The sequence below is a fragment of the Tribolium castaneum genome, chromosome 7, assembly GCF_031307605.1.
Source record: "Tribolium castaneum strain GA2 chromosome 7, icTriCast1.1, whole genome shotgun sequence".
In the NCBI taxonomy this organism is placed as follows: Eukaryota; Metazoa; Arthropoda; class Insecta; order Coleoptera; family Tenebrionidae; genus Tribolium; species Tribolium castaneum.
In genome coordinates this window covers 6,669,470-6,791,365 of record NC_087400.1, presented here as the reverse complement: position 1 = coordinate 6,791,365, position 121,896 = coordinate 6,669,470, and the positions used below count along the sequence as shown (strand labels likewise).

At 31.3% G+C, this 121,896-nt stretch overlaps 1 protein-coding gene across 1 annotated transcript; it reads left to right on the top strand.

Moving 5' to 3' along the window:
* The first annotated feature begins 7,104 nt into the window (after positions 1-7,104).
* Positions 7,105-119,298, top strand: LOC659280 (uncharacterized). Its single transcript, XM_015978322.2, has 6 exons — positions 7,105-7,390; positions 49,568-49,773; positions 50,971-51,106; positions 104,394-104,527; positions 109,232-109,481; positions 118,766-119,298. Exons 1-6 carry the CDS (start codon positions 7,330-7,332, stop codon positions 118,831-118,833), a joined length of 855 nt encoding a protein of 284 aa, XP_015833808.1. The 5' UTR covers positions 7,105-7,329; the 3' UTR covers positions 118,834-119,298.
* Positions 119,299-121,896: the final 2,598 nt, after the last annotated feature.

Genomic DNA, 121,896 nt, shown 5'->3' with positions numbered 1-121,896 from the left:
TATCCGCATGTAACATAAGCATAATTCTATGTATCAGTTTTCGTAGTGACCTGTGTTCCTATAGTGATAAAATATACAGTCTCATTGTTTTCCCCAATTTTCCCCGTGAGTAGAACTGACAGCTTTATCTCTCTTGTGAGAGAAATTTGATTTCTTTTACCGAAAACAATGGTATAATGTATCTAAAAAACTGCACCCGTAAGATAATGGTATATTATATTATAAGTGATAGAAATGCATCATTATATGCCAGTGAGAATTTTGAGTCACGAGTGCGCTTGCGCACGAGTGAGCCACTTCTCACGAGCTTTATAATGGCATTTCGATCACGTGTGATATACGACGTTTTATCTTACAAGTGCACTGTAAAAAAAACAAGAAATTCAAGTAAATATCCGCCTGTAACGTAAGCATAATTTTATGTATTAGTTTTCGTAGTGACCTGTCCTGTTGCTATAGTTATGAAATTAACAATTTTATTGTTTTCCTTAGAGTTCATTTATTGGGAGAGTTGGGACACTGAAAGTGAAACCGAGCCAATTTTGTATTATTTGGATAAGGTATATGTTTCTAACTTTTTTATTAAAATTTTTGTTAGTAACTTATGTCAGAGGTTTATGTCGAAAATAATTTCAAATTTATAATTTTTGTCAAATGCATAAAATGACATACTTTTACGTCAAATTTAACCAACGACGTAGGAAACGTAGGAACTTTGGGATTACTATTCGGAAATAAAATTACCGTTGGGGGCGCCACTGAGCTAGGTCGAAAACAGTAACCATAAATGGCGGGAAAATGTTTATTCGGATATTTTGAGCGTTGTACGAATCTTGGGGCTTCACACTTATTACATTGCCTATGCGGAATGATTATTGCATCTTTGATGCAAGAAACTTATGTTAACAAATGAGAGATGACGAGGAAAACACAAATAACGAATGACTGTTTGGTTCAGTTTCTTTATTGGAAAATTATTACAAAGACATTGAAAAGCCTACCTTTTGGCATAATTTACGTTTAAATGTATCAGCAGTTGTTAATCTTTATTGTAGTTTTGTAGATTTACCGCAGCATTTCATGATTTTTTCAGTGGAAAATTCTAACCTAAAATTCATAACACTTCACTAATTTATTGATTTCTTGAGCCAAACTTTGTGTTCGCTGTGATCCATTACTTATAATCTTTAATTAGACAACTGTTTGATAACACTTTGTAATCAAAATTTAAATATTTTTCACTTTTTATCCACTTTCAAGTTCCAACAATAAACACTTTATACCACGAAAAATTACAGAACTAAAGTCAACGCTAGTATTTACCACCACGTACTTTTAAAGTCATTCTTTCTATTGTAAGTAATTAACACTATACACGCAAAATTGTTGAACAATTCATTAAATGTCAGTTAAATGTGGCATTACGAAAATTTCTTTACTGTTTTCGACATAGTTCAAAAGTCATCACCAGAGGGCGTCTAGTTAATTTTATTTCCGAATTAAAAAAAGAAAATGAATACCTACAAATATTATTGTTCACATTTCTGAAATTTTTCGATATTTATTTTAATATTAAATACATAACTTAAAACATACTTCAATGCTAAAAATGCTTTTCTTTCCGTCACAATTTTTAGTTAAACATATCGTTCAAAAAATTGGTCATCAAGAACCCTTCATATTTCCCGTCGTTTTTTTAATTTCCCAAAAAATGAAATTGAAGGTCTTCTCGTGTAAAAAACGTAACAAAATCGTAAATACCAATAACTTTATAATTCGAAACGTAATCTAAAGTTCACGTAGATGCTAAAGGCGACCAAGCAGCGACAGGTTCAACTTTCCTAATAATTAGACCCAATTTGGGGTTCAAGTACCTACGTATTTTGTAAATGCATAGACAAATTCCTAAAATCTCATAGATTTTGTACATAATTTTATTTAAACAACCCACTTTTCCAAATGCTTATTAATAATAAACGTAAAACTTGGCAGAAAAGGTTCAATTTCGCTCACTTTTTTCGATGATTACCATTTCTTAAAGTTAAGGGAACAATGTTTATGATGAAAAATCTTGACGAAAAAATACTTGTACTTTCAAAGAATTTTTTTAAAATTTGGAGTTCATATCAAGAAAAACAGTGGATTGACGACGACTGCCAGTCTAAACCATTTCTAAACGCAGTTAGTCGACCAAAAATGGAAACAGTTTTTGACAAATTTATATAACTTTTCGCCAAATTTAAAGTGTAACGCCACGGATTTCTATCTCATTTTTTTTTACACATTTACACATGACATTGAATGTCCCAATATGGGAACTCTTGTTTTTCTTAATTTTCCCCGTGAGAGAAATTTGATTTCTCTCACCTGTAAGATAAAAATAACCAGTATATTTCTTGACCATGACTCTTAGTAACTTGCCCCAAGTTCAGATAATTGTCAAATCGTTGAAACATTAAGCAATAAATCCCCGAACTAGCTCTCAAAGTTGCTATTTTCCGCTTTAACCTTGTTGCATTTCCCCTTTCAGTTCCGTCGCTTCTTTCAATAGCGCTGCGTGCCTCCTCTCTAATACAATGTATTAGGCATCCTGTTCATTTAGCTCTGGGTGTTGATGTCACGGTGTAGGGTTTCAAACCGCCGTCGCCGCAACTTGATTGCTTATTGAATCCAGGGGTGGAAATTTAATATTTCAAAATAGACGGATCTGCCGATCCTAATAATCCGAACCCAATTACTTTTCTCTCTCCCATCTCTCGAAAAATTTTTCGTCGAATCTTTCCACTTAATTATCTTTCGCCACCTGGCCCGCTGCTTATTTAATTTGCACTCCACTCCCGAAAAAACGAAATTCTTAATTCGGACGGTTATGTGAAATGGAATTGGTAAAGCTGCTACAGGCCTGATTGGCTCCCCTGAGAACAGTAGCATTTGCGTCACGTCATGAACCGTGCTTCTGTGGAATTGATTGCGGGCCCTAAATCATACAAGCAGTTAACCGCAGACAGCCAGAACCGTCTCTGCTTACAGATATTCTGGCTTGTGGCTTTTTGCCCTCAAAACTGGATTATTTCTAATCGACACAAAAATTCACAACTCGCTTTGGAAACTTCTAATTGACTCACCTTGTTCACAATAACTAAACTAATCATCTCGCTGGCCATCGTATTGTCTCTAGGAAAGAGTTACGAGAGTCGGCTTTTGCAAAATCATGAATTATTAATGCCTCGGGGGAAATTCTGTTTTCCTTGGCTAAAAATGTTTACAATGGAAAACAAATGCATAGATACATGTAAAGTAAATGTACATTAACTTCATTTAATAAAGTCTTGGAATCTCAGGTGTAATGTATAATTTAGTTCAGTGCCGTTTCCACTGAATGACGTTTCGAATTATTTATCGACTCTTAATTTTTGAAGCGAAGGGAGCGTTTTTATGGGAAATAATGGATAAGTCATAAAATCGGCGCAATAAAACGGTTTTCTTTTCCTTATAAAAATATACCTAAAAATGAGGGATAAACGTGAATAGAGCCGTGGAGCGTCGATTCCGGTTTGAAAGTACGGGAAAAAGCTGTCAAATTAGGGATGTAATGGAAGAAGCTCTTTTGTTTGCTTTTGTAACTATTGCATGTGAAGTTTGAAATGCTGGTTTCGTACAAAAACTTTACAAAAGATTGTTTTAATGAATCTGACGGAATTATGTGATATGACGAGAGGAGAAACATTTACAAAAGTGAAAAAGTCTGGCGGTAGAGTGTGGAGCTTTTAATTAACACAGAAATGGCGGTATTTTAGACGTTCGCGACCTGTAATTAAACTTTCAGCTTTTAAAGGCATTCAGGAACGATTGTAAATTGAAAATGTAACTGCAAATGCAGTTCTCTAATCTTGCTGAATTTACACCCGTCGTAGAAGTACTAAGTATGGAAAAGAAACAACGAAAGAACGGCAAGAATTTATACAGGGTGTACGAATATAATAAGCATGGATCCACGCACTACAAAGTTAATTGCCAACAATTTTTTCTTATTTTTTTGAGTTAGTAAACGGAAAATTTTAGCAAAATCACAATGAAGACGAATAGGTATCATCTTAATTTTATTTAGGTTCTAATATGCAAACTTTTCAACAAATTGAACGCAGTGTTAAAAATTGCTTAAAATAATAAATAAAAAAATATAAAATATTCAATTAACCACATCTTAGTTTATTTCAAGTGGGTAATAATTGAAAAAAAAAATTGAAAAATGCCAATACAGTTTCTGAATTTCTTATACAAATTGAATAGACTGATTAAATCTAAAAAATCTTTAAAAGCTTCTTTTTCGTAAATCTTATTAATGAAAATCAAAGTGTTTTTGAATATGTTTCCCATAAAATACAACATTTTTAAATAAAAAATGGAAAACAACTTTTAAAGCTTTTCAACAAAAATAGATTATTTTTTTGTTAAAGAAAGTCGAATGAATATGATTTTGGATGTTCCTTAAAATACGATTCAACACAATGTTGAAAATTTTCTTGCAATCTTAAAAAATTACAAAAAAGATTAATTTGTTTAAATCGTCATAATTAATAAGTCATTTTCGTAAAATCTAATACTGTTCTTGGATGTTCCTGAAAATATTTAACATTGGCAGACTGTCTAATAATGACTTTGGATGTTTCTCAAAGGATTCAACACATTGTTGAAAATCTTGTTAAGATCTTAAAAGTTCCTAATAATCCACAATAAAGGAACTTGCAATGTTTATTTTTCTGAATAGTAATAAGTCTTTCTTAATAAGAAAGTCTAATATACTGAGTTTCCATGATCCCTAAAAGCTTCAACATTGATATAATGTTGAAAATCGTCTTAAAGTCTTATATAAATCTTAAAATACTTTAATAAACCAACTTGTAAATTGTGTTTTAACCGAGTAGGGGTAATTAATTTTTTCACTGAAGAAAGTCCAATACATACTGACTTTGGGTGTTTCTGAAAGAATTCAACACACAGTTGAAAATTTCGTATAACTAATTTTTTGCTAAAAAACAATTTATTTTTCGGAGTTTACTTTATTCGATCGGTAGAAATTCATGCCCTTATTGAAAAATGTTAATTACTGATTTTGAATGTTTCTGAAGAAATCAGCGCAATCTGAAAAATCTCGTTAGGAACTTCAAAAATCTTTACAAACTTCTCAAAACCAACGTTTACATAAGTTTATTTTGTTTGAGTAGTAATAAGTTATTTCCTAGTAAAAAAAGTGACTTTAAATGTTTCTCAAAAGATGCATCACACTGATGAAAATCTTTTTTAAAGTCTCATAAATAATCTTAAAAAACCTTCATAAAGCAACTTTTAAAGTTTAGTTGCTTTGGGTAGTAAAAAGTTAATACCTATAAATCATTTTTTTATTAAAACAAGGATTGGATTTTAGATGTCCTTCAAAAGACTCAAGACTGTTGAAACTCTTGTGAAGATCTTCAAAATTTTTTAAGGATTTTAATAAACTCACTTACAAAGATTATTTTGTTTTAGTAAAAATAAGTCATTTGCTCATTAAAGAAAGTCTAATGCTGATTTTCGATGTTTTTTAAAGTCGTCGACACTTTTAAAAATTTTGTAAAAGATCCTACATTTTGCTTGGGTAGTAGTAAGTCATTTCCTTATTGAAAAAAGTCTACTACTGACTTAGAACGTTCTTGAAAGGACTCAATACTCAATACATGTTAAAAATCTGGCTGAACTCTTAAAAACATCTTTAAGATCCTGAATAATCCAATTTTCAAATTAGTTTATTTGGTTTAAGTAGGAAAAGCTTCAACATCGATATAACATTGAAAATCTTCTTAAAGCCTTACAAAAATCTTAAAATTCTTTAATAAACTAACTTGTAAACTGTGTTTTTCTCGAGTAGGTGTAACTTATTTTTTTAATGAAGAAAGTGAGAAAAGTTATTTTGGAAGTTGGAAGTTGGAAGTTGGAAGACGCAACACACTGCCGAGAATCTCATTTTCAACATCGATATAATGTTGAAAATTTTCTTAAAGTCTTACAAAAATCTTAAAATACTTTAATCAACCAACTTGTAAATTGTGTTTTACTCGAGTAGGGGTAACTTATTTTTTTTAATGAAGAAAGTAAAAAAAGTGATTTTGGGAGTTGTTCAGAGAACGCAACACACTGCCGAAAATCTCATTTAAAGTCCAAAAAAAATCTGTTTAAAATCATATTTTTATTAAAAAAACTTCCTTCAAAAGACTCAAGACTGTTGAAAATCTTGTGAAGATCTTAAAAAATCTTTAATAACCTCAATAAACTTACTTACAAAATTAATTTTGTTTTAGTAGGAACAAGTCATTTTCTGATTAAAAAAAGTTTAATAGTGACTTTAGATGCTCTTCAAAGATTTCAACACCCAGTTAAAAGTCTTTAAAAATTTTAATAATACAACTTTTAAATTGTATCTAGTTTGAGTAGTTCTAAGTCTTTTTCTTATTAAAGAAAGTCGAATAAAAATTTTGGATTTTAATAAAAAGATTTAATACAATGTGGATTGTTTTTCAAAGTTTTTTAAAAATCTTAAGAAAGTTTAATAAATTATTTTCGTATGAAGAAATTTTAGCATTGACTTTGATGTTCTTCATAAATTTCAACGCTTTGTTGAAATTTCCAATCATGAAAGCTTAGTCAAACGAAGTCAGTGCTGATAACATAGACCATTACACGTGTTAGTTGTTGAAAATCGTCTTAAAAGGAATTCTTAATAAACCTACAAAACCAACTTTGCTTGGGTACTTTGGATTACTTGTTGAAATTATTAAAGAAAATCCAATGTGTAGGCACCGTTGAATGTTGAAACACACACTTGTAAGTATAGAAAATCTTCTCAAAATACAAAAAATCGCAAAATTGCAACTGGACAGACGTCGGTTAGATCCAGCATTGTCCTCGCTGCTCCTTGTGTGAGCCCTCTATGAGTGCGTCCGGCCCGCGATTCCTCCCTCATTTCGTCAGCCCCCAAGAAACACACGCATTTTATTGAAAAAGGAGCCGCCGCCGGGGGCGAGATTTCAGTTCGGCGACGGCGACGGAGGTAGGAGTGGCGTCGCTCTTGCGTCTGTGGAGATGTGCGCGGCGCAGCTTCATCAACGGTGTCTCTCTCCAGTTTCCGCGCGCTCTTCCAAATAGCAGGACGTCGAACACAACTGGCCAAAAGCGGCTTTTCCAACTTTTTAGTGACACTTTTTCCCTCTCGGTGCAAAAAATGCGAGCGTCTTGTCGGCGTCGAGGCGCTTCGTGAAGTGGTGCGTGTGTGTGGTGAGCTCAAGAAGCGACAAAATGTGCGACGTCCGACGCAGGACTTGGGTCTTGTTGGGGTTGCTGCTGGGATTGTTTACCGGTTAGTTGAGGAGTTTTTAAGGGAGGGTGCGATTAGGACCAAGTGGAACGAATTAGGTTGGGTTCGAACGATGTTAACGCTGATTAGCATAACGGGATGAGTTGAGAAGTCGTTAAGAGGAGATTTTCTACCAAACTTAATCAAAAGTGACAACTTGCGAATCTGTGCACAAATTACGCATCCTTGAACAATATCTACTTGAAACACATTTATTTCTTTGGTGCGCTTTCGAAATTGAGATCTAACAGGTAGTTCGTTCAAACATTTCTAAGCTTTGAGAAAAAAAGCTCACTCGGCATAACTGAAACTAGAGGAAGCTTAATTAAAATTTATTTTAATTTAAAAACTAGAACGTGAAGCAATTAGTGATACAGCTCAGTGCTTTTATCACACTTGGGAAAACTTATTCCACTTACTTTTTTACGGCGATTTTTCAAACTGAGTTGGCGGGGGGCGGACACGCCTATTCTTACTTGAAATCGGAAAAAACAATAATAATTAACAATACTGACATCAAAAGAAGAACATAAATGAACTAAAAATTGTTTTTATTATGACCTCATAATCATACATGTAGCTATACTTATTACTATTAAATGTTAACCACAATTGTAGAAATTATAGAGCGTGTTAGGGAATGGTGTAGGAAAAATTTAAAGGCAAATTGAGAATGGCAAGACAAATTGATTAAGCAACATTTTTGTAAATCAAAAATCAAAGTAAATAAAAAAAATCGTTCTGAAATTAAAGTCCTAAATTTTGAGAACCGCTGAACTAGAATTATAAAAATTACCATAACTTTTAATATTATTGACAAAACAGCAGAGGTAAATTAACTTCTTTTCCCACTACGTCATTCTTCTATTTCAATTTGTGTTTTGCGATTAAATTTTACAAAAAAAAAAACAAAATTTTTTTTTGTTAGGACCGGGATTCGAACCTCCCACACAAATGAATATGTTATTCACTATTTTGAAAAAACTCTCAAAACGCCTATGGGCCACCATCTCCATTACGTTTAATGAAAAAATTAACTGCTAAGAACCTACCATAAGCCACACAGTGGCTCTCAACAGGTGGGGTAATAAAGATATCTGAAGTACGGATTTTTTGGAGAAATAAGTTTTTTTTTAGTTCACACACAAAATATTGCTAAGCCATTCCCTAACACCCTGTATATTTTTTAGAAAAGACACAAAACTAGTTGTTATGAAATTCCGTTGGAAGTTAGTTGATCCTTGCAGAGAAAATTAATTTTGCGTTGCAACTGGAGATGCTTAGTAAATAAAAGGATCAAGAACTGTTGTTTTGTTACTTTGCTAGCTGAGATCTAACAGGTAGTTGTTTAAGTTGTTACGTTGCTGGTATTATTCTTTTTAAATTTTGAGGTGAATTCTGTGACGTTAAAAGAAGATTTTTACTATAAATACAGCGGTTAGATTGAAGAAGTCCGGACATTTTAGCGATTATTTCTTTCAAGATGATGATTCAACAAATCTTTTAAAACAAAAAAAAGTGAATGAAAAATTGTTTCGTTGTTTTAGATTCTAAATATAACATGTAGTTCGTTTGAGTGCGTTAATATTTCTAATTTTTGAAAACAAATAATGCTCATTTCACAAAATTGCAGCAAGAACAAGCTTAATTAAAATTTATTTTAATTTAAAAACTAGAACATGAAGTTCAGTTCAGTGTGCCTTTATCACACTTGAAAAAATTCGTTTCCATCCAATTAGGAATTTTGTGCATAATGTTTAGCCTTGATCGACTATTTTTAAATATGGGATTATTTTTTGTTGAAAAAAATGTAAACAATAATAAAAATATTTGCGAGAAATGATAAAAATTCCTTTGAACGTTAACTGATCCTTGCAGAGAAAATACGTTTCCTTTAAACTAATTAAGCGTTGCAACTGGAGATGCTTCGTGAATAAAAGGATCAAGAGTAGTTGTTTCGTTAATTTGTAAGCTGATATCTAACAGGTAGCTAGTTAATTTGTACATAGTTATTCGTATTTATTATTTTAAAATTTTAAGGTGAATGAATTTTTAAAACTAACGAGTTTCTACAGAAGGAAAAAGCTTATTTTAGAATGTAAATAACTGAAACGAGCTTAATTAAAATTTGTTTTAATTCAAAGACTGAAACGTAGAGCAATTCTGAAGGAAAATTAGTAACATGGCTGAATGCTTTTATTACACTTGAAAAAACGTGTTTTCATAAATTTTGATCTCAATATTTTTCAATATAAAGTGAGTTTTTTACACCGCTGAATAATGGCCCACTTTGAATACTGCGTTGACAATTTTAAGAGCAAGGAAATAAATTATCATTAATATTAAGAGTAATTGCATAAAAAATCTGAAGTTACCATTTGGAAAATATTTACGAAAATGTTAATATTACATAAATTAAACATTTACTAAAAGCTCAGTATTTTGATATTTATTTCATTATATTACAAAGTAACAAAACTAAAGAAACAAATTCAAAAAGCTCTTAATTAGAGAAACTACTCTAAAATAGTTTTTCATGGATTGAGAGAAATTCTGTGTTTCAAGTCAATGTTTTCGTTTATTAGCAAGAATGAGAAGTAAATTCTTGTCAAGCGTTTAAAGTTGTAGATCTTTACAAAATTATAGTCATTACATAAAATTCCGATAATGTGAAAGCATTCGGCCATTACGTTTCAATTACATTAAAATTGGAAACGAGGGCTGATTTTTATTTCTCTACCGCGGAGTTAAACAATATTTGGCAACAATTTATTTAACGATTTATTAAAGCAATGTACAGCTCCCATTTCGCGTGTCCACCCTTCCATCTCGCATTTGAAACGAATGTGTAGTTTGCTTAATGGCAAGAAAGCTCCGGCATTACTTAGAGCATTACGTGGTACGATAAGTCCGACAGATAATTGCCGTAGAGAACCAGAAATTATTACTGCGGATATTAAAACCTAGTGCGAGAATTTTCCAGCACAAAAATGCTAATCTCTGTAAACAATTCTAATTCAAATTAATGGTCGGCCCGGTTCCGGTCTGTCGATGTTAATTTCCGCACACAACAATCCCTCAAATCACCGTTTGCGTTCGATGGTGTCAAATTTTTGAGAATTTTAGGAAGAAACGAGACCAAAATTGCCGTTTAATTAATTGAGTGTTGCGTTTCGGGAGCAGATGTTTGGTCATATGCGGGTTCAGGAGGTTGATGCGGAGAGAGATTAGGTGGTATTTCTGTTAATGGTTGTTAACATGAGATAAATGAGGCTGGAAATAGGATTTTTGATGGTTTTAAGTGCTTTATGACAGGGGGGGGCACCGGGAAATAGGTCAAAGAAAGCTATAAATACAATTTTTTTTCAAAACATGTCTTTGAAAAAAAATTAAGAAAAACGTAGAAAATCCCGAAATAAGACATTTTTTTTGCTATAATTTTGAAAGTTGTGGCACAATACAGGTGGTCCAGCCCACCTACCATGAACTGTAGATCAGTTATTATTAAAGTTGGAGTTCTGATATTTTGTAGTCATTATTAGACTCTAGGACACATTTTATGAAAATATTTCTGAGTATACAGAGTGTCTCAAAAAAGTATGACTTCAACATAATATTTTTTTTTATGGTACACTATTATTATTTTGTGTTCATTATGTTCGTTATGGTGCCTTTTTAGCTTCTTACGTGTTCCTGAAGTTTTTTCAAACCGGTTTAGGGTTTACCATTAAAAAAAATAAAAACCCAAAAAAAAATAGTTTCAAAAAATAAAAAAAATAGAAACAGTGTTTTTTTGATTAGATTACAACTAGGTATGTGTTGAACAAGGTCTAAGAGACTTATTAATTAAGTTTGATTGTTCTGAATTTATACAGGGTGTTCACAAATCACTTCTACTTTATAGCTTACAATTAAAAACATATAATTGTGGTATTATACTTTTCAGGACACTCTGTATAATTAAAAATATTTTACTAAAATACGTCCTGAAGTATAAATAACGTCTAGAAAATATCATAAATCTAACTTTACTAATAGTTGAGTTATAGAAGACGGGAGCTGAGCTGGACCACCCTGTAGAAAAAAATTTACAAAATTTTATAACCTTTTTGAAGTGATAGGTATTTTTTTAGTTTTTTTGCCCATCAAAGAGCACAACTGCAGATAATCAAGTTGAAGCTCTTCTCGCGTATCAAAGGTCTATTTTTCCGCCCTTGTTAATAAAAGCTGGGAATCCCTCGCAACCGCTTTAATTCAGTCTTCCCAATTACAATTACGTTTGTAATATTCGTAGCGGTTGCGTTTTCATAACGGGCGTCTCTCGAGTCGTCCCTCGAGATGTGCGACAAGTTTGCCTTCGTCGACTGTTCAGCTTGACGTCGCGACGCTCCGGGCCATCTAGATGGGGCTCCTTTCAAGCGCCATCAGCGCCCCGGAACAAAAATCGTCACTATACGCGCCATTATGTATCTCGACACCCTCTTCAGCTCGGATTTACTTACAAATTTCCCGCTTCCGTCTCGTTAATAGGTGTGTATTTTCGTCCGAATTATGTGGTGTTAGAATTTATCTTGGCGGGGTTATGAAAGGGCTCCCGTTTTATTTCAAACTTATGTAAATTACGGTTTCGTTTTAATGCCACTTACATCATGTGGTGCATTAATTCAGACTATTCCATTATGCATTGTTTCGGTGAGGCGATAAATTCAACAACGAATGTTTCGCAACTTTAATAATGTTCCAATTGTTTCCACTGTATAAACGATATATTCGTGCTTGTTTTCTCGGGAGGAAATTTGCGGCTTATTCACTTAATATCAGAAACATGCCTTTGGAAAGTCAAGTTTAATTATTTCACCCCTCGTAAACCAAACGTCACTTGCAGACGCAAAAATCCTAATGAAATCCCATTTCTCGCGCAAAAATTCCCCACTTCTTGCTGTAATTACATTTTATTGTTTGTATGTTGTGACTTGTTCGAAAAATTAATCAGAACATTCCCACTAGCCTTAAGCCAAACGGACCAATCACCTCGCGTTACTCCAGGCGCCAAAGTCAAATGACCCAATCGTGACACTTGGCGCCAATTTGAACAGGTCACGTGTAATTCATCTCTGTTAGAGTTGTCGCCGTAAACAACCAGAATCGGCTTGAAGGCAAACAAACTTATCTATTTCCGGAGTATCCAATTTTGAATTCGACTCGCTAAAGCCTTTATCAATAAAGACAAAGTGGATAAATGTAGAAGAGGAAAAGGGAGCAAATTGAGCGAATCATCTGCTGTTTCGAGTTGCCAAACTTTCTTATTAAATAATAAAATTAATTGGAGTTTTGACGAGTTAGGCAAGTGCCATATTTTCGTATAATACACTGAAAGCTACCGCCGTTTTGATGGTTTGTTAAAATTACCTACTTTGTGTCAGTACGTTCCCTCTTTTTTGCAAAGCATCGGTTTAGGGTTTACGAGCTGTGTTTAAAAAGGCTTCGTTAAATATTAACGCGTGGTAGGATCAAGCTTCATTCACAGTTGTTTGAAAGAAATTTAATTACACTTTACGTAAGGTATTGATTCGTGTCGGACAACTTTTTCAGAATTAGTCCGATTCTGGAACAAAACTGGCTTATTGTGGGACAATAAACAATGCATAACCACTATTTGATTTAAATCTCGTCGAATGTCAATGTTTCGCACTGATGAGCTCCAGGCTGGCCAGCACGATAAGTTGAAACGTCAATAACGCATCATTTTTTGGGGGGTGGGGGAGTGACCGCTCTAATGCTAGACACCTCATTAGCGGCTCACGCCCCGCCCACAAAGTGGTGGGAGTGATTGTCTTATTCCCTACCAAAGCCGATCAAAATACATGATTTGTGCGCCTTATTTGTACTGCGTGCTGTGCATACTTGATCCGGCTCGTCGGAGGGTCACATGACAACCGGAAGTGTCAATATAGGTTTAATTGCGTCGCCTGTTCGACACTTCTCCTCTTGATAGTTTTAATTAATTTAAAAGTTTAACGTCCCACATTCTTGGTGCCGACTTTGAAACGGCTGCAATTAATTAGTTTGGTTGAGTTTTTCGTCTTGTGGGCTCGAGGTTTAGATCATATGGAAATTCGGGCGACAAAAAGGGTTCATATGCATAGTTTGTTAAATTGATCCTAGTTAATATCAAGGGTGGTCCCTTAGGAGGGCCACAAATCGTGAATTTATATCGAATCAGCGTCCCTAATGATGTCAACTAATTAAAATTTAGTGTACAACCCTTAAAATCCGAATTTACGTTGCTTGTAATATGTTTTGCTTACATGAAAGGTTTTAAGGATGTTCAAACAGCATTACCTAAAAGCATATTTCCAGCTCGTACATAATAACTTATTAAAAATGCAAATCGTGTTTTTGTGTTTCTTTTGTTTGGGAAAAACATGGCTAATGGAGGAAAGAAAAATAAAGTCTGGTCCGGTCCAAATTACACGAAAGAAATGCAAATTTAAACGCAGGCTTTCTAATTACGCCGTGAAGGAATTTCTCCTAGTCTGATATTTACTTATCCAAGGGTCGGCTTCATTATAAGAACATCGATGGTAATTTCAACTTTAAACAAAACCTTTGTGCCTGGTGTTTAAGTTGAATCCACGTGAGGCGGGTTTGAATTAGCATTTTTCAAACTTGATTTTTAATTTGATTGAATCGAGTTCAGGTGGGACGAGGACAATGGCAAGGTTGATAAATTTCGAGCAGTGAGCTCGTGTAGTGGCAATAAAATCCCCTTGATTCATATCTGATGAAAAATAGAGCCTCAATTTAACAGTTATCTCTCTATGTATTTTATGATGGATTAAAGTTTCGTCTCTGTATGATGATCCCGGAAAATTTCATTCTCGTCGAGGAGAAATCTCTTCCTTCGGACCATTCAGAAAAGCTCAGTCGATAATTCACTCTCAACAAAGAACGGCCGGGCATATGATAAGATCGGCGTGTGGAATGTTCAGCAATCATTCTAATCTTTACATCCTCATCTTCTTTATTAGATAGCTCCAAATCAACGGCTGGAATGGCACAAGCTCGGATGCTCTTTTATGCAAAGGCATAAACAAAATTTTGAGATAAATTAAACGATATGTGGAAGGCAAATGTATTGTGCGGAAATTATTATTACCTTGACTCTGTCCCACGATCAAAAAATTAACAATTTATCGTTTTTATAAAGCTAATAATCACATAGAAATCAACGTTTGCTAGCTGAAATACTCAATAGTTATGAAGCACTAAATTTTCAGCAAAAAAGTTTTCCAAACATATTTTTAATTTTTGTGGTCTAGACTTCCAAAAGAATCGAACCTTTTCAGTGACGGATTTTTTATATATTTATCGGGAAAATAAATAATCGGCCAAAGATAAAAAAATGACTTCGCAGATTTTTTTACAGAAAATTGAATTTTCTACAACAGTTTGTTTTGTTGGCATTTTCAATCATATTCACGTTTTAAAAAATATGAAGTAGATTGTGAGTTAGTATATTTGATTTTTTTTTAATAGATTAATAGTTCCAGAGTTATTACCCGATCATTGTCAAAAACATGTTGAAATCTTCATACTCACTTTTTGAACGCCGATTGCGGGATAACTATTTGAGGAAGTGGAACCATGTTGATGTAAACTCATGTAAAATGATCTGGGAAAACGACTGACGTCGAGAAAATCTCCAAATTCACAATAGTTTTTGAGTCAAGATTTTTTTTTAATTTCTGCTTTTGTTTGCAATTATATCGAAATCTTTAAGTCAGAGAACAATGATCTCTTCTGAAAAACAGACTTTTAGAAGAGCGATAACAAATAATAATAAACTTATTAGAGTTAGTCTACTCGATCCGAAGTTGTCAGAAAGAAGTTGAAAAATTTACACTTACATTTCAAACGTCGTTTACGGCAAAACTATTCAAAAAAGTGGAACTGTTTTGATGTAAACTGACGTAAAATGACTTGAGGAATCGACTGGCGTCAAGAAAATTTCTAAATTCTCAATAATTCTTAAGTTATGATTATTATTAAATTATTTTTTGTTTGCAATTTTATCGAAAACTTTGAAGCAGTAAACAATGATCTCTTCTGAAAAAAATTGACTATTAGAAAAGCGATAACAAATAATAATAAACTTATTAGACTTATGTCGACTTGATCCGAACTTATATTGCTAGTTGAATGTCAGAAAGATTTTGAAAAATTTACACTCACATTTAAAGCGCGATTACGGCAAAACTATTCAAAAAAGTGGAACTCTTTTCACGTAAACTGACGTAAAATGACTTGAGGAATCGACTGGCGTCAAGAAAATTTCCAAACTCTCAATAGTTCTTAAGTTATGATTTTTTTACAATTTTTGCTTTTGTTTGCAATTTTATTCAAAACTTTAAATCAGAGAACAATGATTTCTTCTAAAAAAACAGACCATTAGAAGAGCGATAACAAATGATAATAACCTTATTAGAGTTATGTCTACTTGATCCGAAGTTATATCGCCCGATGAATGTCAGAAAGATTTTGAAAAATTCACACTCACATTTCAAACGTCGATTACGGCAAAACTATTCGAAAAAGTGGAACTGTTTTGATGTAAACTGACGTAAAATGACTTGAGGAATCGACTGGCGTCAAAAAAATTTCCAAATTTTTAGTAGTTCTTAAGTTATAATTTTTTTTAATTTTTGCTTTTGTTTGCAATTTTATTCAAAACTTTAAATCAGAGAACAATAATTTCTTCTGAAAAAACAGACTATTGGAAGGGCGATAACAAATGATAATAACCTTATTAGAGTTATGTCTACTTGATCCGAAGTTATATCGCCCGATGAATGTCAGAAAGATGTTGAAAAATTCACACTCACATTTCAAACGTTGATTAGAGCAAAACTATTCAAAAAAGTGGAATTGTTTTGACGTGGACTGGTGTAAAATGATTTGGAGAATCGACTGTCGTCAAGAAAATTTCGGAATTTTCAATAGTTTTTAAGTTATGATTTTTTTTTGTTTCCAATTTTCTCTAAAACTATTAATCGGAAAACAACCAATGATTTTTTTTTGCAAATAGTACACTATTGAATGAGCTTTCCAACAATAATAAACTTAGTAGGAATACCTCTATTGGTTTCGTAGTAATTGCCTGATAAATGTCAAAAACATGTTTTTGATAAAATTTACATTCACATTTCAAACGTCGATTATGGCAAAACATTTTGGAAAAGTAGAACTATTTTGATGCAAATTTATGTAAATTATCTGTGAAATCGACTGGCGTTGAGAAAATCGCCAAATTCTAAATAGTTTTTAATTTTTTAACCACTTTTGCTTTTGATGCAATTTTCTCGAAAATCGGAGAACAATTTTTAAATACCTACATTAAATTTAAACGTCTATTAGTTCCGACATTATTGCCCGATGCATGTCAGAAACATATTCACTCACGTCATAAATAATTAAAAAATTTAGGAACTTTCCGAAGCACGGGAATATTTTTTTTTAATTTTTATTAGGTATTATTCAACAAGAAGCTGGAATTTTTCCTTGTCTGAATCAGTGGAGGTTCGTGGTGGTTGCGATTGGATATCTCATAATCCTTTTATTGCTTATTCCGCGCACATTCGCTGAAAACCGGCAAGAAATTAAATGGCCTTTTGAAAAAAGCGTCCTGCGCGCGTCATTAGAGTTCCAATCAGTTATCTTTAATTAAAAGCAGTAGTGGTATCGAATTGTGGTGCGAAAAAGCGAATCATTATCTTTGTAATTCATTGCACGGTGTGTCATAAACAGTGTGAGGAAATTTTATGGGATGGCCATGAGGCCACAACCGATCAGTTGACTCGTCGTAGCGCTCTCGCGATGTTCATATTTATCGATGAAATGGTCCGTTACAGCGCGTGCATTGGCGTAGTTTACTTGGGGTTTATACAATTAATGTTACCGGTCGCTTACAAAAATCTAATTAAAACATAAATATTATTGTTTTATTATAATTACGGAGTACCCAAGAAAAATTGTGGCAATAAAATAGTCGCTAATTTATTAAGACTGCGGTATATTTGTTGAGATTATTTTCTGAACCAATTTTAAAATAGTCGCTAATATCAGCTTTTGCTTGGCTAGTTCAAACCCTGACAAGGCACCTAATTTGACATAATCGTTAAAAAATAACTTCATCATTTCCTCAATCTTACATGGACACCAATAAAGATGTTTAATACAGGGGAGCGTAAGTCACTATTACATTTTGAAAATGTTGCGTTTTAATTCAGTGGAAATTAAAATTAAAAACTAAATAAAAATATTTTAATCATTTTCTCTGAGAAATACGTTTGAATAACTGTGATTCTTTCTAAATTCTCGAAAACTGATTCCGTTTTGCGGTTAAAATATCTTTGAATTTCGAAAAAGATCTTTCTACATCACAGCTGGTTACAAGAGTAAATAAAAAGTTTGGTGCTAATGCAAAATATGTCGAAGGTGGTACATTATTCGCTATTTGTTTTAAAACTAGAAAATCGGGATTTCTAGTAACTGCGTCAATTTTTGCATTTAATTTATTTTGTAATGACCATTCTACAGATTTTAACTCTATCAGCCTAGACTCAAATTTCTCAACTGTAATGGATAATTTAAAATTTTACGTTTCTAGAAATTTGATCGTAGTTGGAATATTTGAAAAATTGTTTTCAATAAAATTAAGTTGAGAAACTAAATTTGTGGTTAAAACTAAAGTTTTACATTATTTAATGCTTTATGCATTGTCGTTTAAAGCAATAAATAAATGATTTTAATTGATTAAAATTTTTAGACATTTGCTTCTAACCAAGTACCCCAGCGTGTAACTACAATTGTTGATTCGTCAGAAACGTTACGATTTGTATATTTTTTTAAAAAGGACTTTAAAGAAGGATTATTTAGTTACCTACAAAATGTGCTAGGGGTGAAATCGCAGCGTATTTCCCTTTGAAACGTGGTGTGGTTGAAAACATTTCAAGGGCTAAAAATGGTAAATAATTAAAAAAATATTAATGTCACACCAAAGAATACTTTGAAATGAATTACAATTTCCTAATTTAATTCTACTGGGTCACTTTTATGCTTTTTAAATAAGTACATGAGATAAAAATGTTCTTTTGACTTTTTAGATATTATTAAAATTAACTGAGAGTTAGGGCGGTTAAAAGTAAAGGTATAATATTAATAGATAAGTGGCATTAATTATTTTTTAATTATTTACGAATTACGATTTTTAGCTCTCGAAATGTTATCAAAGGCGATGAACACGCTTCAGAAGGAAATACGGTTCGGTTTCACCTCAGGCGCATTTTGCAGTAATTTTAAATTGCAATAACTTGGTGAGTCTTACAGATAACGAAATGATTCTTGCACCAAAAATTTTCAAGTATTAGCTTTATTTCGTCTCGATTATGTGGGAGTCTATCTTTTAAATTAAAAAACTTTCTCGCATCTCGAAAATTTCACTACACAATTATGCAACGTTACAAGAAAATGTAATTTTCTTGGTTTCCCTTTATCAAAACTCAACCTTGTTAAACTACGTATAAATCTGCATTTATTGAAAATTTGTTTGCAAAAAAAACGGAGCTTCTAGCTTTATCCAGAAGGAAGATATGAGTATGTAAACACAAAATGTGTCCAATTTTAGGTGTTTGCAAATTTTTAGCTAAAACGTCTTTTCAGCCCCTTCGCGAGGGTTGAAACAAAAAATTCTTTGTCTAAACATTTTTTAATACTCTTTCCTAACTTATATCAACAATGCAAGCTGTTCCACAACATTTCGATTTAAAGGTTTATCTGACTGCAAGCGCGCGCCCATGCACTAACCTTCGCCCATAAAATTTCCTCACACTGGTCATAAATTCCGCTAGGAAATTTTTATTTTGGACGTGTAGAGCCAATCGGCTTTCTCTTGGTCGTTGGAGTGCATAAGCGGGAATAAAATGGAAACAGTATTTTATCACCGCTCCACTCTGATCGCAGAATGTTTTCATGCGCCATTTGAACAGGTTCTGATTTATAAACGAGCTGTCGTCGGGCGTATTGTCGCCGGTCAAGACGAGGTGTAATGCATACATCAGCAGCGGCTGCGGTTGCAGCTTTCATAAATTCGGATATTGCTGATGCGGCTTCGATTCTAATATGTCTTGTATATCTAGGACCGGCGTTTAAGCAAGGACTAGGTTGTTAGTGTAAGCTTGGGGAAATATTTGCTCGAGTGAGTGTTGAATGAGAAAATATTCGACGCATATAAACATCCGTCCGAGATTCCGGCCAAGTTTGGTCAAGGATTTCGAGGATAATAGACGAAAGTTATTAAAGGACGGACGCTAAGCCGATGAATTCTAAGATTGGCGTTTTAATCGAACGCAATTAGGCAGGGCCGGATTTAATATATTGCCGATTCCGAAATAGAAAGCTCGCTCAAAAATGTAATTAACCTTCGTTCCGTGTTGTCAGCAATATGGACTTTTTGTCGAATCTTATTTGAATTCTCGACGTAATAGCAATAGCAATAGTAATAGTAATAGCAATATTTTCCCAACTAATACAATGAGTACACATTCAGTGCCGTAGTTAGGTACATAATAATTATCCTTTGAAAAGTAGTTGAGAATAGTTCGTATCACATTATATCAGACAATAATTTACGGCAACAGGACAAGTAAAATTATAATCAAGCAGTTATTTTTTTGTGCTTACCACATATGTAAATTAAACTTTGGGTTTATTTTAACCAAATTCCAAACTGCTGTTATTTAGCAAAATAACTGGAGTTTATTTTGTCAGGTTTTGTCGGTTTGTGTAAAATTGATTTGTTTGTTTTGCGGTTCTAAAGCTCTAAACACATTTAATTCGAAAAATTTATATGCTCCACGTTTGCTTGATTGTTTTTAGCAGTACTTCACTACTTGTGTTCCGATTTTTAAAAGCTTTAATTTAACTTGCTTTGTTGTCTGTATGTCTGTTTCATATTTTTTGGAGCTAAATTTGAAATGGTTCCCGTTGTCCTAATGAATTGAAATTTTGCATACTTACGTAATCTGCGTGACAATGCAATCCTATGTGGTTAAATACCTCATAAAGGGGTTAAATAAGGTTTTGAAGTTTTAGGTTATGTTAACAAATGGGTTTTTGATGTGTACATACCGTAACTTATACCAATATTAACGGTATGTTGTTCATTGAGAAATATATTAATACCTAATCATTTTCATGACGTTTTGTTACAATTAAATGTTGTTATTTTCTTAATTCATTTATCTTGGACGATAGAGTATAGACACAGAACAAGGTTAGGATGGATGTGCTTTCAATGTTAACGCTGTTTTCTATCACATACCACTCAACAAGTTTGCACAAATCAGCAAAATAATGGTGTTAAGATAATACGGCAAAACTAAATCTTAGAGAAAAAGACGTTTAGATTTGAAAAAAAAACAATAAATAAAAACAATAAAAACAGTAAATAAAAATATAATAGACGAAAGTTATTAAAGGACGGACGCTAAGCCGATGAATTCTAAGATCGACGTTTTAATCGAACGCAATTAGGCAGGGCCGGATTTAATATATTGCCGATTCCGAAATAGAAAGCTCGCTCAAAAATGTAATAAACCTTCGTTCCGTGTTGTCAGCAATATGGACTTTTTGTCGAATCTTATTTGAATTCTCGACGTAATAGCAATATCGATAAGGGAAATTTCCTTTATGTAATCAATGAGACATTTCGCTAATGGAAAGCGCAATTTTCCCGGACGATTCATTGTTATACTTTTTCGATATTTTTTTATCAAAGCAAATCACATTATCTATTATCTTTCAACGCGAGGAAATTGCCTCGGGTTAGAGACCTCCCGAGATCTGTCATTAGCGCAACACCAAAATAACATATCTGCAACCACTTCCGCTCATTCCCGGTTCATTCATACACACCTCGGGAATCTCGAAACTTATTAATAGCCGAACATCTGCCACCGCGAGATCATTCATAAAACCCACCAAAAAGTAAAAAAAACTCGATAACGCGCAGCTGTCAACCCAACTACTAAAATTATCTAATTCACTGTATGCAAGACGCGCTCTGATCCTGTTAATTAGTTTGCCGACAATCACTCCTTAGCATTTAAATTGAATTTTCCAAATTGAAATAAAAGCGTTTTGACTTAATTTTTGCAAATTCATTCCGGATCCAATTAAAAGCGCCGATGTGAGGCCTGTCGAGAACCCAACACAAAAACGAACAAATGAGATTTCCAATGACAAGACAAGTGTGACAAACTTTTATCAAAACAAAGCTCGAGATATTTATTCGGGTGTATCGACGGTTCCGACACGATCCTCGATATTTGGTTTACACGGACGAGGGGAAGCTTCGACAAAAAGTTCGCCTGACAGGAAAATTTCACCAGCGAAATTGATTAAACATCGCCCACGATAAATCCCGCTCTGTTCTAAACTAGATGCTGCATAATTCTCTCAACGTACGATTGTTTCTTTGTTTCCTTTCGCTGTTCCATTTTTGTATTAAAGAAAAAAATCTGATAAAACCCTCAGATTAATCCCAGTATTAATGATGGGCCAGTTTATAAAGCTTTGTTAAAATTAATTCGCTGTTACAAGTTAGCAACGCGAATGAACCAATCAAATTTGTTCAATTTGGTCATGTGATCAGTTAATCACGCATTGACACACATTGCAGATTAACTTAATGACGCTTCAATAAACCGACTGTTCCAAAAACATATTCAAAAATTAACAGTTAAATTAAACGAATAAGTTCAGGAAAAACTCGGTTCTCAGAATAGTAAAGTTGTCATCAAATAATAAACTTAATAGTTTTGTCTTTAAAAGTATTGAAAAATAACTAATAATGGATGCCAAACAACCATCAAAGTTAGAAGAATAACCAAGGTGAGGTGATACAATAAACAACATTTTTTTTACGTGAATTTATGACCAAAAACAATTTCTTCTCTTTATTCCTGCAAGTTTTAATATTTTTAATAAGTTATATCAATGTGTAAAAAGCTGTGTTTGGTACAAATGTTTAGAACATAAAAAATATAGTGTAAATCTTAGTTTAGACTAGCGGTTCTTAACTTATTCTGGAGGTTTAGTTTAAAATTTATGCAAAAATCTGGCTTTACATTGATGATACGATGGATGAAAAAGAGAAAACACACACACGTATTTTTCTTGTAAAAAAATTGAAAGGGAAATTTATTAATTAAATATGAGGAGTAGGTTTGAAAATTTACATTTTGGGTGATTTTACTGGATTTAACTTATTTTTCAAGCAAAATCAATTAAAAAAAATTAATTTATGCAAAAAATTACCGTTTTTTAATGAATAGCTTCTCTCTGTTAAATTCTACATATCGGCTGATTCTCTGTTTTTTTGTCAATACATTTTTAAATTTGTATTTCTATGCATATTTTGTTTGAATTAACTTATTTTGTAAAGGAAATTGATCTTAATTGAAAAAAAATATTTAAGTTTATGTTCAAAATACGTTTTTTGGGTTTTTTTGTTTGTTTTTATAGAATTATTCATAACTATTTTGCTGAATAGTTACCAGGAATAGCGAGCTTATTAAAAAAAAACTTTTCTTATTTTAGTTGATCTAGATAGTTCTAGAAAAGTAGTAAATCCAATTTTTTAGCATATTTTGATCGTTTTAACTTAGTTTTTAAAAAAGAATTGTGAATTGAGTTTACTATACATATTTTAATCGTGAACACAGTGACAGCATGCATTTCCTAGTTTTTCATATGTTAGTTGTCTTTAAAAGTATCAGTAAATAAATTTGAACATGAAATTCGAGTAACATCTGACCTACCTTACGTTAAAAAAGGTGTGATTATTGCGCAAGTCTGGAAATTCGGCATTTGACCACATTTTTGCACCAAACACTGGCACTAAGTTACATGTCCCCAAATTAAGGAAATACTAAGCATTTTTACCATTTTTACGACACAAAGCACGGTACCAAGTTCAGACACAACCCCGTAAAGACACACTGACGCACTGACCTTATCTATGACTCTTAGTAAACGGCGATGAAAAAGAGCAGATACTTCAATAGATCTTTTTTTTGCATAACTTTTTTGTCGAGTGTCAGCTTGTTTCTTCCACAGTTTTATCCCAGTGGCGTGCCGTAGAATTTTGACGAAATTTCAAACACGTTTAATTTACTAATAAAATTAAAATGAACAATTTCCACAGTAGCTTTATAGTCCTTCAGTTCCAATTGTGATATGTTGTAGTGAATTCAATTTCACCCTGTATTTAAAAATGACTTTTTTTTAATAACTAGTTTTTTCTGTTGAGTTAGTGTTAGATAATGCAAAACAGGCTAATTTGTTAGAAATAATGATTCAAAAATATTTTGTGTGCATTTGTCAAAAAAATGGCACTTTTTATAAATTTTGAGCCGTGAAATAGCACATTTATAGTAAAATAAAGCCTTGACAATGTAAAAAAAACTGTTTTTTACCGGCCAACAATGACTTTTTTACGGGTCATGATCTTGAATGAAATTACCTTTTATGGGATCATTCGAGCGTTATTTATTAATATGTGATAACAAATATTAGAGAATTTGTGCTTTTTCAGTGCTCATTTTCCCTAAAAAGCACAAAAAACAGCACCACTTTCAATTAACTAGGAATGGCAATCCTAGATGACAATAATATACAGGGTGTCTCAAAATTGACGCCCGTGCTTTTAGGGTTTGCTTCAGAAGACTAAAACAAAGCGAAAGTTAAGAATGGAAAATTGTCCGATTGTCCTTCATTACCGAGTTATTGATACGAAACTAAAATTTAAAATTTAAACATTAACATTTTTATCAATAACTCGAAAACTAATGACAATTGGAATTTTTTTTACTCTTAACTTTCGATTTCTATTAACCTCCTGAATCAAATTCCTAACGTACGGGCATCAAGTTTGAGACACCCAGTATAGTTGCACACAAAATTTTGTATGCCACATGGCCGTAAACTATCATTTTTTTTATTCTCATAAAAAAGTCGTAGTTCACGGCCTTGTAACATAAGTAATTATAATAATTGGCTAGTTTTTGCCAAATCTGTCTGATCTCTATTGTTTTGTCTTTTCCGATTTTTGCAGAAACCAAGCTAATCAAAAAGGCTTTGATTTGCAAAAAACGACGAATCAAGAACCACATAAATTTTTTCGTTTTTAATCAAATGTTTTGTAGCAAATCATCTGTAGAATTTTTCTTATTTTTGCAGAGCCATCTACCGAAAAAATACTGAATCGATTATCACTTCTTAAGGCTTTAATAAATTTCTCGCTTTCTTCAAAATATTTTGCCGCCGACGAATTATTTTTTGGCCAATTATCCGTAAACTTTTTTAAATTTTGTATAATTTAAGGCTAATCGAAAAGGCCGTCAACTATAAAAAATAGGTAACTGACAATGACTTTTAGAGCTTTAATAACTGTTTGACACCTCCCACTGCGATCGGGCCATTTGTGCAATTTAGGCGCCCACCTTTGTGACTAAAATGTGACTCATTTCCCTGCAGATATATTCCTCGCACGAAATTTCAGCGCAATTAAACTCGATGAACCTTATTGTTTTTAAAAGGCAATTTGTGGTATTAAGCGTAACTTTGTCGTAATTTTTTCAATTAGTGGGATTTTAGTAATTTTCACGCTCGACGAAACGTCATTATTTCATTTAAAACAGTTTAGGGTGAAATTTGTGTTTTTAACGGTGTCACAGCGAGTTAGCGTTTTAATAACCGCATTAGGTGAACTACAAATGGACTGCGATTGTGTCAACAGCCATGATTGCCGAGGACGGGTTATGTACACAGGCTTTTCGAATTTGGAAGTTTAATAAAAGCCGAGAAAAACAAAGTCTAATTTCCAAAAACTTGAACAAAGATTGAATATAGAATGGTTTTTCGTGTTACTTTGTGTCGGGAAAGAGTTTTTATACCGCCTGCGGACACGTCCTTTATTCTCATTTTTTCGCAACTCGGGTCGATAGTCCTCCAACTCTTGTAATTGTACACGATTTAAATAAAACGACCGTCGATACACTCGGAAAACTGTTTACGGTCGTAAATTTTCAGGATAAGTGTGGAAATGTCGCTTCGTGAAAATATTGGCTTCATCGGGATGTGCATTTTTTGCGTTTAATTTTGATTTAGTGCCGACAAGATTATACGAATGCAAATTTTTTTAAGTATCTACATAATTCTCGGCTGTCTCACAGCGAGCGACGTCGAAATCTCTTAATAACTGACCCAGAAAAATGATAACTATTTCGATTTTAATTCACTGCCGCATCATAGGGATTATGCAAATGTGTGCTTCAAACACTGATTGGATACTGTGCTATCGACCAACCATTCGAAATTTGGAGGACCGAAACTAATTAAATACCACTGACAATGGCAGATAAACTATTTGACTATTATTATTATCAGAAATTATATGGCATGTTTTCGCCCGGCGCATCCACCATTTTTGTCACAACTAATAAATTCATTTTGCAAACAAAAATCTAAAAAGTGGTTGCTAACCCAGTTTCAAACATAATTCAGTTACTAATTGAATCATGAGAGAAGAGTTTATCCCAGAGATTCTCCAAGTTATTGCTTCAGCAACTGGTAGACGTATTTATCTTCGCTATTTTCCCAACTAATACAATGAGTATACATTCAGTGCCGTAGTTAGGTACATAATAATTATCCTTTAAAAAGTAGTTGAGAATAGTTCGTATCACATTATATCAGACAATAATTTACGACAACAGGACAAGCAAAATTATAATCAAGCAGTTATTTTTTTGTGTTTACCACATATGTAAATTAAACTTTGGGTTTATTTTAACCAAATTCCAAACTGATGTTATTTAGCAAAATAACTGGAGTTTATTTTGTCAGGTTTTGTCGGTTTGTGTAAAATTGATTTGTTTGTTTTGCGGTTCTAAAGCTCTAAACACATTTAATTCTAAAAATTTAAATGTTCCACGTTTGCTTGATTGTTTTTAGCAGTACTTCACTATTTGTGTTCCGATTTTTGAAAGCTTTAATTTAACTTGCTTTGTTGTTTGTATGTCTGTTTCATATTTTTTGGAACCAAATTTCAAATTGTTTCTGTTGTCCCAATGAACTGAAATTTTGCATACTTACGTAATCTGCGTGACAATGTAATCCTATGTGGTTAAATACCTCATAAAGGGGTTAAATAGTTAAATAGTTAAATAGTAAATATTAAAGAAAAAGACGATTAGATTAAGTAAAAAAAACAATAAATAAAAACAATATATAAAAAATAAGAAATAAAATTTTTTAGAAATAATTTTCATTTAAAAAAAATGCACTAAAATAAGCTTTATAAATTTTAAAATTCTAAATATAGAAATAAATATATGGAAATATATATATATATATATATATATATATATATATATATATATATATATATATATAAATAAATATAGAAATAAATATTTTCTGATAGAAAAACATTTTTTTTACTTTTTAGTACATCTTAAATAAATGCTTTCTTTTAGGTCGTTAAACAATCATAAATAGTCACCTAAATTGTACGTCAAAATAAAAAAAAATTGATTATTTTTTAATAAAAACCACAAATTAAAACATGAATTGAATTTTTTTAAGTTTCTTGATTGTTTTAAAGTTGGAACAACTACTAGACAATAAAATTTCATTTTGCCATGAAGTAAGCAGTGGATAAAATACCAAGAACGCTAGATTTTTGTGTTTTATTGTCTAGAGATGTTCAAGTTTGTTCAATTAATTGCATTACATTACATTAGATGGCACTGTTGGTTGCGCTTCGGACCGAATATTTTAAATAAAAAACAGCAGAATTTTAAAAATGCGTGTTTCTTCGAGAGTTGGAAAGTGTCTTATCAGTTGGTAGAAGTGTATTTTCCCGCGAAACTTCGGCACTAAATCGTCCCGAACAGTTTAATTATGGATAAATTAGTCAAAGCCCCGAATTCCCTGGAGGCGATCCGTGCACGACTTCCGCCTCGCTCACAAAAATAAATTAATTACAGCCCTGTATAAATTTTTCGTATTGTTTTCCTCCCTTCTAAATCCTTCCCAGCTTTACAAAACACGTCCGCCGATTAATATTATAAGGTGGTTGTGCAAAAACAACACAGGGTGTGGTTTGAGGGTGGAAAGTAGCTGTCGTGCTATTTAGGGTGATGGAGCGTCGAAGCGTAAAAGGTGACGCCCGGGACTGTCTATGCATAACTAAAGCGTGAAAGGCGTCAAGGCGCGCCACATCAATTTTAAGGAACAGGTGAAGAATTGATTTAGCATCTCGAAGCGGTGCGAAAATTGCCGCACAGAACTTGGAATGTGTTCCGGATCAAATTCGCTTTCCAATGCGAAAAATGCCAGAAATAATGCTCTTTCGCCGCACTTCCGGGATGTGGGAGAGATAAGTTTCCATATCAAACGAAAACAGAACGAATGAGGGTGGTGGGTATGTGCGCGGGGCCAGATGAAGAGGGTGAATGGGAAAATATTGTGTTTGCGGTTATAATATGCTTACAAAAGTTTTTAAGAAAAAATTTCTTTGATATTTTCGTCTAAAAGTGGAAAGGCTCTTCCACCTACACGACTATGCTAGAGACAGGTATAAGTAACAAAGAGAATTCCTTACATCGTCTAAAGGCAAAACATTCTTTGTACAGATTTGAAAATTTACAAATTATTGGTTAGAGCAAGACTTATTGTTTGTTCAATGTACAAGACCAGTTGTGTTGTTTTGTGTACAAAAATATGAAAAAATGCTTGTTTAAAAAAATAATTAAGTATTTAAAATTCAAATAAACATAATAAACGTTTTATGGATAAAGCATCGTTTGGGTTAGAATGTCAAAAAATTTTTTTATGGCAACTTAATTTAAAAAAAAACATTACCAATTCTATAATTCTATAAAGAATTATAGAAATATTCTCAAAAAAAGTTGTGTACGTTTACTAGTCTTCTAGGTACAATAAATGTGTATTTTTAAAAGACTCAACCTGTATATGGGTAAATAATAACTGCTTTGCTAAAAAACAATATTTGCAGCAGAAACAAAATATGGTAATATTTGCATAAGTGCGAGTTGTTTTTATCATTTAATAAGATATTAAAAAATCACTAAATATGTTTTAAAAATTTCCAATTTTTTTCCTAAACAACAAAAAAAATTGAAAAGTTAGTAAATTACGTCAATCATCGTGTAATTTTCACCGTTTCAAACTTTTAAACGAAAGCATGGTTTTTGTCAGTAAAATAAATTGTTCCAAAAATAATGTAATTTTGCTTTGTCCGAGTGTTTTAGCAGGCTTTTCATGCAGTAGCGCAAGTAATTACTTCACGAAATTGCTTCAGACATAAGCCAAAAAATTCAGTAAATTAAATTAAATTCCAAAAATTTCTAAGTAATTTTAAAAAGTGCGTTTTATGTCGTTTTACCAACGATTTGAATATTGTTTTAAAATGTTAACACGGTTTTCATTCCATTTATAAATGTGAGTATAAGTATAAGAGTATAAGAAATAATGAGTATAAGAAAATTAATTTAAACGTTGTCTAACAGACCATAAACAGTGAAAATCAGAGACGAACAGAGACATTTTTTCAATTTCTTATTAGGTAGTTTTTTAACTACTTAATTAATATTAAGTATTTATGATATCAACAATATGTTGTTTTGTGTAAAAGATACGAAAAAAAATGTTGCTTGTTCAAAAATAATAATTACGTAATATACGTAATTCTGGGGCTAGCAACAATTTTTGTACGTATTTTTTGCACAAAACAGTTTGGTTTAGAATGACAAAAAAATTTCTTATGGCAACTTAATATAGAAGTTTTTGAAAAATTCTCAAAAAAGTTGTGTGCGTTTACTATAGTTTTCCAGGAACAATAAATGTGTACTTTTAATAGACATAATAAATTTAATTTAATTTAATTTAATAAATGTTTTGCTAAAAAACAAAATATTTGCAGCAGAAACAAAATATGTTAATATTTGTGTAAGTGCGAGCTGTTTTTATCATTGGATAAAATAACAAAAAATCACTAAGTAGGTTCCTAAAATTACCTATTTTTTTATCCAAAACAACATAATTTTGTGTAATTTCTACAAAAGTGAAAAGTCAGTAAATTACGTCAAGTATCGTCTAATTTTCACCGTTTGAAGCTTTTAAACTAAAGCATGGTTTTTATCAGTTATACAAATAGCACCAAAAATAATGTTATTTTGCTTTTTTTTGAGTGTTTTTGCAGGCTTTTCATGCAGTAGCGCAAGTAATTACTTTACGAAATTGCTTCAAACATATTCCAAAAAATCTGTAAATTACATTGAATTCCAAAAATATCTAAGTTATCTCAAAAAGTGTGTTTTTTGACGTTTTACCAACGACTTGAATATTGTTTTTAAATGTTATCACGGTTTTTATCCAATTTATAAGTATGAGTATAAGTATAAGAGTATAAGAAAATTAATTTAAACGTTTTTATATAAAAAACTAATTTTCATGTAAAAACACTATGGAATTTACAATTTTGTTGTCGAGAATGTCAAAAAACTAATGCCAAAATTGTTAGGGTAGGGTATTTTTTCCCTACTTCCTTCCAGTTTGGGACACTCCTGATTAAAAATTTCTACATTTAATATTCGAATTTGATTAGACGTATAAATTTTACTAATTGTACCAAGTTTTGTAATGTTATCTGTAATAGTTTTTGAAATATTGAGAAAAACTCACTAAATAAGCACCTCTTTCAGGGTTTGTAGTATTTTTCGATACACGTTTATAAGAAACTTTTGTCTTAAAATTTAATGACCTGTTTAAATTTGTGACAATAAAAACGGAACACCCTGTATAATAATAATAATAATAATAATAATAATAATAATAATAATAATAATAATATAATAATAACAATAATAACAATGCTTTTTAATCTTTCGTTTATTTTAACATAATTTGATGAATTCGTTGTATTTTTATCTTACAGGAACCAAAACTCGAAAAATGTTAAAAAATCAATGTATTATTGTTAGTCCTTTGTTCGGACTGGATTTTAACATAAATTACACGTGAGGAATGCCGTAATATTATTATTAAATTCTGATCGTTCTAGTTGAATATTAATTGAACGGTAGTGCATTCGTATTGCATTAAATCCGAGATTAATTTTCCCCTAAAATAAATAGAATCCTCTTTGTGCAAGCGAATCTTTTTCGTATTTTCCTCGGCGATGCAAATCTAGCGAATTCAAGTCTAAAGTGTTCTTTTCCTCCCCGATGCAGTTTTTCGCCGCCATTGTTTTATAATCAATCACTCTGTAGGGATCTGTGCACTTTATAAGACGCTCCGTCCACTTCCATTAATCACTGTCTTTGTTTTTGGTGATCCAATTTCGATTCCTTTTGTTTGGCGTAATGTTTCCGGGTTGTGATTCGCCAGTCGAGTGCTTCCCTATCGAATTCAAAAACTCCAACTTTTCATCATAGCTCAGTTCATGTGCAAGATTCATTTTGTAAGTGCATTAGCAGTGGACCTTATCTCGCGCCACTTGGCTGGACTTTGTATCGATCAGATGGCCCACTTTACAAATTAGAAAACTTATTAACAACTCTCCGAATAGACCTCCGGTTTTGTCTTAGTATCGATCAAAACTTTCCATGCTAATGGGATAACTCCACTCTTTAGATGAAATATTTTTGGGAGAAAATCTGAATTGTATCAAAAGAGTGTTCAGATCGTGTGAAAAATTCCACCCCTCGCTGTCGCTCTGCATTTCTTTAAAAACTTGTCTTTGCCGCTTTGGAACTGAGAGGTTTTATGAAGTGAAAGAGCAACTTGTATCTTTTCGCGTTTTATTGGTTGAGGAGTGAGATAAAATATGGACGTTTGTCAGGAACGAGACAGATCCGAGTTTTGCTTTTTTTTTTAAAAGCGGTGTAAACGCTGCGAGATCAATAAAACAATACAACGCTTATAGGAAAAACACGACCATAAACGGTATACGTTTTTATTACGTTATCAGTTATTCGCACGAATGTGAAGAAACATTGCCGATTTTGCGTGCTATCACAACACAAAATCAAATAAAAAAATTAAAAAAAAAATTATGCTCTAAAAAGTAAAAAAATATGTTTTTTCTATCAGAGGAAAATATTTTTGCTTAGCATTTTGAAGTTCATAAAAGCTTGGGAACAGCAATGATGTTCTAGCAATATTATATAAATATAGTATAGTAATATAATATAATATATACTATTATATACTATAAAATAATAGTATATATATACTATTATTTTATAGTATATATATATATATATCTTATAGTTTATAGTATATAAAACTCATATATATATATATATATATATATATATATATATGAGTTTTATAAGACGTTCTATTACGGCACGAATGATTTTGGAGCACGACGAAGGAGTGCTCACATAGAATGAGTTCCACAATAAAGTCTTGTATAACGGGTGTAATATACTATTTTTTTACTTTTATTTTTGTTGTTTGTTTTTGTTAAGTTGCTCTAAAAAGTAAAAAATTATGTTTTATCTATCAGAGGAAAATATTTTTGCTTAAAAATTAGCATTTTGATGTTTGTAAAAGCTTGGGAACAGCAATGCTCAATTTAAGAAAGCTTTAATATATTTTAAAATCCTAATTTGTAAGCAAATATACTTTCCTCTGATAGAAAAAACATATTTTTTTACTTTTTAGAGCATCTTTTAAATAAAACCTTTTTTCTAAAAAACATTTTTTTATTTTTTTATTTTTTGTTTTGTAATCTTTACTTATTCTAAACGTCTTTTTCTCTGAGAGTTAGTTTCGCCGTATTATTGTAACACTATTATTTTCCTGATTTGTGCAAACTTGTTTAGTGTGATAGAAAACAGCTGTTAGCACATCCTAACCTCTGTTCTGTGTCTATACTCTATCGTTCAAGGTAAATGAACTTAAAAAAAATATCGACATTTGTTTATAACGAAATGTAATGAAAATAATTAGGTATTAATATATTTTTCAATGACCATACCGTTAATGTTGGTATAAGTTACGGTATGTACACATCGAAAACCCCTTTGTTAACATAATTTAAAACTTCAAAACCCCCTTTAACTCCTTTAGGGGGTATTTAACTATATAAGATTGCATTGTTACGCAGATTACGTAAGTATGCAAAATTTCAATTCATTGGGACAACGGGAACCCATTCAAATTAGGCTCCAAACATATGAAACAGACAGACAGACAACAAAGCAAGTTAAATAAAAGTTTTTAAAAAGCCACAAATCTGATTAGTTTTGAAACGAATCGGCCTAGGGTCAGTGGTTATTCGCCGCTTGTGTGCAATAAATAACGTTCGAGCGCTATCAACAATTCTCCAGTGCTTTAGCAGGCTAATTAGCGCACAAAAATCGTATTTACATAAAAATCTGTCTAGGTCAGAGCGACGTCCTAGCACAAACATGAAATTTTTCGCGAAATTATAACCCCGAGCGCGGCTAACGAGCCAATTTACTTCAATTACCATCAATAGAACACAATCGGCGCAATTTAGTTTAGCGTTGCACGCCTTTTGCGGTGGATTTTTTCTCCCGTTTGACAAATTTTCCACTGGCGGAAAGGGAGTTGTCGGAAGCGGACATAGTTGTAAAGTAGTATGCGCAAAGTTTATTGTTTCAAACTCGCATAATTCCAACTTCATCTGAGCACAGCATCATGCCGGTCATGTAATAACGGACATCTGCTTAATGTATTTTACAAGTTGTAAATCTTGATACAGACTCGTGCCTAAGAAAACTTCCGCCACTGGCTGATATCGCGACTTATTTACGACCCTTTGTGTCGCGACTTATAATTTCGTTAAGGGGGTGTGATTGCAGCAAACAATTTATTTGATTTTAGGCAACCAAATAATTAGATTTGTTCTCTCCCCTAACACCCAACTATACGTATATGTAACATCTATAAAAGTTTTCGTATTATATGTTCAAAATTAAATCAATAAAAACATTGTTAAATACACAATATATATAATATATATATACTATATATATATACATACAATATAGTATATATACAATATATATACTATCATAAATTATATATTATAATATATAAATATAGTATAGTATAGTAACATAATATAATATATACTATTATATACTATAAAATAATAGTATATATATATATACTTTTATACGAGTTTTATAAGACGTTCTATTATGGCACGAATGATTTTGGAGCACGACGAAGGAGTTCCACAATAAAGTCTTATAAAACGAGTGTAATATACTTTTTTTTATTTCTATTTTTGTTGTTTGTTTTTGTTTAGTTGAACTTATCAAAATTTGTTAACTATTTGCTCGTAATTTTGTTAATTATTCGGGCTTTATCAATAATCGACTGACGCTGTTGACAGATCACACACTAGATTACAGTGATGACTCATGACACCCAGTCCAGCACTGCCAATACCACTCCTAAAAATTTACTAAAATCAGTTGCACAAAAGTTCTTTGTGAAACTATTTTCGGTTTTACAATAAACAATTTGTGAAATCAAAGTAGAAAAAGTATATTTTTTTAAAATTGCAGTTTTCCAGTGTCAATTGAAAAAGTGCTAAACAAAAATGAATATCAAAAAAATGATTTAAAAAAATGGCTTCTTACAATTTATGAACTTTTCAAACAAAACCTTCTTTATGTAAATAAAAACTGTAATTTTCATACACAGCTCTATTTGGTAATAGGTGCGGAGCTCAAGAACACTTTCCTGAATTTATAACTTTTAAACAAAATTTTTAAATTAATCTTTTATGCCTTTTAAGGAAAAACCATTTACAATATTTGTCGTATTCATGGTTTTTAATTTTTTTACAGTTGAAGATCCTTTTGATTACCTTTGTTGTTTGCAAAAATTTACAGGTGATTCAAGTAATTAATAAATATTTATTACAATAGAAAGCACTTCTGGTAACTTTTGTTTTTAAAAAAATTTTACCCTTGATTCACCAAAAAAAAAATTTGGTTAAACAGTGACAGTGCCAAAATATTTAGAAGAAAAAAACAAAAAATTGTCAAAATTTTAACTCGATTTTTTTTTTTATAGGGTTTTTATTTTCTGCTGAAACTAAACATTTTGATGTCGAAAAATAATTCTGATAAAAACAAAAAATCTATCTAAATTAACATTTTGGTGTCGGGAACATTATGGGAAGGTTAGAGCTTACAGGTTTGTAAGTTTGAGAGCTACTAAACCGCACTTGACGAAATAAGAATTGAAAAAAACAGCTAATTTCTAAACCAAAACTGAAGAAGAATTTGGAAATTGCTCCAACTTTGAGCTCATTAGATCAATTGTAGGTACACTTTTGTAATTGATTCTTTCACCGAATAACTTTTTCGGTATAAATGCTTGTTTTGTTAAAAAGTATTCGCCAAAATTTCAATACGCAAATTTTTTAAAGATATTTCAGGAACAAAAACAATCAAAACCTGTGGCGATGAATATGCGCTGCTACCAATTTTTTCACCAATATTTTAGTTTAGCAATTCAGCTTAAAAACAGGGTTTGGGTAAACAAATACATAATTTTCATGTGGTATTTACGATACGATCCACTACGCATAAAAGCGTGTTGTTTAATATCATAGTAATAACATAACGGTAATGCAGGCCAGCCATTGTCTAAATTAAAAATTATTGAACGAAAATAATGCCGGGTAATTATTTTACCATAAAATCAATTTGTGCGTGAAAAATGCACACATTTTGTGGCTCCATTTGCCCACGAACCCCGGGAATCCATTCAATTTTAACTCAACTAATTGCTCAAACATTGTTAAAACAGGCATTCGCTTGTAAATTTGATATTAGGTTCCATTTGCGACCGTGTCGCCCCAAAACTAATACATTTTTTAGCGTTTCCTCCACTTCATTTGTTTGCCATAGATTATTCAAACGAAACGTGTTTATCCATCCACCTGAGTGAGAGTGTTTTTTGCCTCGACTTTTCCATTAAAAATCCAGACGTATTACTCTCGAGCTCGCATTTAATCCACTTCTGGAGTATTAATTGGATGCAAGAATCCATAAATCTCGTTTACGTGTCAATATCAGAAGCAAAGTGGCTGCATAAGCACAGCTTACGCTTATCAAAACATAGAACCGTCACTGCTTATTTAAACTGAGGTAATCTGGGGCGTAATTTGACGTTGTATGGATCGTTCTGGATTCTGCAGTCGAGGGTAATTCCAACAAATTGTTTAGGACGAGCAAAACTAAACTCCAAGTCTTGGAGTTGGAATAATTTTTTTATTCCGGGATTATGATAATTGCTGGTCTCGTCTTGTCGCCCCTAATGGCCGCAGCATCGCCCAAACAGATCATAAAAGTCTAGAAGCAGCGGACGTGGGGAGAAAGCCATCAAAGTTGCGATTAGTTTCAGCTATAAACTTCTTAAGGAAATATGTAGTTGGAAAACTTTCTATTTTTATAACCTTCTCTCTATGGACGGCACCTTAACGAGCGATGGGGATTTTATGTTTGCAAAGTCCCGAAAACATCGTTACAATTTTTTCCTATCACACATACATTATTCACGAATTTTTACGTCTATTTTTCGGAGCGCAGTTTATTAATAATCAGCACGGCATTCGATTTACCCGTTGAATTATGGAAAAGTTTTAAGTGCGCTGATTATGTGGATTTACACGGATGGCTAAAAACATTTCCCGCGGGATTCGGTCTAATCCAGATTCCAAAAACAATCATTTTTATCCCAACTTGTTGCGTGTCATTTCGACACACCCTGTATGAAAATCAGGCCGGTTCAATATGTCACAAGCACAGCTGCTTGTTCTAGTTTCCCTGTAATAAATTACAACTTATCGATTAAAATAATTTACTGACCTCAAACTCCGCTTGTGATAGCACAAACGTCCCAAATTGGACTGAAACTTGCAAAGCGATTTATTAGCCCTAATGACAGAAATGTTCTTTCTTTTGCACTTTTTCGCCGGAACCGGAAGCGGTTTTTGTGCTTTGCTCGAGAGGCTCGCGAGCTTTTTGTTTTCTTTCTCGATTAAATCAAATGTCGAATAAACCGGTTAATAGAGCCTGATCAAGATGCAGATTACTGTCCAGAGTCGAATAAAATTCCATTACAAGGATGAGGATAATGAAAGCGTTGCGTCGAAATGGAGCTATCAAAGGAATAATAAACGAATTTCCGTAGATATTGCGTCGTTTGGTAATTACATTTCAATGTATCGCGTCCATATTTGCTGAGGCTGACAAACTGGTTATCCAAGAGAGAAATACACGGGATATGAGAGAATTGCAGAACAAAAGCAAGCAACGGAAATGATACGATGGGTTTGTTTGTGTATTCGTCTTCGGTACTTTATTATTCTCCTATACAAATATTGGTTTATATTGCATTCGGAAATCTGCCTTTTTTCATTCTTTGAATATTTATTACGGCAACACACACACACACAAAAATAACCCGCTTATGCGGCCTCCACGAGAAGGTCCCCTTTATTTATGATTGATAATCTTGACTACACCGATGACATAAATATCAAGCCAAAAATAATAACTCGAAACATGAAAAATACCAACCAGATGAAAAACTAACCGGAAAGTGGGACAACCGTCTGGATTTTTTCAGGTTTAATTAGTCACTTCTGGACGGAAACATCTCTCAACCAAAACAAACATCAAACCTATCCACATACATATTTTAAATTAATAATAACATTTATACCTTGTACAGGGTGTCCAAATAGGCAATCTCCGAAATTAAGAAGTTTAGAGAAAATCAAGTGACACATCTTGGGTCCGTTTTTTGAGAAAATAATTTTGGCCAAATCCGCATCCCGCTATCGTCTATTGTTTTCGATTTATAAACAAATGTTGACATTTTAATGAAATCTTAAAAAAATCATATCTTACTTATTGTAAAAGATACACATTTGAAACAAAGACATTATATAGGCAGAAAATTTAATAATGTTATCAGCGGATTTTTTAATCATTCGTTTAGCTGTGATAACATAAAGTTGTATTTTCTTAAACAACAATTATAGTTGGCTATGACATTCTCGAAAAGCTTAATTTTTTATGAACTGGAAACAATATAAATATAGTTTGATATTTTTATATATTTTTAATAAGAAATATATATAATATATTTGAAAGTAGTTGGCCATGGAAATATTATTTCACATAAAAGGTGTGAATAATCTAGAAATTTTGTGAACGGTTATTAAGGTAAAAAATGTGAATTTATAAAAATAAGTCATGTTAAAGTTATTTTGTTGAGTAATACAATTTTCATAGTTTGAATTAAAAATACAAAATTTTTTCATAGCCTACTATAAAGAAAAAGCGAAATGTTTTGTTTTTTCTTAAATATTTAAAAATAATATATTACACGAATAAGACATATCAAATCAGAAAAAAATAAGCTTTTCAAAAATATTACAGCCGCCTATGATTCTGATTTAAAAAATTAAACTTTATGATATTCTAGCTAAACGAATGGTTAAAAATCACTGATAGCATTATTAAATTTTCTGTGAAAATGTTTTTGTTTCAAATGTGTACCTTTTATACTAAGGAAGATAGGAGGAAGGCAGATTTAAAGATTTCTCTAAAATGTCAACTTTTGTTTATAAGTCGGAAACAAAAGACGATAGCGGGATGCAGTTTTGCCCAGAATTATTTTCTCAAAAAAACAGACTCGAAAATGTGTCACTCGTTTTTCTCTATTCGGAGATCTCATATTCGGACATCCAAATTGCCGCACCCTGTACATGGTTGTGTTTGTGTGGAGAATCAAAAGTGTAAAGTTGACTAAACAAATTGAGCTTAAAATATGTAAAAATAACAATTTTTTCGCCTTACACATTAAACACACAAACTGTTATTACTTGAAAATAATTTTACATGCCATAGACGGTTTTTCAACAGATGTTTTACCTACAGTAATAACTATAACATGTGTAAAAATTGCTTAAATTTTTGAATTAGCACCTAACTGAATATAAAAACCAGCCGGAAAATGCAGCAAGTAGAATGAATTTTTTAGGTTTAATTAATCACTTTAAAACTGAAATATTTTTCATCGAAATTGAAATCTGAGCATAATGCATATACGCCATTAATTAATATCTGTTTAATAAAGGACGAAGTCTGTTCTAAAAATCTCATCACTAGGTTGTTTAAATTAAAAATGATTCTAGAGGGACTCTGCAAGATTTTAAAAAGCAATGAATAAAAAAAAGTTTTTTTGAAAAAACCGTTTATTTAATAGATGCACTAGAAAGTAAAAAATAATGTTTTTCTGTCAGAGGAGAATATTTTTGCTTACAAATTAAGATTTTAAAATTTATATAAGCTTTGGGAACGGTCATAAGTCATGACAATACGCTATTGCAGAATTACTTTCTTTCCCAAAGCTTTCAAAAAAAATTCAAAAATAAGCTTTGACAATAAAAGTGCTTTCTTGCACAGTTTTTTGTGCTTTCTTGCACACCTTTGACGAAATTTTTAAAATTATTTATTTGACAATTGGTAAATTTCACACATTTTGACATTTATTGACAGAGAATTCAATTGAGTTGAGCAGAGCGGCACAATTTTTTTTTACTTGTTAACCAATTTCAAAGTTAACTAGATGAAAATCATTTAAAAACACATTGTACATATATATGAAGGTACACTAAAAAATATGAAAATATTCTTACTGATTTTGAAAAATATGAAAATATTTTGATTTTGTCGCTGAAAGTGTAAAAAACAAATGCCAAAATAGTTTGGGTAGTTATTACCTTACAGTCTTCTAGTTTGCGAGTGCCATGATTAAAAATTTTTACATTTGATTTTTGAATTCGATTAGGCGTATAAAGATTATTGACTGTACCAAATTTTATAATTTTATCTAGAATCGTTTCTGAAATATTGAGAAAAATTCACTTCATGGGGTATAGCTTCTTTATGAAGTATTTTTTGATACATGTTTAAAGGAATTTTTTGTCTTAAAATTAAATGTTCTATCACCTGTTCAAATTTGTAACAATAAAAAGAGAGCACCTGTATATTTTTTGGTCACTTAAGAGAAGTTGGACAGGCCATCGACTTTACCTCGTTCCTGCTTATTTATGTGCTGTTTTTGTATCTCTCACTGACAATGAACTCCAACATAACACCTAATTTAGTGCAATAAACAGTCTCCATTTTTCAGCCAAGTATTAATTTAATGATGCATTTAAAAATTCTCCTCGCACAATCCTCTTGACTCTTCTGGTATGAAGCCGGTGCGTCATCGTCGCTACTTTTATTAATAAAATTAGTACCGGGGCGTTATAATCCGTCCCTCGCACATAACTCCGATAATTAGGAAGCGGCGATGGCGATGGCGGTGGCGGCTCCAAGCTCGTTAACTTGTCGATCTGTTAAACAATGGTCAACCGGCGGGCTACAATAAGCAGCTGCGGCCGCCGTTGAGATAACAACCCGATTGCGGCTAAGGTCTGCTCTGGGACCAGTCTAACCCTTTATCAAGCCTCGACCGCCCCCTTCACTCGACCATATATCTGCTATTTTACACCCGTTAAACAATGAACGTCGTAAAGCGCCGACCTGAATTACGAGATTGCCTCAGCCGCGTCCTACATTCACCCGGAAAAATTTGTCCCAGGACAAGAGATAATTGTTAAGTTATTGTGCCGGAATGGCGGGCGGGTATTGTTGCGGGGAGATAAGTGCCGCTTAGGTGCCGAGGCTCCCAAACTTTCCAGATTGATTTAACTAAAGTTTAAAACTTCGAGGAGAAATCACTAATTACGGTTTAAGCCACCAAAAATTGCAAGGAAACCGTAGGTAGTTCTTTGCGATAGAAAATCAATAGTGAAAAGTGTAGTATTACATATTGTTGCTGTTCTTTCAGAGTTTTGCTCTAATGATCCTCATTTTAAACCAACATACATTATTTTATTTCACTATTAAACAAATAAGAACATCATGACTGTAGATAACATTATTCAAAAAACTACTAATAAGTCAAAAGGAAAATGAAATTGGAGAAGTCCAAGTAAAAATGTTCAGAATACGGATACCTAAAATTAAGGATTGAAACGACGTACAAATAAAACGTCCCCGTTCTCGATAGTTCCGTTAATGTCACCAGAGGCGCAGTTGTTCTATTACCGTCAGTATTCAAAGCAATAAATTTATAAAAATAGTTGTAATTAAGTAACGGTTAGCACAAGGCGAATAAAAAAAATACAGGCAGATAGAGCATCAATTTCTCAATAATAAAAGATAATAATAGTGCAAAAATTATATCCTAAACTATATTTTAAAAAATGTGAAACGTTTACCAATTTGCACTCTGCTCCATATTTTTCAAAACGCTGTGAATACAGTTGCAGATACAAGAAAAATGTTTAAAGCAAAGTTGTAGAGAATTAAATTTCCTTTAAAAAAGTCTGCGAGACTATATCTTTATCGTCAATCATTTAGGCCCCAAAGTCATTCAAAGACGCTCAAGCGATGGATTTCCTTCATTTTGCCGGTGGACAAGTATTGGAAAATGAATTTATACCTAAACCGTGGAAGATAGACATATCGTGTCGCGGACTTTTTTGTAGACAATTTAATTCTCTACAACTTCGTTCCTTTCACTTTTTTGTATCTTCAACCGTATTCGTTGCGTTTGCAAAAAAAGCAAACTCATTCTAAGCGATATTTTTTTGGGCACCGTCGCCTATTTATTAAAAACGCTGCAAATACGGTTGAAGATACAAAAAAATGTAGGGAACGACGTTGTAGAGAACTCAATTTGCTACAAAAAAGTCTAGCACGATATGTCTATCTTCAACAGTTTGGGTATAAATTCACTTTCCCCCACTTCACCACCGGCAAAATGATGGAAATCCGGTGCTTGAGCACTTGAACGTCTTTAAATCCTAAACCGATAAAGATAAAGATATGGTCTCGCTGACTTTTTTAAAGGAAATTTAATTCTCTACAACTTTCTTCTGAACATTTTTCTTGTATCTTTTTGAAAAATACGGAAAAAACCGCAAATTTTAAAGTATAATTAATTTTTTCTCATGTTTCTCATGAAAATTTTAGTTCGCAGTTTTTCGCAGTCTGTTGAAAATGCAAAGCTCAAAATTTCTGCATTTTTTTCCAAGTAATTAGTGCACTGCTTGAATTTCAATTAATTTAATACGATTTGACACCGAGACAGTATAACGCTCGAAGCGCCCTCATTTTACTCTGCCGTACTATTTTTTTGGGTTCAGAAAATCTGCGATTTTGTACCTCGTTTCGTCTCCTAAGTTATAGTTCTTCGTAGTTCAGGACAATAGCTAGCTGTAAAAATTCCTAAAATGTTTCTTTTGGGAACTGCTCATTTTTGATTCGTCCGCTAAAACTCTATTTTGCGGATTTGTTACATAAATAACTGTTAAGTTATTCAACTCTTAGTAAACTTCGTCAATTTTTTACGTTCTTAATTTCGATGTGGTCAACAACTAGTATGCAGGGTGCTCAAAAACTGGCGCACCAACTCAGTGGTACGTTGTTGAGAAGCAAGTGTAGATCACGGGAAAAATCTTAAAAAAATTCCTAATGTTATATTTTAAAAAATTTGGAACAACAAACTTATTTTGCTAACTTCCTCAATTTTTATTATTTTTTAATGTTTCTATGTTTCGCACTAAGTAATTATTCCCTAACAAACGATGAATAATTATTTTTAAATTTACTATTAGATCTTAGCAGTTTTTTTAATTTAAAAAAAAATTAAATTCATCAAAAAATCACAGTTTGTAGATGTGGCAACGCTGGGAACTATTTCCTAGGAAACCGTTTCAAAAATAATTTATTTTTATTGTTGATTAAATTCTATTGCGATCACGACTGTTAGGCAACGTTGCCACATATCATTTATTTAAAATTCGTTATTTATCAATAACTTTAACACAAAGAATTTTTTTACTATTTTTACCTTTATGTGTAAGCAATTCTCTACCACACTTCGTTGAGTTGGTGCGCAGATTTTTGAGCACCCGGTATTTTAGTCTTGATCTTTCCGTTTTAAAGTGGTAAAACAGACTCTATTTTAGGTAATATATCAAAACCTAAGCAAAATCGATAAGTGTAAGCTTAAAAAAACGTAAATTTGTGTTATAATTTATTTCTCAAACATTTTGTATAGTACATGAAAATCATTTCAGGTGATCCACTTTTTTAATGTTTATTTCGAAAAATACTTTACCAACTCGTTGGGACATCCTGTATAATACTGAGGGGTAAATAATAGGGTACACACATTATTTTAATGCAATATCGACAATAATTCAACGCTTATTTTGTTAAATAAAACAAGAAATCGTAAAATAGCAAAATAAATTAATCTATGCGTACATTATCATTAAAATTATTATTATTATTGTTATTAATGGAGCTTGTGATCTCCATAACATCAAAACGCAGCAAAGTCGTCCTTTGTTCGGGCCGTTTACACCATCGCGTTTAAATAACCGGGGATTAGTTAATTAAAGCCTGACATTTGACAGCAAATACAATATGCAAAGCCGTAAAAATCGTGGAAAATCCATGCAGTTTTTCTGTCAGCGGCGGGTCCGGATATGAGTGTTTTTCAAAGCATCGGCGCTTATTTTGTCTTTGATGTTGGGGTGAAATTGCTTTCGGAATAATCGCAGTTCAATCGTTCACATTTCTAATAAATGATGCCAGTTTTTTATCTCGGGTGCTAAATGGCCCGTATTCAATCACATTTAATCGGAATAATTTGTCGGCGTGACAGGCCGATTGATGTTTTTGGAAAACATCTCGTGTTTTTCGTCACAGCGTTTGACAGTCGTCCGCCCTTTCCTTCCGCATAACAAAGTTATATTTGCTCCCCACCGAATTGGTTGTGTCACCTGTTTTGATGGCTTCACCCACACGGCGCAATATTCGGATCTAAAACAAGTGGGATGATTGATGTGTCGGTGGAAACGCACGTGCTGACTTGGCTGGGTCTTCATTAAATCAGAAATGTTTTTATTTGGTCAGCTAGAAAAAGGACATGCAACATCCGGTGCCACCAAAAGCGATAATAGAAAAGGCCAGCTGCTGCCGACACGGAACTCTAACTTTTAATTAAATGACGCTTAATTATATTTCACGCTGGAACGCAATCAATGCCGGTGGAAGATATTAGCTTTGAATCAACTGCAGCATGCACAAAAAATTGCTTTGCAGCGGTAAATAGATTAGGGTTGGGCAGGGCCGGATTTACCATTAGGCTACCTAGGCTGCAGCCTAGGGGCGCCAACTAAAGTTGAAAAAAATTAACAACTTAAAATAAAATAAAACTTTAAATATCACGAAAAATCTTCAAAAGTTGAGGTGCCTTACATTTTACAAATTGTAAAATGTAAATGCAATTGTAAAAATCATTGTCAATGATTTCCACGTTTTTGATAAAAATAAAATATCACGTTACTGATACGTATTTTTTTAATTATAACAGATATGTACAAATACCCTAAAGATGCATTGTTTATTTTCTTGATATGAAATCACTTTAAGTGCATTTTTGAAGGAAAGTAGTAAGTCTTAAACGAAACATGACGAATTAAATTCTATTGTGTATCGATCGTCTACGATCGTTTTTAAGTTCAGATTAATAGAAACATATTTAAATTCAACACTAAATCGAAATTTGGATAACAAAGAGCTTGTGAGCTAGTTGGACAGAAAAAACAGTGAAACTGGTTTTCAAATTTTATACAATATACAAAGTAAGTCTTTAAAAATATTTTTTATTATATTTCAAACTAGTAATTACACAAAAATCAATTAATGCTATTAAATACTTACATAATAATTTTCTCTATGCATGTGACTTTCTTAGAATTTTTTTATGATTCCTCACAAATAAAATTAATTACATAATTAAAAATATTAATATTCACAAACTGGAATTTTGTAATTTCTACTGTCATTCTAAATCGTTGCATATTTAGATAGTGTATTGAGCAACAAATTCTTAAGAAAATCGTTGCCAGTCTTAAAACTACGCTTTTTCATTTTTTTGTTTTTGTTTAATTAATTAAATGTTGGGGTTAGCGACACTTTTTTTAACATAATTTTTTCATAAACCAACATTTAAGCATCGCTATTTTTTGGAATTACATGTAATATTATTTTTTACCATTTAGTTAATTTAATTAGAAGAAAATGTAGAAAAATTCTAAAACAATTTACATGCTAAAGAACTGTGTAATTATTAGTTTTTAAGATACTGTAAAACATACCTACTCACAGACTCACATAGTAGGTACTGTACTTATAAACAATCAATAGTGATAAAGTTGGTATTATGTGCTCAAAAATTTAAATTCAAGAAGCCTCTTATGCTAGAGGACGTATAGGAACAAAATGGTATACCAACTTATTTTTTTAATTACGTATAATTTGCTTGAAAGTTTTACATTTATCTTAAAAAACTTAAAATGCACACAGAAACATATACGGAGCTCCAGAACTACAATCTGTCCCTCTGGTATCAGTTCTTTACTAAAATTTATCAATTACAATAAAAACCGTTGAAAATTTAAAAAGACATTTTAGACTTATTAGAGTTTTGTGTGAATGGAGTTTTTTTCAGTTAATAATTGTAATTCCAGTGATGTTATAAACAAATATTCTTGTATGAAATGTCGTAAAATTCGATTTTAGAGTAGGTAGGGAGACTTGAGTGTTCGACTACGACTACAAGAAATAATAAATCGGCTACGTAATACAAAAAATAATAAGTCATTTTAAATTAAAGATTAGTAAAAAGGTATAGAAGGGGGGCACCGAGTTAGATTTGCCTAGGGGCTCCTACAACTATAATCCGGCCCTGGGGTTGGGTCACAACAAAGTGAATTCGGATGCAAAAACCTATTTTTGAAAAGATTGCACGCTTTTATTCCCCCGAGCCAGAAATAAATGAGCCAATCAACGTGTTGCCAAAAACTAGTCATTCTGCAGATTGGCTAAGACACCTGCTTGCAAAGTGGGCGTTTTCGGGCCGCCCTGAAAATAAGTTCCTGTGTCTTTATTGTCCAATTTCGGTAAAAAATGCTTTTCGATTTCGCCTCCTCCTTTGTTAGTTACATTTCGCCCACGCAGTCCGTTTCTAATTCTGTTAAAATATGACAAAGGCGGCCTTTCGATAAATTCCTGTGAAGAGCTTTGCGCCTCCGGCGTTTGATGAAGAATTCATCCCTTTGCCACTACATCCCGAGCTTCAGGTTGCGTAAACAGGAAATAAGGCCGTTTCCACACATGTAAAGCGCAAAAGGATTATTATGAAGAGCACAGGTTAGAGCGAACGGGGAGTTTTACGACCGCAACATGTTCGCAGAGGGTGAGAAAGCGGACAGCTGTCTTAAGTTCGGACGAGCTTTACTTGCCGGGTCTTCGACCTATTAGGGCTTTTCCGGATTAACTTTGTTCTGTCAATTAGTGGAAAAAAGAGCTTTTTACGATTTCTCACGTACATATTCATGAGGGGAGGTTTAACTTTTACGGGCTAAACACGGACATGTGCTGGGATTGAGGTAATTAAACGATTTAAATTTTGTTCAGGCAAAAAGGGGTTTGTCATCGTTTTGTGGCCATTGCGAGCCGCTTTGTGCGGACGACACGGCACGTACGAGTTGGACTCATTGTTTTGAAAATATTTTCAATTTAAATATTTGTTATGTAATGGGGGAAGAAATGCGGATACAAAAGATTCAATAAGACAAATGTCACACGCAAGAATATTTTTAAAGAAATTCCCTTTTCTGACTAAAACGAAAATGGAATTTATTATTTTTTAATCAAGAAAAATCACATTTTTGTTTTTTAGTTTCGACGAGAGTTATTTTAACATAATACAAAACAACAGTTTGACGAAATAAATTCATGATTTAAATAGATATTTTACACCGCAAAATGTCAACTGTTTTATTATTTAATTACAAGTTTGCTTTTATGTGGCTCGCTGGGTGGTTAACAATAATTTTCAACAATTGTGAATTTGGAGGCAGTAATTACTCAAAAATTTTGTATGTATCTCTTCTGTGATATTTTACTACAAATCTCCATTTATTAAAAAATTATAATGAGCTTTTTGTTAAATAATTCAGGACCGGAATGCAGTCTTTATATTTAGTCAGTGCAAACGATTTTTTAAAGTTTTCCTGTGAATGTAGTATTTCTAGTTTCTTGGAATTGTAAAAGTAAAAAACACATTTCCCAGTTCCAAAGTTATAAATTTTTACAATTTTTTTAAGCCTTTGTTTAGTTGTATTATTATTTACTGACTAGTGTACAAAATTATTTATTTTGTCATGATAATTATTACTAATTACCGGCAAAGTCAATTAGCTGAAAAAATTAACAATGCTTTCATCGATCGGTAATTTCTAAACTATCTGGAATTATCGGAATTTCTCAACGCGACAATTTTTGCAGAAATTTATAAAAATTTACACAACAAAAATGTTTCTAGATTCTAATACATTTTCAAAAAAATGTAGTTTATTATACAAGTAAAGAAAAGTTGATGATTATCTGTGAGTGATGTGAGGAATCACGAACAGATAATGCCAACTTTTCTTTACGTGTATAATACAACGTTTTCTCTTATTTTTTACCGAAAGAATAGAAAAACACAAATAAAATAAATCAAATAATGTACAGTAGTGAATATTTGTAGAATAAAGGTGTACTACTTCTACTCGTATCTATAGAATAAGCGACAACATTATTAATACATATCTGTAAGAGAAATAAATTGAGTTAAAACACAAGTAACAGATTTTTCTTTTTTTATTTGGCTCAATTTAAAGTTTTCGATTTCTTTAGATTGGATTAAATTCTAGTGCGATTTTTGGTAAGTACTTTTAATTGCCCGTTTTATAAAAAACAATTGTTGCAATAAAGGATTACTATCGAGAAAATCATTACTTTTGGTAATGATTGGAAATTTCTAAATATATGGTTGATTTTCAAATTATTTGGAATATTTCGTACTTTTATGCCATTTTATACATTTTTTGCGCCAAGTACTGAGAGATTTTGGGATTTTACGTATGCTGTTTGAGACCTAAGTCATTCCAGTTTGTCGTTTGAAAAAAGTGAAGTTTTCGGTTTTGGAAATTTTAAAATCATTTTTTTCGAAAACTACAATATTTGCGAAACAATTTAAGAAATTAACAGCATCTGCTTTTAGTCGTCAATCTAAAGCTGAAACTTCGTAGTTGATCGCAAATCTAGTTTGGGCTAGAAAAGTGTTTAAAATTTTGTACTTTTCTAAACTATCAAAAATATTATTAAAAATCTATTAGTCCTAGCTTAAAACGGTTTGTGTTATTGGTTTTTTGAATAACTTTACATATACTATAGTTAGCTTAGAGCCGCTTTCTTTGAAAATAGTTTCAGGTATTAACAACAATTTACCTTAGAGCATTTTGTCTTTCAAAATAAAGAAATTTAGCTTTCTAGTTGCTTCTTTAAAAACCACTTATTCAGCATTTTAACGGTCTTATTATATTTGGTGGGTTATTTTAGGCATATACCGGGTGTTCCGTTTTTATTGCTACAAATTTAAACGGGAGATAGGTTATATAATTTTAAGACAAAAGTTTTTTATAAACATGTATCGAAAAATACTAAATAAGGGAGCTACACTCTCTGAAAGGGGTTCTTCTTTTAGTGTGTTTTTCTTAATATTTCAGAAATTATTATAGATAAAATTACAAAATTTGGGTTTGTACGCCTTATCGAATTCAAGGATTAAATAAAAAAAATTTAATCAGGGGCGTTCCAAACTAGAGGAGAGTAAGGTAAAAATACTCTTAAGATTTTAGCTTTAGTTTTTGACACTTAACAAAATCGTAAATTACATAGTTTTTTACGCAAAAATGGATCTCTTGTGCTGTACTAATACAACTCACTGTTTTTGAGTAAAATCGATTTAAAATTTATGTTATGGACTATAAATCGCATGAAAATCAGGAAGGATAACCAGAACCAAATTAAATTCTGGGTCTTTTGCTTTATGGTCTGTTAGACAACGTTGAAATTAATTTTACTCAAAAACAGTGAGTTGTATCGAAACAACACAAGAGACCATTTCTGTGTAAAAAACCATGGAATTTATGATTGTGTCACTGAAAGTGGCAAAAAACTAAAGCCAAAATAGTTTAGGTAGTTTTTGCCTTACACCCTCCAGTTTGGGACGCTCCTGATTAAAAATTTCTACATTTGATCCTTGAATACGATTAGGCGTACAAAAGTTACTGACTAAACCAAATTTAGAAATTTTATCAAAAATATTTTCTGAAATATTGAGAAAAACTTACTAAATGGAGCATCCCCTTCAGGGGGTGTAGCTCCTTTACCAAGTATTTTTCGATACTTGTTTATAGAAAATTTTTGTCTTGAAATTGAATGTTCCATCACTCGTTTAAATTTGTAACAATTAAAACGGAACATCTTGTATAACCTTCTTTTCTTTGATCAAAAAATCGAAATATATAATTTTGCTCCTTATGTTTGCAGTTTTGAAGTGATTGTTCAATATCATGAAAAGTCCGTACCTGGTGTTTAGTTAACTCCCAACTTAATAATCGCCAAGTTCTCTAACTCAAAGTCACTAATGCTGCTAGTCAATCCATTCCCGTCTTTGTGTTTCCCTTTCCCGTATTATACTCGAGTTAATCCTCCCAATCAAAAAGTCGGTCTTAAAGCAACCGCTGTAGCTTTTAATGAGTCGATTCTCGCTCCGGTTAATTGATAATCTCTGAGATCACCTCGTTGGGAGACAAAAGTACGCAACGCTCGTAACAACGCGCAAGAAAATGCCTAACCCTATTTGTGTAATAGCTCCTGGTTGAGTTGTTCAAGACGTGTAAGTTTCGTCATGCGAAAGCGACTCGAATCTCTTCAAACTTCCAAACACTATCATTTCAAAACTCAATTAACAGAGTTGGAGTTGTTCCAGGTGGGGACGCTCTCAAGGACGTATCAGTGACCATTCCTCCCGCCGTCAAAATCATGGACACCGTCACGCTGCAGTGCCGGTACGACCTCCAAGGGGAGCCCCTCTACACCGTCAAGTGGTACAAGGGCGGCCAGGAGTTCTTCCGGTACATCCCCAAGGAGCTGCCAAGCACGCAGGTGTTCCCTCTGCCGGGGATCAACGTCGATGTGAGTGGTCAAAAATTTAGCTAACGCCATTACAAACACAAAATTATTTACACGGTGCTTTGACTGTGATTATGCCGAGGCCGTTACGCTGCGGTCACCATCATCTAAAATGTATAATTATGTGCCTAGCTGCTGGTGAGATTCGCTTATAAATAGGGAAAGGTGGGATGCTCCCGTGACTACGATTATCCTCGCTCTGCTAAATTATGTTTAAATTAGAATTTTTTAGCGGAAATTGCCGGGATTTTTTTTGCAGCGGGGAAAATAAACGGCGGTAATAGAAAATGTCACTAACAGGACGCGGTACGATTAAATTGAAGCGAATTAATTAACATTTTTTGCGGCGAAAGGGTTAGCAAAATTACCGGAAGAAGTTTCGCAAGTGACGTTTTTAATAAAAGAAAATCGCTTCGATTTTAATTGTATTTGTTGCAATACTAATTAATGTACAACAAGTTTTGAGTAATTCACTCAAGCTCGCAAAGCTTTACTGACAAAGTTTGGTGCGACTTGTGTAAGAAATCTGATTTAAAAATAAGCACCTCTCTAAAAGGAATCACGTTTTTACGAGATTTTTAAAGCGAGAGAAATTAAAGCATGTAAAAACTTACAATGTATCTTTCACGAGAATTATTTCTTTGTTTACTTCGCTCCGAAGGCGTCGAAATTATTTCGCCAGTTACTAACCCGGCGCATCCACCATTTTTACACCAAAAAATATTTCACAAAAATCGATAGCTAATAAAATCCTAAAAATAGAACTTTGTGAGCTCGATAATAATCCGACGTTGCATTATATAAAATAAAACTTTGAGTGTAATACATTTTTGTGAAAAAGAACAAGTAAATTTGATCGCACAATGGCCTCGCATCGACGAAATTTCCCCCGAAATCGTCGAAACAGCAAAAGAAGCAAAAATTTCATGTTCGGAGTATAAAGCAGCGGGTAACATCTCGAACGAACGTTCATTTGAAATAAATACCCTTCAGAAGTCTTATCCTCGCCACAAACGAGCTCTATCAGGACTCGTTTAATACTTTTTTGTCCATCGGTCCCGATATCCGAAATCTATTAAGGTCCTTAATAATCCAGCCGGATTAAGCAAACTTTACAAATAAACGTCCGTAAATCTTCCAAATGGGATATCGATTAGTCTGGTATGTTTTCAGTAACCGCAATGTTCGTTTGAATTTCAGCTGAGCAAGTCCAGCCCTAACGAGGTCGTCCTGCGAAATGTGCAGCCGGAAGTCACCGGACGATACAAATGCGAGGTTTCCTCAGACGCACCAAATTTCTACACTTTCATAGTCTCGGGGTACATGTACGTGATCGGTAAGTAATTTTCGGTTGAAAGCCAACTGCGGCGAGAAAAAGCCCAAAGTTTTGCTCTCTTGAGCTTTATTAAGCATACAAGTGTTTCGGGTCGTGTATGCTTTAGCTAGGCGTTGAGGACCACTTGCTTTAAGTTGTGTTAACTGCTTTAGGACTGATACTCGGGAGCACCGCAATTCCACGATTTACGGCCAGGACAAATCGCCACAAACCGAGATTTAAATTAATTCGAACCAACAATATTATTTTGCATTATGAAACAAATTCAATCTATGTTACGTCAAACATTTTTGCATATTTCAAGAACAATTTTTATTTTACACTAGTTTTTAGCAGAAAGCTAAGACGAAAATAAATTTTAGGCTGTGTCTAAACTCCCGGCACAGGTATCCACTCAAATCCCGGCAGCTTCATGAACATGCTATTTTTTATACTTTAATTAAAAAATTAATAAAAAAATCAATATAAATATAATAATAATATATAATGTAAATAATATAATATAAATATATTAATAAAATAATATATATAATTAATTATATTTTATATAATATTTAATGTAACACATAATAAATAAAGAAGAAATGATGGTTAACACGATCAAAACGAATGACACCCTAAAAACCGCAGCCACAAACCTTTCGATATGATACGACTAATGTGTACTTTTAGTTACTTTATAAAATAGCTGGATATTATGTAAACTGGGCGGACAGTTTGTAAATTAACCTGTTTGTTGAAATTTATGACCTAAAAGATTTTAGTCTGAGTTTTGCTATGCAGTCTGTAAGTAGGAGTGACATTCTTTTTGATCGTGACTGTACGTGTATTCCACGCCATTATCGATGAAACTTTTAAAAACTCAATATTTCTAGATTCATTAGAGTACATTGTACTGTAATGTCATAAACGACTTCAACTGATAGACGTTAATAAACGAATTATAAACGCAAAGTAAAATAGTTATTTATTGTATAAGTCTTTTAGAAAGCATTTTTTCCACGCAAAAATGTTTAAACACGAGGGCATAGGGCGATTAAGTGGATAAAATGCGACTAAAACGCAGATGCAATACAACGTTTTATCCACAATCACATTAAAAAAATCGAAGTTAAATTAAAAATATTGGCAGGGTGTCTGGTAATCATAATTACTAGTTGCTATGACAAAAGTGAGTAAAATGATCTATTATCCACTAGTGCAAAGTCCCAATTTTACTGCACAATTTTCAGTAAAAATTAATTATATAATATTGATACTATTGTTGTTTGTAGCGCCAGATGTACAGAAAGCCGGGATTGAAGACAAATCCCGGTCGTTTTCAAAAAAAAAAAAGAAAACTCAACCGTTTTCTTTATCTGTTAATTAGAAAATTTATAAATGAGATTATATCGGGAACTAGTTTTATTTATGAAAATTAAAAAAAAATAATACAAGTTTACATTATTTAAAAATAGCTTATAGTAAAATTTTTGATGAATAAATGAAAAAACTAGATAGCATCGGTCTTAAAATTTTTACGACCAATGAAACACCTAATTTTATACTTCCAGTGTCGCAGTAACAGGATGTGAACTATAAAGTTAATATAAGCACAGCTAGAAAAAACTTAATTTTCTACAATAAATTATTTACACAGGGAATCAACTTATTTTGTTAATCACGAACTTTTTAAATTTTTAGGGGTTGCAAAAACAATGAACTTAAGTATTTAATTAAACAAGTGGTATCTGCTTCATCAATGATTTAATTTTCCTACATCATTATCATTAATAAAAAAAATAAACGATATTCAATATAACATTATAAGAAAAAACTATTTTCTCTTTTTTTTGCTAAACTTTTTATTAACGGTTTAATTTTTGCTAAAAAAGCAAAGAATTTTATTTGGTGGTTTATATTGTTTACTAAAGACTAGAAATTGTCTTATTTTTTAATAAAAGCTTGCTAATTTAAGAGTTTTAAATATTCAATGTAAATAAGGGATAATAAATGGCTTTTAAATACACACTTGTTACCTTATTGTGTTTGGTTTTGCTTACTTTGCGACAATAATTACTTTTGTTTTAAATAAAGTTCTTTTAATTTATGAATAAGTGGTAAATAAATATCGAGTGTTTTGCCTGCTTCTGTTGAATCCGAGCCAGATATTTTAGAATTATGTAGTATTTTTCGATACATTTCTTCGAACTTTAAATTTATATTTATAAAGGTGGGTTTTCAGAATAAGCTAATTGCATTTAAAGGTAAGAGTAACTGATCACATGATAAAATTAAACCAATAAAATGCTCAAACTTACTGTCTAATCTAAGTTTACACATAAGCGGAGAACAAATATAAGAAGAACTTAGGTGTAAATGTTATTTATTTGAGAAGCTGAGAAAATTTTTGTATATTTCTGAATAAGATGTAAAGGTAAAAATAAAAATAAACCAAATTTTGAGTTTTTGGAAATTGAATAAAACTGAAATTTGTTTTTTTTTTATATGATTCCAAACTGTACTTGGCGGATGTAATTTGTTAGGACTTAAGCGGAGCTAACTTGAAAACGGTTTTTGTTCGCGTAAAGCCTCCGTCATAAATACCGTTAGTTTATCGGCTTCGAAGGAGCGCTTGATTCAACATCGAAGTTATTTGTGTGTTTGGCGAACTAATCCTCTGCATGCTTTTCATCATCGCTCCAGTCCGAGATTAAGTGCACTTTAGTTTTGATTATCGCAAAACCAACTTTACTTAAACTTTATTTTGCAAGTTGCGCAAAAACGAAGAAAAATTGTGTTGGAAGTTGTAAGCGCTACAATAAATTCTTGCTGCAAAACACATAAATTTTATTAATTTTCCGCACGGCTCAATGGTGGAATTGTTGACCTGAAAACTTTCTATTTAAGCCTTGGGAGTGGAATATTGAAAGGAAGCCACTTACTAGGGGCAACTAATAACAAATGGTGGTGCTCTCGGCTTGACAGCCTGACGCTTTCAGACAGGTTACCCATATCTCAGCGGCGGCCATTACTCATGGGGTTATGCGACATGGGGACGCTGCCGCTTTGTGTTATTCTAGCCTCGGATTATTAACACTCAATCTCGGAAGGGATTAACCACAGTTTGCTTAAAGAAGAGTCAGCTTAAAAAATGGCCAAGATATTTAGTCTCAACTTGAATCAAATCAATCCTTTGATTTTTTTAAATTTATGTTTAAATTCATACTCCCATTTCATTTACCTTCAAAAAATTTAAAAAAGATTAAACTAACTCTGTGTCAAAGTTTTATGCTCTAGGACTCTCGCAAATTGTTAAATGTGCAAGAACACGTCAATAGAACTTAAAGACTAATAAAGGATTAAAGGGAGAAAAAAAGGTTAAAGTTGGGAAACAAAATAGAAGTAAATGGATAGTAAAACTATAAACACTAACACTAACTTTGAGATATTTTTTTCAAACTCTTAGTTAATGTCGAATACAGAAAAATCGGAATTTTTCTATCACCTTTGATTTAAACGAACAATTCGTGAGCTTTCCCATTTTTCAGTAGGTAGTGCAATTTTTCTTGTCCGATCCAACGTTTTACAAGGTGTTTTGTCTAAACCTCAAGTTTAACCGTTTTCGGTATATTTACGATTTTTTGAAAATTTTTGGTTTTGCACCTGTGACTCAAAAAGTCGGTAACTCTCTTAGTTTTAAAGATTTCAAAATTATATTAGGAGAATTAAAAGAGGAAGCTTATATCTGTTGTCCGGTGTGTTCAAAATTGGGAAAAAAAGTTAATAAAGTCAAAAATTTTAAGGTGAAATTTAGACAACTTTAAGTACCCATAACTTATTTTTTTCAAATGGGATGTCCAATTTTTTTTTTACTAGATGGTGGAGAATTTTTTCTACATTGATATGTGTTAGCATTTCTTTTACCTATCTGTGCTAATTTTCAAGTTATGTTGGTCGTTTTGACATTGTAGAATTTTTGACAAAGAAATTTTTGCATAGTTTGCTCTAAAAACATTTCTGAATAAACAAACGACAAGCTCTGTTCAAAATTGTGTTGTCCGTCTTATGAAAACAAAATAAATTCATTGAATGTTGGTTTAAAAAACTTAATTTCTCACATTTTTTCTCTCGTTTCCCAGTCAACCTATGAGAAAAGGCCTGCGGTTAATAAGTTTCTTAATCTCAACAAAATGTTATTGTAACTTGACAACTATTAAACACAACTATAGGGAATGCTAATGTAGATCGATGCAGAATTAAATTCTATACGATCTAATGAAATAAAACTTGGCATTTTATTTAGAAAAATTGAGTTATGGGTGCTTAAAGTTCTAAAAACTTAACTTTAAACATTTGGGGTTTGTTATTCTTTTTTAGAAATCTGAAAACACCAAAGGAAAGATCTAGGCTTCTTTTTTCAAATGAGCTAAAAAATATTTCCAAATTTTGGAAAAAGGCAGAGTTATCGATTTTTGAACTTGAAAGTGCAAATCCAAAAAAAAAAAATTAAAAACCATAAATATTTCGTAAACGGCCAATTTTAGGTATAGAGACAGCTTACAAAAACTACCTTAAAATAACTCAAGTAATCCAAAAACACATTAAAAATATAGCTTTCCATTTAAAATAAGAAAGTTGATAGCGACTTCCGGTATAAGCGGAAGTGCCACCATCTTGAAAATATTTTCATCGAGCAGGACCTAACGTATTATGGTTGTGTACAAATTTTTAGATGACCATCATTTTTAGAACTACCAGTACTTCTAATGCGGGGTTTAGGTGGAACACCCTGTATACAATATCTTCGTCAGTAGGAAATTCTGCTTTATCTTTATCAGTCTTCTTTTACTTTGTTAAATTGATTTTTAGTATGTCTTAGTTTAATGCGCATGACCCATTTAGTAACCGCATGCGCATTTGCTTGAGTTGTTGCAAGGAGTTTCTAAGAATTCTAAAAACTTTCCAATACTACTAATGATAATCACAAGTGTTTGCGTAATTCCACCAACTTGTCCCCATTCCTCATCTGTTGCTGGCGAAACCGTCAAGGACCGGGCGTTAGAATCAAGACGAAATTAGACTTTTCATCAGATTTTCGGAGGCGCAAGAGCAAGTTGAATGGGTTAATTTCCTCGGCATGTCCTACTTTATGTGCTTTTTACACGCTTTCCACTCCGGATCCGTGGCAGTGTTATATGTTACAATTTCCATCCCATAATCCGGGTCTCTCTATCCTTTGAGCCAATCTACGCCCTATCGCGGTCGAACTTATGGCAGAGGCCCTATTAAAGCTCCCCAGTTCGCCGTCCCTGGCCGACCGACTAATCAACCAAGCCGACTTGATGGATCGGCCCCAGCACACAACGAATAAATCTTTATCACGACCGGTTTTTTCACGGATCGAGATATTCGGAAATTAAAATTATTTCACCAGGTTGAGTAAATGCTGATAAGAACAAGCGATATTTGACTCCATGCGCTACCGGAGGGTATATCTATTTGTGTGTGCAGATACTGGCAACTGTATTCTCATGTAAATGTTTTACACAAACGAATAAATTTCAATTCAAAACATATCTAACTTCGAAGAAATACAAAATTGCTTTTATTTCGTGTTTCGGAACTACAATGAACGACAAAGCTGACAATATTTTACCAACCGAACGCAAATACCCCACGTTATGGATTTTCTACACCTTAGAAACTACTTGTGATAAAAAAGAAACTTTATTTTTGAATATCTACTTTTACTTTCACAAAACTAGCTAATTGCACTCTGCATTCTTCTCATTAGTACTGTAACACTATAAAGTGTGGAATTTTTAACTGGAATAAAATTCATAACTTGGACACTAGCAGTTTTTGTAAAAATTTCAGAAACAGGTCGTTTTTTGTTTTTTCTTGTCCATCATTTGCTGTATATGGTTTTTGTTTATCTGCTTTCAAAACTTTTTTTTTCTCCACTTTTTTTCAAATGTAAGGTATGTTTTGTAAAAAATCCTGAAACAGGCCGACTTTTTATTTTCTTTGCACATCATTTTGTGCATGCGGTTTTTGTTTATAGGTTTTCAAAAATGCGCAGCTACCTATAACTTTTTTTAATGTAACGGTATGTCAAACATCACTTCATATGAAAGAGCACTTTGCAAGAAATGCAACGCACTTTTTGTTTTCTGAATATTTCTAAAGCCTACGTGATAAAAAAATTAAAAGCAAATTTTATAAGTCGATTTTAGGCAAATCACACTAGAAATGTTGCAAAATGTTAGAAATTTATGCTATTATCGATATGTTATTTTTCAGGATAGGAACGGAGCCCATTTTGAACAATTGTTGCATTAAATAATGTTCAACTTATAAAATTGGTTTTTATTTTTTTATCACGTAGGCTTTGAAAAAATTCAAAAAACAAATACTGCGTTGTATTGCTTGCGGAAAGGGCTTTCATACGAAGTGTCACTTGACATTCCATTGTATTTGAAAAAAAAAGTTAGAGGTGGCTATGCATTTCTGACAACAGATAAACAAAAACCATATGCATCAATAGTAGGCAAGAAAAAATAAAAATTGAGCTGTTTCAAGAATTTTCAACCAAAATGGTCTTAATCAAAGTTATGAATTTTATTCAGTTACAGTTACAGTTTTTGTTTTAATATTTTGACTAATTTTTTTAAGTAAGAAAGTTGTTTAAAAAATCAATATTTACGGATTTCAACTTTTCACATTTTAATCATCGGCCAATTGCATAAAGATATTGTAAGTAACTTAGCTGAATGTTTGTAATAATTAAAATTCTAGCTGGAGTAGTAATTTTTTAATAATTTAAAAAATGGTTAACTGGGAAAGTTGGAACACTAGGAGTAAGACAATATTTTCAGGAGGAAGTAAAATTACAATTTTCTCACAAGTTGTTAGTCAATTACGCATTAGGCATCTCTGAGTAGTTGTTTTTGTAAAAATGCAATTTAAATTTTCAGTGCAGCTATGGAAAGCAATTTATTCGGTAATCTGTATGATGAAGTGCTTTAAAACTCGCTGAGGAATTCATTGCTTCGATTTAATCCTTTACTGGCACAATTGAGTTTATTAAACACTTTATTATTATAACACGTCATATTTATTCCACAAACGAATAAATTTTAATACAAATTGAAAAAGCTGCATTGGATGAATAAGTTGGATAAAAAAAATTAATTTTGGATCTTTATTTTCACTCAATCTTTTGTTTCAAAAAGCTAATTCATTTATTAACTAGGTAATTACAACCTGCATTAATGTCTATCATTTTCTTCAAATGAATATTTAAATAAGCCATTATAGAAAAAACTTTGGAATACCATTCTCTCCAGTCATTCACGAGTTTATTTTTAAGGACAAAACTTATTTACAACTAATTAACTTCTAACTATTTTAAAAACGATCAAATGGCAAATGTGGAATAATAAAAAATGAAAATTTTGATTATAATGTTAAAGAATACACAAGAGGGAATAAAATTGCAATTTTCCTAAAACTTGTCTGTCAATTATGCATTAGGGGTCTCTGTGAGTGGTTGTTTTTTTAAAAATTCAATTTTTGTAGCTAAAATTGTAGCTATGGAAAGCAATTTATTCTGTTTTCTCCATGATGAAAAGCCTTAAAGCGCACTGAGAAATGCACCATTTTTACTTAATCTTTTACAATTGTATCTTCTAAAAACAATTTATACGTATTATTGCTTCAGCACCACAAATAAAATTTCAATAAATAAACTATTCTAGGTTTGAAGAAATACATAAAATTTATTTAACTTTATCTTTTAACGTCTGATAAAAAAATAAGAAAAAAATTTGTTTTCAATGCTTAATTTTTCATAAGCTTTGGTTCCAAAAACGTAAATCAATTAATTAACTACAATATGTATTAAGGTCAGACTTCTTGATCTCTATCATTTTCTTCATATAAATATTCTAAACTTCCATTATAGAAAATTATCTTTGAAATATAATGTTTTCCGAACAGTCACGAATATAAACCTGCTTCGACAAGAATGATTTTCAAAGAAGAGAAATTTTTACAACTAAGTAACAACGACTGTTTATGGCCTTTGGGCAAATTGCTCCACAATCTGATGAAAAATAAAGTTTCCATGTTTTTGTTCAGAGAAAATTTAATCATTTTATTGTTTTTACTAACAGTGCAAATATACCTATTTTTAAAAGAAAGCTCGATGAAATATTTTATTAGATTTTCGGCTTCCTACTCAGGCTCTTTTTTCGTAAGTACCTCTAGTTAACGTATTATTAATAGTTTTTTACAGTTTTTGGTAGCGCCGTATTCTACACCCACTTTCAGCCAATGTGTTTTCGATACCTTTCAAAAACTGAAATTATGGCAGTATGATGTGGCAGGTCCGGAACTTGATAAGCGAATTAGAATGGAAGTATTATCTGTCAATTTTTCGTTCATTGTAAACGTCATTTTGGCTCAAATTTGTGCAATCGCGTTTGCAATTCCGACTGAAGACGATGAAGAATTTTTGTATTTTTTTGAAATCTATGATATTTTTATCCCAAGGTGGAAAAATGTGATGATTTGGTTGTGCAAACTGAATGGCTTCTTTGTTGGGGTTGCTAGTCTTATCCCTTATTACACGTTTGTTTACGTGTCCACCCACAGTCGTTTCCAGTATTATCTTTTATCTCATTTCGTGAAAAATTTAAATTTTGGTTTTAACCAAGATGATCGCTTGGATCAACACTACCAAAACGAAATCGAACAGAGACTCAAATTTTGCATTAAACGGCAAACGTACAGCAGTGAGTAAGTAGAAAAACTGGTAAATCGGTCTTTATTTTAAAAAGATCAGAGCTTGCAGGAGCATGAACAGACCGTTAAAAAATTACGTAATCTTGTTTGGACTATCGGGTGTAATTTTACTCCTTAGCATTGCATTAATGTATTACTCAGTAAGTTATTCGGCATTTTCACAGTTATATTTTCATTAGTTGCTTTAAGTATGAAGGTTCTTTCAAAAATCAATTTTTTCGAATTGTTTCTTTTATTCTTGGTACAGGTCTTACTGCCATCCATATCCTTAGAGCTGGTCAGTTACATGAGGATGTTGTAAGTACTAAAACCGAAATTTCAAATTATTTAAATGATAGTTGAAGACTTCTGATCTTTTGACGATTTTGAAAACGCTCAACTGGGAAAATTGGAACACTAAAAATAGGAAACTCTTTGTTATAATGTTACAAAATACACAAGAGAGTATCAAAATTCAGTGCACGGAAAACTTGGCGATCAATTACGAATTAGGTGTTTCTGTGAGTGGTTATTTTCGTAAAAAATCAATTTAAGTTTTTATTCCAGGTAGCAAAAAGAGTGTACTCGATAGTGTCTGTAATGAGAAGTTTCAAAGGTCATTGAGGAACTCACTTCTTTAGTTGTAAAATTTTTATAATATGAAACTAAAAAGTTCTTTATACAAATTACTTTGTGTATGAGAATTTTTCAAATTACAGTCACAACCCTTGTAGCACAGGTTTACTGAGTTATCTTTCGGTTATATAACGTTATATAACCGCAATACACAAATCTAACTATTGGTTGTGTTAGGCTCAGCTTATATAACGGTTAACTAACCATGGTTATCTTTAGCGCATATAACTATGGTTATGTTACGGTTAGATAACCGTTATGTTTCTTAAGCAATATGGCCCAAGCTAGATTTAGGGTATATATCAGTTGTCTAACTATGGTTATATCTAACCTGTACGGTAAAGGTTATATGACGGTTATATAAGGGTTATATGGTTATATTACGGTTAGGTAACCGTTATATTTTTTAAGCAATATGGCAAAAACTAGATTCAGGGTATATATCAGTTACCTAACCATGATTATGTGTAGCGTATGCAGAAAAGGTTAAGTGACGGTTATGTAACGGTTATATGGTTATTTTACGGTTAGGTAACCGTTATGTTTCTTAAGCAATATAACCCAAGCTAGATTCAGGGTGTATATCAGTTATCTAACCATAGATAACTAACAGTTATCTAACTGTAGCGTATACAGAAAAGATCATGTGACGGTTATATAACTGTCATGTATGTGATGCAATATAGCCTATGCTAGATTTAGTTTATATATCGGTGATCTAAGCATGTTTCTGTTGCAGTTATATTTAATATTCGGCGGCATATAATAAAAATAATTACAAAGCAAAGTAAGAGAAGTGCATTCAACAATGATTTAAGTTATACAAAAAATATAAAAATGGTTATATATAAGCTCAATATAAAAGTTAGACCATGAAACATAACCGAAATGTAAGCGAGATGTAAAGGAAATTATATAACCGAAATATAACCACGCGTAGATAACAGTTAGATAAGGTGGTAACTAACAGTTATCTTATAAAACTTTGTAGCGCTCACAAATTTTCAAAAAATCTTGTAATCTTGAATTTTTGTCACAGTTAGCTCCAGCATTCAATATTCTGTAAAAATAATAAAAATTTAAAACCCATGTAAAGTTTCGTCCGCCTCCTGGCCCAGCCTCGCTCAGGTTAGCCAGATTTCCCCTCGCCCCTGCCGTGATTGATGATGATGTAGTAAAAGTCTTCATCAATCACCTGAACAGAGAAAATACTTTTCGACACCTACATCTACACAGTGTCGATTTAAAATATTCATAAATTGTGATGATCGAGTGGATTATCCCGAAAAGTAATTCTAATACGTTTCGCATGAGCAAACATATGAAGTTAACCTTACATGTTTAATGTTTATCCAGGCATGAAAGCATGATAATATTGCAATGCAAACAGCGTCGGCCACCAGCATCGGCCGCACCAAACCTCAAAGCATAAGCAAAGTAAACCGCAGACCAAAGCTTAAAAGCTAACATCTCCTGAAGGATATCCCTAATACAAGAAAATCATCCAAATGTAAACAACAACAAATTGGGGGCATTGTCAATCGAGCACTGTTTAAGATTTTAAATCCAGTCTTGGGTAAATCATTTTTATTGTGTCAAAATGAGCGAATTGCCGTTTTGTTGGGGACAGTTAACGTCGTCGTAAATTTTAATACAAGGCTTGAAATAGTGCTAGCGTGTCTGCGGCTCGTAATGGGTTTATTTTTATTGCAAATGGCGCCCAAAGATGATTTTAAGGCTCGCACTAAATAACACAATCCGAGTTGTAAACAAGGCAAGTTGCTGGACAAAATTCTAATTGTTGCTGGCGGCTTAAACTAGCCAAAAAATTTTTTTCGGCTAAAATCAAGCTATTTTAAATACCTAGAAGTGGTGTTTACCACTTCTGAATAATTTCCACTCTATTTTGTTCAGTTATAAAAGAGGAAAAGTACAAAATTATCGCTCTTTTTAAAAACTTTTTTTTAACTTGCTTTGTTGTCTGTCTGTCTGTTTCATATTTTTGGAGCCAAATTTGTAAGGGTTTCCGTTGTCCCAATGACTTGAAATTTTGCATACTGACTTAATCTGCGTGACAATGCAATCCTCTGTGGTTAAATACTTTTTAAAGGAGTTAAATAGGGTTCTGAAGATTTACTATATGTTTACAAATGGGTTTTCGATGTGTATGTATTGTAACTTATGCCAACAATAACGGTATGTTGGCCATTGGGAGATATGTTAATATCTCCTCAGATTAAGTAAGTGTGCAAAATTTCAATTCTTTGGAATAACGGGAACCCTTTCAAATGTGGCTTTAAAAATATGAAACAGACAGACAGACAACAAAGAAAGTTAAATAAAAAAATTAAAAAACATAGTAAAAATTGTCATGTTGAACCAAAACAAAGCGATTTTAGCCGTTTTCAGACTATGTAGCTCAATTATAAAGGAGAAAACGTACAAAATCAACTTATTTCAACGAAACTAGTTAGAAGATTATCGTTTTTTGTTGAAACGAGGAAATTTGAGCCATTCCACAGCAATTTGGCTTCTTTTGAAATGAGGAATGGTTGGAAATAAATTAATTTCAACAAATCAAAAATCATTACTACGATTTCGGCTACGATAAAACTAGTGAACATAATTAAAACCAATAAAATTTTGTACAAAAGATGGTGTTATTTAATGATTTTTGAGGATATTTGTTTGCAAACATGGCCTGTCTGAACTAAAAAAGTAACCAGTCAAAAATTCTGTTTCTAACCATACATGCACGAGCCCCGTTTTTGTGTGTCGTAACAATTGCCCGGCTTTGATTTTTCCGTTGTAACTCCAGTCGCATTTCCCATTTGCGCGATCCCCGTTCAGTTCGAATAAACACAATTCGTAACTTCCATTTTGTCAAGCAATTGCATTGCAGGCGATTGTTCGCAATATGACCCAATTCATCCGCGCAAATTAATTCGTGAATTTCGCCTCTCTCCTGGCAAACTTTCATCACCCGATTAAATAATGAAGCAACCGTCAAGTCATCGCCTGCATTTCCCCCCTTGAATGTAAAATGCATAATAGACCCGGTGCGAATTCGCACATTTTTCTCGCGGAAACTTTAGCATTTCGGGCGCAAAAAATTATCATAAAATATTCACTGGGGAAACTATATTACAGTTTGGATGAGTTACCGTGGCGCCGTTTCTATAAATCAATGTTTCGTCCGGATTGGAAACGAATGCACACACGACGCCTGAAAAATTCCGGCCACCTGGCGCTGAAAGCCGGCCCTTGAAGATCTATGAGATTTAATCAGGAATAGTGTCGCTGCTTCTAATGGCCGAGAAAAAGCAACGTTCTAATCACCCGCCGAGGAGGATTTATGGGCCTAATTTAACCCTTTGCCGCTCTAATGGACGCGCATAGAGATCAAAAATGGATAAGTTCGTTGAGGAGGCGATCATCGACGATAATGAAAATTTCATCTTTCATGGTTCACAGATTGGATTTTAATAATTTAAAATCGCAGACTCGAAAACGGGAATTTTTACTAAGAAGAACCTGCCAAGATACGGATTAGAACAGACGGGCCAATCGCAGGGAATAACAAAACAAAAATTGATCACAATCTCGGAGAAAAATTCAAGTAATAAGAAAACGTACTTCACTCTACTTACACAATTCTTGAAATACGACAGATTTAATGTTGTGTGAGCTGAAATTGCAGTGGCTTTTGCAAACAACGAGAATAATGACTACGTTTTACAGCTCATTTTTAAAACTAATGACATATTATTACAAGCAGGTAGATATCTACATGCTTTTTTATTTTATACAGAGAAATCACAATTTGCACAAAGTTTTACAATGAGGTAAATTGTGAACACAGGTGAACTTCAGCTTTTTCATAATTCATTATTCGCTCGGAGAGAGCAAAAAATATTAAATTTCTGGTAACAATTTGTTTTTTAAAAACATTTCAGGGATTTCAGGTAATTAAGACTTGGTTCAACGTTGTTTAGTGAATTTTTAAAAATCATATCAACCGTCATTGTTTATTTCCGGAACAATTTGGGTCATAATTTTTCAAATAATTTTGAGAAAAAAATTATCAGATCCAATTTTCGGAACTTCGTTTATTATACTAAATGCGATACTCAGAAATTAAACTAGAATAAGGAAATATTATATTTTTTTAGTAATCGAAAAATATAAACTTTGATTATAGGTACCAGGTGATTTACATAAGATGACTGTGCATCTTTTTGTAATATGATTTTTTTAACAATCTAGAAATGAATTGTTTTAAATCTAATGTCTAATCCAACTGTGAGTATTGTCGAAACAAGTAAAGAAAACTAAACAAATTGCTATACAGAAACAATGCGAGTATTAGATTTTTTTTTAAAAAACTGGAAGTAGAGCAAATCTTTAAATATATCCTTCTAACAAAGAACAGTTAAATAAACAAAATAAATGGTGAAATGTCTTAAAATAAACATGGAACAAATTCTACAATGACTACAGTCGAAACAAATTCACAAAATACAAACAACAGTTTTTATTCTGTAACGGTTTTAACGGTCTCTTAAAATTTAACACTATTTAAAATCAAATCTAGAAATTTTATTGGTTTTTGTTATAACATCTTTTAAATTTTTTTAAATGCAAGAAATCGGAGTTTATCATTTTGAGGAACATTTAGTTTTATTATTAGCAACGATCATTGGATCGTAATAACTCAATATTGGCTTCAGAAATTACACTTTTACATTTATTGATATCTTTCAAGATTTTTACACAAATGTCTATCAAGAGTTAAAACACTGGATACAACATATGGTCTTCTAAATTTAGGTTACAGTTTCTTATTAACTTCTAGTGAATTGTTTAAGTTCTTTATCATGACATAGTGACTTTGATTGTATTTATTTATTCATCTTTTTTTATTTTTAACTTACATTTATTATTTCGTACATTTCTAGTGTGTTTTCTCTTCATATAAAATTATTTGTTGTACATTTTTACTTCTTCTATCTGTTTTCAAACCGCAATTTCTCTTATTCCAACTACTATTCCAACACATATTCACTTTTCTTTTTCTATCGTTCTATCAACAATTTGTGAATTTCGGTACTGGTAATTTTTTTTGTAAATTCTTCTTAAAGCATTTATTTTTCTCGAGTCTTAATACTTATTTGACCTACAATACAACGTTTTGCTAATTTTTTTTTATGTTTCTGAATCCAGCTTTGGTAATGATAAGCATCTTCACTGGTAAAAGTACGTCTTGAAGTTTAATATTCTTGTAATTTATTACAAATTTGGGTCCTTTTTTTAATTTTATACTGGGTGAGTCATTGATATGGGCGTGATTGATTGTATCTACACTGTCAAAGAAATAAACTAAATGGCACTGCAAATGGGAAGTCAAAGAGTACGTTCTAAAATTATTTTACTCTATACAGGCTGTCCCATTTTTACAGTGCAGCCTTACTACTAAGAGGGCCTATATAGGACACACCCTGATTTTCAAGGGTAATTGTGAAAAAAGTAATAATATTAAGCAAATTACCCCGATTTTCCAGGTAGTTAAAAAAAAGTAATAATATTAAGCAAATTACCCCGATTTTCAAGGTAGTTAAAAAAGTTAAGTGGGCTACTATAGGACACACCCTGATTTTCAAGGGTAATTGTGAAAAAAGTAATAATATTAAGCAAATTACCCCGATTTTCCAGGTAGTTAAAAAAAAGTAATAATATTAAGCAAATTACCCCGATTTTCAAGGTAGTTAAAAAAGTTAAGTGGGCTACTATAGGACACACCCTGATTTTCAAGGGTAATTGTGAAAAAAGTAATAATATTAAGCAAATTACCCCGATTTTCCAGGTAGTTAAAAAAAAGTAATAATATTAAGCAAATTACCCCGATTTTCAAGGTAGTTAAAAAAGTTAAGTGGGCTACTATAGGACACACCCTGATTTTCAAGGGTAATTGTGAAAAAAGTAATAATATTAAGCAAATTACCCCGATTTTCCAGGTAGTTAAAAAAAAGTAATAATATTAAGCAAATTACCCCGATTTTCAAGGTAGTTAAAAAAGTTAAGTGGGCTACTATAGGACACACCCTGATTTTCAAGGGTAATTGTGAAAAAAGTAATAATATTAAGCAAATTACCCCGATTTTCCAGGTAGTTAAAAAAAAGTAATAATATTAAGCAAATTACCCCGATTTTCAAGGTAGTTAAAAAAGTTAAGTGGGCTACTATAGGACACACCCTGATTTTCAAGGGTAATTGTGAAAAAAGTAATAATATTAAGCAAATTACCCCGATTTTCCAGGTAGTTAAAAAAAAGTAATAATATTAAGCAAATTACCCCGATTTTCAAGGTAGTTAAAAAAGTTAAGTGGGCTACTATAGGACACACCCTGATTTTCAAGGTAATCTAAAAAAAGCACAAAAACACCCTGATTTTCAAGGATAAATAGAAAACACGCCCCGATTTTCAAGGGTAATCAGAAAAGCACAAAAATCGTGAAAACACCCCCGATTTTCAAGACATATTTTAAAATCGCTTCGCTCATGAGGGCTTCGCCGGAATTAACATTTTTCAAAGATTTTACTCTATAGGATAATTATATAACTACTTATATCAAAAATAGATAAAGAGTTATCTCAATCAGTTGTGTGAATTAGAAAAAAATAATGAAAATTCGGTGTATATATCTCTTATAATCGTGGAAAAGTTTACCACTTGTTCTTGACGGATAAAAAAAAAACGCTATTATAAGAATTCGTTCTGCTCATGAGTGGACTACGTCCACGGATTGTCTTTTTTTTCTAATTAGTCGCAGACTTGAGTCAGCTCCAGCTGACGCTAATATCCAAACGGTATTGTATCATAGTTTTCTAAAACAACCCTCTTATCATAAACAAAACCAAATTCTTTTGTTTCGATTTTATTTAAGAGTTCCTTAGTTTTAGTATCTCTGGTAATTCGATTATATTGCGTACTGATTTTACTGTCTTTCTTTTCTAAAATATTATTTATACTTTCGGAATTAATCTTTTTGGACGTTTCATAATTTAGCGTAAATCCTTTTATTTTACAAACAACTTTACCTGTGTTTGTTTTATAACAATAACTTTTAGGACCTGTTGATATCCAATCTATTATCCATACGTCTTTACCTAATTCGTCTGTCCATTCTCCCAATAAACAGTCTGTTTTGATAGTATTTTTACCATCGTCTATATATACAACGCTATCAGTATCATAATATACAACTGCATCTCCCAATTTATCTAACATTTCGTACAATCTTAGTCTTGCGTTTGCAGTTGTAAAAGCAGCTATAAATATATTGGTATTGAAATTATTTTCAACATAACAATCTTTTAACTTATAATCAATTTGTAACATATTTTCATTTATATCGTTTATATGTATATTATCAAGTCTGTCATCTAATAAAATTTCATAAAATCTTTTAACATCTGTAACATATTCTGTTGCACCCATATTTTGTCTTTGCCCAAATTTACCCCATAAGGAATTTAAGCATATTTTCGCAACAGCTCTCTTTCCAGGATTATTTTCTATTTTACCCAATTCAATACCTAGATTTTCTTTTACAGCTTTTCTATATTCTTCTTCTGATTCAAAATCATCCTGCCAAGGGCTTGTTTCTAATTTAATTTTCATAAACGCTTTCACATATTCTTTAAATAAATTTGATGATTTTCCGTAAAAATGCCAAACCTCATCAATAGTTATTATTTTGTACCCCTTTTCAATTGCTTTTTTTACTTCGTTGGTACACCAGGTTCCTCTGATAATTCTTTGAGATTCTGTATGAGAACATTTATCTTTTTGATTATTTAATTTTGCACACAATTGACATAATGGAAATGTTAGCTTTTCATCACCAGATTTATTTTTAATTTTAACAGGTAAAACGGGGTGATACAAACCTTTTGGTGGTAAAATTGCACATTTTATTAATCCATACCATTCAGGATCATACGTACGAGGTTTGAATATTTTAGTAGGATGTCCGACTGGATAATCATCAAAATATTGTACTGTTGGATATAAACTGCAAACATCAATATATTTCAATTTCTTTCCTTTTACTCTCAATTTTGTTGCGTTTGTTCTTCCACCAAAGAATGCGTTTCTAGGATTAAGATCTTCCCATTTTTTAATTTCTTCTTCAATTTGTTTCATTTCTTTCTTATATTCTTTTGACTTCGTCCACTCACATTCCCACATTTCTATTAAGTTATAACCAGCTTTTTTTAATTGCTCGCTTCTTTCTATTGTTTTCTCATAAAGATCTTCCATAGTTGTTTTATTCTTATTATTAATAAAATCTGAACTATAACATGTTGTACAACCGTGCCAAAAACAACCGTGATATTGGTAAACAGTATTGGATTTTTCATCAAACCCGTCAACTTTTGATCCACATATTTTCACTTCACCATTGTTCAAAGCGTGTTTTATATTTGGATTATGAAAACTATTTAACCATGAAATAGACTGTTGAGAATATTGATCTTTTTTTAGATTATCAACAACAGCTATTGTATCTTTCTTAATATATTTTGATCTATATATTGCCAAGCAAACACCTGCAATAGTAATATATCTAAAAGGATCTATATTAGCAATTTCTAGAAACTGATTTCTTAATTCAAGACATCCTCTTCTTAATATATCAACATCAGAATTACAATAATCATAAAGTTCTTTTTTAAAATCAAACAAATAATCGGCTTTGCCCTCAGCTGACTTTGTCAGATTTTCTTTTCTTTTTTGTTTATGCCATTCTAAAAACTCTTCCCTTTCTTTTGGTTTCATAGAATTAACACCATAGTATTTTGTATCAGGTATTTTTCCAATATAGTTCTGATTTTCCGTTGTATTGAAGAAATGTGGAAAATAACCTTTTTTAAGTTCTTTTAGACCGAATGTTTTAGGGAAATTTTTTAAAGGTCCTTGAACAAAATTACTACTATCAATAATTCTTAAATTAATTGATTTTATTTCCATTAACATTATTTTAGATCCGTTATATACGCAGAAAGGTTTAATACCGTTTTCAACGCAATGTTTTAAAATAAAGTAAGAATCATAACCTTTAGAATAATGTGCGATAGCTGTATATCCTTTATCATCTCTAGAAATTAACCATTTGCAAAAATCTTCGTTACTCTTAAAAGAATTAACATTTCCGCTAAAATCGTGAGATATAATTAAATTAGCGATGTGTTTGCCTGTTTCTTGCATCGCTTCATAATCAAAGAATAAATATTTTTCTGTATAAGAACATTTAGTTGTATGGTATTTAGAACGGCATTTAACGCATTTAAACGGTTTCGTATCATTCAGTGGTTTTTTATTACAATTTTTACAATCTTTACATTGATAAATGTGATATTTTATTCTTTCGGTTGTTTTATCAGGATGTTTGTTTGTTTCATCAGGATGTTTGTTTGTTTCATCAGGATATTTGTTTGTTTTATCAGGACGTTTGTCCATTTTTTTAAATGTAATATCATGCATTTTATATGTAAATCCTGCATTATTTTTCACATCTATCAAACCATTATAAGTCATAACTAAATCATATTCTAACATATAGCCTATTAGTTCATCACCCCTTTTAGCCAATCTATCTGGTAAATACAACTTAAATTCATTATTCAATATAACTACAGCTTTTTCTTTACCGTCTTTAGTAAAAAGTTGCAAATCTGTTATGGTATATCCAGAACCCTTTTCCAAGTCTTTAAGTAATAATGTTTCTTTTCCTTTGTTTGTTTGTTTGTTTGTTTCATCAGGAAAAGCGTCGTATGTTACAGTGCAGCCTTTTCTATCACAATTTTGACAACCTTTTACTTTATATTTATTATCACCGTCTTTCATTATTGTCTCACATATTCCGCCTTTTTGTCGTTTCCATTGCATATAACATTTATGTTCTAATATTTCAACTTCTTTATAACAATTTCGACATTTTTCCCATCCACATCTGTGAGTACCCTTGTTATTATCTCCTTCTTCAATTATTTCATTTCCTTCTTCAATCATTTTTTTACCTTCGTCCACCATTTTTTTATCACCTCTTTTGAGTATTTTATTACACTTTAAGCATTTATGAAATTCTTCACACACTCCTGAATGATTTGATAAACATTCTTGATTAAAACAATATCTATTGCATTTTTCACAATATATTCTTTGTTTAGACTCTTCTTTGTGTTTAGGTTTTAAGCATAATATGCATATTTTAACTCCTTTTTTGCATTTATGTCCGTCTTTATTTTGATATGGTTTATCACATTTTTCACAATAATAAGATTGACTATAGAAAGCTGTCATATTATTGATTGTATCAAAATGATTTCCGTTTTTATATAAATATACTTTTACATCTTTCTCTTCTCCAGAATAAATTACTTGATTAAAACATTCGGCAGCTATAACTTTTATTTGAATATTTAATACTTTTTCTATATTTGCAATATCACGTAAAGTAAAATATTCTTCATTATATTCTTTAAGCTGATTACATAGTTCTTGAGCTAAAGTAGTTTGTAAATTTCTTCCTTTTCTAATATATGTTATATCATTGTCGTTAAATTCTTTACCGAGTATTATATTTGTTTGATAAGTTAATCCAACAATAACAGCTCTTGGACAACATAAATTATCTTTGTTTTTTATCGATGTTATACTTCTCTTTGTTCGCGAGTCTTCAGCTATATTTAACATCTTTACCCCACTACCTGCGCCTCTAGGCATATTAACAACTTCGGCATGAAATGTGCAACCATATATATCTAAATCTTGATTTGAAGTTAAGATACTTTGAATATTGTTTAATAAATTATCAATTTCAGTAGTTCTTGATAACCCTGTGGAAATAGGATTCCAAAGATCAGGATGATTAACCACTATATTCATTAAATCTCCTTCTTTGAAATTTGTTTTCTCTTTTACTATTTTAATCATTTCATTTAAACCCTCTCTAATGACAGTTATTTTTTTCATTATTATGTCTGAAAGATCAGACTTGGGTGAATCTTCCTCTTCGGCTTTCAATAATATAACTTTATAGTAAACTTTATGTTTCTTCCATTTTTTGGTGTATTCAGCATTTGTTTCTATTATTTTAATTTTAGATTTTTTCGAAAACTCTGTAAAATAACTATCTTCAAAAGCGAACGGTTGGTCGTTAATTTCGCTTCGCTCATGAGGGCATCGCCCGATTTTTTGTAATAATTCTGCCTTCTTCATTTTAGAGTAACCTTTGATATTCTTTTCTTTAGCAATTTTTCTTAATTCTTTTATCGTTGTATGCGAAGCACTAGTCAAAGACGTATTCTGAGTTGATTCGTTTTTTGACATGGTTTCCTCTAAACTTTGCGACCCGATTTCTTTAAGAACAGTATTTAAATTCGCTTCGCTCATCAGGGCATTATCTGAAATTTGATTCACTAGATCTGTCTTTTTACTATTTTGCTTTATCTTTAGACCTAGTTTTTCAGCAATTGATTTTAATTTTTTAATATTGAGTCTATTTAATTTATTAAACCAATCGCCTGCATTGATGAGCTCTTCTTTTAGAATTAATTTTATAAGATCTAATTTAGTCTTTGAGTTATATTGCGAATAGTTTTTTAACCCCATCTTTTTTGCGATGGCTTTTATTTTTTTTAAACTTAGTTTATTTAGCACAATCTCATTATTTGATTGTGGTGTTAAAAAATATTTATCCATCGAGGACGACTCATGTGTCAAAGGTGAACTCTTATCTGAACTCGATGACGAATTGCCTTCACTAATTTGTTCAATTATGTCACCCACTTTTTTTAAATCACCTTTAGTAAGTTTTATAATTTCCTCAAGTGTCATTTTACGAAGCTCATCTTTCGAGAGCTCCATTTATTAGAGAAAAAATTATTCAAAACATTTATGGATCAATATCCTTTTAAATCGTTAATATATTTTTCTAATTTTTCATGCCATATTTTTTTGAAATGTCTTTTTTTATACCGTATCGGAACATCCATAAAACATATATTACAAGTAAATTTATCATTTTGTTTTTTTTTACAGTCATAACACATGTATCCAATTCCATATTTCTGATTTTTACTTTTAACAAAATTTGAATGAGATTTTATGGTTTGACAAATGGAACATTTTCTTAATAACGACTCATTATTCGGAGATGTTTGTTCATGATCAATCTGACAATCTTCGGCCTTGCCTCTGAGCTGGCATTGCCAGTCTTTATTCTCCATTTATTAGAAAGATATTATTTCATAATAAATGGCTCATACCAAAAGGGAACAGTCAGCTAAACAAAAGATAAATATAATAATTAAAAAAGATTATACCTTAACAGAGTCTAGTATTCCATCAGTTAAGAATTTAAATAATATGCGATCAAGACAATTAGCGTTAAATTTTTTAGCACAAAAAGGAGATCCTACTTCTAAAAATATTACTTTAAAAGAGTTTGCTAAACAGAATAAAATTGGTGAAAACACAATTAGGAATCAAATAAAATTTCTCACTGGTGAAACATTAATTAAACATAACAAAAAATCAAACAACATAGAACAATATAACAAAAAACAGAAACAAATTAAATCTAAACACAAATCAAACACATCTCAATCAGATTACAAAGCTAATTCTCAGCATACTGCTGGCAGTACAAAACCCGAAGAAGAATTTGATAAAATGTTTGATAAAACTATGAATTCTTTGACCCTGTCAACTCATGAGCCGTAAGCGGCGAATTCCCTATCTAATAAATAATGGCACTAATTGATGTTGCAGATAAAAATCAGATAAAAATTATTCAAAATAGAATAAAAAAAGACTGTATTGAGTTTAATAGTTTATCTGTTGGTAATAAAGTTAAAGCATCTAATCAGCTGTATATGGAAAACAGAATTTTAAAAGAATTAGGAAATGCTGCGGTTGAAACAATAGAAAAAATGGATGAAGAAATTGAGTACAAAGATAATAAAATTAATGTGTTGGAACAAGAATTAAAAGAGGTAAATATTTATGATGAAGAAAAAATAAACGCGTTACTGAACAAAAATCCTGTTATTAGATATAACAATAAAGAACGAGCAAAAAGACGATTAGCAAATACTCTTTCTCTAGTTAATAAATGACTGGCAAGGCCAGTCCAGTGTCGAAGACGACGATGAACACAGCGAATTTATTAATCAAGGCAAACTTAAAGATTGTGGAATTAAAAAAAGAAAAGAAAAAAATTATATTTATTTTTATTTGTATTATTTCAATAATTCTTATAATAATGTTAATTGCATTTCTTCTTCGTATATCCCCTCTTTAATTTTTTCGCCGTTAAGATCAGAAACAAAATAAATCCAAACATTATATACGCGTTTTTCTACAACTGTGAATATTTCTTCAGTCCAGTTTGTTTTTAATTTGTTACGAAAAATATCAACCATATTAGACAATCTAATTCTATCACCAACTTCAAATTTTGGTTTTTTATTTGTTAATGTAATCATATATACGGTTTCTAATAACTGCCTTTCATTTTCTTTATTAACATCTTTTGGTTTCATTTTAATCGTAGAATGATAACAATTGTTATAAGATTTTATAATTTTTGGAAGTAACGAAAGCCAATTAAAACTGTCATACAATATTGGCTTGAATTTATTTCCTAAAGTACGGTTGAACCTCTCAACAAAGAAAGCTTTATTTTTTGTTCCAGTACTATAAAGATTGATATTGTACTTATTTAAAACGATTCTCATATCTTTATTATAAAACTCTTTTCCTCTATCAGCATGTAAATTTTTCGGTGGATTGTGTTTATCTTTAATCGCTTGTTGTATGATTTTTAAAAACGCGTTAGCTACTTCTAATCCTGATTTAGTTTTTAAAGGTTCTACCCATACAAATTTAGAAAAGGTGTCTTCAGCGACTAGAATATAGATAAAACCGTTATTGATCTTTTTAAATTTATTAAAATCATTCGGCTTCGTCTTCGACTCTGTCTTTGTTCTTAAAGAATAGCTTGGATCTTCTGCTTTTCCTTTTGGTCTATAAAAAACATAAATATCTATTTGCCAAGTATCATCAATACCTCTATGTTGAAAGCGACGTGTTGGGTATTTTTTCCTAGCGGGTTTAAATAATTCAAAAATTAAAATATCTTTAGGTGATTTAGAAATATTATTTTTTACTGATTGACAAATTTTGCATGTTGATATTCTTCTCCAGCGTTTATATTTTACAATAAATTCTGGTTCTCCAGTGGATTTAGTTTTTGTTTTGCATATTTTACAATAATCCATTTACTGTACAACAAACAGTAGAGATACCATTACTTTTGTAAACGCACAATGAGCATGAAGGTCAAAGACTGATAATTATACAGAAAACTTAACTAGCATATAAAAAAAAATTGGAATTCTTAATAGATAAGGTTTATTATCGTTATAACCACCTAGATTTTCATCTGTGTTTACCTTTTCTTTTTTTATTCTAAAAGATAGAAAATCAAATTCTTTAACAGTAAAGGGTTTTGAAAGATCTATTGTTCCTTTATTACTACTAATATCCAAATCTTTCAAATTAGCCGTTGAGTAGAATTTTATAACTTCCACATTCATTGGTATTCTAAGAAATAGTTCACCATCAAAAGAAAAGTCAAGCAAAGTAACAGCCTTTTGTCCATGAACTTCTTTAACAAAACAAATTTTTCCTACAAATTGTAAAAAAGAATAATGAATTTTTTTCATGAATTCAGTTTCCAAGTTAATTAACCTTTCTCCGTAAATATCTAGTTGTTTTTTATTGACAACATCATGCTTATCAATTGCATCGGCAGTTTTAACTAATCTTCTATTACCAATATCAATATATCGTTTTGTAGTAGTTAGATTCGCTTCGCTCATGAGGGCTTCGCCTGAATTCAGCGAATCTTTTTTGATCATATTATTCAGTTCAGGTTTAACCAAATTTATAATAGTTTCTGAATCATCTTTTTTGATCATATTACTGAGTTCAGGTTTAACAATTTTTAAAACGCTTTCTGAATCATCTTTTTTAATCATATTATTCAGTTCAGGTTTAACAATTTTTAAAACGCTTTCTGAATCATTTTTTTTTAATCATATTATTCAATGCAGGTTTAACCAAATTTATAATAGTTTCTGAATCATGTTTTTTAATCATATTATCCATAGCATTAGTCCACTTCGCCTCGACTGACTCTGTCAGCTTTGTGGACGCTGACTCTAAATATTGTAAATTAACAGCATCGCCAGGATTTTCTGGTTGTTTTACATTAACTAATTTGTGACCTGCGATATCATAATCACCGTTTTCTGTTAGATTAAATCCTATACCAGGTGGTCCTCTTGTTGACTTACCCCCTTTTTTTCTATTTTTTCTAAGAATATATTCAGCATGCGAAGCACTAGTCATTTATTGGTGTAAAATTCTTTCTATATTTCATTTCAGGAGTTTTAAAATCAATAGTTAAGCAATCAAAATTATTAATGTTATTTTCATAATATTCCTTGATTTTCTTATCCAATCCTTTTTCTCTAAATATCAAGCTTATATCATTACCATCACATGATGGAAATATTGAAAGATAATTACATTGTAAACGAATTGATTTTGGTACTCTATACCAATCCTGCGTTATATAGATCATCGAAGCATTCATTTTTCTTCCTCGTATAGCTAAATCTATCAGTTTCTTTTGATCTTTTTCCGTTACGAAATCATCAACAATAATCAAATTTTGTTTATCTCTATCTAATTCGTCTACATTGACTATGTCTTCTATATCTGACGAAAAATCCGATTCAATTATATTTTGAATCGTTTCATCATCAAATACATTTTGTAATAATTGATAATAAGTTTCTTCTAAATCTTTCGCATACAAATAAAAAGTATCAAAAAATAAATATTTTAAAAGATTGATAACAGTATTTGTTTTACCAGAACCACTTCGTCCTATAATTATCAATATAAATGGCCATTTTGGCGCTAATTTATTAATGTTGTAATGTTCTTTTTCATCGGTTTTAATAAAATGAATAGGCAAAGACGTATTCATCGTCGTCTTCGACACTGGACAGGCCTTGCCAGTCATTTATTTAACACAAATACGCACGCTTATCGCTAAACCGCGATAGCACAGAAGTTAAAGCGTCGCACTCCCAACATGAGCATTCATTTGCTGCGTGTTCGAATCCTGATGACGTCAAAAATAAAAACAAAAATAAAAGTTTCAAGTTGTAAAATAAAATTTCAAAACGAATCCAAAAATTCAAAAAAAATTTGAAGGGCCTTATGCAGACAGGAATCTACTTCAGTATGCAAAGTACTGTTAATTACTATTACTATTCCTTACTAGATGGCAGCTGGATCAGACTTCGGTCTTTCATAATATATAAATGACTAATAACACTGATAGTAAAACTGAAATAATTGACGCTATTTTAAAAAATCGTGAAATAATTAAGAATAGGATTCATTTAAAACAATTTAAAGAACATTTAACGAAGGAAGAAATTAAAAAACTACAAAAACCTATAACTGACAAACTTGATAATATTACTGAATTTACGCAACAAATTCTTATGAGCGAAACGAATCCAAAAAATGTTTTAGCAATTGAGGAAGATGATGTAAACGAATCGGATAATTCGGACAAAGTCCTCATGAGCGCAGCGAATTTATTACCATTACCAAAATCACCTTCCTCAATAAGTTTAGATCCTAATAAAGATTTAAATTTTGATATTATTGAAAAACAATTTAAATTTGAAAAACCTTCACATTTATTATCGTTAGACATTAAAAATCGAAACGCAAAAATTGATACAACGATACCCGAAATATCAACTAAATTAAAATCATTAAATGCACACATTACAAACGCAAAGAAATCACAAGAACAAGAAAAAATTGATAATTTACAATATGTGTATTCACAGTTGAAAAAATATAAAAGTGTTTTAGAAGATATTCGAAAAATTCCCTTCTATGAAAAAGGAAGCGGGATTTTTTCAGATCCGAATGAAATGGTAGAACGTCTTGATCTATTAATTGCGTCAAAAAATGCTGGAAATGATTCAACTGAAATATATAATGAATGCGTAGAAATACTTGATAAGTTGTTTAAAATGAATCTCATAAAAAAGTCAGATCACAAAAGAATATTCTCGAAGCTTGCTTTTTAAATTGAATAAATGAGTCTAATACACATTAGATCTAAAGAAAATGATTTTGAAATAAGTTATTCTGAAAATCCTATTAATTTATCCGGATTAAAAGGTAAAATAGCTTTAAAAACAGCAAGTCTCTGGTATAGTTGGGATAACATTACTGAAGAGTATAAAAATAACGAAATAAAATTCAGGCGAAGCCCTCATGGCCGACGTACCGTCCCTGAAAGGGACTACGGCTCCGCAGCCGAACTCAAAAACGAAATTAAGAAAGAAGGCATTAGAGATGAATCGGAGTGGAAAATATTAAAATTACCAAACGGTTTGTACGATGAAAATGAATTAAATAATTATATCCAAGAATATTTTGGAACGTTTGAAACACCCCCGTTTTATTTTGATGTAAATTATGCAACTAATCGTTTTATGCTAATTATACGCGACAAAGACTATGAAATTGACTTTTCCCACGGTAAGATACATGAGCTTTTAGGATTTGATAAAAAAATATATAAAGAAGAAATAAACTATGCAACAAAAATTGGTAACATCACCAAAGATATTGATCAAATCTTGATTCACTGCTCCCTAGTTTCATCTAGTTATCAAAATAATCTCAAAAGTGATGTTATATACGCTTTTACCCCAAATATTTCACCTAGATCTTTAATTAATATTGAACCGACGCATCCGAAATATTTACCAATTAATCGTACGGATTATATATTTAATATTCGCATTTCCGTTACAAATCAGCTAAATCAATTGATAAATTTTAATGGAGAGTGTTTAAATTTTGTTCTAGATATTCAGTAATTGTCATTGCTATTCTTTCTTGTAGAATAAATGGTACTTGTTGTTCATAGAAAACAATTATTTCCTAAACAATATGGGTTTGGTCTTAAATATCACAGAGATATTAGAGGTGGAAATATTTTTCAATCTATAAAAAAATTTGGTATACCAGCATTGGGTTTTTTATATCGCAATATATTAAAACCTTTTTGGAAAAATAATAAAGAAGATATCATTCAAGGTGTAACTTCAGGGCTTAAAAATATAGCGTCTACATACGTAAAATCGCCGCCCTTTTCTACTTATAAAGAAGAAATTATAAATCCTATTCTAAACAAAATGAAAGAAAAATCGTGGAATGAACATTTACGAGGCGACGGATTAAAAAAAGGGAAAGCTAATCGATTAACTAAAAAATCAAAGGATATCATTAAAAATCTGTTGAATGCTTAAGTTTCTTAAAAGACTTCGCCTTTGGCCTGCGGAGCCGTAGTCCCTTTCAGGGACGCTCTGGGGCTGATTTCATCAGACTTCTTTTTATTTAAATAAATGGAAAGCGTTGTGGACAATTTATGGCGTATTGATGAAATGCCTGTAACCGATGAATCAACAAAAAGTTATACTTACAATGAAATAAGAGAAAGTAATATCAATGTGAAAGAACTTGAACAGTATACGCTCGAAACTAATATAAGTGGATGGAAACATTTATCAGGTGCTTATATTTTTGTCAAATCTAAAATTAAAAACAATCCAAATAATTATGCAACTATATCAAACAATGGGATAAATGATTTTGACTATGTGAGGCTATTCTATGAAGAGGTATTAATAGAAGAAACAAATTATGTGGGTGTTGCTACGTTAATTTCAAATCTGATTGAATTTTCTGGAGATGTTTCTGATACTTCAGCATCACAATTGTGTTGGTATCCAGACACAGCAGATTCAGCAGATACGTCTCAATACAAATATGAGGCGCAAGATAAATCGGTAAAATTTAAAGATTTAGACGTTGATATAAAAACTATTATTTCAAAAATCACAAATAATTCTGCATTCAATAAAGGATATTTAGAGAGATGGTTGTTAACAAAAGATGAAAAAACTATTACAAAATTTATACCTTTATCTAAAATTTTCCGGTTTGTACGAGACTGTAACAAAGTTTTGAATGGAAAAATTCGTATCGAATTACGTAAAAATAGGGTAAAAAATATATTACACGCTAAAGTTGATGGAAATTATGACTATGAAATATCTGATATTAGTTTGTGGATCCCAATAGTTAAGCCCTCATTAGAAACTGAAAAAATGTTATCTTCATTATTAGTTAGCAAATCTAACTTTCTTTGTGGATGGAATGCGCTTAACTGTTACCGTAGTAATTTGTGGTCTTCTGGAAGTGGAAACTGGCGCGTTGTAAATAATCAAAATAAAATATCTAGAGTTTTTATAGTTTTTTCTAAAGCTGAACGAAACGATAATTTTACCAAGTCAATGATGATTTTTGATAATATGAATTTAGAAAGAATAAATATTAAAATCAACGGTACCCAACATCCTACTTATGAATATCAGGTGAATAATGAGGATTTACAACGCTTGTATGCCGCTTTCCTCTCTTGTAATTATAAAAAAGATTTGGATGAAGGTACGTGCGTTAGCTATAAAGATTTTTGTAACCTCTATTTAGTTGTTGCTTTTGACGTAACAAAAGAAAATGATGAAAATTTATTTAGTAAAACAAAATCATCTGAACTAGAAGTTAATTGGACATTAAAAGATTATCAAAATGTTAATTACTATATGTATGCCGTAGTTGAATCTCAAAGAATTGCAAATATGAATATCATAGATGAAAAGATTTATTTGGAAATGAAGTAAACGAGGTTTTATTTAATTAAATAAATGAATGATTATAAAGTATATTTATCACCCAATCAAATAAAGAAACTCCAAAGTTGTAAAGAAAAAAGAATAGATTGTAATATAAGATTCGATTTAACAGAAAGACCTAATAATACTATTAAATTAAGAGAAAATCAGATTGATGAAATTAAAAAGTGTAAAAAAGAGAAGAAAAAATATTGTAATATCAAATTTTCTCCTACACAGATAGGTGGATTTTTACCTGCTTTAATTCCTGTAGCGTTAGCTGTAGCCAAAGCATTGGGGTTAGGTGCTGCTGGTTATGCTGGTACTAAATTAGCACAAAAAGCCTTTGGAGATGGTATAAAAAAGGATAAAAAAAACACAAAAAAGACGAAGACATATGGACAAGGAATAAAATTGATAGGAAAAAGGGGTTAAGTAATATAGAAATATCTGATATTATGAAAAATGAGAAAAATTCGGGTTTGCCTCAGGAAGCTACGCGAAATTTTCGAGGTGTTTTTGCAATTGACATGTTACCAAAAAAAATTAGAAAAGATGAATCAGGTATAATTAATTTTCAACCCTCTAATTGTTATGGCTCACACTGGGTATGTTACATAAACAAACCATATTTAAGAAATATTTTATATTTTGACAGTTTTGGAATATCTCCACCAGAAAAAATTAAAAAATATTTACTAAGTAGTGGAAAAAATATTGCGTGGAATAGCACGCAGCTACAAATGAATTCTTCTGTTTTATGTGGTCATTACTGTATATATGTAATAATCAATGTAAACAGAGGCAAAGATTTTTATGATATATTATATTCTTTTAAACAGATTCCGTGCAGTTTAAATGAGAAAAAGATTGACCGAAGTTAAAAATTCCCTTCGCTCATGAGGGCTTCGCTCTAATTATGTATTATCTATATGTTATAAATGGAAAAATTTTCTGAATTACAAATTCATCAGGAAGACAGGCAAGGTCCGCCCGGAGTCAACCAAAGGTTCACGAGGGAATCAAAAGATTCCGGAGTCGAAGACGAGGACATAGTCGAATATTTAAAAAAACGGTTGTATGTATACAGAAAAAGTTACATTTATTTTTATAAAATTGGAATCGGATTATCTATCAGTAAATTATTATTTAGTGCATCGGGATTATCTTCGTTGGCCCTACCTCCACTAGTTTGTTTATCTCTTGGTGCGGGGGTAATAGAAATCTTAGATAAGAGATTAAAAATATCAGAAAGAATTGAAGAATATAAGTTGGTTTATAAATTTTATCGACAGTTATTGCATTTATATAAGGCTGATAAAATAAACGAAAAAGAAATAAATTTACGTGAAGAGGAATTTGTCAGTAATTTTAACTATTTTCCTAGAGAGAAATACCTAGAAAAAGTCCGCTTAAACGGAAATTGATGATTTCTTATAGTATAATTATTTTTGAAGATTTAATTTAAATTTATACTATTAAATGAAATATATGATTCTTTTCCTATTTTTCACTGCTGTAAAAACTTCAGATGATGTTAATATTCGGACGAATGAATCGAAGATTCAGAGTTATTTAGAACAATTTGGCTATTTCGCGTCAGTATCTACAAAACCTGGCAATGCCTCCTCGCATGCTGAATCATTAATAGAAATAAATGAAGCATTAATTAGATTTCAAGAATATTACAGTTTACCTGTTGATGGAACATTAAATCAAGAAACACTTGATTTGATTAAACAGCCGAGATGTGGAAATAAAGATAATCCAACAGCTTATAGAGTTCATTATCAAAAATGGAATAAAACAAATCTTAAATGGTATTTTTCGTTAGCTACGAACGAGATGAAAGAATTAGCACAAAAAGCCTTTGATCAATGGGAATCTGTTTCAAATTTAAAGTTTAATTACAATAGTGTTAAACCGGACATACTTATTTCATTTTCTAATACGCTGTTTCAACATAATCATAATTCACGGTGTCAAAAAGGAATATGTTCTAGCAGTTTTGACGGAAAAGGTAATGTCTTAGCACATGGCTTCTTTCCAAATAATGATGAATGTCTAGGAATTCATTTTGATAAATCAGAAAATTGGTATTTTGGTGAATCAAGTAATACACCTGATGATCAAACTAATTTTTATACAGTATTATTACACGAAATCGGACATACATTAGGTATTGAGCACTCTGCCAATAATAATTCAATTATGTACGCGTATTATAAAGGTGATATTGATAAATTAACTCGAGACGATATGTGGGCAATTCAATATTTATATGGAAGACCTGAACGATTAAAATATGAATCAATACCAACTACAACTACCACAACTACTACATCTAACACAACTAAAAAACCTATTACTTTGACTCCTAGAAAGACTGATTCATTACCTGATTTATGCAGCTTAAGTGAAACTATTAACACATTTTTAACAGCAAATCATAAATTATATATTTTCTACAAGAAATATGTCTGGATTGTTAATTTAAAAGACATGAGCTATGATAATAAACCAAAATTAATTACAGATTATTTAACTTTTTTACCAGATAATTTTCAAGAAATATCACAAATTTATCAGAGACCAGATGGAACTATTTTGTTAACAACAAACAACTTATATTATATTATTGATTTTCCTAATTTCGTTGTTAAAAACGGTTATAATGGAAGATCTATCACAAGTTTGGGTGTTCCTAGTGGAAAGAAAATTAATGCAATATTTAGTACTTATTCTGGTCAAACTTATATATTTTATGACAACACAATGTTTATACAATTTGATGAATGTCTGCTTAGACCTAAGAAACATGGTATGATAGCTGAATTGTTTTCTAGTATTCCTTCTAATGTTGATAAAGCCTTTAGATATATTAATAGTAGTTAGTGGGCCCCTTGGGGACACAGCTACTTTTAAGGAAAAAACATCTTGATTTTCAAGGGTAAACAAAAAAGCAGAAAAATCTTGAAAAAACACCTTGCTTTTTATTTGAATTCGTTCAACACACTTTTTTAAAGTAAAACACTTTGATTTTCAAGGGTAAACAGAAAAGCAGAAGAAATTGTGAAAACACCCCCGTTTTTAAGGTTTATTTTAAAATCGCTTCGCTCATGAGGGCTTCGCCGGAATTAACATTTTCAAAGTAAAACACCCCTGATTTTCAAGGCAAACAGAAAAGCAGAAAAATCATGAGCCACTTGAGCACACTGCTACTTTTTAAAGAAAAACACCTTAATTTTCAAGGATAAATAGAAAAGCAGAAAAATCCCTGTTTTCTATTTAAATTTGTTCAACACACTTTTTTAAAGTAAAACACTTTGATTTTCAAGGGTAAACAGAAAAGCTAAAAAAATCTTGAAAAAACACCCTGTTTTCTATTTGAATTCGTTCAACACATTTTTTAAGTAAAACAACCTAATTTTCAGAAAAAAGTGCAAAACATTCCCCGTCCGACTACAATCCAATCTATTCTTACAGCACCTCCTCTTTCACGACAGCTTATACCGTTTATAGCTATGTCGCCACGACCATCAATCCTGAATTAATTAATATCCAAATGGTAATGTATCAAAGTTTTCTAGAATAACTCTCTTGTCATAAACAAAACCAAATTCTTTTGTTTCTATTTTATTTAAAAGTTCTTTAGTTTTGGTATCTCTCGTAAATCGGTCAACAACCACTTTAAACAAATTTTAGGAATTCATACATATGTTTATGTGCTACTTCTGGAGCTAATTTTGTGAGTATAATATCATTAATTTTTAGATGTAGTTCAAGTTCTTCGTTTTCTGTTAGGTCAATTTTAGTTTCTTTGCCGTTTACTTGACAACAAAGATAAGGTTTACCGTTCTCTTTTAAAATTAAAGTTATTTTGTTATCCATTTATATTGAAAATTATTTAAGTTTATTTAGTAAAATCATAATCTTGTCTATAATACTACATTTAATTCCAAAAATAGATAAATCAAATTTATACGATTTTGTCGTTTGCAAAAATTCATGATACTCGTAGTAATTATTGTCTTTAAAGAAATAAATTTTTCCATTAATATATCTAAAGGCTTTATCAACATTAGAAGGAATACTAGAAAACAATTCAGCTATCATACCATGTTTCTTAGGTCTAAGCAGACATTCATCAAATTGTATAAACATTGTGTTGTCATAAAATATATAAGTTTGACCAGAATAAGTACTAAATATTGCATTAATTTTCTTTCCACTAGGAACACCCAAACTTGTGATAGATCTTCCATTATAACCGTTTTTAACAACGAAATTAGGAAAATCAATAATATAATATAAGTTGTTTGTTGTTAACAAAATAGTTCCATCTGGTCTCTGATAAATTTGTGATATTTCTTGAAAATTATCTGGTAAAAAAGTTAAATAATCTGTAATTAATTTTGGTTTATTATCATAGCTCATGTCTTTTAAATTAACAATCCAGACATATTTCTTGTAGAAAATATATAATTTATGATTTGCTATTAAAAATGTGTTAATAGTTTCACTTAAGCTGCATAAATCAGGTAATGAATCAGTCTTTCTAGGAGTCAAAGTAATAGGTTTTTTAGTTGTGGTAGATGTAGTAGTTGTGGTAGTTGTAGTTGGTATTGATTCATATTTTGACCGTTCAGGTATTCCGTATAAATATTGAATTGCCCACATATCGTCTCGAGTTAATTTATCAATATCACCTTTATAATATGCGTACATAATTGAATTATTATTGGCAGAGTGCTCAATACCTAATGTATGTCCGATTTCGTGTAATAATACTGTATAAAAATTAGTTTGATCATCAGGTGTATTACTTGATTCACCAAAATACCAATTTTCTGATTTATCAAAATGAATTCCTAGACATTCATCATTATTTGGAAAGAAGCCATGTGCTAAGACATTACCTTTTCCGTCAAAACTGCTAGAACATATTCCTTTTTGACACCTTGAATTATGATTATGTTGAAACAGCGTATTAGAAAATGAAATAAGTATGTCCGGTTTAACACTATTGTACTCGCCTACGGCGCTGGGCTGGCTGTGCCAGTACTCAAACTTTAAATTTGAAACAGATTCCCATTGATCAAAGGCTTTTTGTGCTAATTCTTTCATCTCGTTTGTAGCTAACGAAAAATACCATTTAAGATTTGTTTTATTCCATTTTTGATAATGAACTCTATAAGCTGTTGGATTATCTTTATTTCCACATCTCGGCTGTTTAATCAAATCAAGTGTTTCTTGATTTAATGTTCCATCAACAGGTAAATTGTAATATTCTTGAAATCTAATTAATGCTTCATTTATTTCTATTAATGATTCAGCATGCGAGGCATTGCCAAGTTTTGTAGACGCTGACGCGAAATAGCCAAATTGTTCTAAATAACTCTGAATCTTCGATTCATCGTAAGGCTTTGCTGAACTCTGAATCTTCGATTCATCGTAAGGCTTTGCTGAACTCTGAATCTTCGATTCATTCGTCCGAATATTAACATCATCTGAAGTTTTTACAGTAGCGAAAAATAGAAAAAGAATAATATAATATTTCATTTAATAGTGTAAATTTCGCTACGCTCATGAGGTCTCGCCCATTGGGCCTCGACTGGCGTTGCCAGGCTTCGTCCGAATTTAAACAAAAATCATCAATTACCATTTAAGTGGGCTTTTTCTAGGTATTTCTCTCTAGGAAAATAGTTAAAGTTACTGACAAATTCCTCTTCACGTAAATTTATTTCTTTTTCATTTATTTTATCAGCCTTATATAAATGCAATAACTGTCGATAAAATTTATAAACCAACTTATATTCTTCAATTCTTTCTGATATTTTTAACCTCTTATCTAAGATTTCTATTACCCCTGCGCCAAGAGATAAACAAACTAGTGGAGGTAGTGCTAACGATGATAATCCCGATACACTAAATAATAATTTACTAATAGATAATCCGATTCCAATTTTATAAAAATATAAGTAACTTTTTCTGTATACATACAAGCGTTTTTGTAGATATGTTTCCATTTATAACATATAGATAATATATTTTTTTAATTACGTTCATGATGAATCTTTGATTCAGAATATTGAAATAGTAGTTTTCTCATTTAAACGACACGGTATCTGTTTAAAAGAATATAATATATCATAAAAATCTTTGCCTCTGTTGACATTAATTATCACATATATACAGTAATGACCACATAAAACAGAAGAATTCATTTGTAGCTGCGTGCTATTCCACGCAATATTTTTTCCACTTCTTAATAAATACTTTTTAATTTTTTCTGGTGGAGAAATACCAAAACTGTCAAAATATAAAATATGTCTTAAATATGGTTTGTTTATGTAACATACCCAGTGTGATCCATAACAATTAGAAGGTTGAAAATTAATTATGCCTGATTCATCTTTTCTAATTTTTTTTGGTAACATGTCAATTGCAAAAACACCTCGAAAATTTCGCGTAGCTTCCTGAGGCAAACCCGAATTCGTCTTCGACTCATGAAGTGTTTCACACGAATTTTTCTCATTTTTCATAATATCAGATATTTCTATATTACTTAACCCCTTTTTCCTATCAATTTTATTCCTTGTCCATATGTCTTCGTCTTTTTTGTGTTTTTTTTATCCTTTTTTATACCATCTCCAAAGGCTTTTTGTGCTAATTTAGTACCAGCATAACCAGCAGCACCTAACCCCAATGCTTTGGCTACAGCTAACGCTGCAGGAATTAAAGCAGGTAAAAATCCACCTATCTGTGTTGGAGAAAATTTGATATTACAATATTTTTTCTTTTCTTTTTTACACTTTTTAATTTCATCAATCTGATTTTCTCTTAATTTAATAGTATTATTAGGTCTTTCTGTTAAATCGAATCTTATATTACAATCTATTCTTTTTTCTTTACAACTTTGGAGTTTCTTTATTTGATTGGGTGATAAATATACTTTATAATCATTCATTTATTTAATTAAATAAAACCTCGTTCACTTCATTTCCAAATAAATCTTTTCATCTATGATATTCATATTTGCAATTCTTTGAGATTCAACTACGGCATACATATAGTAATTAACATTTTGATAATCTTTTAATGTCCAATTAACTTCTAGTTCAGATGATTTTGTTTTACTAAATAAATTTTCATCATTTTCTTTTGTTACGTCAAAAGCAACAACTAAATAGAGGTTACAAAAATCTTTATAGCTAACGCACGTACCTTCATCCAAATCTTTTTTATAATTACAAGAGAGGAAAGCGGCATACAAGCGTTGTAAATCCTCATTATTCACCTGATATTCATAAGTAGGATGTTGGGTACCATTGATTTTAATATTTATTCTTTCTAAATTCATATTATCAAAAATCATCATTGACTTGGTAAAATTATCGTTTCGTTCGGCTCTAGAAAAAACTATAAAAACTCTAGATATTTTATTTTGATTATTTACAACGCGCCAGTTTCCACTTCCAGAAGACCACAAATTACTACGGTAACAGTTAAGCGCATTCCATCCACAAAGAAAGTTAGATTTGCTAACTAATAATGAAGATAACATTTTTTCAGTTTCTAATGAGGGCTTAACTATTGGGATCCACAAACTAATATCAGATATTTCATAGTCATAATTTCCATCAACTTTAGCGTGTAATATATTTTTTACCCTATTTTTACGTAATTCGATACGAATTTTTCCATTCAAAACTTTGTTACAGTCTCGTACAAACCGGAAAATTTTAGATAAAGGTATAAATTTTGTAATAGTTTTTTCATCTTTTGTTAACAACCATCTCTCTAAATATCCTTTATTGAATGCAGAATTATTTGTGATTTTTGAAATAATAGTTTTTATATCAACGTCTAAATCTTTAAATTTTACCGATTTATCTTGTGCCTCATATTTGTATTGAGACGTATCTGCTGAATCTGCTGTGTCTGGATACCAACACAATTGTGATGCTGAAGTATCAGAAACATCTCCAGAAAATTCAATCAGATTTGAAATTAACGTAGCAACACCCACATAATTTGTTTCTTCTATTAATACCTCTTCATAGAATAGCCTCACATAGTCAAAATCATTTATCCCATTGTTTGATATAGTTGCATAATTATTTGGATTGTTTTTAATTTTAGATTTGACAAAAATATAAGCACCTGATAAATGTTTCCATCCACTTATATTAGTTTCGAGCGTATACTGTTCAAGTTCTTTCACATTGATATTACTTTCTCTTATTTCATTGTAAGTATAACTTTTTGTTGATTCATCGGTTACAGGCATTTCATCAATACGCCATAAATTGTCCTCAACGCTTTCCATTTATTTAAATAAAAAGAAGCCTGGCAAAGCCAGTCAGAGGCGAAGCCGAAGTCTGATGAAATCAGCCCCAGAGCGTCCCTGAAAGGGACTACGGCTCCGCAGGCCAAAGGCGAAGTCTTTTAAGAAACTTAAGCATTCAACAGATTTTTAATGATATCCTTTGATTTTTTAGTTAATCGATTAGCTTTCCCCTTTTTTAATCCGTCGCCTCGTAAATGTTCATTCCACGATTTTTCTTTCATTTTGTTTAGAATAGGATTTATAATTTCTTCTTTATAAGTAGAAAAGGGCGGCGATTTTACGTATGTAGACGCTATATTTTTAAGCCCTGAAGTTACACCTTGAATGATATCTTCTTTATTATTTTTCCAAAAAGGTTTTAATATATTGCGATATAAAAAACCCAATGCTGGTATAGCAAATTTTTTTATAGATTGAAAAATATTTCCACCTCTAATATCTCTGTGATATTTAAGACCAAACCCATATTGTTTAGGAAATAATTGTTTTCTATGAACAACAAGTACCATTTATTCTACAGGAAAGAATAGCAATGACAATTACTGAATATCTAGAACAAAATTTAAACACTCTCCATTAAAATTTATCAATTGATTTAGCTGATTTGTAACAGAAATGCGAATATTAAATATATAATCCGTACGATTAATTGGTAAATATTTCGGATGCGTCGGTTCAATATTAATTAAAGATCTAGGTGAAATATTTGGGGTAAAAGCGTATATAACATCACTTTTGAGATTATTTTGATAACTAGATGAAACTAGGGAGCAGTGAATCAAGATTTGATCAATATCTTTGGTGATGTTACCAATTTTTGTTGCATAGTTTATTCCTTCTTTATATATTTTTTTATCAAATCCTAAAAGCTCATGTATCTTACCGTGGGAAAAGTCAATTTCATAGTCTTTGTCGCGTATAATTAGCATAAAACGATTAGTTGCATAATTTACATCAAAATTAAACGGGGGTGTTTCAAACGTTCCAAAATATTCTTGGATATAATTATTTAATTCATTTTCATCGTACAAACCGTTTGGTAATTTTAATATTTTCCACTCCGATTCATTTCTATCGTGTTCTTCGTCTTCGACTCTGGACACGCCTTGCCTGTCTTTCTTGATTTCGTTATTTTTGAGTTCGGTCTGCGGAGCCTTTTTACCAGACTTGTATTCGCTTCGCTCATGAGGGCTTCGCCTAAATTTTATTTCGTTATTTTTATACTCTTCGGTAATGTTATCCCAACTATACCAGAGACTTGCTGTCTTTAAAGCAATTTCACCTTTTAATCCAGATAAATTAATAGGGTTTTCAGAATAACTTATTTCAAAATCATTTTCTTTAGATCTAATGTGTATTAGGCTCATTTATTCAGTTTAAAAAAGCCTGGCAAAAGTTCCCGAGGGAATCGAAAGATTCCGGAGGCGAAACCGAAGTGGACTAGTGCTCCGCATGCGGCGTAGAGAATATCTTTTTGTGATCTGATTTTTTTATGAGTTTCAGGTTTAACAATTTATCAAGTATTTCTACGCATTCATTATATACCTCGATTGAATCATTTCCCGCATTTTTTGACGCAATTAATAGATCAAGACGTTCTACCATTTCATTCGGATCTGAAAAAATCAGGCATGGCCTGCTGAAGACCGAAGGTCGAATCTGGCCGCTTCCTGTTTGCTTCTCATAGAAGGGAATTTTTCGAATATCTTCTAAAACACTTTTATATTTTTTCAACTGTGAATACACATATTGTAAATTATCAATTTTTTCTTGTTCTTGTGATTTCTTTGCGTTTGTAAGGTGCGCATTTAATGATTTCAATTTAGTTGATATTTCGGGTATCGTCGTATCAATTTTTGCATTTCGACTTCTAATGTCTAACGATAATAAATGTGAAGGTTTTTCAAATTTAAATTGTTTTTCAATAATATCAAAATTTAAATCTTTATTAGGATCTAAACTTATTGAGGAAGGTGATTTTGGTAATGGTAATAAATTCGCTGCGCTCATGAGGACTTTGTCCGAATTATCCGATTCGTTTACATCATCTTCCTCAATTGCTAAAACATTTTTTGGATTCGTTTCGCTCATAAGAATTTGTTGCGTAAATTCAGTAATATTATCAAGTTTGTCAGTTATAGGTTTTTGTAGTTTTTTAATTTCTTCCTTCGTTAAATGTTCTTTAAATTGTTTTAAATGAATCCTATTCTTAATTATTTCACGATTTTTTAAAATAGCGTCAATTATTTCAGTTTTACTATCAGTGTTATTAGTCATTTATATATTATGAAAGACCGAAGTCTGATCCAGCTGCCATCTAGCGTCAGCTGGAGCTGACTCAGGTCTGCGACTAGTAAGGAATAGTAATAGTAATTAACAGTACTTTGCATACTGAAGTAGATTCCTGTCTGCATAAGGCCCTTCAAATTTTTTTTGAATTTTTGGATTCGTTTTGAATTTTTAGATTCGTTTTGAAATTTTATTTTACAACTTGAAACTTTTATTTTTGTTTTTATTTTTGACGTCATCAGGATTCGAACACGCAGCAAATGAATGCTCATGTTGGGAGTGCGACGCTTTAACTTCTGTGCTATCGCGGTTTAGCGATAAGCGTGCGTATTTGTGTTAAATAAATGAATACGTCTTTGCCTATTCATTTTATTAAAACCGATGAAAAAGAACATTACAACATTAATAAATTAGCGCCAAAATGGCCATTTATATTGATAATTATAGGACGAAGTGGTTCTGGTAAAACAAATACTGTTATCAATCTTTTAAAATATTTATTTTTTGATACTTTTTATTTGTATGCGAAAGATTTAGAAGAAACTTATTATCAATTATTACAAAATGTATTTGATGATGAAACGATTCAAAATATAATTGAATCGGATTTTTCGTCAGATATAGAAGACATAGTCAATGTAGACGAATTAGATAGAGATAAACAAAATTTGATTATTGTTGATGATTTCGTAACGGAAAAAGATCAAAAGAAACTGATAGATTTAGCTATACGTGGAAGAAAAATGAATGCTTCGATGATCTATATAACGCAGGATTGGTATAGAGTACCAAAATCAATTCGTTTACAATGTAATTATCTTTCAATATTTCCATCATGTGATGGTAATGATATAAGCTTGATATTTAGAGAAAAAGGATTGGATAAGAAAGTCAAGGAATACTATGAAAATAACATTAATAATTTTGATTGCTTAACTATTGATTTCAAAAATCCTGAAATAAAATATAGAAAGAATTTTACACCAATAAATGACTGGCAGGTCGTCAAAGACGATGACATCTGAATACGTTCTTAGAAAAAATAGACAAAAAGGTGGAAAATCAACAAGAGGACCACCTGGTATAGGGTTTAATTTAACAGAAAATGGCGATTATGATATCACAGGACACAAATTAGTTAATGTAAAACAACCAGAAAATCCTGGCGATGCTGTTAATTTACAATATTTAGCGTCAGCAAACGATAATATGATCAAAAAAGATGATTCAGAAACCGTTTTAAAAATGGTTAAACCTGAACTCAGTAACATGATCAAAAAAGATGATTCAGAAAGTGTTTTAAAAATTGTTAAGCCGGAACTCAGTAATATGATCAGAAAAGATGATTCAGAGAGTATTTTAAAAATCGTTAAACCTGAACTCAGTAATATGATCAAAAAAGATGATTCAGAAAGCGTTTTAAAAATTGTTAAGCCGGAAGTCAGTAATATGATTAGAAAAGATGATTCTCAAAGTATTTTAAAAATCGTTAAACCTGAACTCAGTAATATGATCAAAAAAGATGATTCAGAATGCGTTTTAAAAATTGTTAAGCCGGAACTCAGTAATATGATTAGAAAAGATGATTCAGAAAGTATTTTAAAAATTGTTAAACCTGAACTGAATAATATGATCAAAAAAGAAAAACGATATATTGATATTGGTAATAGAAGATTAGTTAAAACTGCTGATGCAATTGATAAGTATGATGTTGTCAATAAAAAACAACTAGATATTTACGGAGAAAGGTTAATCAATTTGGAAACTGAATTCATGAAAAAAATTCATTATTCTTTTTTACAATTTGTAGGAAAAATTCGTTTTGTTAAAGAAGTTCATGGACAAAACCCTTTACTGTTAAAGAATTTGATCTTCTATCTTTTAGAATAAAAAAAGAAAAGGTAAACACAGATGAAAATCTAGGTGGTTATAACGATAATAAACCTTATCTATTAAGAATTCCAATTTTTTTTTATATGCTAGTTAAGTTTTCGGTATAAAATTATGAAGATTTTTTTAATATATAAATGAGTGACTTAAAAAACAAACTAAACAGTTGTGGATATTCTTTAGAATATAAAAAACTTGTTGACTTGGAAATTAATACACCCTATTCAGTGACAAATTTCGAAAATGTTAATACACAATATGGAAGTAAATTAGGTGTTATTTTGAATAATAAGATTAAAGTAATTTTACCAGATAGATTTAAAAATATGTCCGTCAATTTTTATTATCCAGATTCGTTAAATATGATTTATAAAGGTAAGAAGGAAATTACAAATAATAGATCAATTCATGAGATTGTGTTTGTTGATTCCGACGCAGGCGATGCGAAACACTAGTCCGCTTTCTTTAAATCTTTTTAATAAAAATTCTTTGAAATTATCAATTGTTAATAGTATCCAACGTGTATGCGATTCATTGTTTTTTAAAACCCCGTTCTGACAAAAGTTGCCTTTCGTCTATAAATTATGGTAACTAAATGGATTATTGCAAAAAATGTAAAAAACAAACTAAAAGTATTGGTGAACCAAAGTTTGTAAAAAGGAGAAGAATATCTACTTGCAGAATTTGTCAATCAGAGAAAAATAATTTTTCTAAATCACCAGAAGATATTTTAATTTTTGAACTATTTAAATCCGCTAGGAAAAAATATCCAACACGTCGCTTTCAACACAAAGGTATTGACGATACTTGGCAAATAGATATTTATGTTTTTTATAGACCAAAAGGAAAAGCAGAAGATCCAAGCTATTCTTTAAGAACAAAGACAGAGTCGAAGACGAAGCCGAATGATTTTAATAAATTTAAAAAGATCAATAACGGTTTTATCTATATTCTAGTCGCTGAAGACACCTTTTCTAAATTTGTATGGGTAGAACCTTTAAAAACTAAATCAGGATTAGAAGTAGCTAACGCGTTTTTAAAAATCATACAACAAGCGATTAAAGATAAACACAATCCACCGAAAAATTTACATGCTGATAGAGGAAAAGAGTTTTATAATAAAGATATGAGAATCGTTTTAAATAAGTACAATATCAATCTTTATAGTACTGGAACAAAAAATAAAGCTTTCTTTGTTGAGAGGTTCAACCGTACTTTAGGAAATAAATTCAAGCCAATATTGTATGACAGTTCGCCGAAGGCTCACGAGTTGGCTCCGCCAAGGAGTTTTAATTGGCTTTCGTTACTTCCAAAAATTATAAAATCTTATAACAATTGTTATCATTCTACGATTAAAATGAAACCAAAAGATGTTAATAAAGAAAATGAAAGGCAGTTATTAGAAACCGTATATATGATTACATTAACAAATAAAAAACCAAAATTTGAAGTTGGTGATAGAATTAGATTGTCTAATATGGTTGATATTTTTCGTAACAAATTAAAAACAAACTGGACTGAAGAAATATTCACAGTTGTAGAAAAACGCGTATATAATGTTTGGATTTATTTTGTTTCTGATCTTAACGGCGAAAAAATTAAAGAGGGGATATACGAAGAAGAAATGCAATTAACATTATTATAAGAATTATTGAAATAATACAAATAAAAATAAATATAATTTTTTTCTTTTCTTTTTTTAATTCCACAATCTTTAAGTTTGCCTTGATTAATAAATTCGCTGTGTTCATCGTCGTCTTCGACACTGGACTGGCCTTGCCAGTCATTTATTAACTAGAGAAAGAGTATTTGCTAATCGTCTTTTTGCTCGTTCTTTATTGTTATATCTAATAACAGGATTTTTGTTCAGTAACGCGTTTATTTTTTCTTCATCATAAATATTTACCTCTTTTAATTCTTGTTCCAACACATTAATTTTATTATCTTTGTACTCAATTTCTTCATCCATTTTTTCTATTGTTTCAACCGCAGCATTTCCTAATTCTTTTAAAATTCTGTTTTCCATATACAGCTGATTAGATGCTTTAACTTTATTACCAACAGATAAACTATTAAACTCAATACAGTCTTTTTTTATTCTATTTTGAATAATTTTTATCTGATTTTTATCTGCAACATCAATTAGTGCCATTATTTATTAGATAGGGAATTCGCCGCTTACGGCTCATGAGTTGACAGGGTCAAAGAATTCATAGTTTTATCAAACATTTTATCAAATTCTTCTTCGGGTTTTGTACTGCCAGCAGTATGCTGAGAATTAGCTTTGTAATCTGATTGAGATGTGTTTGATTTGTGTTTAGATTTAATTTGTTTCTGTTTTTTGTTATATTGTTCTATGTTGTTTGATTTTTTGTTATGTTTAATTAATGTTTCACCAGTGAGAAATTTTATTTGATTCCTAATTGTGTTTTCACCAATTTTATTCTGTTTAGCAAACTCTTTTAAAGTAATATTTTTAGAAGTAGGATCTCCTTTTTGTGCTAAAAAATTTAACGCTAATTGTCTTGATCGCATATTATTTAAATTCTTAACTGATGGAATACTAGACTCTGTTAAGGTATAATCTTTTTTAATTATTATATTTATCTTTTGTTTAGCTGACTGTTCCCTTTTGGTATGAGCCATTTATTATGAAATAATATCTTTCTAATAAATGGAGAATAAAGACTGGCAATGCCAGCTCAGAGGCAAGGCCGAAGATTGTCAGATTGATCATGAACAAACATCTCCGAATAATGAGTCGTTATTAAGAAAATGTTCCATTTGTCAAACCATAAAATCTCATTCAAATTTTGTTAAAAGTAAAAATCAGAAATATGGAATCGGATACGTGTGTTATGATTGTAAAAAAAGACGAAATGATAAATTTACTTGTAATATATGTTTTATGGATGTTCCGATACGATATAAAAAAAGACATTTCAAAAAAATATGGCATGAAAAATTAGAAAAATATATTAACGACTTAAAAGGATAATCTCATTCATAAATTCGCTTCGCTTCATGAGCGGACTCTGTCCGCGAATTTTTTTGAATAATTTTTTCCCTAATAAATGGGGCTCTCGAAAGATGAGCTTCGTAAAATGACACTTGAGGAAATTATAAAACTTACTAAAGGTGATTTAAAAAAAGTGGGTGACATAATTGAACAAATTAGTGAAGGCAATTCGTCATCGAGTTCGACGAAGTCTCACGATGAATCAAAGATTCAGAGTTCAGATAAGAGTTCATCTTTGACACATGAGTCGTCCTCGATGGATAAATATTTTTTAACACCACAATCAAATAATGAGATTGTGCTAAATAAACTAAGTTTAAAAAAAATAAAAACCATCGCAAAAAAGATGGGGTTAAAAAACTATTCGCAATATAACTCAAAGACTAAATTAGATCTTATACAATTAATTCTAAAAGAAGAGCTCATCAATGCAGGCGATTGGTTTAATAAATTAAATAGACTCAATATTAAAAAATTAAAATCAATTGCTGAAAAACTAGGTGTAAAGATAAAGCAAAATAGTAAAAAGACAGCTCTAGTGAATCGAATTTCAGATAATGTAAACAATGAAACTTTAAATACTCTTCTCAACGAAATCGGGTCGTCAAGATTAGAGGAAATATTAGAGGAAACCATGTCAAAAAACGAATCGACTCAGAATACGTCTTTGACTAGTGCTTCGCATACAACTATAAAAGAATTAAGAAAAATTGCCAAAGAAAAGAATATCAAAGGTTACTCTAAAATGAAGAAGGCAGAATTATTACAAAAAATTGAAGAAATGGAGCCTTTTGCGTTCGAAGATAGTTATTTTAAAGAGTTTTCAAAAAAATCTAAAATTAAAATAATAGAAACAAATGCTGAATACACCAAAAGATGGAGGAAACATAAAGTTTACTATAAAGTTATATTATTGAAAGCCGAAGAGGAAGATTCACCCAAGTCTGATCTTTCAGACATAATAATGAAAAAAATAACTGTCATTAGAGAGGGTTTAAATGAAATGATTAAAATAGTAAAAGAGAAAACAAATTTCAAAGAAGGAGATTTAATGAATATAGTGGTTAATCATCCTGATCTTTGGAATCCTATTTCCACAGGGTTATCAAGAACTTCTGATATTGACAATTTATTAAACAAAATTCAGAGTATCTTAACTTCAAATCAAGATTTAGATATATACGGTTGTACATTTTATACTGAAGTAGTTAATATGCCTAGAGGTGCTACTAATGCGAAAAGATTGCTAAATATAGCAGAAGACTCACGAACAAAAAAAAGCATAACACCGATAAAAAACAAAGATAATTTATGTTGCCCAAGAGCTGTTATTGTTGGACTAACTTATCAAACAAATATTATACTTGGTAGAGAATATGATCATAATGATATAAGATACATAAGAAAGGGAAGAAATTTACAAACTACTTTAGCTCAAGAACTATGTAATCAGCTTAAAGAATATAATGAAGAATATTTTACTTTACGTGATATTGCAAATATAGAAAAAGTATTAAATATTCAAATAAAAGTTATAGCTGCCGAATGTTTTAATCAAGTAATTTATTCGGGGGCTGAGAAAGAAGTAAAAGTATATTTATATAAGAATGGTAATCATTTTGATACAATCAATAGTATGACAGCTTTCTATGGTCAATCGTATTATTGTGAAAAATGTGATAAGCCGTATCAACATAAAGATAATCATAAATGTAAAAAAGGAAATAAAATATGCATATTATGCTTAAAATCTAAACACAAAGAAGAGTCTAAACAAAGAATATATTGTGAAAAATGTAATAGATATTGTTTTAATCAAGAATGTTTAGAAAATCATTCAGAAGTATGTGGCAGTATTTATAAATGCTTGGGTTGTAATAAATTACTCAAGAGACTTGATAAAATGGTTGACGAAGGTAAAAAAATGATTGAAGAAGGAAATAAAATGATTGAAGAAGGAAAAAACATGATGGAAATTTATATAATTGACGAAGGAATTGATACCATGACGCGTCTTGCAAATATTAGCAAAGGAAATAAAATAATTGAAGAAGGTAATAAAATGATTGAAGAAGGTAACAAAATGGCTAGTAAAGAACACAAATGTGAATGGGAAAAATGTAGAAATTGTTATAAAGAAGTAGAAATATTAAAACATAAATGTTATATGCAATGGAGACGGCAAAAAGGCGGAATATGTGAGACAATAATGAAAGACGGTGATAAAAAATATAAAGTAAAAGGTTGTCAAAATTGTGATAGAAAAGGCTGCACTGTAACATACGACGCTTTTCCTGATAAAACAAACAAATATCCTGATAAAACAACCGAAAGAATAAAATATCACATTTATCAATGTAAAGATTGTAAAAATTGTGTTAATAAACCGTTGAATGATGAAGAACCGTTTAAATGCGTTAAATGCGGTTCTAAATACCATACAACTAAATGTTCTTATACAGAAAAATATTTATTCTTTGATTATGAAGCGATGCAAGAAACAGGCAAACATATCGCTAATTTAGTTATATCTCACGATTTTAGCGGAAATGTTAATTCTTTCGAAACCAACGAAGATTTTTGCAAATGGTTAATTTCTAGAGATCATAAAGGATATACAGCTATCGCACATTATTCTAAAGGTTATGATTCTTACTTTATTTTAAAACATTGCGTTGAAAATGGTATTAAACCTTTCTGCGTATATAACGGATCTAAAATAATGTTAATGGAAATAAAATCAATTAATTTAAGAATTATTGATAGTAGTAATTTTGTTCAAGGACCTTTAAAAAATTTCCCTAAAACATTCGGTCTAAAAGAACTTAAAAAAGGATATTTTCCACATTTCTTCAATACAACGGAAAATCAGAACTATATTGGAAAAATACCTGATACAAAATACTATGGTGTTAATTCTATGAAACCAAAAGAAAGGGAAGAGTTTTTAGAATGGCATAAACAAAAAAGAAAAGAAAATCTGACAAAGTCAGCTGAGGGCAAAGCCGATTATTTGTTTGATTTTAAAAAAGAACTTTATGATTATTGTAATTCTGATGTTGATATATTAAGAAGAGGATGTCTTGAATTAAGAAAGCAGTTTCTAGAAATTGCTAATATAGACCCTTTTAGATATATTACTATTGCTGGTGTTTGTATGGCTATATATAGATCAAAATATATTAAGAAAGATACAATAGCTGTTGTTGATAATCTGAAAAAAGATCAATATTCTCAACAATCAATTTCATGGTTAAATAGTTTTCATAATCCGAATATAAAACACGCATTGAACAATGGTGAAGTGAAAATATGTGGATCAAAAGTTGACGGGTTTGATGAAAAATCCAATACTGTTTACCAATATCACGGTTGTTTTTGGCACGGTTGTACAAAATGTTATAGTTCAGATTTTATTAATAATAAGAATAAAACAACTATGGAAGATCTTTATGAGAAAACAATAGAAAGAAGCGAGCAATTAAAAAAAGCTGGTTATAACTTAATAGAAATGTGGGAATGTGAGTGGACAAAGTCAAAAGAATATAAGAAAGAAATGAAACAAATTGAAGAAGAAATTAAGGAATTGGAAGAACTTAATCCTAGAAACGCATTCTTTGGTGGAAGAACGAATGCAACAAAATTGCGCGTTAAAGGAAAGAAATTGAAATATATAGATATTTGCAGTTTATATCCAACAGTACAATGTTACGATGATTATCCAGTTGGACATCCTACTAAAATATTCAAACCTCGTACGTATAATACAGATTGGTATGGTTTAATAAAATGTGCAATTTTACCGCCAAGAGGATTGTATCACCCCGTTTTACCTGTTAAGAATAAAACCAAATCTGGTGATGAAAAGCTAACATTTCCATTATGTCAATTGTGCGCAAAATTAAATAATCAAAAAGATAAATGTTCTCATACGGAATCTCAAAGAATTATCAGAGGAACCTGGTGTACCAACGAAGTAGAAAAAGCAATTGAAAAAGGCTATAAAATAATAAGTATTGATGAAGTTTGGCATTTTGAAAAAAAATCGAGTTATTTGTTTAAAGGATATGTAAAAGCATTTATGAAAATAAAGTTAGAGACAAGTGAATGGAGAAATGATTTTGAATCAGAAGAAGAATATAGAAAAGCTGTAAAAGAAATTCTAGGTATTGAATTGGGTAAAATAGAAAATAATCCTGGAAAGAGGGCTGTTGCGAAAATATGCTTAAATTCCTTATGGGGTAAATTTGGGCAAAGACAAAATATGGGTGCAACAGAATATGTTACAGATGTTAAAAGATTTTATGAAATTTTATTAGATGACAGACTTGATAATATACATATCAATGAAATAAATGAAAATATGTTACAAATTGATTATAAGTTAAAAGATTGCTATATAGAAAATGATTTCAATACCAATATATTCATAGCTGCTTTTACAACTGCAAATGCTAGACTAAGATTGTACGAAATGTTAGATATATTAGGAGAAAGTGTAGTATATTATGATACAGATAGCATTGTATATATAGATGATGGAAAAAACACTGTTAAAACAGGCTGTCTATTGGGAGATTGGACAGACGAATTAGGTAAGGATGTATGGATTGTTGACTGGTTATCAACAGGTCCTAAAAGTTATTGTTATAAAACAAACACAGGTAAAGTTGTTTGTAAAATAAAAGGATTTACGTTAAATTATGAAACGTCCAAAAAGATTAATTCCGATAGTATAAATAATATTTTAGAAAAGAAAGACAAAAAAATCAGTACACAATATAATCGAATTACCAGAGATACTAAAACTAAAGAACTTTTAAATAAAATAGAAACAAAAGAATTTGGTTTTATTTATGACAAGAGAATTATTCTAGAAAACTTTGATACATTACCATTTGGATATTAATCCTTGAAAATCGGGGTGTTTTTCTTTAAAAAGTAGCTGTGTGCTCAAAAACGTAAAATCTTTGAAAATGTTAATTCCGGCGAAGCCCTCATGAGCGAAGCGATTTTAAAATAAACCTTAAAAACGGGGGTGTTTTCACAATTTCTTCTGCTTTTCTGTTTACCCTTGAAAATCAAAGTGTTTTACTTTAAAAAAGTGTGTTGAACGAATTCAAATAAAAAGCAAGGTGTTTTTTCAAGATTTTTCTGCTTTTTTGTTTACCCTTGAAAATCAAGATGTTTTTTCCTTAAAAGTAGCTGTGTCCCCAAGGGGCCCACTAACTACTATTAATGGAAAAATTTATTTCTTTAAAGACAATAATTACTACGAGTATCATGAATTTTTGCAAACGACAAAATCGTATAAATTTGATTTATCTATTTTTGGAATTAAATGTAGTATTATAGACAAGATTATGATTTTACTAAATAAACTTAAATAATTTTCAATATAAATGGATAACAAAATAACTTTAATTTTAAAAGAGAACGGTAAACCTTATCTTTGTTGTCAAGTAAACGGCAAAGAAACTAAAATTGATCTAACAGAAAACGAAGAACTTGAACTACATCTAAAAATTAATGATATTATACTCACAAAATTAGCTCCAGAAGTAGCACATAAACATATGTATGAATTCTTAAAATTTGTTTAAAGTAGTTTTTGTTTTCACAATTTTTTCTGGTTTTCTGCTTAACCTTAAGAACTATAATTATGTCCACGAATTTTTTTAATAAACAATGTAAGTGCCAAAATGAGAAAGAATTTTCCTTGTATGGTTTTAATTGAAGAAATTTCTGACTAGGTGTACTGCTCACTCAAATCCGGGTACCTACTTGTTTATTAAAAAAATAATAATAATAATAGGTTTATTCATTATGTTTTATTCATTTTATAGGGGCGCAAGCTCGGATTCCGGAACATCAACGAATTAAAAATGAAATTATTTTTTTGTATCAATAAAAACATTACTTAAATAAAATCAATTGTCTAACTGTCTATTCTATTGTCTGTGGTTGAGGCATAAATGTTCCAAATTAAAAACGGTAAAATCGGGGGTGTTTTCACGATTTTTTCTGCTTTTGTTTACCCTTGAAAATCCGGTCATTTTCGCAATATTTTCTACTTTTCTATTTGTCCTTGAAAATTGGGTCATTTTGCTTGAAATATTTACTTTTTTTAGATTACCTTGAAAACCGGGCTAATTTGCTTAATATTACTTTTTTTCACAATTACCCTTGAAAATCGGGGTAATTTGCTTAATATTATTACTTTTTTTTAACTACCTGGAAAATCGGGGTAATTTGCTTAATATTATTACTTTTTTCACAATTACCCTTGAAAATCAGGGTGTGTCCTATAGTAGCCCACTTAACTTTTTTAACTACCTTGAAAATCGGGGTAATTTGCTTAATATTATTACTTTTTTTTAACTACCTGGAAAATCGGGGTAATTTGCTTAATATTATTACTTTTTTCACAATTACCCTTGAAAATCAGGGTGTGTCCTATAGTAGCCCACTTAACTTTTTTAACTACCTTGAAAATCGGGGTAATTTGCTTAATATTATTACTTTTTTTTAACTACCTGGAAAATCGGGGTAATTTGCTTAATATTATTACTTTTTTCACAATTACCCTTGAAAATCAGGGTGTGTCCTATAGTAGCCCACTTAACTTTTTTAACTACCTTGAAAATCGGGGTAATTTGCTTAATATTATTACTTTTTTTTAACTACCTGGAAAATCGGGGTAATTTGCTTAATATTATTACTTTTTTCACAATTACCCTTGAAAATCAGGGTGTGTCCTATAGTAGCCCACTTAACTTTTTTAACTACCTTGAAAATCGGGGTAATTTGCTTAATATTATTACTTTTTTTTAACTACCTGGAAAATCGGGGTAATTTGCTTAATATTATTACTTTTTTCACAATTACCCTTGAAAATCAGGGTGTGTCCTATAGTAGCCCACTTAACTTTTTTAACTACCTTGAAAATCGGGGTAATTTGCTTAATATTATTACTTTTTTTTAACTACCTGGAAAATCGGGGTAATTTGCTTAATATTATTACTTTTTTCACAATTACCCTTGAAAATCAGGGTGTGTCCTATAGTAGCCCACTTAACTTTTTTAACTACCTTGAAAATCGGGGTAATTTGCTTAATATTATTACTTTTTTTTAACTACCTGGAAAATCGGGGTAATTTGCTTAATATTATTACTTTTTTCACAATTACCCTTGAAAATCAGGGTGTGTCCTATAGTAGCCCACTTAACTTTTTTAACTACCTTGAAAATCGGGGTAATTTGCTTAATATTATTACTTTTTTTTAACTACCTGGAAAATCGGGGTAATTTGCTTAATATTATTACTTTTTTCACAATTACCCTTGAAAATCAGGGTGTGTCCTATAGTAGCCCACTTAACTTTTTTAACTACCTTGAAAATCGGGGTAATTTGCTTAATATTATTACTTTTTTTTAACTACCTGGAAAATCGGGGTAATTTGCTTAATATTATTACTTTTTTCACAATTACCCTTGAAAATCAGGGTGTGTCCTATATAGGCCCTCTTAGTAGTAGCCTTTAACATAGTTTTTTTATATTTGTTTATATTTAAATATGCACTTTTTTGGCTTTATAAATCAGTTTAGTTTATGCAACTTACTGTAACCGTCTGTTATTTAATTTTTTTTACAATTTAGTGCGTCTCCAGGCATATTTTAAAAAAATCGCAGTGCGCCTGGTTTTAGAAACATTAAGTTGGGATTTTATCTGTGTATAAACAGCTGTCAGGGGTATCTTTCGGCGACAAGACTGTCCATTGGCATTGTAGCATTACCATGCTGTGACACATTCATTTTGGTAAACTTTGAAAGACCATAACTTTCTTTTTTCAAATAGCACGCTCTATATTTTATTACCGAGTAATATTAAGCATCTCATTTTACATCATCTTTACCTCTTAATTTTTTTTTTGAGAAACTGATAATTGAGGAGATAAGTCTAAATAAATGAACATAAAATCATTTGAATACCAATGTAGTGTGCCATGTAAAATCATAAATTCTTACGTAACAAAATTAGACTGGGTTTTTTTGTACGTCATATTTTAATTTTGTTGTGAAAATGAATTTTTCATGTAAATTGCATACATATCTCATCAAAATATATATTTTAATTATGATAAAAATAAAATCAAATAAAAATGAAAAAAACGACGACACTACCAAAGAAAATATTCAAGAAAGAATTATAAAAGCCTTTGGTAGAATAGATCATGCATTGTATTACTTTATTGCCTAAGAAAGTAGTAATTTTAATAAATAAATAAATTACATTACTCCTGTTATCAATTTATCTGTTAATTATTTATGTTAGAATTTTCCTTTTGTATGGATTTTAAGCTTCGCCCATACTTTGGCACCTAACCCCGAGTTAATGCAGTGTTCGTTTGCAGACGTCCCTGAGGAGGACCCCGTCATGTCATTCGAAAAAGATCTATTAGAGATGGGTTACACCGTCCGGGGTAACTGCACATCACCCCCTTCTTATCCTCCAGTCAATATCACCTGGTTCCTCAACGGGAAAAAGGTAAGAAATAACACTTCCGGTTTAGTTCTTTTCAGACGAATCGATACTAATAGCGACCAATTTATTATCCCTTCTCTCTTTTTAATAATAATACGAACGGGCACGAAGGTAGCACCGGCGACGAACACAAACACATTAAGATATTTGGTCGATAAAGTTGCGAGATGCTCATACATGCCGCATGATGGGCTGCTACATTATAATAAATTTCGAAAGTTTGTTTTTCTTTCCGGCGGCTGGATCGATACGGTGTTGATTAAGTTTCAATTATCTTTGATGCAGTGTCATATTTTGCGTTCCAAAGGAAAGTTGGACCGGTTGTAACCTAACCGTACATCCCTCAGCTGACAGCGCCATCTCCGATTAATCACCCAACAAAAATACACCGTTAACTACATTTCATTAGTTATTAAGGGAGTGAAGTTGAGTGCGGCCCACAATATATCATTTCTTGTTTACTGTGGCGTTATTAAATTTAAATTTATGATAGCAATTGCATTTGTCATTTTAATTGTTACATACTTGCTTGCGTTTGCTGAATTCAAGTAGGCCGTAATTAATTAACAAATTAAATTAATGGGCGTGCTTGTCGGCCGCATCAACGTTATATTTGATGGATCAGCGTTTGGACAAACATGGAATGAACCCGACTATCAACCCATTAATTGGCTCCGAAACTAATTTCATTCCACGTGATATTTTTCGATAGAACGTCGGGCGTTTTACACCTTCCTGTGAAAACCTCAAAGGGTTATATCAATTAATATTAAATAAACCGGCATTAACAGTAAACCTCGTTTATTGTCGTCGGCACAGCCGCATTTGTACCTTAACTAGCGTTAAAGCTAAGGCACTCGGATTAAATTTATGAAGGCAACGAATATGAAATGAAACATAAATAATTCCCCCTTGGCAATATAAATGATAGTGAAAACTCCATTCTCTTAAAAGTGAAATATGAACGTTTCTAATTTATAAATTCAAGCATAATACGCTCGAAAGTCTTATCTCCGACGAGAAACTTTAAAAAATAGCACTTTTAAATCACATTTTTTAGCGCAACTCCATTAATGTCACTATCAGGCGTGCGCTATTTTGCGACACAATTATAAAAAGCTCGACATCCGGTTCCAGTCATGTAAGTCCTAGAAAAGCTGCTCGTGTCGTAAACACAACAAATAAAAGAAAGACGAAAAAGATAAATTGATAAAACCATTTTATTGAGACTCGTTGAGCCTCACCCGGCGCATCCACCAAAACCACCAACACTACAAAGTTTGAAGAACAAACAAATAAACAAATTTATTTATATATCTTGAAGCAGTTGGTCAATTAACAGTTTAGGAAGATTTTTGATTACCTTTAAAAAAGTTTAAACACTGACATTTAAACAATTGTGTTCACAGCGTTGTCGAAACACCAATATTTAAATTAAGTTTGGAAAACATTTGTTTACAGTTTAAACAAAACTTTTTCATGAATTTATCTTAAATCTTGAATACAAAAAAAACTAAATTGATTTTTTTAAACCTATTCAAAATTATTTGAACAAGCAAGGAAAATTTTGATGGAGGTGGTGTGACTTTAAAATTATGTTTGTCACACTAAGAGTCGGTTTACAGAAGGTGAAATTAAAATTTAATTCAAAATTAAACTAATTCGAATTAAGTTGCGATTTAAAATGCATTGACAAATGTCAAGTTAATCGCGATTAAAATGTTCTGTAAACCGGCAGTAAATTTGTAGAAACAGAAAACATGAAACTAATCATTTGTTATAGTTTTTAGTAATGCTTTGCATAAAATAAGCACATACTTATTTTTTTTAATCAATGATTGTTGAGAGTTGCCCGGCGCATCCACCAAAACTGAAAACTTGGCAAAGTTTCAAAACGCATAAACTTATTTATAAATTTCTGAGTATTTTGTGGATGCATTAAAAGTTTTATCAAAAGCTTTACTGTTTTTATTGGTTACTGAGAAATTGTTATTTGGTTAAACAAAATAGAATTATTCTAGTAGACTATTAATCAATAAACGGAACATCCAAGCTGATAATGTCCACTGACCTGCAAAAACACCAATATCTAAATTAAATATTGCCATTATTTATTTATTTATTGAGGCTTCTTTTTAGTTATACATATCAAAATGAGAAATCAGTGGGTAGTTTAAGTCATAATATAAGAAACGTAATGATAAAGATATATATTAAAAATGTTTTCTATAGAAAATGAAGGACGTTGGTGGCTGGCCATTTAGTTACGTTATAAATAAGATTTATTATTAGCTGAGATTAGCCCGGCGCATCCACCAAAATGTAAAAACTGAAAAATAATTTATTAAGTATTTTATGGATGGATTAAAAGCTTTTGCTTTTGAGTCGAATGTTGTCTTGTGTTTTATTTTTTTTAACAAATTATTAAAAATAATTCTTTAATTTCAACAGAATATTTACTATCAATGTTCGTTCAAACAATACAATTTGTTTTGCATTTAAGCTGACAACTAAGCTGTGGAAACAATAATGAGTAATTTTTTTGTTTACTTTACAATTCATTTTTTTAACATAAAAGTTTAGTAAAAATAGCAGGAAACATCTCAATTACGAAAACACTAAAACTAACACTGAAATGTTTCTTTAATGTTTGCTTGAAACAGAGCATTTCGGGTTTTTTAAAAATTAACGTGTGCAAATTTAAGTTAATAACATTGAATTATGTAGAGATATGTCTTGAACTGTTTATATACCACTTTTCGGCGCATCCACCAAAAATCAAACCAAACATTACAATAATTACATGGAATTTGAAAATGAACAAACACATTGATCTACACATTTTTGAGCGTTTATTATTAAAAATGTTTGTCTGAAACTTAATTTCAGACATGTCGTAAATCACTGTGATCAAAATGAAATTAGTAAAAATAATGTTAACACAAAATGATGAAGTTATTTTTTATTTTGTGTCTATGTTTTGTACTTTTGAGACGAAAAGGCTGAAGGATGTTGGTTGATGGCCATTAAGTTACGTCTTAAATAAGATTTAATCCTAGGTGAGAATAGCCCGGCGCATCCACCAAAATGTTAAAACGGAAAAATAATTTATTTTTAAGTATTTTGTGGATGGATTACAAACTTTTTAGGTCGAATGTTATTTTGTGTTTTATTGTTTTTAAAAGATTATTTTAAATAATTCTTTGATTTCAACAGAATAATTTATTATCAATGTTCAAGCAAAGTAATTTGTTTTGCATTTAAGCTGACAACTGCGCTGTGGTAACAATAATGAGTAAACTTTTTTTGCAAGACCTTGTTTTTTAGTGAAAATGGTAGGAAACTTCTCAATTACAAAAACAATAAAACAAACACTGAAATATTTTTTTAATGTTCGCCTGAAACAGCATTTCGGCCTTTTTGAAAATAAGCATGTGCAAATTTAAGTTGATAACATTGAATTATGTAGAGATATGTCTTGAACTGGTCATATTTTTACACCACTTCCCGGCGCATCCACCAGAAATCAAACCATACATTCCAATAATTACATGGAATTTGAAAATGAACGAACACATTGGTGTATACATTTTTGAGCATTTTGTGAATTAAAAGTTTTTTTACGTTATTTTAGTATAACATTCACACAAAGCTGATTAAGCTCATTTAGCTGATTGATAGAACATCAATATCGAAATTAAGTTTCGCCAGCATTTGTGTACTTTTTTGTTATATGGAAATAAAAAAAACCTATCTCTCACAGTTGAAGTAAAACTTGTTGTTAATATTAATCTGCGGCTTGAAATTTAAAAATAATTGTAAATTTTTTTGAATAAAAAATCCAAAAATAAATCTTTATTTCCTTTTTGTGGTAGCGTTTTTCTAGATGCCTCCGAAGTGGTTAATTCCGATTACTCTGCAGCGAAATTAGTCTCGTGGGCGTTGTAAGCATCCAAAATGCGAGGGTGAGCTCGTTTATATCTCTGTTTATGACGTCACTTATTTCCTAAACGTAATCATGTTAACAAGTTTTCAAGCGGATTTTTACGTTCACCTGTCGGTCATTTCACGACTCGAATAAATTCGGCAAAACCAGTCGTTTCTTAAATATTGAACGTTCACGTAAAAGCTTTCTCGTTCTTTTTCCATCAGACGCTGCAATATTTCAAGCGCGGAAAACAAACGAAGCTCAAGCTGAAAGAAATTATGAATAATTTTCAATTTGGAAATTCCGACGTTCAAACGTTTCTTGTGCATATGAGTTCGTGACTTTAATTTTGATCGTGTGGATCTTTCAACTTCTTAGGAGTGTCAGGAGCAGGACCGGAGCTATCTACGTGACTTCATTATTGTCACCGCAGGCGTTTTTCTTCCTCAAACTTTATAACATCTTTTCATTTTCTTGCCGAATATGGGGATATTAACTTACGAAGACAATTTACGCCAGCAATCGGCAACAAATAAGCGGCAAAATTGCATTTTACACGAAACTTAAATTACTTGCAGCACCTAACTGGCTTAATCCAACTCCCATCAAAAATTAACCAGCATTAGAGCTTTCTCAAGCCCCACTTTTCCTCTCACACCTTTTCAAGTGTCTTCGAACCCACTTGTCGAGTCATCTCCGGAAAATTGAATAAACCTATTTAATAATTAAGTGTTTCTCGTGCTGCTTTTTTCCCGGCGTGACAGCTGAAATTGTTTCAGATAAACGAAAGCTCACTCAGACACATTCCAGTGCCGAACGCTATCGTAACCGACAACCGACGGCAACCGGTTATAACCCAGTCAGCCCTCGAGCTGGAAATTGATGGAAGTACGTTCGAAGGAGGCAAGGCCCGGATCCAGTGTGTGGCAACACTGTTCCACTTGTATCGGAGAGAAGTCGAGTTGGTCTTCGAGGAGGAGAAGCCCAGACCCAGGCCCTCGTCCGAGCTACGAACCAGGGACGCGACAGGTGAAAAATCTAGGAATAAGTGTCGAACAGCAAATCGCTTTTAGTGCAACATGTGCAAATCCGGGTTGCACCGGATTAATTTTAATGATGCGGATTGTGAAAAATACTCGAGCGTTTTGCTTCCGGTGGTTAGAAAGTTTTAATCACTTTTTAGAAGTCTTTTATTAGCTGGTAAATGTTGCTTTAAAAGTTTCAATTGGGCTATTGTTTCATGGAGAGCGCCGGAGTTGTGATCAACATTTTGTGATAATTGGATAAAATTCTGCTTGTTTGCATAAGTTTTGCATCCTGAAGTGTAAAGGATTTTTAATGAAAAGAAAAACTGCTTTTTAGATATCTACACAAAGCATCTTTGTAATAAGGGTTTTTTTGTTTGACTCATTGATTTTTTTAATTTAACCAAATTTTTACCTTATATGCAATAATAGAAATACAAAAATACTTTAACGGTTAAATTTATCTGCAGTAGTAAAAGCTTGCTTGAGGTCTAAAAACACTATTTTTTCAAGTTGTGTGTCCGTTGCAGTTAAATATACAGCTTAAGTTTACTAGATAGTGGTTTCTTTATTTTTACAGAAACAAAAATTTAAAAAAAAGTAGTTGAAACTAATCAGTCAAGTTTTAAAATCTAAATAATGTTTCTATTTTTTATTCTTAATTTATTGTTTTAGCCTCCAGAATATTTATTTCTTTTTTGGTTCTTTATTTTATTTATAGTTATATTTTTTTCCTATTTTAGTCTTTATTTCTTGCTATATTGTGTCAGTTTAAATTAAAAAACAGTAACAAAAATCTATTTTCTTTTTTTTGCACTATTTGCACCAATAAGTTCTTTTGCTTCTTCAAAAAATTTAGATAATACAAGAGCATGTGTCATTTTTCTTTCTCTGTTTCTTTGCTACGCTGTACGAGTATTTTGATTATTCTATTATTTTCTGCAATCGTAAATTGAATTATATTTTTATCGTTTTTGTTTTATATTTATTTTTCTCTATTATTATTTTTTTTTCATTTTTTTTACATTTTAGTTCATTTTAATTTATGGTCTCTTTTACTTCTTGTTCTTATTTTATATAAATTATATTTCGTACTTCCTAGTTCCATCCTAGTATGACTTTTACTCTCCAATTTATTTTTTATTTTACTTGATTTTTTTATTATTTTTTCTTTTGTTTGATTTGTAAAATTTACATTTTGGATTTCAAATTTCACTTTTAATTTTCTTTATTATTATAGAGATATTTCTAGTCTGATCTCTTATGTTTTTTGTGGATTATAAATTTCTTTTTTTTTCTTGGTGTACTTTGTTTTTGATTTTGACAAAAAAAAATTATGATGGGTTTCTTGGTTTTACAGCAACAAAAATTTAGAAAACGAGCTTAAAACAGTTCAAGCTTCTTTTATATCAGCAAATAAATCCTAAATATTTTTCTCATTTTTTTGTCTCTAATTTGTTATTTATTAGATCTCTACGGGATTTTATTTTTTCTTGGTTCTTTATTCTATTTTCAGATACGATTTCTTTTATTTTCGATTAATTTTTTTGCTTCTTCAAAAAATAAATAAATATACAAGAGGGTGTGGCATTTCTCTTTTTAGTCATGAATTTTTTTGTCATTTGTATTTTATATTTATTTTATTCTGTTATTATTCTTTTTTTTTTTGAATTTTTTTTTACTTTCTAGTTCATTCTAAGTTTAGCTTCTCTTATATTTTTCTTTACTTTTTTATTTACCAATTCAGTTTATATATTTCGTCAGGTCAGGTCAGGTCAGGTCAGGTCAGTTTACGTTTTGTTTTATTTTTCTGTTTGAATTTTTATTAGGTTATATCAGAAAATTATTTTCTACTTTGATTTATTGTTTTTTTTTATTTTTTTATCAAATTTTTGTTTCAAATGTCATTGGCTTTATTTCTTTTTTACTTTGAATATGTTGTTTTTTCTTAAACTTAATTTTTTTCTATTTTTTTCTGTTTTAGTTTTATTTTATTTTAGATATGTTTACTTTGCAATTTATTCTTAATTTTTCTATCTTTTATTACATATTCTGTAATCGTCAATCTCTCCTTTTTGTATCTTTTATCCGAGTTTTAAAATTCACTGTTCAGACTTCAAACATCACTTTTGATTATCTCTATAATATCCAGCCTGATCTCGTATGTTTTTATTGCAGATTTTAAATTTCTTTTTCTTTTCTTGTTGTACTTTGTTTTTGATTTTCTATTTCTATTTTCTAATTCTATTCTATTCTATTTTATTTCTATTTTCTGTTTAGTCAGAAAAAAAAACTGTTATACATTTGATTTATCGAACTTTGTGTAGACTTTTTGGTTTTCAAATTTCGAAGGGTCGAAGTATCACACATTATTTAGTTCCATACATTATTGTATGTCGTAAAAACTACGAAATATTTATTATTGTTTTTGCAATATTAAATAAAATATTTTTTGTTTTTCTTGCGAAAGAAACGGCCGGAACTCGACCTGATTCTCTCGATCCTCGTGCCATTCAAAAATTGCGATCTTATTTTTATGCTCTAATAAACGCCGAGGCGTGCCTCCAGCAATTACACTACCCCTAAAAACCAAAACAAAACTCTTCGTTCTCATAATGAGGATTATGAAGAATTTTTTTAATTCTTTTTTAATTTTTGAATTTACTTATTCCACCTATTAAATTTTTCTAGTAAACACATTAATACAAATAAAGATAAAAGTTTCGTCAATTGTGTATCTCAATGTGGTTATGTTGTGTTAGGTATTTAACTAGGAATATGGCAGTTTCTTTTATCTTAATTTTACTATTATTTTACAAGAACAAAAATTTAAAATTATTTCTTCTTTACTATAGTAGCGGTGAGCTCGATTTGCGTGTGCGTCATCAATTTCATTTTTTCATTACCAACACAAAGCTATAAAAAATTATCAAAAACAATGCAAATTTAAACAGCTAAAGGCTATCTAAGGGTGGTATCCTTGAACATTAATTTACATGTGCACTTCGACAACACCGTCAAGTGTCACGAATTTGTCAAACTGACATTGACAGTAAATTATAGACGTCGTCGCATGGTTGTCGAAAGTGTTATCGGTGTTAATCGCAAGTATTTTCCGTTCGTTTATTGTGTTTTGTGATTTGCGTTTCGTTAGGTTTTTGATTCTGCGTTAATTAGTTCTTGTTTTGTGAATCTGTATCTTTTGTAACAATTCATAATTTAATTACTTTGTAACCTCAAAAAATATTTGATAGTTTGTCACCGCTATGCCCCTGCTATGTAAACGTAGTGACAGAAATGTCAGATGACGCACACGCAAACGGAGCTGAGCGCTACCATACCCTATTTTATGTTTTTTATTATTTTTCTTCCAAACATCGATTACAGAACTTTCTTTTATCTATTTTTTTTATTTTGTATTTATCGTCTACTACGTGTTTAATTGTAAGCTTTTGTTACTTTTGTCATTTTATTTCTTTTTGGTGTACTTTATTTTTGACCACAAGCTTTGGGAACAGTGTTCTGTTTAAGAAAGTTATTCTGTAATGCCGTATTGTTATGACATATGACTCTTCTTAAAGCTTTTATAAATTTTAAAATCATAATTTGTAACCAAAAATTTTCTCCTCTGATAGAAAAGCACAATTTTTTACTTTTTGTTGCATCTTTTAAACAAAAGCTTTTTTCTAAAAAAACCTTTTTTATTTTTTTATTTATTGCTTCTTAGTTTTTACTTATTCTTAACGTTATTTTTTCTGAGCTTTAGTTTTGCCGTGTTATTGTGACATCAATATTTTGCTGATTTGTACAAAACTTGTTTAGTGGTATGTGACAGAATACAGATCTTAGCATTAAAAGAACATTCTAATCTCTGTTCTGTATCTATACACCGTATCAATAAATTTACAAAAATAGCGACATTTGATTGTAACAAAATTTAATGAAAATGATTCGGTATTAATATAGTTTCCAATGACCAACATACCGTTAATGCTGGTATAAGTTACGGTATGTACACATCGAAAACTTATTCTAAAACTTAAAAATCCCATTTAACCTCTTTAGGAGGTAATTAACTATATAGAATTGCATTGTCACGCAGATTACGTAAGTATGCAAAATTTCATTTCATTAGGACAACGGGAACTCTAGCGCCAAAAATATGAAACAGACAGACAGACAACAAAGCAAGTTAAATAAAAACTTTTAAAGACAATGACAGAATTGTATTTTTTCTATTTCTTTTTTTACTGTGTTGTTTATTCCATTGTATATTCTTTTCTATATTGTGTTCTATGTCTATTTTTTTTTAGATCTTTTTATTTCTAATTTTATTAAAACGCTGGAAATACAGTTGAATATACACAAAATGTGTAATGAACAATGTTGTACAGAATTAAATTTTCTATAAAGAGTTTGGGACACTATGTTTACGGTTTAGGTTGACTTTTCTCTAGAAAAAATAATTTTCTATCAGCAAACTGATAATTATTTGCGCAGCGTTTCATATTTATCAAAATGTTGGGAGTACGGTTGTAGATACAAAAAAAGTGCAAAGAACAAAGTTGTAGAGAATTAAATTTTCAATAAAAATGTTTTAGACGTCATATTACTATCTTCTATAGTTTAGGTGTTAATTAATTTTTCGTTACTTGAGCATTGGTAAAATGAAACGAATCTCGCTTTAGCGTCTTTGAACATTTTGGTGCCTAATCTTTTGATGATAGAGAGATGGTCTTGTAGACTTTTTTAAAGGAAATTTATTTTTTTACAATTTTTTTCCAAAATCTTGTTTCTATCATTAACCGTATTTGCTCCGCATTGAAAAATTGATTGATTTTGTATTTCGTTGCGTTTCCTTCGTTAGAGTTCTCTGTAGTTTGCACTTTATTATTTATATTCTGTGTTCATTGCTTATTGTTTTTAACTTTTTTATTTTATTTCGTTTGCAGTGACTAAAAAGAAACAAGTTTTTTATTATTTCTGTCATTTTTGGCGCTTGCCTCACCTATAAATTTCTCGAGTAAACACAATAATACAAATAAAGCTAAAAGTTTGATCGGCTGCGTATCACAACTGTTTAATATGGTTATGTCGTGTTATTTTTGCGTGCAACAAGTCCCATACAAAATTATTTTATTTTCGCTGTCGTACACTTTATTTCGTTTTTATTTTCTCAATAAAGTAGTGTTGACTTTTGCGCCGGTATAACCTGACACTGATTACGTTAACCCCGAAACTAGTCTAACAAAACAGCTTATCCGCGTTATTACTTTTATTGTAATTCTTCCCAAGTCTCGAGATTATTAGATCGCGGCAAGATCTGCTCTTTCTCACAAGTATACATATAATTTAATTTCGTTCCGACTAGTTCCGAACAAATTTCGAAAACTTTCCGGGGTGAAGTTATAATTATCTAATTTCTCGGCGTGGCATATGTATTTTTCATGACTCTGCGAGACGTCAAAGGGATTCAATTACGTTCTGCATCCGGTATAAATATCGCTCTCAAAAGACAAAAATTGGGATGATTTCCCTTGAGGTAGAAACCAATACTTTTCGCGGTTCAGACTAGACAGTTGGTAGCTTTGTCAAACGTGAACTGAGTACAGTAAGCTACCAGTATTATACTTCCTCTACCTTAATGTCAGTTGCGAAGTTAGCTGAGATAACATTGCCTAGGCGAAGTTTGTGATGGGGAGACGGCAGACCGTTTCCTCTCACACTGTTCGATTTAATTTCGAACAAGAGGTCGAACACTTCCTAGATAAATGCACCCTAATTTGAAATTTTAATTAAATTTTACTTTACGACAGGTGGATCTAAATTATGTCTCTTTTTTATTTATTTTTTATGGATACGTAAAGCCGAGGGCTGCTTGAGATCTCGGCGGTCATAAAAGTAATGTAATTTTGTTAACTAACCGACTTTATTGCTTATTAAATAAAAAAGTAGGGATTATGACATGACAGGACCATACAGAAAAATAGTTTTGCGAGAAACGTTCGGTTATCTGGCAAGGGCCGAGGGTTGGATGTGGTCCTAATCTGCCTTACTCGAGACAAGGATCCCTCAGGAAATAATAAAACTCGTGAAAATCCTTCAGATTTGAGCATAAAAACACTTGAGGAAATCTGAATATGAAAGATCTTGCAAAAAATTTCATTTAAGAGTGAGACTGAGAAGGGCCGTGTCGCTTTTATTAACCTCCATTACGTCAAAACTACAACTGGAGCCGCACTAATGGCCTTTATCTGCGTGGAAAAAAGCCAAAAATTTGATTTAGCGAATTAGAATTCCCGCGGAAGAGGAATTCGTTTCTCAGCCCTATACGTAATAAAACCATGAAAACATAATGCCTTCGGACATTTTAAGGACAGAGTAGCTGGGTGTTAAGAGCACATAAAGTGGGGTACTTTATAATCATTATCTGCGAAGCTCGCGGACTGGGCAATTTTACTTATTCAGAAGATGGGAAGGCCTCTTTATCTCTGTCTTCATCTTAACGCTCGCGAGGAGAACGCTGACATAAACAAGTGTTTATTCTTTTAGTTATGCTGATACGATTCAGATCTTTTTACGTAATGGTCGGGCTATTTATGACGCATAAAGATAACTACATTTCGTAAATATTCTATTTACACAAGAGGCGGGCTAAAATGACACTCGAACTCTATCAACGGTGACTTTTAAATGATATTGCAACGTTGCGTCGAGTCATTTCATATTATCCGAATGAATGAACTAGACGAGAAACGGCTGCACTTGAGAGCGCTTATGTACGTGGATAATGTTACAGGATAGAAATGAAAGCGAAAAGGTCGCTCGGAAACATCCAGCTAGCGAACACAATAGAGCAAATATCATAAAAATTGAAATTTTAAATTCAAGCATTCACTTTATTTCCTGAAATAATCGAAATATAAACACAAGTGCAATCAGACCAGGGAATACTGCAGCTGAACTTAAGACCGTTTCATGACAGTTTATTGGGGCCAATTTGATTCAACACCTAACGGAAAGTTAATTTATACCTTAACCGTTGAACATAGAAATTTGTGTATCTTCAACTGTATTCCTAGCGTTTTGATAAGTATGCGACGATGCGCAAAAAATTATTGCGCAGAATTATCAATTTGCATCCTACCTGATATTTTTGCAAACGCAGCACAGAAACAAAGTTGTAGAGAATTAAATTTTCTACGAAAAAGTCCTTGACACTATATTTCTATCTTCAATGGTTTAGCTATAAATTAACTTTCCAGTACTTGACCAGCGAAAAAATGAAGCAAATCTGTCACTTTAGCGTCTTTAAGGCCTAAATGGTTGAAAATAGGGATATGGTATCGCAGACTTTTTTGTAGAAAATTTAATTCCCTACAACTTTTTTCCTAACATTTTTGTTGCATCTGTAACCGTATTCGCAGCGTTTTAAAAAGTATGAAGTATGAGTGCAAATTCGTAAGTTTGATTTTTTTAAAATATAGTTTACGTTAAAATGTTTGCATTATGTTTATTTCTTTAATGCTCTGTCTGCCTGAACTTTTATTGTTTGCCTTTAGTACGGATATCTAAAACTAAGGATAGGAAACGACGTACAAATAAAACGTCCCTGTTCTCGATAGTTCCGTTAATGTCGCCAGGGGCGCAGTTGTTCCAGAACCGTCTAAGTTTTCAGACCAATAAATTTATAAAAATTGTTGTAATTAAATAACGGTTAGCACAAGGTGAATAAAAAAATACAGGCGGATGGAGCATCAAATTTTCAGTAATAGGAGATAACAATAGTGCAAAAATTATATCTTAAACTATATTTTAAAATTTTTTAAAGTTTTAGCAATTTGCACTCTGCCCCATATTTTTCAAAACGCTGCGAATACAGTTACAGATACAAGAAAAATGTTTATAAGAAAGTTGTAGAGAATTAAATTTTCTTTAAAAAAGTCCGCCAGACCATATTTCTATCTTCAACCATTTAGGCCCCAAAGTCATTCAAATACGCTCAAGCGATGGATTTCCTTTGGATTTTGCCGATGGTCAAATATTGAAAAATGAATTTATACCTAAACCTTTAGAGATAGACATATCCTGTCGCGGACTTTTTTGTAGAAAATTTAATTCTCTACAACTTTGCTCATTACGCTTTTTTTGTATCTTCAACCGTATTCGCTGCGTTTGCAAAAATATAAAGTGGAACGTAAATTGATTATTCTAAGCGACAATTTTTTGGACACCGTCGCCTATTTATTAAAACGCTGCGAATACGGTTTAAGATACAAAAATGTGTGAGGCATGACGTTGTAGAGAATTAAATTTGCTACAGAAATGTCCGCGACACCATATTTCTATCTTCAACGATTTGGTTATAAATTTACTTTCCCATACTAGACCACCGACAAAATGAAGGAAATCCGTCGCTTGAGCATCTTTGAACGTCTTCAAAGCATAAACTGTTGAAGATAAAGACATGGTCTCGCTGATTTTTCAAAGGAAATTTAATTCTCTACAACTTTCTTCTGAACATTTTTCTTGTATGTTTAACCGTATTCGCTGCGTTTTGAAAAATACGGGTGAAATCGCAAATTTTAAATTTAGAATAATTTTTTTTTCATGTTTATCATGAAAATTTCAGTTCTCATTTTTTAAGTTACAGCTTGTGTTAACATTTATACAAATAAAACCATTTTTTTCAAATTTTCTGCTTTGAAAACTTAGACGGTAATGGAACAACTGCGCTCTCTGGCAACATTAACGGAACTATCGATATCGGGAACGTTGTATTTGTACGTCATTTCGTATCCTAACCTTTAGTCATCCGTAGTCAGGTATTAAACTGTGTTCTCAAAACACTAACAAGAAAAATGGGTCAGAACTTGACTACGAAAATTCTAGTAACATTGTCAATGTAAATAAAGATTTTAGTTTTTAATTTACGTTTGTGTTAAATACCTGACTTGTTCAATTTAGGAAAAATAAACTTTGTCGTGTAATAATGGCATTCCCTTCGCATTTTTGGCGCACCCATAAAATCTTTTTATGAGTAAAAAATAAAGTTTTTCACTTGAATATCATAAAGTAAGCTCCCGTGAATTGAATATACGGTATTCCTAAACGAATTTCGTACAAGCTTTTTGAATCCTTTGAATTCACAAGATGCTTAAGATGCTTGAATAAACGCGACCAAGCATGCTATAATAAAAATCTCCTTGTAATACATTCCACGATTTACGCCTTCTTTAGATAAAGTGATAAGCGATTTAAGGGTGAAATAATGTCTTTGTGTTGCAGATGGATGCAAGGGTCGATACGCAAACGCTGCACTTCTTATTGGACTCGTCCTGGTGGCTCTGCGGTAACGCCGAAGCTAAATAAAGTGTGTGCAAAGTTTAAATACAATCAAATAGAGCTGTAAATAATGAAAAATGTAAATATTCTTAGGGTGGTATCGATTAGCATTACATCATTTTATACCTACCAAAAAAAAAATCAAACGGTTTCGAGTAAATCATGTAAAGTAGTGTTAACCTAAGTTATTTTTTGCAAGGGTATGACATTGTGATAAACTGTGAAAAGTGTAAATAAGACATTGTGAGACACTTCAGTGTACCATAGGAAATAATAAAATAGTAAAAATAATATAAATGTATTTAAAAAGTAATAAAGCCAAAGACTCGAGACACTCTTCTTGTTCGAAACGCAATTCAAGTCAAACATCAGTAGTTAATTGTGTGTTCGATCCATCATATAAGAATTGTTGTAAAATGTATTACATATTTGTTACCTAATGTAAAACCCGGGCTAAATAAAGTATTGTTAAAAAACGGCTTTTTCTTCACCCTTTGGAAGGATTTACGAGTTCGAGGGCCGGACATGGAAATTGCGAAAATATTAAAGAGGACACTTTTGAGCTTCCCAAAGAGGATCAAAGGTAAAGCCGGGATTACCGCAAGAACGGACGAGGATCAAGCACCTCATTAACAATTGAAAGTTGGACAATTATGATGGGTTTGTTTTCGAAGCACGTGCAGGGCGGTGTCGTCGAAGAGAGGGTGGTTTGTTTACGGAAAAGGCACGTTGTTGGGGTAAATCACGTGTGCGATGCCACGTAGACGATATTTTTATTTTATCGGAAGGAATAATGGAAATTTGTGGCGGAATCATTCGTATAAAACGACGATTCTGCTCCATAATCGCCAAATTTCTATTCGGCTTCGCCTGACAGTTGGTTTTCCCGTTTAGAAAGCGAATCAAATAACAGATTTGTTTCTTCATAAATCTTGATCAGATTTTGCGCAAACATTTAGTTTTTAGTTTATACCTCATTTAACTCTGTTTTATGACTTAATAGAATCAAGTTAAAAACTGCGTGTGTGGTTTTAGTGGTTTTTAAAAGTGTGGTTAGTGCTGGAGGGGCTTTTTCTTTTTGGAGCAATGTAAAAGTTTATCTCTACTTTAAACCACTCAAATAAATTAACACAATAGGGTTATTACATCTCCGTTAATTACTCTCATAACCTCCCCTTTTATCTCGTAATAACGCCACAATTTCACCTTTATTACATTTTCTTCTATCTGCCAAGACAATTCCAGGGCCATCAGCCATTTCATAAAAAATTAAGAAAACCGTTCATTCGAAATATTCAGTCTGAAAAAAATCATTTTTTAATCCAACGCGACGTTCATTTATAAGGATTCTTTTTTCAGCCTGAAATATGAGGGAGGGCTCGCGACAGGGAAATAAAATAATAAGAATTAAAAAATCTCTTTTAATGGAAGAAGTCTCTAGAAAAACCATTCGTTTTCATTAGGACAAAGCCGGCATAAATCTAAATAGAGGGTAGTTAAAACCCATCTTGTTACTTAGGCTAGTACCTAGATAATTTCTCATTGTGTACATTAGAGGAAGGTCGGGTTTGAATGTGCTTCCGGGGTGGCGATTTGGCTACAGTGTGAAGATTAATGGACGGATGGGGGTTGACGGTTGGACACTAATTGAAAGAAATATTCCACTAGTCATTAACTGACGTATTTTTTAATTGTGGTTTATCTTAATTACGGATATTAAGGCCCGGTTGCTCAGTTCGAGCTTAAGCTTTTGCTTATAAACTTCAGACATAATCTTTTAAATACAACACCTTTATTTCCAATGTACAACATAAAAAAGCTATTGAAACTATTAAAACAATTGTCTTGCAAATGCAAACGACATTCAAAGAATAAAAAAGTAGTTGTGTTGTTCAGTGGAAAGCTTAGCTAAGTCGCCTGAACTTGTCACCTATGCGGTTGGTAGTACTGTACGCTTGCGCACTTCAAGTATGAGATTGTTTGGCGAGTGACAGTTCTGATTTTGAAAAGTTAGGTTGAGTTGGAATAATATCATCATTTATCAATATTTTGGTACATTGTAGGAATAATATTAATAATAAGAATCTTAAGGTTAAAAATATATCTCAATATAAATATTAATTACTGAAATGGCTGTTTTTTTTTGGAACTCTTTCATGCACGGCATTTTCAAATTATGCTTTTTCTGACAAAGTGTACTTTATTGTTTTCTGGCTTTTCTTTCAAAACACAGCAATAAACTGATTTGCAGAGTTTACTTTTTGCTTTTGTGCATTTGAAGACTTGGGCGTTCTCACTTTTGAAGCATAACAATTTTATATAAATAATTTAACTGTTTAAAAAATTGTGCTACAATTAAAATCACATAATATTTACATAGTATCAATGATTCTAACATTATTCTTTCCCTGACTGTCGGATTTTGCTGCAGCAATTAAAAAAATAATGTTAAATATAACGAAATAAATATAAGTAACTTATTAATCATTATACATTTTTTATTTTTTTTAATATAATAACTTACATGTTGTTGCCATGGCCCTCTACTCATTACTGTTATTGCTCAAGTTTATTTGTTTATCACAAGTTTAACCTAAACTGAAATGAAAGTTATTAAAAAAAGCTGTTTCTGTGCATCATCAGCATATTCACTATTGAATTCGGTAATTTATTAGTTTTTTATCACTAATTATCATTAAAAGCAATTTCTTCCACATTTGTGAAAGTAAGTAGTAAATGGACTAGATGGCCCTTCAGCAGTCTGCTTTTTTCTAACATTGTTGGTCTGCATATTTTATGATTTTTTTAACTGTTACCCTGTACAGGTATCTGCTTTTGCATTAAATCATTGTGCAATTTGGGCTCATGCTCTATTTTTTCATCGAACGTATTTAAGTATCTTTTTTACAATCCAGTGTTAGTTTTAAAAAAATTTTTCTTTGCGCTTAAAATTGCTACCTTGTTTTTTTTATTCATCTGTTAACAATTTCAATGATAATATAAAATTATGTATATTAATAACGTTAACATTAAAAATGTTTATCGATAAGCCAATACTTAAACGGCCAAGATCG

Excerpts from the sequence above, each read along its gene's own strand:
- LOC659280 (XM_015978322.2), top strand. The coding sequence starts at position 7,330 with ATGTGCGACGTCCGACGCAGGACTTGGGTCTTGTTGGGGTTGCTGCTG. Across the intron at positions 49,774-50,970 it reads TGCCGGGGATCAACGTCGAT|CTGAGCAAGTCCAGCCCTAA; the intron begins GTGAGTGGTCAA and ends TTTGAATTTCAG. Across the intron at positions 104,528-109,231 it reads GGTTCCTCAACGGGAAAAAG|ATAAACGAAAGCTCACTCAG; the intron begins GTAAGAAATAAC and ends AAATTGTTTCAG.